General features: G+C 36.2%; 10 protein-coding genes across 15 annotated transcripts in view; 5 read left to right on the top strand and 5 right to left on the bottom strand.

Moving 5' to 3' along the window:
* Window positions 1–9,466: 9,466 nt before the first annotated feature.
* On the top strand, window positions 9,467–12,756 carry LOC121249846 (replication protein A 70 kDa DNA-binding subunit A). The gene is made up of 2 exons (XM_041148661.1): window positions 9,467–9,969; window positions 10,817–12,756. The coding sequence occupies exons 1-2, from the start codon at window positions 9,710–9,712 to the stop codon at window positions 12,426–12,428; spliced, it is 1,872 nt and encodes a 623-aa protein (XP_041004595.1). The 5' UTR covers window positions 9,467–9,709; the 3' UTR covers window positions 12,429–12,756.
* A 257-nt stretch (window positions 12,757–13,013) lies between these two features.
* On the bottom strand, window positions 13,014–13,511 carry LOC121249848. The gene has a single exon (XM_041148662.1). The coding sequence runs from the start codon at window positions 13,507–13,509 to the stop codon at window positions 13,150–13,152; it is 360 nt and encodes a 119-aa protein (XP_041004596.1). The 5' UTR covers window positions 13,510–13,511; the 3' UTR covers window positions 13,014–13,149.
* LOC121249845 (mechanosensitive ion channel protein 10-like) lies at window positions 13,472–20,587 on the bottom strand. Its single transcript, XM_041148660.1, has 6 exons — window positions 18,680–20,587; window positions 18,463–18,586; window positions 16,950–17,243; window positions 16,670–16,872; window positions 15,358–15,669; window positions 13,472–14,381 (listed from the first exon to the last, which is right to left on the bottom strand). The coding sequence occupies exons 1-5, from the start codon at window positions 20,164–20,166 to the stop codon at window positions 15,399–15,401; spliced, it is 2,379 nt and encodes a 792-aa protein (XP_041004594.1). The 5' UTR covers window positions 20,167–20,587; the 3' UTR covers window positions 13,472–14,381; window positions 15,358–15,398.
* Window positions 20,588–37,851: 17,264 nt separating this feature from the next.
* LOC121250416 (RING-H2 finger protein ATL52-like) lies at window positions 37,852–44,131 on the top strand. The gene is made up of 3 exons (XM_041149549.1): window positions 37,852–37,876; window positions 43,403–43,754; window positions 43,844–44,131. The coding sequence occupies exons 2-3, from the start codon at window positions 43,407–43,409 to the stop codon at window positions 44,042–44,044; spliced, it is 549 nt and encodes a 182-aa protein (XP_041005483.1). The 5' UTR covers window positions 37,852–37,876; window positions 43,403–43,406; the 3' UTR covers window positions 44,045–44,131.
* Window positions 44,132–44,167: 36 nt separating this feature from the next.
* LOC121250415 (vacuolar protein sorting-associated protein 2 homolog 1-like) lies at window positions 44,168–47,426 on the bottom strand. Its single transcript, XM_041149548.1, has 5 exons — window positions 47,203–47,426; window positions 46,303–46,433; window positions 45,361–45,465; window positions 44,573–44,833; window positions 44,168–44,437 (listed from the first exon to the last, which is right to left on the bottom strand). The coding sequence occupies exons 1-5, from the start codon at window positions 47,237–47,239 to the stop codon at window positions 44,300–44,302; spliced, it is 672 nt and encodes a 223-aa protein (XP_041005482.1). The 5' UTR covers window positions 47,240–47,426; the 3' UTR covers window positions 44,168–44,299.
* Window positions 47,427–71,049: 23,623 nt separating this feature from the next.
* LOC121250851 (growth-regulating factor 6-like) lies at window positions 71,050–73,102 on the top strand. 3 transcript variants are annotated; one of them, XM_041150081.1, is made up of 3 exons: window positions 71,050–71,596; window positions 71,720–72,200; window positions 72,331–73,102. In XM_041150081.1, the coding sequence occupies exons 1-3, from the start codon at window positions 71,407–71,409 to the stop codon at window positions 72,773–72,775; spliced, it is 1,116 nt and encodes a 371-aa protein (XP_041006015.1). In that variant the 5' UTR covers window positions 71,050–71,406; the 3' UTR covers window positions 72,776–73,102. The 3 variants fall into 3 exon arrangements, with proteins under 3 accessions (XP_041006015.1, XP_041006014.1, XP_041006016.1); XM_041150080.1 differs by having other exon boundaries at window positions 71,058–71,596; window positions 72,325–73,102; XM_041150082.1 differs by lacking the exon at window positions 71,050–71,596 and adding an exon at window positions 71,612–71,628 and having other exon boundaries at window positions 72,325–73,102.
* A 17,256-nt stretch (window positions 73,103–90,358) lies between these two features.
* Window positions 90,359–111,396, bottom strand: LOC121249850. 3 transcript variants are annotated; one of them, XM_041148667.1, is made up of 20 exons: window positions 111,029–111,396; window positions 110,852–110,927; window positions 109,772–110,095; window positions 109,336–109,524; window positions 109,154–109,237; window positions 107,985–108,044; window positions 107,745–107,789; window positions 105,524–105,723; window positions 104,003–104,491; window positions 103,560–103,686; window positions 103,259–103,456; window positions 102,964–103,053; window positions 102,406–102,468; window positions 101,984–102,058; window positions 101,817–101,867; window positions 101,445–101,522; window positions 100,603–100,737; window positions 94,411–94,518; window positions 91,219–91,284; window positions 90,359–90,558 (listed from the first exon to the last, which is right to left on the bottom strand). In XM_041148667.1, the coding sequence occupies exons 3-20, from the start codon at window positions 110,078–110,080 to the stop codon at window positions 90,490–90,492; spliced, it is 2,436 nt and encodes an 811-aa protein (XP_041004601.1). In that variant the 5' UTR covers window positions 110,081–110,095; window positions 110,852–110,927; window positions 111,029–111,396; the 3' UTR covers window positions 90,359–90,489. The 3 variants fall into 3 exon arrangements, with proteins under 3 accessions (XP_041004601.1, XP_041004600.1, XP_041004602.1); XM_041148666.1 differs by lacking the exon at window positions 110,852–110,927; XM_041148668.1 differs by lacking the exons at window positions 110,852–110,927; window positions 111,029–111,396 and having other exon boundaries at window positions 109,336–109,531; window positions 109,772–109,913.
* A 3,503-nt stretch (window positions 111,397–114,899) lies between these two features.
* Window positions 114,900–115,265, bottom strand: LOC121249448 (uncharacterized mitochondrial protein AtMg00810-like). The gene has a single exon (XM_041148158.1). It carries the CDS (start codon window positions 115,263–115,265, stop codon window positions 114,900–114,902), a length of 366 nt encoding a protein of 121 aa, XP_041004092.1.
* An 11,856-nt stretch (window positions 115,266–127,121) lies between these two features.
* Window positions 127,122–128,105, top strand: LOC121250328 (auxin-binding protein ABP20-like). The gene has a single exon (XM_041149431.1). The coding sequence runs from the start codon at window positions 127,203–127,205 to the stop codon at window positions 127,830–127,832; it is 630 nt and encodes a 209-aa protein (XP_041005365.1). The 5' UTR covers window positions 127,122–127,202; the 3' UTR covers window positions 127,833–128,105.
* A 13,754-nt stretch (window positions 128,106–141,859) lies between these two features.
* Window positions 141,860–144,179, top strand: part of LOC121251248 (MOB kinase activator-like 1B) — a 3,799-nt gene continuing 1,479 nt past the window's right edge. Inside the window, exons 1-4 of one of the 2 annotated variants that reach the window (XM_041150609.1) lie at window positions 141,860–142,113; window positions 143,168–143,216; window positions 143,318–143,426; window positions 143,610–143,703. In XM_041150609.1, coding sequence (XP_041006543.1) covers window positions 142,088–142,113; window positions 143,168–143,216; window positions 143,318–143,426; window positions 143,610–143,703 — 278 coding nt within the window. In that variant the 5' untranslated portion in view covers window positions 141,860–142,087. Of the gene's footprint in view, window positions 142,114–143,167; window positions 143,217–143,317; window positions 143,427–143,609; window positions 143,704–143,800; window positions 143,999–144,179 lie in introns of those variants that run through there. The other variant, XM_041150610.1, reaches the window with a different exon arrangement.

The following is a 144,179-nucleotide window of genomic DNA, read 5'->3' as shown; positions in this document are numbered from 1 at the left end:
GTATTTTGTTTTACTTTCTGTGCTACTTTTATTTTTAAGCTGAAAATACAATCATATATGTTGACCTAATAAAGCAAAATTAAAATCCTCAATGTTTCTAACCCCCAACCACTACAAGAAAAAACATCTATTGCGGCGAACCAGCTTGCCCATTCCCTTCTCCCCTTCTCTATTCTTCCCCATTCCCGACTAACCATTCTCGAGTACTAGCTTAATCCACCCAAACAATAAGCAACAGAAAGGGTAAGCAATCGAACCTGTTCTTGGTCATTTGGACTAGAGCTATGGGAATCAAGTCAGTGTCATTTGCAAGTTCCACCCAAATGTGAATATCCATAACACCAAATTGAAAAATATGTAGTAAATTAATAATCTCAAAAGATTGTGAAAAAATTCAATATTGCTTTAGTTTTGCTACTGGTACATTGAATAGGAACAAAAAATACATGTCTATATATACAATCTTCTTCCTTCTTTCATTTAAATCACAACCTAGAGTCCTCCTCTAAGAACCTGTCAATCTATGGTGCATCAAGTGCAGGGAGGTTTCTCTTCCACTGGTTTTTGAAGAGCTAGCTCTGCATTGAATAAAGCAATATGGTTGTCCAGTACCTAGTTCATTGTTCTGCAGATTTGAGATTGTTTTTAGTGTTTATAACTTAATTAGGTGTGGTGTTGTTGTTTAAGCAGAATTGTTGATGAAGAGATTTTGTTGAACTCTCTGATTGATTCATGAGTCTTTCCAGTATCATTGGGACCCTTGATGTTTGCTTCGACATTTGTCCTTGTTGGTGATCATTATAACAAAGATGTAATACATTTTAGGATCCTTTGCTTGATTTTATGTAGGGCAGTATTTTGATTTGCTTTTGCTTGATAATATAAATGATTTTAAACTGATAGTTTGATTTTGAACATTTCTCACTCCTAGCTGCTTTTTGTATTGAATTCAGACGTGTTGCCAATTATGGTGCAGTTTTTGCTTGCATATTTTTTTATGTTTTAATATACTTCTAATTTGTTAAAAGTTATATATATATATATATATATATATATATATATATGTGTGTGTGTGTGTGTGTGTGTGTGTGTGGAAGTTGGTTTTAAACATATATTAATTATATCTTATAGTTATATATACATATATTATATATAAGGGTCTCTAATATTTAGTATAGCTTGGGTATAGTTCATCAGGAATAATTTTGTGGATTTTTTTTTTTTTTGTGAAATATCTTTTCCGGCGAGTAAAATTCGCCGGAAACATTTTCTTGCACATTAAACTTATTTCCGGCAAATTTTACTTGCCGGAATTAATTTTTACCGGTAATTTTTATAGTAAAGTTTAACCAACCATTTAACTACACCGTTGGAATAGATCTCCGCATTAGCGGAGATTTATTAAATTTTAGCGACGAATATAATTCGCCGCAAAAAAGTTTTCCAGCGATTTAATAGGTAAACCGAATGGGTATTTGCAGTGTTTTATTTGGAATTTGCGACCAAAAAAAAAATCACCTGGAAAGATAACATTTTAGTAGCGATTTTTTACTTCCGTTGGGATAGATCAGAAGTGGAGAGATAATATCGGCTAACATGCAGCGATGTGTAAATCACTGAGAAAAGTCAAAGGCGGCGATTTATAGGACTTTTCCCAACAAAAATAATCACTGGGAAAAGTGACTTTCCTTGTAGTGATGCGGCTTTCAGGGGCCTTATGGACCATCATTCTATTTTCCATCATTCTTACCAACCATAAAAGTGAAAATATAAATATATACTTAACTACCAAATTTTTAATCTTTATAAAAAAAAAAATGTAGCTTATCTATCTTATAATAAAAAAACAAGTTTGGATTGTACTTCTCAGGAATTCATGTGATGACTTGGACCAAAATGTCCCTCTACAGATTTCATGTTTGACTGAAATGTCCTTGTTATAGATGTTGATCAGACCAGAGTGTTCCTGCAAGAGACCCCGATTAGGCTAAAATGTCCTGCCACATATCTGAGCTGACTAAAATTCCTACAAAAAATTGAATTAGAAAAAAAAGCCTTGATCAAAATCAAACTAGCCGATGACAAATAAAAATCTCCACAACCAACTTTATCTTCATCTTCTCTCGCACTCTCCACTCTCCATCTACCCTTTTCTTGATCTTCAATCTTATGGTCTTTCTCTTCTCTTTCTGATTTAAACTTCTTCTCCAAAGAAATTACAAAGTCATGTTTGTTCATCAACTATGGCGCGAGCCACGGTATAGATGGATGACCATGTTGACGTGACCAAATCTGATCACGACACAACCCGCGATAAATATAACTAGAAATATCTTCATTTTCGCACCAAAAACCCACTGCATGACTCGCGGTGGAAATAAAAATAATATCTTCACTTTCGCACCAGAGACCCACGATGTTGGCATTGTTATGGGTTTGAGATGGAGATTTATGGTGGATATTTCTGCCATCCTCTCAATGGTTAGGAGATGGAGATTTTTTTTAGGTATTTGTGTCGTTAGCTTGATGGTTCTATGATGGGGATTTTTGGTAGAAATTTTTGTCGTGGACTTGATCGGATAGTGCTAGCGATCTAGTACACTTTACATGCACCCATGTAATCTGACCAATTTGATTGGGTGTCAGATATTTATGGAGATCGAGCACGATTCCTAGGCATGTAATTCAAGCAAAGTGCTCGTCGAACAGGTGCGAGATATTGTTGCTAGCCCTGGGCAGTGAGCACTTTTAAATTTTGCACACCCTAGGATTAGCACTTTTGCAAACAACACCTCATTGAATGTTTTGAGTGTTCACTCCTGGGAGTAACACTTCTTGGGGCAAGCTCTTTTGGCTGCCATTCGAGAGAAGCACTTGTTGCTCTCGATCAGGCACAATTCCCAAACGTTCAATGCAAGCAAGGTGCTCACCCAATAGGTGTGAGATGTTGTTGCTGTAAAATCTCAAGAATTCTACAGAAAGATGAATACACGAGATATCTTTTGTGTTGGCTTTCACATCTTAAGCTGTGCAGTTTTCCATTATATTTATAGTTGTACAATCGAACTTACAAGTGTATTATAAGGAAACGAATATGAGCAAAATAAGGAAACAATTAAATACACGTTTGTAGGAGAAAGTTACGCTAGTTGAATTATTTTGAAGTAGTAACAGAATGGATGGAGGGAAGAATTGGTGCAGATGCTCCTGAATTTTCTGCTGAAGATCCTGATGAAGATTCTGATAGTCTAACACCCCCCCTCGAATTAATGGGGTTATTACAAACCATTAATTTGCTCTTAAGATACTGAAAACGTTGGGCAGTTTGGCCTTTGGTGAAGACATCTGCTATTTGATCCACGGTTGAGACATGTTGGACTTTAACGTCATTGTTGCATACTTTCTCCCGAATAAAATGATAGTCAATCTCTACATGCTTCGTTCTTGCATGGAACACCGGATTTGAAGCGAGTGCAATTGCCCCAATGTTATTGCACCATATAGTTGGTATGTGGACTAGACCAATAGCCAATTCTTTGAAAGGCATTCTAAGCCAGTATACTTCATCTGTAGCGAGTGCCATTGAACGGTACTCGGCTTTGGCACTTGAACGAGAGACCACGTTTGTTTCTTAGAGCTCCAAGAAATCAGGTTCCTTCCCAGAAAAACTCCACAGCCGCTAGTAGACCTTCTGTCGTCTGGATTGCCTGCCCAATCCGAGTCGCAGTAGGTGTGTAATTGTAGAGGGGATGGTGTGTAGAATAGGCCATGGTTTACAGTGCCCTTTAAGTAGCGAAGAACTCGCTTCATAGCCTGCCAGTGTGGAGTTCTTGGCTGGTGCATATACTGACATAGCTGGTTAACAACATAAGAAATATCGGGACGTGTTAATGTGCAATATTGGAGTGCCCCAATAATTTGTCGATAAGTAGAAGGATCAGATATTAGTTCTCCTTCGGTACTGGACAGTTTGGTACTTGCCACCGTAGGCGATGCAAGTCGCTTGGCACCAGCCATCTTAGTCCGGTCTAAGAGATCACAAATGTACTTTGTTTGACGTAAATGCAGACCTTGTGAGCTCCTATCAGCCTCCACACCTAAAAAATAAGAAAGAGAACCAATATCCTTGACATGAAAAATTTTCTGCACATGTCGAATGATTTTGGTAATTTCTGAGGCGTCAGATCTTGTCACCAAAATATCGTCTACATATATTAAGACAAAAATTCTTATTTTCAGTATGTAGAGTAAACAAAGAGTAGTCATTGACTGATTCTTGAAAACCAAGCTCAATGAGTTGTTCTGATAATCTTCGAAACCAAGCTCTTGGGGCCTATTTAAGGCCATAAAGAGACTTCTGTAATTTGCAAACATAATTTGGTTTGGTCTCATCAACAAATCCTTTGGGCTGTTCCATAAACACCTCTTCATCTAGAAATCCATGTAGAAATGCATTTGAGACATCCAATTGTTAGATGGGCCAATGAAAATGAACTGCAATAGCCAAAACTAGTCGAATAGTAGTTGGCTTAATCACGGGTGAAAAAATTTCATAGTAGTCCACACCACTCTTTTGATCATACCCTTTGACCACGAGTCTGGCCTTAAAACTTTCAACACTGCCATCTGGTCTCCTCTTGATTTTGTATACCCATTTGTTTTTGACAATGTGTTTATCAGGTGGACAAAGACATAGAGACCAAGTCGCATTTTCCATCAATGCATCAAATTCTCTGCCCATTGCAGCACGCCATTGGGGATCCGAAACTGCTTGAGTGTAGGATGTTGGTTCAGGAGTGTCTAGTACTGCAAAAAAAGCTTGTAAAGGGTGTCTGGTACTATAGAACATTTTATAGTCAAGAAATGATTTTGGTCGAGAGTGACCTGTTTTGGAACGTGTTTGAATTTGGGTGAATGTAGGCTGGACAATTGGATTGTTGGAGATATTATCTGGTTCTTACAACAATAGTGGAGAAGGAGATATGGGTGGAATGACATTTGCTGGGTCAATGGGATTTTCAAAATGTAAAGTGGTAGGAGAATAATCATTGGATGCAGGAGGTGGGGATTGTTGTGTTGATGTCGCAAGAATCGACATTTGAATAGAAAGGATAGAAGGATCATTTTGAGGTTGTCCCGTTGCAGAAATATTAGATAATAAATTACTAGACATAACTGAGCTAGGAATTACTGTAGTAGGATTCGGCCTTCAAGATGTGGTGTGCTCGACTATTTCCTTAGTTGGGAAAGATAGCTCACTAAAGATCACATGTCGTGAGATGTACACCCTTTTAGTGGATAAGTCAAGACACCTATATCCTTTTTGATAGTTAGAATAGCCTAGGAAGATACACTTTTTACTTCGGAATGATAGCTTATGGTCATTATATGGTCTAAGGAGTGGATAGCAAGCGCATCCAAAAACACGTAAGTCCATATAAGTTGGCTCAGTTTTATGGAGTAAAAAATAAGATGTCATATTATCTAGGACTCTAGTAGGCAATCTATTTATTAAGAACACTGAAGTTAGGAACGCATCAACCCAATATTGTGGGGATAAATTTGATTGAGCTAAAAGTGTGAGCCCCATTTCTTGGATGTGTCTATGTTTCCTTTCAGCAATTCCATTTTGTTGAGAAGTGTGTGGGCAAGTCAACCTATGGTATATCCCTTGTGCAGTTAAAAAAGTTTTAAACTGGTTGGAAGTAAACTCTCCACCGTTATCTATTTGTATTTGCTTGATTGATGTTGAAAAAACATTTTCTGCAATTGTTTTAAATTTAACAAAAGTGGCAAACACATCAGATTTTCTATGCAAAGGATATAGCCAAGAATATCTCGAATAGTCGTCAATAAACAAAACATAGTAGGAACAACCTCCAGTTGATTGTACAGGGGAAACCCATACATTAGAGTGGATTAAAGCAAGAGGAACAGAAGACTGTCGGCTAGACTCTGGAAAAGGTAGTTTCTTAGCTTTGCCAAGTTGACAAGTTGAACAAAACTCTATTTTATTTGAAGGACCTTTGACAGAGAGTTTATTTGAATTAAACAAACTATCTAAATGACACTAGAGGGATGTCTTAGTCTTGAGTGCCAAGTCTCTGCATTAGCTTGAACCCCTATTGTTGTCGAAAGACATGTGAGGCTCTTATGAGAAGTCTTGGGCCCAACTAGTGGACATAGGCCGTTCTCAACCACACCTTGAAGTAGAATTCTGCTTGTCAGGTTCTCCTTCATGATAAAATCATTAGCAGTTAAGATAAAGTAACAATTATTATCTAAACAAAATTAGTTGATAGAGATAGGATTGGTGGTTGCTTGTGGGCAATGAAGAATTTTGTTTAGATGAAAATTTGAGTGTCCAAAGTTAAAAGTGGTAGAACCAGTATTTAGAACTTGCAGACCTGAACCATTTCCGACAGTTACAGTTTCTGATTCACAAAAGGGCTGCTGATGAGTGAGATTAGCTGCATCTGATGTAATATGAGCATTGGCGCTACTGTCCATGTACCAAACTTGATGATCAAAGGTGGCATTGGTCTTAGCCACCATTGCTGCGAGATCTTGAGGAGGGAACCGACTCTGATATGAATAGTCAAAACGGTGAAAACAATCAATAGCAGTATGGCCAGATTTATCACAAATTTGACAAACCGGTTGGTTGTTTGGGAGTTATGGAGGAGTAGATCTAGTCTGTTGGTGAGGTCGAGAGGTTGAAGAACCTGCATGCTGCATTTTTGTGGGAGGGATTGGTGGTCCTTTCTTTTTCACATAAGTAGGTGCCTTAGATTTGTTTGCAGCAAATGCAAAGTGAGTACCATCCGTGCCATAAACAGAGTGATTGACATCTAGAAGATTTTCATAGCCCAACAATTCGGCTTGAAAGTCTTCGAACGTGAAGTCAGTGTCACGAGATGCAAAATTAAAAGAGGTGACAAATGATGTGTATGATGATTGCAGGCCAACAAGGAGAAAGGAGATCAAGTCTTGATCATCCACAGCCTTACCAGCTGCTACCAATTGATCTGCAAGAATTTTGGCATTTTCAAGATACTCAAAATAGGATTTGGTACCTTGAGTCAATGTTTGAAGTTGACGTTTAAGATGGCAAATGCAGGAACGAGATTGAGAAGAAAAACGAGTCTGCAGAGCAATCCAAACTTGCTTAAAGGTTTCCAATCCATAAACAGTGGAAACAAGTTTTTCCGAAAGAGATGCAAGAATCCATCCAAGGAGACAAATATCTTTCTTCTGCCAAACAACATAGGCAGGATTTAGAGGCAAGATTTTTTGGAGGACAGGCTTTAGTACCATCAATGAAGCCAACTAAGTCGTGTCCTCGAAGAAGATTAAGAAACTACATTTTCCATGCCAAATAATTGTGGGAACCGTCTATCTTAACTGAAATAGTGGTGGTAGAGGGTGGAAGGATAGGGTCAGGGATAGAGGTGTCATTGGTGTTGGCCATTTGGATTATGCGGAAGTAGGAGAAAGGATCGTTTGGAGAAGCGTTAGCTTATAGTATTGGCTGATACCATGTAAAATCTCAAGAATTCTACAGAAAGATGAATACACGAGATATCTTTTGTGTTGGCTTTCACACCTTAAGCCGTGCAATTTTCCATTATATTTATAGCTGTACAATCGAACTTACAAGTGTATAATAAGGAAACGAATATGAGCAAAATAAGGAAACAATTAAATACACATTTGTAGGAGAAAGTTACGCTAGCTGAATTATTTTGAAGTAGTAACAGAATGGATGGAGGGAAGAATTGGTGCAGATGCTCCTGAATTTTCTGCTGAAGATCCTGATGAAGATTCTGATAGTCTAACAGTTGCTTGCCCCAGGACAAGCACTTTTACTCATTTAGGTCCAAGCACTTGTTGCTCACCCTGAGGTGCGAGCTCCCTATGCTCGTGCTCGAGCTAGCATAGAGTCGAATACTTTTGTGAGAAGTTTTGCTTGCCCTCCAGGTGGTGAGCGGTTTTGCTTGTTCATGCTCGAATGTGCAGAAATGCCTTGTTCGTGCCTAGGGAATGAGCACTTCTTCACTGTTATCACTCACCCTCCTGAATGCGAGGACTTTTGCTTATTTCTGAGCAAAGTGTGAGATATTGTTGCTAGCCCTTCATGAGAAGCACTTTGCTTGCCAAATGGCGAGTTGTTGGTTATCATCCAGGGGTGCGATCACTTTCGCTCGATTAGGTGTGAACACTTTCGCTCGAGTGAAACACACGCGCTCTCACGGTGCTGCTCACCAAAGGGGCAAGCATTGTTGCTTTTAGAGGGTATGAGTTTTGTCCTTGGAGTTCGAGTTCTCTTTGCTAGCCCTATGGACAAAGTACTCTTTGCTCGCATTCTAACCAAGTAATCTGACCAATTTAATCGGAGGTTTGATACTTATGGAGATTGGGTACACTTTAAGTGCTCTGGCTCCCACGTGACTTGACCAAGTTAATTAGACGTATGATACTTATAGAGATTAGGTATGCTTCAGTTTACATGCTCGGAAGCCGAGCTCCTACATGATCTGATCCATTCTATTTGATCAAGGGTTGGATCATATGCTCAAGATCCAAGCTCCCACGTGATCCTCCCACTAATGTAATTAGGGGCCAAGCTCCCACATGATCCGACCAGGTTATCCAACCAATTTGATCGAGGTCCAATACTTATGGAGATCGAGTATGGAGCGGAGCTTCCACGTGATCCAAGCAACTCGATCAGGGGTCAGATACATTTCAAGACTGGGGCTCCCACATGATCCCACTAATGTGATTGGGATTCGGATCACATTCTTGGGAGCCGAGCCCAGCTCTCACGTGATTCGATCAATTTGATTAGGGGTTGGATCACATGTTTGGGATCGGAGCTTCCATGTGATCCTACTTATTTGCGCTATCAAGGTGCTTCGCCAAACTATTCCTCTATAGATTCAATATTGGACGTAGTCGTGTATGAGCAATTATCTCCCATTGTATTTTCATAATATCAATTTTTAAAACATCTGTATACGAGAAACTGAGCACTTCCTCCAGCGATAGAACCACGTTGAGGTTAGAGGCCTGCCAAGAAAAAATTAATCATTATTATTTAAATTCAAATAAAATTTGATAAAAAATAATATTAATCTCAAAAAATTTAAAAACTTCTTAAAATCTTTTAAAAATATGAGAATTCTCTTCTAATCCCATCTAAAATTCTTGAGTCTTCTTTAAAGTATTTTTACATATTTTCTTAAAATTCATAATTTTTGCATTCAAAATATAAAATGAGTATACATACATAAAAAAATTTAAAAAATATACTACGAAAATTTAAAAATTAAAAACTTAAAAATATGAGTTAAAAAACATAATATACAATCTTAAAAATATTTCTTATAAATGGAAGGAATTTGAAATTAAATGAAGTCTATAAAAAATGAATAATAATTATAATATACACGTACACATGTATTGCAAGCACTCTTGTTGTTTCTTAGATCAGTATGCCCCGAAAGTAGAATTTCTGGTTCCGCGACTGCATCCTCGTACTGGTCGCTATGATATATAAATAAAACAGATCTCTCTACGGTTCTACCGTCGGGTCAGTTATTTCCTGCCCCTCCAATCCCCCGCCAATATCATCTCTCTGTCTCTCATTTCCCCATTTTTTAGGGTTAGGGCTTTCCTCTCTCCCTCTTCTACCGTGGTTCGAGCCATGCCGGTGAATCTGACGCCCAACGCTATCGCCTCCATAGAATCTGGTGATGTCAACGCCAAGCCACTGGTGCAGGTCCTGGATATCAAGCTTATTGGGAGCACGCAGGAGCGGTACCGTTTGCTGCTCTCCGACTCCGTTTCGACTCAGCACGCCATGCTGGCCACCCAGCTCAACGACCGAGTCAAGTCAGGCCGTGTCACGAAGGGCTCCGTCGTCCAGTTGATCGATTACATTTGCAGCCCCGTCCAGAACCGGAAGTTAGTATGCTTACTTATCATCCCCTATCGCCCTGGTTTAATATCTAATTAATTGATTATCGAATAAGTTGCCGTAGTTATTGCTATGGCATGAGCTGTGATTATCTACATGTGGTAGAAAAATTAGTTGTTTGTGCTTTGATTTTGTGAAATCTTCTCTTGTGAATGCTTTGAGAAGAAGAATCTTAAGCTCGAGGATATTCAGGACTTCATTTTTCAATTCTTCTAACGTATTTTTCGTTTTCGAGTAACTTAATGCATCAAAGATGCTAGACTTGTAAGTTGGGAAGCAGAATATTGTTATTGGTTGGGATTTTGTTGGTATGGGCCGCACATTTAGGTTTTGACATTAATTGCAAGTCATGGGAGCTTGAAGAAACTACACTTTAAGAAAACAAAAATTGAGAAGATTATTTTAGCTGCTACCTTAAGGTTTAAAGTCAATGATGAAAATTGCACTGTAGAGTTAGATATAAATAGAAAAGGGTTTAACAACATAAATTTAGAGAACCAGTTGAATGTTTTGTTTGATTGTTGTAACTTCTTTGATCAGACTTATTTAGCTTACTTTCATCTTTGAGTCAATGGAAGTGGGGGACAAAGGTAAGAGATTATTTATGCTCCAAACTATATGGAGGTTGGAGGGAAAAGGAAAATAGAAGTTCTAAAAGTAGTGAAACCTTTTGAACAATTGTTAAATGACTACTTGGTTGCTTTGCAATTTTATGACTATTTAGCTCAAGAATTGTTCTCTTTTGTTGATTGTCCTTTTGTGATTTCTCTCTCTCTCTCTCTCTCTCCCCTTTAAAAGTCTTGATTGAATTTTGAACTTCACTTTTTTGTGCAGAATAATTGTTGTGCTGAACATGGAAACTATTATACCAGACTGTGAGATAATTGGGAATCCAAAATCACTGACTGAATCTGGTTCAGCAGCTGAAAAACCATTGCCAAATAAGAATTTAGAGCACCCCACAAGGGTTGGTGGTAACCATTTCGGTGCCCAGAATCCTGGTAAAAATGTGCGAAGTTTCCCACCAACAGTTCAACCTCCATACCAGCCACCTCCAAATTACAGAAATCATGGTCCAATTCTGAAGAATGATGCACCAGCACGTATAATTCCTATTGCTGCTTTGAATCCTTACCAGGGTCGCTGGGCTATCAAGGCAAGAGTTACTGCAAAAGGGGACATCCGTCGTTACAACAATGCCCGGGGAGATGGGAAGGTGTTCTCTTTTGACCTCCTTGACTCTGATGGTGGAGAAATTCGTGCGACTTGCTTTAATGCCGTAGTTGACCGCTTCTATGATGCAATTGAGGTCGGTAAAGTCTATTTGATCTCAAAGGGTAGCTTAAAACCTGCACAGAAGAACTACAACCATTTGAAAAATGAGTGGGAGATATTTCTGGAGACAAGTTCGACTGTGGAGCTTTGCCCAGAGGAAGATGATTCTATACCAAAGCAGCAATTTTCCTTCAGGCCTATCAGTGAAATTGAGAGTGCTGACAACAACTCCATACTTGACATTATTGGTGTTGTGATATCTGTGAATCCGTCAGTGCCCATTCTGAGAAAGAATGGAATGGAGACTCAGAGAAGAATTTTGAATTTGAAGGATGGATCTGGCAGGAGTGTTGAGCTTACCCTTTGGGGAGAATTTTGCAACAGGGAAGGTCAAAAGCTGGAAGAGATGATCAATTCTGGGGGTTTTCCAGTATTAGTTGTCAAATCTGGGAAGGTTAATGACTTCAGTGGGAAATCGATAGGGACAATTTCTGCTACACAGCTCTTCATAAACCCAGATTTGCCTGAGGCTTCTGGCCTGAGAAATTGGTTTGATCGAGAGGGGAAAAATGCTGCTTCTGTGTCTATTTCTAGAGAAATTATGGCAGGAGGATCTAAGAATGAGATACGTAAAACAGTGTCACAGATCAAGGACGAGGGTCTTGGAAGATCAGATAAGCCTGATTGGATCACGGTGAAGGCAACCATATCTTTCATTAAAACGGATACTTTCTGTTACATGGCCTGCCCGTTGATGATTGGAGATAGACAGTGTAATAAGAAAGTTACAAAGTCAGGAAACACAAGATGGCTATGTGACAGGTGCAATCAGGAGTTTGAGGAGTGTGATTATAGATACCTTCTTCAAGCGCAAATTCAAGACCATTCGGGATTGACTTGGGTGACAGCTTTCCAGGAAACTGGGGAAGAGATCTTAGGTTGCTCGGCGAAGGAGTTGTACTTGTTGAAGTATGAAGAGCAAGATGACGAAAAGTTTGGAGGAATTATACGAAGCAGACTCTTCAGCCAGTATCTTTTCCGGCTTAAAATCAAAGAGGAACTATATGGTGATGAACAAAGGGTGAAGATTACTGTAGTTAAGGCGGATAGTGTGAGCTATTCTTCAGAGAGCAGATACACACTTGATCTGATTTCAAAGTTTACTAAATAGTGAATTGTTCCAAACCAAAGTAATTGCTTCAAGATGCAGAGGTTTTCTTTCTGCCAAGATGATTGATTACTTAGTGGACAAGCTAACACTGGAACTTAGCTTTTCTATAAATAAATATCAGCAGATACGAATTTGTATATGCCCTCTAAAGTATAAACCCAGGATGGGAACTGGTACTTCTACATACTCCAGAATTGAGTTTCATTCCTTTTCCACTTTACTTATTATAATGATTTAGCTGTCTATACGTTGTGTTGGTCTTTTAAACCTACACTGGGAATTGATGTTGAATTCAAAAAAAAAACTATATGAAGTTTTCCAATTTATACATTCTGGAGGATGATGTTAATTCACATTCAGAGTTGTCTGCTGTAATTTCATTGCATGTAGTTCACTACTGTTTACTTCTGAGGGCTTGTTGGTTCGAATTGGGATTCTATGAAACAAGCGTGCCAAATTTTGGATCTGTTGCTGACGGCAATAAATGGGACATTAGCTGGTTTTGCTATCTTTGGGAGCAATGTATGCATCAGATCTTTGTATAACTTATCTATTTGTCTCTTGGGTGAGAACTAGGAAGGAAAGTGAAATTTCAGAACTCAGTTTCCGGCCAAATTATAGCTGAAAGAATCACATATTACACATACAACACAGAAATCATCACTAGAAGTAGCATTAAACAGGCAAATGAAAATTAAATTCCATCCTTGGAATTGCTCTCTCAGCTCCTTTTCACTGGGTCAAAGTTAGAAACACCAATGACAGCACCAATAATGACAACAAGCACAACTCCGCCAGCTGCAATGCTGAGCAAGAAGTTCTTGAGCGACGGAGAGACCCCAGATGCAGCCTCAGCCACCTCCGGTATCATCATGGAAGCCGTCAGTGCAGCTGCAGTGAGCCCCGTGACTGCCTTCTCCTTCATGGAAGCCCTCACTTGAACCCTCCCACTTGATTTTGATGCAACAGCCTTTGAGTGCCTCACTGGAAGTGGCTTCATGAAGGCCTCTGAGGTTGGAACCCTCTGTCGGCTCGCATTGTTCAATGGCATTGCCATTGAGACTGCCGAAGTAGAAGCCATATTCACACTCTTTAGCTCTCTTCCTTCCCTCTCTGCACCCAACTGCTTCTTTATGTGAAAAACTATACAGATAAATTGAGTATATGGTTTTGGTATTGAGTTTTTGTTGTTGAGAGGGAATGGATGGACTAAAGAGAGGTTGTGGAGGGAGGAGGTGATGAGAGGTGAAAATATTTGTCATCTGTATCTCTATCCGACGTGGCACCTTCTCCATTCGACATCATTGGATAAGGTTATCAACAGACATGTTTGTTTGTCCCTTAGTATTGAGTTAATTAGAAAATTCCAAGGGGCAATATCTTGTATGGGAAACTGTATCCTTAATTGATGTTCTGATTTCTTAGGAGTCAGAGAATCGACCAAAGAGGAAGAGTCTGGTGAGTTGAGTTGTATGTATGATCTACACTGTATTTATATACCAATTGGCTAAACTTCCCCAAGAGGAATATGGTTTATTTTGTTGGCCTTCAAAGGAATTAGAAAGGTGGAAATACTTTGTGTTTAGCCTTGGGGAATGGCAGTCTAAGCAGCTTAAAATAGTGGGACTTTCTCCATTAAGGCTGTGTTTGCTTCGATGTAAAATAAGGAAAATTAAAAGAAAAATGTGTTCAAATGAAAATATTTTTCCCAAAATTATTTTTCAATAACTCAATCACATCAATGCTCTTTTCCTTTCATCAGGCCAGAGAGCAGTTTTTATTCGTTTTACTTAAAGTAAAGTAAAAACTGAGATCCAGCTTGAATCATCTTACTTGAGATGAATTGCCGCAAACCAACGGAAGGGGAAAAAATAATAATAATAATAAATTAAAAAAAAAATTGCTCTTTGCTTTACAAAATAATGAAACGTTCTGCATCCTCCTCATTTGCACCTGTTCTCAACAAAGGGAAGAAGAAACATTTAAAATTAGTAACAAACATACAAGTTCATTAATCCAAAAATTTTAGTGATGACATTTACTTAGAAAATCTTGCAAAGATTAACTTGTAAATCTACTTTCAAATTTTAACATATGGCCATCATGAGAGTAATAAGAATTTGTACACTATGCCATGTTGATTTTTGAAGGGGTTCGACTTACTTTGTTCATGATTAAGTCTTGAATCTAGAGTACTTTGGATTATTGGATTGTTTTGCCTTTGTATTCTTCCACATCTATTGTGAACTTTATTTTTCGATATGTTCGTAGAGTTTATTAACCTCCTACATACTCGTTTGGGGAGTGAGATGAGATGAAAATTTTGTAAATAGTAATAAGATAGTTTGTGAATAGTAGTAAGATAGTTTGAATTGAGTATAGTTTGTGAATAGTAGTAAGATAGTTTGAATTGAGTATTTTTTGGGTTCTAGAAAAGGAGAGAGAAAAAGTTGAATAAAAAATATTATAAAGTTAAAATATTGTTAGAATATAGTCTTATAATATTATTTTTGTTTGAAAATTTGAAAAAGTTGAATTGTTTTTTATTTTTTGTTTGAAAGTTTGGGAAAGTTGTAATGATTAGTTTGAAAAAGTTGTGATGATTAGTTTGAAAATTTTGTATTTGAATTATGTTTGGGAATGAGATGAGATGAGAGATGAGAATTTTGGGATGAGATCTATTTCCAAACAACTAAGTCTTAGCTTCAGGAGTTGTTCATGTTGATTTCATATATACCACAGGACTTTTCTCAGTTTAATAAAATTGCTACTTTTTTATCAAGAAAAAAATGTAAATCATCCACAGCCATGGAATATTTTCCCCCGAATTAGTGACTCTACTTGTTCTTATCCCGGGTATCAGAAATTTTGAAACTCCGATGCAAGTAACCACGCATGCCAAGCTAAGAAAATCAGAGCAGAAACTCACCTACTTGCAGCAGAGGAATGATTTTGCACAAAGAGAGATGATCACCGCACAGGTTGAAATGCTGGGGGGGCTGTCCCAACATATCTGAGGAGAACTTCTTGAGGCAGCAGTTGATATTTAATACCAAGCTCCTCAAAAATTCTCTTCAGCTCTAAGACAAGTTCAGATCTCCGGCTGCTCTTATCCCCATAGTTCTGAAAGTTTATGGTGTGTGTGACATACAGACCCATTCTCATCTTGTTTACATCCTCAATCTCCTTAACCAACACACTGTGGCCAGGACGCCAGTGTTGAGGCTTGCTCTCCAAGTACCTGAATTTTCAGGAAAGCCATCTCTATTAAATGAAGTACCTAAATAATACCAGAAATGGAAACAAAACATGATTCAGAAATTGAGCTGCACTAACAGTATTGAAAAATCATTAGCTCGTCATTATAGTTGGCTGATCTAAAAGACTCTGCTACCAATGACTCCTCCTACTTGCTAGACAATGCAGAGGACATACCCTTCATACTGCTAACACGGTAATATTTGATATGCGAGAGAAATTAAAATCTTACCATGTTAGTGGATGGAGGGTGTGCTCCATACTGGCTTACAAATATAATTTTTCCTTCTCAACATATTATAAACAGGAAGATGAGCACCCACTTCACAAAAAGAAGGATTGCCATAATATAGAAGGTAAAAGGAGGAGAAACCATAAATAAATTACTCTTGCTCGAAATTAATTTTTCTATGTTCCAGACCCAAGAGAACCCACTTATGCATGCTTTAATACCAGTGTTATCAGAAACTTGCTCAACCACTGGTTAAAGTGAAAAGACCATGAACCCAACTCTAAATTTGAATTATACTGTCCAAGCAATCAATCAGGATAAAACCACGAAAAACAGCGGAATTTTTAGCAATCCATCTAACCTTCACAGTTTAATTCAGTCATATGGTCCGTATCTATCAATGAATACAAATTTATGTTACATATATATGTACATATGAAGCATTTCTTTATTGAAGCACATTTGAAAAACGTTATGAATCTTAAACCTATCTTTTAGCAATGTTATTACAAACACGAAATATCCAAATACTTTGTTTTTGAACCCGCAGCTCAACCAACTGTTAAACCAGTGAACCAATATATTGACTCCTTGGATAGTTCAATCCAAGATTCAGTTTTGATAGCTATGCAATCTGTATGCAGAATAATCATTTTTTAAGCATATGCCAGCTGCCAATTTCTGGCAGTCTGTATGTAGAAGAATCAAGCATGATAATGCAGCATACTTAAAGACAATTGGAGCAACTTACACTTTTATTTTTGCTTTGAAAGCTCCAATACTCTCAATTGAAGTAGATACATCAATAGCAAATTCGACAGAATCACTCATTTCAGGGCTCCTATAAAAGTTGCTGATGGGTTTGGTAGCCAGAACTGAATTTGGATAGATTATTTTCTCATTGTCATATCTCAAGAGGATTGTCGTCATAATGTTCACTTCTTCAACAACCATCTGTGAGACATTAATGTGTAAGGCAAAGTGACCAAGATCTAATAGAATTTGTTTTGTTCTCAGGATTAGGGAGTTACCTGCACTCCATCAACAACAATACGATCCCCTACATCAAATGGGTGCATCACAAATACAAATATGATGGCTTCAAACACAGTCTTGGCAGTGTTACCAAATACAAACGCCAAAACAAGAAGTTGAGATGAAATGAAGACGAGAATTTGGGTTGTTAAAAATCCCATCAATAGTAACCACACAATGAGGGCCACAATAAGCACAATGGCTGAAACAAGCTTGTTCAATTCGTCTATGGCTGTTTTCGTATCATTCAAGGAATGTAACAGTGATTTGCGTTCTAGGTAAACATTCACCTGCAAACAAGAATGATGTTTTAAGAGCCACGATTGAAATTTTTCCACGAGTTTCAATTTGATTATTGTGAAATAGAATACAAGCATCAAGCTCTTAATGATGCTCACAACCTGTAAAATATGAAGTCACATTGGAGGGTAGGGTCTGAGTTACAACCACAAGTGCCTAAGAACTTGATGGACAAAAATACTCAAATGAATTTTTGGAGCTATATACTCAAATGAATTTTTGGAGCTATACAAGGATACCGTTTGGTGTATTTGGATAAATGTAAAATACTTTGACTTTATCTATAATTATTTTGAGTTTATCTAGAAGTTATTAGGAAGTGTTTTAGATAAGTCAAGAGTGTGAAAATCAAGTTACAAGGGTTTTGTAATTATCTAGAGAAGAGTTTGAATGGGAAACTGCTATTGCTGAGAAGATTAAGTGCCAGGTGTCAGCATCCCGTTAGAAGAGTCCCTTGCGACAGAGTCACTCTCTGTCAACAGAATCTTACTGCAATTCAAACAGCTTTCATATTGTTTATTTAATGGATCCTATTGATTAGGATCTGTATAGATTCAGTTCTGGATATTTTTTAGAGCACTTTCCAGAATATATTTTGATGAGAAAATTTTTTGTAGAATTTTCATATTGTTTCTCTTAAAGAGTGTGATCGTTGATTCAAGATTGAGATAGCATAATCGTGATTAAGCCACTGGAGTTCCAAGAGAAAAGTCAATGTTTAAAGATCGTCAAAGGTTCTAGTTGTCGTTGCTACTGCAGTAGAGACAAACGGGTCGTTTGTCTGGTCAAGTAAAAGTGTCAATTAACAAAAGTTTTGTAATTGAAACTTGTTTGTAACTGATTTTCAAATAATAAAATTAATTTTTCTGAGTTTGGCTGTCCCGTAGGGTTTTATGATTTTATCTTTAAAGGATTTTCTTTCGTTACCAATCTTGGTGTTTTGCAATTTATTTACTTTATGTTATTGCTTTATTATTAAATAACTGCATGATTGACAACTAACCAATTTGTTGAGTGAATTGGTAGAACATTGTGCTACTATACAAGGATACTTAGGTAATTTCAAAAGATTTGTACACACAACTCCGAAATGACGTCAGCATGCACATAATCATCAAGAGGTGTATAAGGAGAAATTAAACAATCTCAAATATCATTAGGAAGGACCCTGTAGAGTGATATGAAAAACAAATTTGATAAAGAACTTACCAGCCAGTTCTTTAAATTTTTTCTCTTGATCTTTCCTGTTTCCACTGCTCCTTGAATCAGTGGTAGCATATTATCCACCTCCTCCTTTTTCATGAAGCGCAAGAGGTCCTCCTCATCAATGTACCTGTAGACAACAATTTCAACAGTGAAAATAAAATCTTGGGTGGGGGGAAGCGGGCAGAAAATTGTAGAAGCTTTCAGAAAATGACATTCTCACTTGCTTCCAGGCTTAGCCACATTATTGAAAATCCGATAAGCAGCGGCCTTTGCTTCCCACTCACTAGTGATCTCCTCGTCTTTCTGCTCACCCTCATCATCATCCACACTATCAAGTGTGTTTGAGATGGTAGTAAGTCCAGAACCCCTTATGACACTAATCAACCCTTTCATGGTCCAAGCAGAAACTTTCTCTTGTTTCATTTTCTTGAGCTTGTCTACATCAATCACCTCTTCTTTTCCCCCTTCTTTTCCCTCATTTTTTTCTTTCTTCAAGTTCGTGAAACTCAAACGCCCCGAACTTGCCGAGCACCCAACTTTTTCTGCTATCTCCATCAAAGGAGGTCCCGAAAGGGTCCTAAGAATATACTGATGAAATATCGATACTTGAATCCGGTCAAAGAATCTCGCGCTTTGGAAAGAAATACCCAGTAACTTCACTAACAGACTCTTTCCAAGCCATATAGCTGCCCCAATAACGCAAGCAGCAAGAGACCTGGTAATATAATTCAGAACTCGAGAAGTTTCCTCGGATCTCTCTACTCCCCTGTCGAACAACAATCCCCATGCTAATAGAACTAAACTCAACCAAATGAAAATCTGGGCATTCCTCTGCAACCCGTACACAAAATACAAAACCTTTTTTTTAAGCAAGAAGTTCATTTCAATCAAGAAAACCAAAACATTAATGAACCATTGAGTGACCAATCTACCACAGAAGATTACCAACACCAGCACACCCCATTTCCACAAATACAGATCCCAAAGCTCACCGTTTTGCAATTTCTCAATAGTTAAGCTCGCAATCAAAAACCCCATGATACACACAAATGCAGTCCACTCGAGCAAAACCGTCGTTTTAAGCTTCTTACCCATTTTCTCGCCCACTTTAAGATTGGCCGACTTGTAAACTTCCTCATCATCTTCCTCCTCTGGTCCCGGCGACCCGATCAACGGCGTTCTGGGAGTGATCGGTGCCGATTTCAAGGTATCCCTTGGAGTAGTAGCACTGACTTTGTGACTTGGGGAAGCCACATTCGGCGAGTTCCGATTGGAGAAAGTTGCATCCGCTTTCTTCGAGTCTAAATTGGCCTTGCCAGCATACGCTGGCTCCACCAATCTCGACTTGGGCTTGGAGAAAGCCGACCGCGCAAGCGATTTTCTATGCATCAAGGTGTCCGTTGGGATCTTCGGAGGCTTGAGAATCGGACTCGGTAAAGGAGAAGACGGGCTTGTAAATGTGGACATTTGAACTCGGTTCTTAAGGTCGTCGAGCTCTTTTGGCTCAACATTTGTATCACTAACCCGTTTCGGCGAAGACCCAAGCGGAGAATTCCTTGAGAAAGAGTAGGTGCTGCTTTCGCTAAATGCAGAGCCTTTGGAATCTCTGCTTTCTTTCCTCGTAACGTAAGTTTCTTCGGTACCCCGAATCTGCAAAACAATCTCGTTTGTTCCTTTCTTCTCCACCACGCCTTTTCCTCCTTCCATGTAAAGAGTTTTCCCTGCCCGGTACTGTTGCAAGTTCTAATATTTTTATGCCCAGAATTCCAGTCCCTGAGCTTCTTTATTTCAATTTTCCCGAAGACGAAGGGAATTTTCCTTTCCCCGAATACAACAGAACAAAAAACAGGGGAAAAAGTCTCAAATCCTGGACTACAAGAAGTTAAGAGGAAGCATAATGGCCTGGATGGCTTGGGTAGCTGAAAAGAGGAGCAGACTTGTTTATGGAGTAAACAGCTTCAGGTGCGGTCACAGACTCCCAACGCAGTGTTATTTAACTTATAATATAAAAGAAAGAAAGAAAACGTGGGCTGAGTTTGGCGCCCAAAATAGTTGACTGAAACACAGGTACGGAAGAATATCTGCAGTCTGCACTGTCTTCTTGCCAACCTCCACCTCCTCCATGAACAAGTGTTCTCAACTTTTGAGCTATTCAAATTAAGAAATAAATAAAAAAAAAAAATGTATCATTTCTAATTAAGTTTTGCATTACATTAATCACTATTTATTTTCAAATTCTATATTAATAACTTTCTTTTATTTTTTAAATAAGACGTGGGATAGGGAATAGTAATTAATAAAAATAATTATTTTTTCTAATTATTAAGAGAGATTAGGGATATTTATATAGATTATCTCCATAATAATATTTACATAATATTTTGATATTATTCAAAATTTATTTTTAATAAATACTGTAATACCTATCTATTTTATCTTTGTCTCAAAAAAACTTCAAATTCAAGCAAAAACTCCAAATTATAGTCAAATTTTGAGACATTGTTTCTTAGAGTTGGATCAATTAATGTGATCTAACGTCCAGCTAATAAGGATTGCTACTTTTGTAGTTATTGTTACCCTAAAGGTCCAAAATATCAACATCTAAATATAGCATTTTAGTTTCGTTGTCAATATCCTCGTCATAGTTTTATATCTTCGTCAAATTATTACAACTTTGTATGCATTATTAAAGAGTTCCTTTGAAAAAAAATTCTTATTCTATTATTAGATCGATGTCTAAAGTATATTTATATTATTTATATAATAAAATTTTATTTTTTTAAAATTTATTTTTAAAATCAAATTATTTTATATAAACACTTTATTAAGATCCCGTTTAGATACAGAAACGGTTTCATATCATCTCATCATTACTATTTTATAAAATTCTCACATAAAATATAATAAATAATTTAACTTTTTCAAAATTTAAAATAATAATAATATTAAAAAATAATATTCTAATAATATTTTATTTAACTTTTAATTTTCATCTAAAACCATCTTATCTCATTATGTGAACAGAACCTAAGTTTGCTTTACACACCGAATTGTTTCTATTCATATAGATGCTAATTTTACAAGGATAAAAACATGTTTGTGCTTGGAGCATGTGAAAATAAAAATTAAAAACGTGTGGCTGCGGACCTGTTTTGGCCATGACTTTTTTTAAAATTAAATAATGTTGGAGCATGTGAAAATAAATGTTAAATAATGAACATGCTTTTGAAATGTTGAGGTGGGGCCAATGTACAAGTATTGCTTTGTAATATCTAGTTGGACATATGAATTCATGAATTATAAATCATCATATCATAGAGCTGCTCAATTATTGCATTCCCTAAACAATTTCTTTTAGGATCATCTTGAACAACATCCAAACTTCTACTTCTTTCTTCCCAAAAATGGAAGCTAGCTAGACGTTTTTAAATCTTTGAGAAATTTTTTAGAGATGGTTTTTGTGAAAATAAATGTTTTAATCATAAAAAAAAATTATAAAAATAAATTCACAAACTGACATGATTTGATATAAAATATTTGATTGTAAATATACTTTTATTACAAAATAGATCTAATATATCTCATATGAAATAATGTCACTTTATTAGTATAGTTTTGTGAGCCTCTCTTTGTCAAAACACAAAATTTGTTTTAGATATGTTTTATTATAATTGGAAAAGGTAGTGGAGTTTATTGAAATGATATTTAGAGAACTTTTTTTAGTTCTTTTGAATGTTTAGATTTTTTTTTTTTTTCTCAAGTCACGAAAAGACATGTAAGTAGATGAAAATGATTTTTGATTGATGAAATCATTGTGTAGATGATGAAGAATATTTGCATCACAAATTAAGAGGTCTATCATCCTTTCACTATATATATATATAATATAATATTAAAATATTTTAATCACAAAAATATTATAAAAAAATAAAATAATATTACTGTATATTTTTCCACTTTGAATACATTCTTTGGGTGGTGTTACTCCCACCGTTGGGAGCTCCTGCTAGTTGTTTTCTGCTTTTTTTATTTTTTTTTCATGTATTTTTTAACAATTGTAATGTGGCGCCCCCAATCTCCCTTATATAAATACACAGGGATCGAGACGCCAGGATGGTGACAACACGGTCACGCATCCCAACGAAGTGCCAGTGTGTGTACATGCAACAGTGTTCAAATAAAATAACGCAGCGGATAGTCAACTAAGTACCAGAATTTAATTACAATCAAACATCAGTAAAGATTTAAATAGCAGTTATACAGTCATCCATAAAATAATTTACAATAGTTTTAAAAGCTACAAACGAGTGATCCCAGATCACTCCTCAGGCGGAGCCGTCTCCTCAGGCTCGCCCTCCTCCTCCTCATCAGCATCAAAATCTGCGACACCACAAAATGGTCTCGCAGGTAAGTATAACCCAAACAACAACGTAATACAAAATGCATTAAATGCAACTAACATGCATGCACATGAAAACATGCATTTTTTCCACAAAACATCATTTTTCCGAAAATGATAAATTCCAACACACACCAAAATTTCATTTTGATCCAAATTATCCGTAAAACATTTTTCCAGAAAATGATTTACCCAAAAATCAACTCGCACTATTTTCCCAGAAAATAGTGCATTAATACCAAATGCACCATGCATTATTTCCATATGCACCATGGTCTCCCCTATGGACCATCCGCACGTCCTGGCTTCGCAGCGGTGCTCAGTTCCGCGCCAAGCGCGTACATGGCCAAGCACCCACACTACGCAACGAGCGATGCCCAGTTCCGCGCCCAGCGCGTACGTGGCCAGACATCCTCTAGTCCCCGCCAGCAGAAGGACCACGGAGTCGGCACGAGACCATCTCGTCCGATCCCATTGTCGCCCGGCGACAATCCAGGGGACGTTACTCAGTATATTCTGCTCCCGAGTAACCAGAGGAGCTCCACCGAGTTAATGCCCCATCTCGGCTTGGGGTTGTGATACACACGCACCAAAAATATTCACACATAAAATCATAGCTTTTCAAAACACATGAACATGAATGCAATACACGAAAACCCAGTTTTCTTTTACAAACATGATCATGCATAAAATGATGAAATGCACATGTACCAACACAACATCCAAACCAACAAATACCAATCCAATCAAATCCAACCAAACAACTCCAATCACAAATCCATCCGACCCCCGAACTCCTCGGACTCAGTCCGGCATGCCAAAAATACAGTGAAATGGATTAGTGCAAAAATACATTTAAATTACGAAAGTTCTTTGGAGAAATACTTACAGTGCAATATAATAATTTTCTGAGGATCACGAAGTTGAAAAAGGCGACGTTTGAGCAACACCACAGTGTAAAATACACTGTGGCCGTGGGTCACAATTACCAACTTTTCAACGAGGACAAACGAAGACCTAAGATTGATAGGGTAGGGCCTAGGGAGGTCGGTGAAGCTAGTGGTGGTGGTGGTTTGCCGTGGGTGGCGGCGCAAGGGGTGGTTTTAGGCCAAAAAAGTGCAAATCGGAGATGGACTTGGTGGGGCTTCACCGGTGACGGATCGGAGCTGGGGTTGGGTCCAATGGGTTGCCAAGAGGCCGGGGATGAAGTGGTAGGAAGATGGTGGCCGGAGGTAGCGCGACGGCGGCGCAATGGAGGAAAGTGTGCCGCGGCGTCGTGGGTTTCGTGGGTTTCGTGCAGGCTAACGGCGGCACGAACAGCGGTGATATTGGTGGGGTAGGACGGCCGGCGGCTGGGGAATCTAATGGGCTGGGCGGTGGCGACCACCGCCGGCGGACGGCGGCACTGGGAGTGGACGATGGAACGGGCGGAGGAGAGGAGAGGAGAGAGAGATCGCGCGGGAGAAGAAAAAAAAATAAGGAGAAAAAGAAAAAAGAGGAAAAGAAAAGGAGAGGAAAGAAAAAGAGGGAAAAAGAAATGAGGTCCAATCCTCATAACTTGGGTCACGAAAATGATCCAACGGAAACGATTTTGAAACTACAAGTTAAATAAAATAATTTAAACGTAATGGTAAAGTCAAATTGAAATAATTAAATCCCACGGTAATTAATTTAAATATTAAAAGCAATTTAAATGCATAATAATAAATAAATATTTGGAAAGCACATAAAAATAATTTTCACCAAATAAAAATCATAGAAATAAACTCACTAAAATCCAACCAATTTTAAAATAAGAGAAATTATTTTAATTACATAAAAATAATTCCTTCAGTAAAAATACACTAAAATACGGGGTGTTACATCCTCCCCCCCTTAAAAAAAATTTCGTCCACGAAATTGGCAAGGTCAAATATTGCACCAAGACAAGATCAAGATTCAACCAAGAGAATACTTAGAACATACCGTCAAAATCAATCAAACAAGTATGGATATTGCTCCCTCATGTCGGCCTCTCTCTCCCAAGAGAAATCTTGAGCCAACGGATCACCCCATGCCACTTTCACCATAGGTATTATCTTGGACCTTAACTCTTGCTCTTTCCAATCTACGATCTGGGTCGGGGCAACTTCATAAGTAAGGTTGGGCCGCAGTTGAATGCGTTCGGGATCCACAAAACGTGGCTCTTGCTGTCCAAAACTCCTCTTCAATGAGGACACATGAAACACGTCATGAACATCTCCAAAATAATCTGGCAAGGCAACTCTATAAGCAACAAGCCCAACCTTCTCTACGATCTGAAAAGGGCCAATGTATCTTGGACTAAGCTTTCCTTTCTTACCAAAGCGCTTAACGCCTTTCATAGGAGAGACTTTAAGATAAACCCAATCTCCTTCTTCAAAGGATAAGTCTCTTCTTCTTGTATCTGCATAACTTTTCTGGCGACTTTGCGCTTCAGTCATCTTCTTCCTGATAAACTGAACTTGATCCTTCATTTCTTGAATTAACTCAGGCCCAAGCAATTTGTTCTCGCCAACTTCATCCCAACATAAAGGCGATCTGCACTTCCGTCCATATAAGGCTTCATACGGGGCCATCTGGATGGAGGAATGAAAACTGTTATTATAAGAGAACTCAATAAGTGGTAAGTGATTCTCCCAACTTCCCTGGAATTCCATGACACAAGACCGCAACATATCCTCCAGAGTCTGAATAGTACGCTCTGATTGGCCGTCTGTTTGGGGGTGATACGCCGAACTAAACTTCAATTTAGTGCCTAATGCCGCCTGCAAACTCTTCCAGAAATGGGACGTGAATCGCGGGTCCCGATCTGACACAATACTCTTGGGTATTCCATGCAAACGCACTATCTCCTTGACATATAACCGAGTCAACTTACCCAACGAGTCAGTATTATTAACAGGCAAGAAATGGGCACTCTTGGTCAACCGATCCACAATCACCCAAATGGAGTTCTTCCCACTAGGAGTCCTCGGCAACCCTACCACAAAATCCATAGAAATATCATCCCACTTCCATTCCGGAATAGGGAGAGGTTGGAGTCTACCAGCAGGTCTCTGATGTTCAGCCTTCACCTGTCGGCATGTGTCACATTTCTCAATAAACAGGGCGATGTCCGACTTCATTCCTTCCCACCAGAAATTCTTCTTTAAATCCCTATACATCTTTGTGCTTCCTGGATGAACCGAATAAGGAGCTGCATGAGCTTCTGCTAAAATTCGCTCTTTAAATTCAGAGTCTCGGGGAATCACTCTACGATCCCGAAACCTAAGAATGCCATCCTTATCCAAGCTGTAATGCAAGGGTCCTCTAGACTTTCTGACTCTTTTCCTGATAGCCAACAGATTAGGGTCCTTTCTTTGAAGAGTCTTTAATTCATCAAAATCCACTACTCGGACATCCAAGACTGAAGATAATAATTCTTCTTGCTGTGAACTCTCGATAAGAAGTCTCCTCATTCCACAAAGGAGAGAGTCCACATCTGAAGATTCCGCTTCATCCACTTGTTGTGACTTCCTACTCAAGGCATCAGCGACTAAATTTGCCTTTCCTGGATGATACTTGATTTCACACTGATAGTCGCTAATTAGCTCTAACCACCGTCTCTGCCTCATGTTTAGATTCTTCTGAGTAAACAGATGCTTCAAACTCTTGTGATCAGTATAAACTTCACAGGCTTCGCCATACAGATAATGCCGCCAGATCTTAAGCGCAAAAACTATTGCCGCCAACTCCAAATCATGCGTGGGATAATTCCTTTCATGAATCTTCAGCTGACGAGATGCATAAGCAACAACCCGTCCCTCTTGCATAAGAACGCATCCCAACCCGAATTTGGATGCATCACTGAAAATCACAAATGGCTTGTGTGGCTCCGGAAGTGCCAAAATAGGTGCCGTTGTCAATCTTCTCTTCAACTCTTGAAAACTTCTCTCACATTTGTCAGACCATACAAACTCAGTATTCTTCCTAGTCAAGGCAGTGAGAGGTCCTGATAGCCGAGAAAAACCTTCCACAAATCTTCGATAGTAACCGGCAAGTCCCAAGAAACTTCGTATCTCACGAACTGTTGAAGGGCGAGGCCACGACAAAACAGCTTCTACTTTACTAGGATCTACAGCCACCCCCTCTTGAGAAAATCACATGTCCAAGAAACTTAACTTCTTCTAACCAGAATTCACACTTGCTCAACTTAGCGTACAATTGATGTTCTCTTAATTTCCCAAGTGCCAGGCGAAGGTGACAAGCATGCTCTTCCAAATCTCGAGAATAAATCAAAATGTCGTCGAGAAACACCACCACAAAAGAATCCAAGAAAGGCCGAAACACCCTATTCATTAAATCCATAAAAGCAGCAGGGGCATTAGCTAACCCAAAAGACATCACCTTAAATTCATAATGCCCATACCTCGTCCTGAAAGCAGTCTTGGGCACGTCCTTATCTCTTATTCTCAACTGATAGTACCCTGACCTCAAATCAATCTTCGAAAAGATAGCCGCTCCCTGAAGTTGGTCAAACAAATCATCAATTCTTGGTAGAGGATACTTGTTCTTAATAGTCACTTTGTTAAGCTCCCGATAATCTATACACATTCAGAGAGTACCATCTTTCTTCTTGACAAACAACACGGGCGCTCCCCACGGTGAAGTACTAGGCTGAATAAATCCCTTGTCGACCATTTCTTGCAATTGAGTCTTCAACTCTTTTAATTCAGCCGGTGCCATGCGATAAGGTGCTTTATGCACAGGAGCCGCACCAGGTTCCAAATCAATAACAAATTCCATATCGCGAACGGGAGGCAATCCGGGCAAATCATCTACAAACACATCAGGAAACTCGCCCACAACTGGAATATCTACTAACGACTTCTTCTCAGATGACGTAGACTCAACTTGGACCAAAAAAGCATCTGCTCCACGAGCTATATCTCTCCTAGCTTGAATTGCTGATATAATTGTTGGTTTTGCCTTCAACTTACTTCCCGCGAATTCCACATAATCATCATCCGAGAGTTGAAAACCAATTACCCGACTTCTACAATCAATATTTGCTGAATATCGATATAGCCAGTCCATTCCCAAAATTATATCAAATCCCAGTAACTTGAATACAATCAAATCTGCATCCAGCGTCCTCCCTCCAAAATCCAAAGGACAGCCCAAAGCAACTTTAGAGCACCACACCATTTCACCATTTGGAAGTGCCACTACTAGAGTTTGCGATAAAGGCTCCGTGACCAGATTACACATCCGTGCAAAAGTGGCAGACACAAAAGATCGAGACGCCCCAGAATCAAACAAAGTACATGCATAGAAATCATATAGGCGAACTCTACCTGAAGCAAACACATCCACCAGACAATCCCAAATAATCCAACCATAACAAATATTAAATCAAATTAAAATGATTAAATGCATACCAGTAATAACCCCAGCATCGTGGGTCTCTGGAGCTCCGTAATCCACATCACCAGGGGTCACTGCATAAACCCGAGCTTGTACCAACTGTCTCTGGTTGCCCCTTCCACCTCGTCGACCTCCTCGCGCTCCTCGCGCTTCTTGCCCTCCTTGAACTTGACCAGGACACTCCCGAGCAAAGTGACCCGGCTGGCCACATCTAAAACACTGAATTCCACTCTGGCCACACTCACCCTCATGGGCTTTATTGCACCTGTTACAAACTGAAGCTCGACCTCCAGCACGAGCACCGGTGGTCGTCTGCGGACGGGCACTAGTCCTTTGCACGAACTTATGAGGCGACCCAGAACTACTCCCTTCCCCAAGGTAACTCCGCCTTTTCTGACCCGGAGGGGAACCTGCTCCAAAACTGTTTTCCCGCTCTGCAATGCTGGCTAAATCCACTAACTCTTGAAAGTCCTTAATCCGAAGGCAGGCCACTTATTTACGTACCTCATGGCGCAAACCCTCCAGGAAGCGCTCGACCCGCAACTCCTCCGTAGTAATGAGGTGAGGAGCGAACCGTCCAAGCTCCATAAACTTTCTTGCATATTGCTCCACAGTCATGCCACCTTGGACCAAATTATTGAACTCCCGAGCCTTTTCCCTTCTCACTGAAGCAGGAAAGAACCGGTCATCGAACTCTTTCTTGAAACGCTGCCAAGACACAGCAGCCAAGGAACCCAACTCCATTTCTAATAATGTCCGCTTGGTCTCCCACCAATTTGCCGCTTCACCTTGCAGCATATAACTTCCATATAATACCATCTGAGCCTCCGTGCATCCACAAACTTCAAATGTTCTTTCCAAATCTTGAATCCACCTCCTAGCTCGCATTGGGTCCTCCTCCCCAATGAAGGCAGGGATCCTATGCGTTAGGAAGCGCTCATAGGGACACCCCACTTGGGCTCCTCTACTTGAATCTCCCTGCGGCAGTCGGAAATTCTGTTGAAGAAATTCTGTCATTCTATTTAATGCTCTTGCCATAGCATAATTTCCATCACCTCTAGGTAACTCATCTTCAGGCACCTCAGCTTGCCTTCTTGGTCTCACCATAATCCTGTCATAGAACATTCTCCAACCCCGCTTAAATCCATATAATTTATACTCAACCAAAAATAAACAATAATTAAAGCGATAAATAAAATAATTTAAATAACAACAATTAACATAAAATGACATAGCAACAAACTCATAATATAAAATAAATAACTTAACTTACATCACTTTTAAAATTTTTTTTTTTTTTTAAAAAATAATAATAAAAATAATTTTCTGGTACTATCCTAAAGGACATGTGGTTTTACCCAGAGCCGAACTGCTCTGATACCACCTGTGGCGCCCCCAATCCCCCTTATATAAATACACAGGGATCGAGACGCCAGGATGGTGACAACACGGTCACGCATCCCAACGAAGTGCCAGTGTGTGTACATGCAACAGTGTTCAAATAAAATAACGCAGCGGATAGTCAACTAAGTACCAGAATTTAATTACAATCAAACATCAGTAAAGATTTAAATAGCAGTTATACAGTCATCCATAAAATAATTTACAATAGTTTTAAAAGCTACAAACGAGTGATCCCAGATCACTCCTCAGGCGGAGCCGTCTCCTCAGGCTCGCCCTCCTCCTCCTCATCAGCATCAAAATCTGCGACACCACAAAATGGTCTCGCAGGTAAGTATAACCCAAACAACAACGTAATACAAAATGCATTAAATGCAACTAACATGCATGCACATGAAAACATGCATTTTTTCCACAAAACATCATTTTTCCGAAAATGATAAATTCCAACACACACCAAAATTTCATTTTGATCCAAATTATCCGTAAAACATTTTCCCAGAAAATGATTTACCCAAAAATCAACTCGCACTATTTTTCCAGAAAATAGTGCATTAATACCAAATGCACCATGCATTATTTCCATATGCACCATGGTCTCCCCTATGGACCATCCGCACGTCCTGGCTTCGCAGCGGTGCTCAGTTCCGCGCCCAGCGCGTACATGGCCAAGCACCCACACTACGCAACGAGCGATGCCCAGTTCCGCGCCCAGCGCGTACGTGGCCAGACATCCTCTAGTCCCCGCCAGCAGAAGGACCACGGAGTCGGCACGAGACCATCTCGTCCGATCCCATTGTCGCCCGGCGACAATCCAGGGGACGTTACTCAGTATATTCTGCTCCCGAGTAACCAGAGGAGCTCCACCGAGTTAATGCCCCATCTCGGTTTGGGGTCGTGATACACACGCACTAAAAATATTCACACATAAAATCATAGCTTTTCAAAGCACATGAACATGAATGCAATACACGAAAACCCAGTTTTCTTTTACAAACATGATTATGCATGAAATGATGAAATGCACATGTACCAACACAACATCCAAACCAACAAATACCAATCCAATCAAATCCAACCAAACAACTCCAATCACAAATCCATCCGACCCCCGAACTCCTCGGACTCAGTCCGGCATGCCAAAAACACAGTGAAATGGGTTAGTGCAAAAATACATTTAAATTACGAAAGTTCTTTGGAGAAATACTTACAGTGCAATATAATAATTTTCCGAGGATCACGAAGTTGAAAAAGGCGACGTTTGAGCAACACCACAGTGTAAAATACACTGTGGCCGTGGGTCACAATTACCAACTTTTCAACGAGGACAAACGAAGACCCAAGATTGATAGGGTAGGGCCTAGGGAGGTCGGTGAAGCTAGTGGTGGTGGTGGTTTGCCGTGGGTGGCGGCGCAAGGGGTGGTTTTAGGCCAAAAAAGTGCAAATCGGAGATGGACTTGGTGGGGCTTCACCGGTGACGGATCGGAGCTGGGGTTGGGTCCAATGGGTTGGCAAGAGGCCGGGGATGAAGTGGTAGGAAGATGGTGGCCGGAGGTGGCGCGACGGCGGCGCAATGGAGGAAAGTGTGCCGCGGCGTCGTGGGTTTCGTGGGCTTCGTGGAGGCTAACGGCGGCACGAACGGCGGTGATATTGGTGGGGTAGGACGGCCGGCGGCTGGGGAATCTAATGGGCTGGGCGGTGGCGACCACTGCCGGCGGACGGCGGCGCTGGGAGTGGACGATGGAACGGGCGGAGGAGAGGAGAGGAGAGAGAGATCGCGCGGGAGAAGAAAAAAAAATAAGGAGAAAAAGAAAAAAGAGGAAAAGAAAAGGAGAGGAAAGAAAAAGAGGAAAAAAGAAATGAGGTCCAATCCTCATAACTTGGGTCACGAAAATGATCCAACGGAAACGATTTTGAAACTACAAGTTAAATAAAATAATTTAAACGTAATGGTAAAGTCAAATTGAAATAATTAAATCCCACGGTAATTAATTTAAATATTAAAAGCAATTTAAATGCATAATAATAAATAAATATTTGGAAAGCACATAAAAATAATTTTCACCAAATAAAAATCATAGAAATAAACTCACTAAAATCCAACCAATTTTAAAATAAGAGAAATTATTTTAATTACATAAAAATAATTCCTTCAGTAAAAATACACTAAAATACGGGGTGTTACATGTAAATATTTTAAAAAAATCATAATATTATTAAAAAATACTTACTTAATCATTAAATAAAAAAAATAATTATAAAAATAAAAAAAGTCCCAACGGTAACTTCTAGCAGGAAGACTAGTATTTTCTTACATTCTTTACTTGTCTGTTCTCCTGATATATCACTAATAAAGTCTATATTTTTAAGATTTTCGAGATTGTTTCTTTTGGTTTTTTTTTTTTTTGCAACGATACATACACGATACATTTCATAATATATCTCACAATACATTATAAGATATTTTTATAAAAATATCTTTCATTTTAAAACATGATAGGTGTAATATTTTGTATAAAGTAATGTGTGTTAGATCAATTTTTTTTATTGTTTTTTCAGGTTTATGGGGCTGTTTCTTTAGGTGGTGGCGGATGTGACTGATCTGGCCACCACACCGAGCAAGACCGGATTAATACTTCTTTTAATTATTCCAACCGTTTTTGAAGATGGGGGGCGGAATAATGTTTGGTGATTGTTTGAAAAATAAGTAGCAGTAGAGTGTTTAGGAATTTAAGGTTTTACATTATTAAGGCTTGAAATGACCAAATTCACACAACACCACAACTTCAAGACAAGAAGATACTTTAGCCATTTAACGCCAAACGCTGTGGGGCAGTGCACATTAGCATCTGCCAAAATTTGTATGCTGGGGTTTTATTTTATTTTATTTTTTTTATTATATATATATATATATATATATATATATTACTAGTAAAGATTCCACATTCAAGGCACGTCTATCCCGTTAAAGATGACATAATCGAGCTGTATATCAATCGGACTGATCTTGCTATGTGATGATTCTAAGCCAGGTTATTTTCTTACAATACTCAAAATTTGCGAGCAATCTGTCCATCAGATTGGATTTACTTAAAGCACTCTTATTAAATTAGTTAAAAGTTAAATTTAATTAGTATTTAACTATTAGAGAGTAAAATATATTCACATTAGATTAGTCAAATTCTAGATATTTAGAATTTAGCTACAGTAACTTTTAAAATTTTTTTCAAATTTAAAGGTTACTGTACATACATCAAATACATATTTTATTAATTATTTATCTCTCCCTTTATTTATATCGCATATTTTATCACAATTGATATATTAATTTGAGTTAGTGATATATTAATTTAATAAGAATATGATTATTAATTAATATATAATAGGTAGAATAGTAAAATATGATAAAACTAAATAAATTAATAATTAAAAAAATTAAATATTTTTTAAATTATTAGTTATTCATTACTATATAATGAATAAATATATAATCTAATGTGGAGATTTTATGTGAATAACTAAAACTAAATTCATCTTATATTATTTTATTATTATATAATGAAAAAATAGTTATTTCAATTTGAAGATTTAGGTGAATGGAATAACCAAAAGTCAAATTTCTCTTACATTCATAAAAAAATGTCCTTTAATTTTGGCTAATCCAATGAAAGTGCTCTTAGTAATTTCAAGCAATGATTATTTTCTTGCAATGCTTAGAATTTTTGGGCAATGTATTAGCCAAACTTGCCTTGCTCAATGATCCTGGGCCAGAGTTAAATTCTTGTGCTACTTAGTATTATTGACCAATATGTTTGTCGGATTGGACTTGCTCTGTGATCTCAAAAAAGAATTATTTTTTTTTTGCGTGCTCCAAACAATATGTCGATCGAAATGGCCTTGCTCAGTTATCCCAATCAAGGTTTATTTTCTTGCGATTCTTGAAAATACCATGCAATGTGTCTATCGGACTGGATTCGCTTAGTTATCCCGAGCAAGATTTATTTTCTTGTGATGCTAGGAATTTTCAAGCAATGTGTCGGTCGGACTGGTTAACAAGGTCTGCGCAATGTGTTGGTCGAACTGTGCAACGAACGTATGTCCAGGTGAAAGTATTGCTATGTTTTTTTATATGTGAAAATATAATCTTTAAAATGCATGTCAATTAAAACTAGTTATTAAGACTGAAAATCATTGAGGAAAAATAACAATTGTTAATATGATATAAACTAATCAATGTGAAAGTATTTTAGAGTTTCAATTATAAAAAAAAATTAAAAAAAATTAATTATTAAATCGATAGTAGCAAATGTAGCAAACTAAAGATAGATATGTGGATCAAAGCATGGTTTCTTAACCATTGTAAAGTTTAGTATTTGATAGCTGCATACATGTATTTGTTTCACACAAGTGGATAGTTAATTTGTTTTACGGAGATGGAGTTTTCTTTTGTTTATAAAATTGATCTTCCCAACTCATGTATAGTTTTCTCTTAGTGCAAGGCTCATGCCTAGGTCTACATTGTTTATATATAAGAAGATGATCTTAAAAGTTGAATATTTTGAATTAAACTAATGAAACTGTAAAATAGAAAGAAACAAGAATAGAACATTGTTTGACATTCTTTAGTAAGCTAACCCTTATGATTGGACCACATTTTTGTAGATGTTAATGGACAAAAAAAAAATCATTAGATGGTCTTATTTCTAAATAACTCATATCATATGTTATTATTTGTTGATGTTAAAGTTTGTTGGTTAGGATTAGATGACAATGACCTATTTGAATTATTGGATGAACGTAATTTGTCTTCATCTTTATCTATGAATATTTAAATTCAAAGATAAATAGATTAATAGATAAAGATTTGTCTTTATTTTTATATATGAATATTTGAATTCGAAGGTAAGTGGTTGAATAGATAATGGTTCAAAATACTTTTGATCAAGATTGAATGTTCGAAAAGACAGGGATATCAAGTGATCTGGATAGAAGATTCAAAAAGAAGATATCAAGCAAAAAGAATTTCAAAGTATCAAGAAGTTATCTAAAGCAGTTATTTGATAAAGTTTCAGCGCTGACAGTTAGCAATTTGTCAGCAGAATTTTCTCGTCAGTAGATTTCTACTGCACCTGAAACTCCTATCAGATTTGTTCCATCAGCAGAATCCTACTGCAATTGAAATTGACTTTCAGATTGTTTATTTAAGAAATCTTATTGGTTAAAATCATCAGATATTCAGATTTATATATTTTCTAGAACACTTTCTAGTGTATATTTTGGTGAGAAAATTTCTTAATGAATTTTCATATTTGTGATCTCTCTTTGAGTGTGATCGTGCTTCGAGCGTAGAGGATCGTGTGATTGGACTTCAACCCCTAGAATTCTAGGAGGAAAGATAATATTTGAATATCACCAGAAGTTCTGGCTGCTACCTCGGTAGAAGACAAACGAGTCGTTTGTCTAGGCAAGTAAGAGAGTCAAGTTGTAAAGGTTTTGTAATTGATGAGTACTTATAATTGATTTTCAAATAATAAGATTGATTTTCCTGGGTTTGGCTGCCCCGTAGGGTTTTACCTTTAAAAAGTTCTTTAAAGGATTTCTCTTCGATACCAATTTTAGTGTTAAGCAATTTATTTATTTATTTTATGTTATTGTTTAATTATTAAATTAATTGCATGCTTGAATACTAACCAATTTGTTGAGTGAATTGATAGATATTTCTGCTGCGTTGCAGAGATACTTGAGTAATTTCATTATTCCTAAAAATAATCGCACATTAACTTAATCCTGAGTGTGTCATAGCACAAGGAGATAACCAAATTTATCTAAAATATTTTCAAAAGAAATCTCAGGAATGAAATATAATTTCATTTAAGAGATAATACAATTTAATTAACGCAAAATAGACAATAAGAATGAGATGAAAAAAAAATAAGAGGCACTAATTATCTAAGTGAAAACCTTGGTAATTTTGTTTGCCAAACAAAAAATACTTTAGAACCTCATGGACAAAAAGGTAGCTCATCAAACTCAAATCTTTAGGATAAAGAGGTAATTTTAGCCATCAAACACATTAGAACCTCAAGGACAAAGGTAATTTTACTCATCAAACAGAAAACTTCAATAACAAGAAACTATTAAAGATCCAACCATTGATCCAAAAGTCCTATGATTGTTAGATACTAATTTGATTAAGTTTTTAACCTTCAGAATCATAACATTTCATCACGCTTCTGAATCTGACATCTACGATGGCCCACTCTATCAACACTGACCCGATGGTAACCCTTTCTGTGGCGCCCCCAATCCCCCTTATATAAATACACAGGGATCGAGACGCCAGGATGGTGACAACACGGTCACACATCCCAACGAAGTGCCAGTGTGTGTACATGCAACAGTGTACAAATAAAATAACGCAGCGGATAGTCAAATAAGTACCAGAATTTAAATACAAATATTTAACACAATTTATCTTTAAAAAATTATACAGTCATCCCAAATATAATACAAAGGTAAATACATTAATTGATAAAAACACATAACTCACTAAACAGGAGCAATCCCAGATCACTCCTCCAACGGAGCCAAGCTAAGACTCGTCATCATCATCTGCATCAAAATCTACGATACCATAAAATGGTACCACAGGTAAGTATAAACCAAACAACTCTCGGGATAAAAATACATTAATGCAACCAACAATATAGCAAAATACATTTAGCCATAAAATATCATTTTTTCCAGAAAAATGATTATTTCCAACACACGCCAAAAATCCCATTTTGGCCCAAAATATCCGTAAAACATTTTCCCATAAAATGATTCACACAAACAATCCATTTATCGGACACTATAGGCGGGAATCGCAGGCGGGACTCTACCACCGTCCCTGCTTACCACCATCCCTACCGCGTGCACCGTAGGCGGGAATCACAAGCAGGACACAACCACCATCCCTGCTTACCACCATCCCTATCGCGTGCACCGTAGGCGGGAATCACAGGCGGGACTCTACCACCATCCCTGCTTACCACCATCCCTACAGTTCCTTTACACACAATGAATACTTAACAGAGCACTGTAGGCGGGAATCACAGGCGGGACACAACCACCATCCCTGCTTACCACCATCCCTACAGTCTCTTTTCCTTTTACTCACATGAAAATCCAATTTCAATAAACACATGAACATGTATGCAATCATGCGAAAACCCAGTTTTCTTTATAAACATGATCATGCATGCAGTATGCGATGTACGTGAACAAGTCATAACCAACAACCACAATTCACAATGCAAACAAACACACAACTCCGTCCACAATCCATCCGACCCCCGAAACTCCTCGGACTCAGTCCGGCAAAACAAACCAATTCACAGATAATATGTGTTAGTGCAAAAATATATTTAAATCACGAAAGTTCTTTAAGGAAAATACTTACAGTGTAATATAATAATTTTTGGAGGATCTCGAAGTTGCAAGTGGTGATTTCTGAGCAACACCACAGTGTAAAATACACTGTGGCCGTGGGTCACAGATACCCACTTTTCAACGAGGACAAACGAAGACCCAAAAATGGTAGGGTAGGGCCTAGAAAGGTAGGTGAAGCTAGTGGTGGTGGTGGTTTGCCGTGGGTGGCGGCGAAATGGGCGGTAGAAGACCAAAATGCCCAAATCGGAAATGTAGATGGTGGAGCTTCACCGGTGACGGATCGGAGGTGGGGTTGGGTCCAATGGGTTGCCAAGAGGTCGGGGATGAAGTGGTAGGAAGATGGTGGCCAATGGCGGTGCGACGGCGGCGTAACGGCGGAAAGAGTGCCGTGGCTTCGAAGGGCTACTGGTGGTTAACAGCGGCACGGATGGAGGTGAGGTTGGTGGGGTGAGGTCGCCGGCGGCTGGGGAAGCTAGCGGGCTGGGCGGTGAAGGCCACCGCCGGCTCACGGCGGCGCTGGCGTGAAGGTGGCCCGCGGCTTCGTGGGGGGCGTGTGGGCTACCGGCGGCGAGGTAGGGGCTGAGATTTGGGAGGTGAGGTCGCCGGAGGGAGGGGGAGCTGGTCGGCTGGGCGGTGTCGCGCACGGCGGCGCGACGGCGGCGGGCTGGGGGAGAGGAAGAACGGACGGAGAGAGAGGGAGGGAGAGGGAGTTGCGCGGGAAGGAGAGAAAATAAAGAAGAAAAAGAAAAGAAAGAAAAGAAAAAGGAAGGAAAGAAAAATGGAGGGAAAAGAAATGAGGTCCAATCCTCATAACTTGGGTCCCTCATAACTTGGGTCACAAAAATGATCCAACGGAGATGATTTTAAAACCACAAGTTAAATAAAATAATTTAAACGTAATGGTAAAGTCAAATTGAAATAATTAAATCCCACAGTAATTAATTTAAATATTAAAAGCAATTTAAATGCATAACAATAAATAAATATTTGGAAAGCACATAAAAATAATTTTCACCAAATTAAAATCATAGAAATAAACTTACTAAAAATCCAACCAATTTTAAAAAATAAGAGGATAAATTTTTGAACAATCAAAAATAATCCTTCAGTAAAAATATACTGAAATACGGGGTGTTACACTTTCCCTTTTGGAGGCTTCACTCATCTTAACACCATACTCATACATAGTACCAAGGCATACATATTACACTTAACATCATGTTCATACATAGTACCAATGTATTTTAATCAAGTCTATGGGTCGCCCCTTCATGACTTGAACTTGTGACGTAGTCCCTACTCTAATACAAATAGTTAAAGACTCAATCATTGATCCAAAAGTCCTAAGACTGTAGGATATTAATTTGGTTAAACATCTAACCCTCAGGATCAGAACACAAATACAAACTATTGTTCATACTATTCGCATGCTCGTGGCCGCTTTTATAATATAAGAGATTTTATAATAGAAGTGATATTATATATATATATATAGAGAGAGAGAGAGAGTGGTACCGCTAGCACAAATTTGTAGATGATTTTTTTATCATTTTCTTTTAAGTTTTTTTTATATTCTTAATCATTAAGAAAAAAATTAAAAATATATAATTCCACTAATAATCACTTTCTTAATCATTAATAAATAAAAAAATTAAAATACTCGAGCAGTAATTTTTAGCGATAACTTTGAGAGGGCTACCCACATAGCAGCCCATTCCAAGTTTATTAAATAAAACATTCACTTATGGCGGAGGAAAACTGTGGTAACAATATTACACTTAGGAGCTTACAAAGTATAACGCCATAAACTAAACCCAAAACCAAGTGTCAAAATAAGCAAAGAAATTCATTTTAAAAACCAACAAGAAAAATACAAAATAGAACCAACCTGCATAAAACCAAAATGAACCAAGCCTTCTAACTCTTGTAACCTGACCAAAAGCACCTTATTAACGCCTAGAAGTGAATAGCCTGAAGACCAACTTTATCAACTTTCAGAATCCCTTTTAGCAAATGCGGCACATCATGGTATGAGTTCCATGTACCCTTCTTCTGATCTGACGCCCAAAGTGCCAAGAAATATGCTCCTGCATTTCCTTCTCTATAAATATGTCATACCTTAACTTCCAAGGTAGACAGACAAGTTTGTATCTTTTCCCAATAGTCTTCAAGATACCATATACCACATCTCCCTTTTTCTAACCAATGAACCACTAGCAAAAAATCTAATTCAATCTCCACTCTTCGAATAGCTAAATCCTTGCAATATTGAAGACCATAGAAAAGGGCAATGAGCTTAGCTTCATTATTAGAGCCATGTCTCAGTTCTTTAGCAAAAGCCCTAGTAAGATTCCCCTTCTCATCTCTAATTATGCCCCCTGCACCCATACGACCTACATTTCCCAAAGAACTCCTATCCACATTTAATTTAAACCAGCCTGGGTTCGGTTTCATCTATTTCACAAAATAAAATTTCTGTCTCTTCATAGGTTTAATAGGAATAGAGAAAAAATTCAACACTCTTTCATCTCCATCATTCATTTTTTTACTAGCACGCAAGCATATTCCCACCCAAGCAATAGCAGCCTTAATCGAACTCCAAAGAGAGCCCACAGAAATTCATTTACCTTCCATACGTGCTTTACATCTCTACACTCAAAGAGACCAAGTCACAATAATAGGGATAAGAGCAAGCAATGTACCTTTTTAAGTCGAATGAGCAGCGCGCCGAAACCATAATTCCATAGTTGCTCTCCATGATCTCCTCAGGTGATACAGTATCCCCAACTGGAAAGAGGCACGCCTCCAAATATCTACAGCAATCATCCCGTTGGCAAGGACATGATCTTGATCTTCCACACACCCTTGAGTACAACATTCACTCCTTGAAGCTAAAGGAATTCCCAAAGCGCTGATTCGACTATCAACGGTAAGGCTAAGATTAAATGCCTTCAAAACGATAACCGAATATTTTTTTGGAAGAGTTGAATGCCAAATCCAAGAAGCCCATTCAGATTTAGGTACATGAACATGAACACAATCCCAAGCCAATTTCGATGAAAATTACCCATTTAGATTTGGCTTCCAAATCAATAAGTCTTCGCCCTCTTGTTGTTCACCTAGGCAATTCAGAATTTCTTCCATTTTGGATTCCCCCACCAATCGATGTAACAAATCCACATCCCAACCATTCTGAAGCCTACAATCCCTTACTTTAAGAAGGGGCGATCAAATATCTCACAAGAATTTAAAGGGGGCCCGATTTTAGCCAAGGATCTCGCCAAAATGAAACATTTCCATCCCGAACTCGCCACCAAGAATTACCTAAAATCTTTGGAACCATATCCACAATGTGTTTCTAAAACAATGTTCCTTTTCGTTGATCTACCGTAGTCACATGCTGATCTTTCACATACTTCTGCTTGAAGAAATTAGCCCATAAAGAGTCGCCTGTCAATAAATTCCAAGCAAGCTTCATAAATAAAGAATCTTGAACTTCTTCTAATTTTCGAAGACCCAAACTCCCTTCCCGAATTGAGGAGCAAACTTTGTGCCAAGCAACCCACATACACTTGTTTACATCACAAGATTAGCAAGCAATGTTTTGTGTGCTTGAGGTTGTTTACATCTAATTTATGGTTCTATTACATCCCTAAATATTGCATTGCAATATTCAATCACATTATGGCTTTGAAAGCATTCATAGATGCTTGCACCTGGATGACCCTGTATAGCTTTTGGATTGATTTGTAGGAGGCAAGGACAATAAATTCACTGAGTTTTTATTAAGAACCCGTGCAATACCAATATAAGGATGGACTTTTAAGATAAGAACTTGTAATGTATTATAGTAGACTAATATGTATCTATATATCCTTCGTTGCAGTAGAAACCTGCTAAGACATTTTGTTAATGACTTTCATCTACAGCCAGTCACATGGACTCCATATATGAATCTTATATGGACAATGATGGATTTCTGTAAGTGTTACAGCAGTGAGAAAACTTGAGTTCCCAAATTCCACAAACGAAATCCCTTTGATTGATTCAAGCAAAATCATCTGTTTAACTTATGTCTATTGGTTGATCCAAGCAAAAAAATCAATTCCACAAAAAAAAAAAAAAAAAAAAAAATCCTTTTGATTCAAAACTTTACAAGAAAACCCCTAATAACACAACCCTAGCCCCTCAATCCACAATAAAATCATCACACTACTTCTAAATCAACATCACAGTAAAATAAATTTCAAACATACTTACCTATTTTTCAAAACTTACGGCAGGATGTGCTAGTGCTGCTGCAACGGCCTGTTGCTACTGCAATGGACAAAAGCTACTATGATGAAATAGAAGGTGCTAGACGAAGCTCTGTCTAGGAGGGGATCGAAAAAAGAGTGATTTCGCAGACACGTGAGGGGATCGAAAAGGCAGTGATTTTACAAAGATGGAGAAATGGAAGAAACCCTAGCAAAAAGGAAAAAAGGAACGAGGAAGAAATGGAGGAGAAATACCGCAGGAGCAAGAAATGATAACTGAGTTCGGGAGAGGGAGAATCGAGGGAGAGAGAAAGTATTTTTTATTCACTTTGGTCTAGTTACAGTAAAAACAAATATGACCCCCCAACCCCAAATTACTATAGCAAAAAGTCATCTTCTTTTGAAATTGCATAATCCAATATAGATTATTTTTTGGCTCTATGAGCTAAACTTCTCATTAAATTTTCATTTGCATAAAACAAAGCCATCCAATTTGAAATACAATGAATTGTAAGACATTCGTTACAATACAAATTCCACCTACATTGAAATTCAGAAACAAACAGATTCTGCAAATTAGTGCACGATCACAATCTCTTGTACAAAATCACAAAAGAGCATTAGAACAAACCATTTCAAATTTTTTGTATAGAATAGTAATCAAATTTTTCTAGTATACATATATAGAGAGAGAGAGAGAGATTTTTTTATAATAATAAAAAAATTAAAAATTAAAAAGGGGTTAGTTCGAAATACCCATTTCTTCCAAAAGTATTTTTGGGTAGGGTAATCGGCCAAACAGAATGCTTCTATATCAAAACGGGTCAGAAGTGTGATTTTCAAGTCAGGTGAACAGTCCTAGCCGTGAATTCTCTTGAAAGAGAGAGATGCCTAGTATCCATCGTTTATGGCTAGGACTATTGGATTATATAATCTCATTTGCTTCCCTAAATTTTGCCTTTCAGTATTAGTTGTTGGTCCAGTATAGTGCGTTGTTGGTGTATGTATATACGATTTCGCAATGTTATTACAATACCAAAGGAGAAAAAGAAATATGTTTGCGTTTTCATAAAAAATTTCACTTTTTTGTTTTCTACGAAAAGAAATAATATAATGAAAAGATTATTAATTATTTGGTCAAATAAGAGGAGTCAATTAAGCTTTGTATATATGCTTCCGTCCGTCTTCCCAACTTATATAGCTAATTCAGGTTATGTTCATGAGGTTGCATCATATAATCTCTTAAATAAATTACAAAAGCTAAAGCCCATAAAAATTCAAACTCATTCTCGTACCTTGGAAAATTCGTGTGACAAGTCGAGAGAGACTCGATAAATAAATTCAAGTGACAAGGCACAAAATAATTTGCAAGAAGCTTAAAGTAGCAAGCAATCTGTAGATGACTTTGGTTGGCTTGACAGTGACATGAAGGAGAAAATTCTAGTACTTACAATTTTGTTATCCAAAATGGACAGAAAAAGAAGGAATTATTCTTATAAAAAATAAAAATCAGCAGTTTCCAGCCATATTATTATTCTCAATAATCCATGAAAGGGAGACAGACAGACAGTTACAGGTTGCTTATCTACAATTCAGCCAGTGGTTGTCCATTACTTTGTCTTTCATTCTTTGTATAATACATTTACAAACAATTAATATACCAAAAAAAAATAATAGTTGTAGTTGTGAATGTATAAACGTCACGTAATTATTTTGAAAAAAGTGAATATGAATCTCCATGGAAATGAAAAAGAAAATTAAATTTTTAATAATAGACCTTATTTTTTTTCAAAACGACTGTACGATACTTACGCACTCTACGACTATATGTAACATTACTCTTAATATATTTGCCTTCCTAACCACCACGTCTTTTAGATTAACTACCAATTATTAATCTAATACTAACAACGATGTAATTGTCTTCTAAGACTAGTGTATTCGTAGTATTCAGATCCCCTGCAATCCCCTGTCCTGTTGTAACTACTGCAACCTCTCTATACTTGCAACCTCGAAAATTTCATTCGAGAATGGGTGATTTTGCAAGCCCCTTCAGACAGCCACCTCCTGCTCCATCAAAATCCAACTTACCTACCTTATATTATGGCCTCGTGGTGATCGCGACCGCCGCTCTGTTGCTAGCCCTATACAACCTCCTAATTGTCAGATGGTGCACACGGAGCCACCAAATCCAGAGAGCACCAGGACGAAGAAGCCCGTTGGTGGAGATCTCAACCAGTCAGAGCTGTGTAAACCCCAACAGGAACTTGTTGTCCAGCTTCAAGTACAAGAAAGGAGTGGCAGCAGATGAACAAGGCGTTGAGCTGAATGATTGTGAATGTGCAGTTTGCTTATCAGCTTTCGAGGAAGGTGAAGAGGTGCGGAAACTGCCACAGTGCAAGCACTCCTTTCATGCTCCATGCATAGATATGTGGCTCTACTCTCATTCGGAGTGCCCGCTTTGTAGGTCACCCGTTGGCTGGCGGTGTCATCGACATGTCGTGAATACACAGCAAGCAAATTCTCAAGAAAATGTGCAGGACTCAGGCAGCTCAGTTTAATGGATTTTGTTTTTCCCGTTGGGAAGGGGAATTCTGATAACGTTTCGTGTGTGGTGGGTATCTGTGGACCTGTCGGGATGATAATAACAAACAAAGAATATAGATAGGAAGCAAGTTGCACTGGGTGGGACAAGATGTTTGTGTTTCATAATTAAGCCGAGGAGTCAACCATGGAGGTCGATTATATACATATCATGCATTTCTTTATACATAAAATTTACCTAATGTAATTTTACTGAAATCACCACTTCATTTCAACCCACGAGTTGATACATTCTGGTACAGTTTTCATAAGTGTCACAGGATGGACTTTCACTTTATACAGCAGATCCGAAGTTCATAGTATACAAAAGACATGAAAATTACATTTTTCTTAAATTATTTAACCTTGCCTGTAGCTCACTATCTATTCCACTGACATCATTACCCACTGTTTCCACTTGTGGAACCTTATTCTTGGTTGGTGGTGCAGCAACAGCAGATGATGGTGCATTAACAAGCTGCATATCAAATTAGAACATGTCAACCTATAGTAGTTATGACCCAAAGTCTAACTTCGACACTACAGTAGTCAAGCCTCATTTGATAAGTCAATCATGAGGACGGGAAAAAAAGAGAGAAGAAAATAAAAGTACCGCTTGATTGACATCAATTCCAATCTCATCGAGAACTTGATTCACTAGTTCATCTGTTTCTTCCTCCTCCTCATCCCCTTCCAAAGCATCATCAATAGCGTCTCCCATCACTTCAGTTGTCAATTCCATCTTCTCATTCTCCCTTTCAAATTCTTGCATAATTTTCTGTAATGATGGTAAGTTCATCTGTCTATTCATCTGGCCCATTGCCTTTGTCACACCTTTCATTGCCTCCCCCATCGCTTGTGTTGATTTCAACGTCTAGAAGTAAAAGCAAATTTTATAATCAGGATGAACTCAAGAATTCTGTCAACTTACAAGCCTTAGAAGCCTCAAACCAAAAGGCACTATAACAGATACTTTTATGTCATATGTCCTACGAAGAAGACATCAGATCCAAGCTAGATTTTACACAAATATCCTCTTTCCAGTTTCTTTAAAAAAAGAAAAGAAAAGAAAAAGCAACTGAAACACTTTTTTTTTTTTTTTTTTTATAGCTAAACCCTCATATGCAACATATATCACCTCCCTTTTTCTAGTTACATTTTCAACCTTATAAACTAGCTGGCCTTACTTTGTGGTATCCCAAACACAACCTTAAACTGTTAAAAATCATATGAATGCTGGCTTCCCCCCATATACAAAGTAAGAAAATATCTACTACCATGTTTGAAAAGGATTAAAAAAAGCAACAGGCCTTGAGCTATTAGATTAGACTAAGATAAAGTATAGGCATAAAAGCATGTACTCATCGATGTGATCAAAATATATTTCAGAGTATAACATACCTGGATTCTAAGAGATACACCCTGGAGTTGTGATTTAAGCTTATAGAATTTTTCAATCTGATGGCGTGTTCTAACGAGATCTTTTGCCATCACCCTTACAGCTCCCTGGAACAAAGTTAACACCAAATCAAAGATAAATTTGAAAGGGGTGGCCTCTAAACCCATTAAAACTTGTAGACAAACCAGATTCAATATCAGCCTCCAATTTGGAAATCCTAAGACAAAAATACTTGCGCCAGAAAAACTGCTCATAAGTTTGCAAGTTAAAAACCAATAAAAGTTTACTGCTTCGAGAGCTTGATGAAAGTGAAAGAGAATCCTCACATATCCCATACACATAAAGGTAACCAAGTGGAATCTAAAAGTAGCAGTGGACTAGAAACATTGAGAATCAGTGGGATCTAGTGCAAATAGCACTTCGTCCAGTGTAAGAATAGGATGGAAGGTGACATCATGGATTCGTCAAGGCCCGACAGGTTCCTGTCTAACTTATCTATCCAAAGAAAAGGGATGCAGACATACGATACAGAGAGAGAGAGAGAGAGAGAGAGAGATCCCAAAATCTCATGTAAGATATGAACTTTAGTATTGGCTTGGGAGATCCAGTGATCTCCAAAGCTCAACATTAGGAAGAGATTGAGAAATGAAAGTGCTCGCGAAGTATTATTGTTACAAAGAGACGATCATATCACTTCATTTTGTCTCTCTTTTTTTCCCTTTGCAGCTTAAGTAACATCCACCAAAAAAAAAAAAAACTAAACTACAGAAAATAAAGGTCCAAAGGATAAAAATATGCTGAAAAAGTACGAATTCTATGACTGAATGTATATACAATATAAATACATAAACTGGAACCGGTGACTACAAGGAGATGCAGGAAACTAGACACGCTATCCTGGTGAGACAAGAAAAATACAAAAGTAAGTGGCAAAGATAACATACCATCTGCCCTTGCTTGGCGCTTTTCTTTATCTCCAGAATTAGTTTCTTCTCCTGCGCTTGTAGACCTTGTCTCTCCCGATCTATTTCCCTTATAGATTTGTCCAGCATCCTCTTATTTTCCCGCAGAAGTTCTGAGGATAAAAAAGAATGCAGCAACCATGAACAAATTCATTTTATAAACGACTAACTGTTTCAAAATAAAGCGTACGGGCTACTGAAACGCAATGCATCATCCCCGATTACTTACCATACACCTAGGCACATAAGCAACACCCAAAATGAAGCCAAAGACAACCAAACCCAAATGATCGGAGAATGCACATGAAAATATGGAAGTTCATATGTGAAGTTACGCAAACTATGGACCCATCAAACCGATTATAACCCAGTCTAAAAGGTTTTTTAAAAACCAAATACATGCTTGCCTTTCGCAAATTCTGCAGCCCAGTATCAGTTGGATTACAAAATGTAGACAGCAATATTGTTATACTTTGCGAGCCGGGACCATTACATTTTGATTGTGATGTGTAGCAGAGAATCAATCTAAAACATACTCAACTGATAACGTTCATGATCACTTCAATCCACAACATTGGAATCCCATTATAAATAACCAAATCAAATCAATGGATCAGGATGAAGTAATCCGAATATTAAAAATACGAAAAAAAATGTATTCCGTTTCATTCAGTCTCCTTCCCGACAAAGCGATCAAACAATGAAAAGCCCAACTACGACCACAAACCCGACTCCCAGTCGAACACAAGTAACAAATTACTAAAAAATGAGGTTTCGATTATACTCATAATTCTCAAACCTGGCATATAATACCAATTACTTCTGCAAAGCACGTTGTTAACAATCAACAGAAGGAAGAAAACGAAAGATGCGATGACAAACCTGCCGGAGTTTTTCTCTTGCCAAATAGAAAGCTCATGGCGATCGAAAATCGAGATGAATTTTCTTTGTTCTCTTTTCTGTCAGTTGAATCGAAGCAGATGGAGAAGCTCTGCGATTCTCTTTTTCTATAAGACTCGGTGGTTTCTTTGATCTTCGATCGCCTTTCTTTTTACGCGGTAGAATGGTCGAGCTTTGGATTGGAATAATTCTCCCGGAACTCAACCTGTCCGTTCACGCGGGGAAGAAATCAGTATTTTAATGTAGATTTTATTCTTAAAAAAAAAAAAAAAAAAAAAAAAAAAAAAAAAAAAAAAAAAAAAACCACGCGAAAATTTCAGAGTCACCCCTCTAAAACTGTATTTAATATTAATTTAATTTTAAATTAAAAAATTATATTATTCGTAAGTGCTTACATAATAATTTAATCTAAAAGATAAATTTTACATTAAAATAACTTATAAAATTAACCTCCTTTTACATAAATAATGTTGATTTAAAATATAATTATATAAAAAAAAAATGTAAAAAGGTATTGCTACGATATCTTTCCATTCTCCCAAAATATTATTAGTCTTAAATTTCATTCTTCTTTAATTATATTTGTTACGTGATAAGTATTAAGTAGCTCATATATAAACTGTTTAAAATATATCCTATCATAATTAAGAATAAAAATATTTAAAAGAAGAATAGTATTAGTTTAATTAAAAATAAGATTTAATTTATTTTTAATTTTTTAATTCAAACATTGTAAAAAGAAATCAATTTTTTTTTTTTTTTATACCGTAGAGAAATATAGACATAATTTGTGAACCCTCGACATTAAGTAGTATAGGCTAACGGAGTTTACATATATTGTGGCTGTATTTCTTTAAATTATAAAAAAAAATTTTAATAAAAAACTTAGAAAAAAAAACATGCTTAATAAATGTATTACGTTGAAAATGTTTGTGGAACGTCTTAAAATTATTGTTTAAAATTATCGTTTAATTATTTTAATTGTTTTATTTTTTATTTAATAATTAAGAAAGTGACTATTAGTAAAATTATATATTTTTTTATTTTTTTCTTAATCATTAAGTATATTAAAAAATTGTTAAAAGAAAAAAAAAATTAGTGGTACGCCACGGTAGCACTGTCCTATTTTATAACAATCTAATACTTATAATACTTATAATACACCCACTTAGGGAAGCTATTGAATGTACTCACCGAATGTCCAAATATTTTTTAAAAATATACAAGCTCATTAAAAAATTAAAAATAAAATAAAAAAATAATTCAGTAAAAAAATCCGATTCGATGGATATTTTGCGACAGTAGAATTTTCCTTTTAATAAAATATTTTGTAATGCGGTGGGGACCACTACGAAGCTTCTCTTGTTGCTTAAACCACAGGAGATGAACGGTCAAACCGTGTCGGTGTCTGTCGGCGTACGGAATACGACACGAACGTCAAGTCGTTTATGCCTAAGCATCGGGCAAATAGGTATAGGGACCTAAAGTCGTATGAGGTACGGCCTAAAGTCTAATATTTGAATATGGATGATGCTACACTCCCGATGCGGGAGCATGTGTTTTCACATGTTTTCACGTGTTTTTTTTTTTTAAATTATTTTTTATATAAATTTTTTTAATATTTTTTAAAAATAAAATAAATTTAAAACATTATTAAAAATATTTCTTTAATTAAAAAGTAAAAAAAAATTATTAAAAAATATTTCTTTAATCACGAAGTAAAATAAAAAATTATAAAAAAATATTTTTTATTTTATTTCGTGATTAAAGAAATATTTTTTAATAATATTGTAAATTTTTTTTTATTTTTAAAAATATTTAAAATTATTAAAAAAATCTATAAAAAAAATAATTTAAAATAAAAACATATAAAAATAAATATTAGAACTCCAGCAAGAGTCCCCACTGCTCTAGCATTATTCTTTGAATATTGGTATAGGGACCTACGAGAGTTATTTTAGGCCTGATTTGGAGAATAGCCTCTCATCCCATAGATACTCATTTCAATATTCAAATAGGGTGGTGGTTATTATTCTCTTATTATTTATTTATTATTTATAGTATATTTATTTTCTTATTTTTTTTAAATATTTTTTAATATCTTTAATTATTAAAAAATATATAATTTTATTAATAGTCACTTTCTTAACCATTAAATAAAATAAAAAATTAAAAAAATTAAATAAAAAAAAGTAGTAAATGAATAGTAGGAGTGTAGTAACCTTATTATTTTCTATTCAAATATCATAATGAATAGTAGTAAAAAAATAATGAAAAAGTAATAATAGAATATTGAAAAGTAGTAAAAAGTAGGTGAAAAGTAATGAATAATATAAAAAATAGGTAAAAAGTAACAATAAAGTAAAGAATAGTAGTGAGAGTGTTTGAGAGTAGTTGAGATACTCTTGGCTGCCAAACCCAGCTGCATTACAATTTTTACAAATTTCTAAATAAAACAGAAAAAATAATTTAATTTAATTTCAAAATAAAAATTATATTAAAAATTTATATTTTAACAATATTTTAACTTTATAATATTTTTATTCAACTTTTTCTCTCTCATTTTTTAAAATTTCATAGAACTAATTAATTCAAACCATTTCACTACTATTCACATATCATATCATCTCATCTCACTATCTAATCGAGGCCTTAATGGTACATATGCTCGCAACTCTCGTTTAGATTGCAAGATTATCTCATATCATCTCATCTCCACATCCAAATACTACAAATTCAAATACTTTTCAATTTCAAATTTTTAATTTTTTCATCTACTCATTACAATTTTATCAAATTTTAAACAAAACACATAAAATAATTCAATTTTTTCAAATCTCAAAATAAAAATTATATTTTCACAATATTTATAATTTATAATTTTTTTATTTAATTTTTTCTTTCTCTTTTTCCAAAATTCTTATCAAATATATTAATTCAAACAATTTTACTACTATTTACAAATTATTTTACTATTATTTATAAATTTTTTATCTCATCTTATTTCAACATACAAATGACAAAGTTTCGTTGGAAATTCTTGGATGTCTAAGACACAAAAGATGTATATTGTTGGTACATGTTTGCCCCGATGCCTTTTTTGGTGACGATAATCTCAAAATAAGTGATATGACTTCAAGTAGAGTGATTTAAGTCTAGTTTGTTTTTATAATTCTTTTCAATTCATCTCATCTCATCTAATTATTACAATTTTTTTAAATTCTCACACAAAATAAAATAAATAATTCTACTTTTTTAAATCCCAAAATAAAAGTAATATTAAAAAAATATATTTTAACAATATCTTATTTAATTTTTAACTTTAATCTCAAATCATCTCATCTGTAAAAACAAACGAACTTTTAATATATTACGTTAAATCATATCTCTTTAAAAAATTAATTTTATAGAATTTGTGGACGAAACATATTTTTCATTAAAATATTGAGGTCTTTACTGACCAAACAAATTGGGGTGTTTATTGGGCCTTGCTTGTCTAACTTAGGATTTTATATCGGCTTTAAGCCTTTGGGCTTAACATAGGTTCTATGGGCCCATTGGAATTCTTGCTAATTGACCACATAGTAACCCTTAAATTCATAATTCTCTTGTCTGTAATGGTCATGTTAATATTAAAAATTGCATAATAGTCTAGAATAGAGGAAAGAGTCATCCCGACCCACGAGGTTCTCTACAAATGAGGGGGGATTTGCTTCGTACGACTTGGGAAGTCTAGACTAAATTCTTCCATTGTATTGAGCAACATGTGAGACCATGAGAGATTGTAAAATCATCAATCATAGTGAATTTTGCCTCTAAACAATCCGTTGATGTAGACTTTTATGCCGAACCACGTAAATCTATGTGCTTCTCTTATTTTTTTATTTACTTATTTATTATTTACTTTATGGATAAACGCAATGAGCACCGTATCAACATCCAAATCAATCTCGTGGGTCAGGATAACTCTTTCTTCCATTCCAACTTGTTATGCAATTTTTGGCATTAACAGGTCAGGTGGGACGTGGGAATTAAGCAATTAGGGCTGTGGGCTATACATTTTGAAATCATGTCCTTTCCCATGACTACAATTTCAAAGAGTCGTGGTCATTTTTCTAATAAAGTTGTTTAAACAGAATTATTCTCGAGAAGAAATGTGGCTCCCTCAGCCCCTGCTTGGGATTGGATAGTGACTATAACGCCGGTATGTGAAACACAAGGCTACATACTCCTCGTACACAACAGATATGATGCAATGCACCTATATATATTACCAGTATGCAATAAATCGCAGCGGAATAAGTCATTTAAAAGTTGTACCAGAATAAACTAATATCCCAACTTCTTCATTCATAGCTTTAAGTCGCACTTCTTAGCAATAGAATATCAAACTCTTTGTTTACACTTAACATAAAAAGTATTGTCTAAAAAGGCCTTAACAAAGAAATTATTAAAACATATTTCTAATCTCGGCTATCTCCAAATAGGTCATGGCTAGATCCATTCTTTCCTCTAGGTTGAGCTCATCCTTTACCTTCATCATTATCCTGACTCGCTACTCTTGGTCTTACTAAAGGTTCTACCATTCCGGATTGGGAATGGTAGTGTAAACTACCACGGTGAGATTTCGAGAACTCTCAGCAAGTAAACACGCAACATACAATAGTTAACACAAACATACAAAAGGTATATCATGAAATGCGTGCATGAATATGTACTTGACTTATGCACTTGACCATTTTCAAAAGACTTGTAATAAATACTTTAGCATTTTCAAAAAAATTCTTAACTTTCCTATTCACGTTGATCTTAATCAGAACTTGCCTTATTAGAACATATTACAAGATTTGCATCAAGTGATCATTATCATATCATGAGATTTTCATCAAGTGATCATTATCTTATGAGCTCTTATCCTTATTTTGAGGGTGGACACAACATGGTTCCCCTTAGCACCGCGTGTTCCTGCTAGTTATCGCATCATCAACGGTGCGTACACCGTGATGAATACGTCATAAATAGATATTCATGTTAACTCGATCTTACTTCGTCGAGTTACATGCCTTATGCGCCCACTAGCGTTAGACGCTTCCTCGCTCCGACATCCTTTGAAAAGAATCCATTTGAGACTCGTCGACAGTACTTTGTCGACCCAGAGGTTACCACTCTATTCTTAAACACTCCAGAGTGGACAGAGGAGTTCCACTAGGACATGCCCTCGCCCTAACACTTGGGGTCGTGATAAAACTTTTAAACCATTTTCTTTGAAAACACTATTTTTTAAAACACTTTTCTCCAAATGCATGTAATATGAGACTTATAACATGCGTACTTACACTTGACATATGACATATGAAATGTCGTGAAATAACCAAGCATAACATGATAACATAAACTATATGAAATATCAAAACACATACCAAGCATAACATGTTCATTCCATATGACTACATTCTTTTTGGAAGGGCTAAGTTAGAAGAGTGGTATAGGCTTTAAGAGGTGTTAAAAAAGTATGAGAAAGCCTCGGAGCAATTCCTCAATAAGGAAACGACTTCTATTTTCTTTAGGAGCAACACTAGGGAAGGGGATAGAAATATGATAGTGGAAGGTGGAAATTCTATAGCCTGTGGTAGCTATGAGAAGTACCTAAGTCTTCCTACCCTTTTGGAAAAATTAAAATTCAACACTTTCAGATTTTTAAAGGAGATAATATGGCAGAAAATTTCAAGTTGGAAAAAAATTTTCTTTTCCAGGCTAGGAAAGAAATTCTGATTAAAGTAGTTCTCCAGACCATTTCAACCTACACTATGTCAGTTTTTAAACTCCCTAAAAAGCTTTGCCTTGAAATTAACATGTTGTTTTCAAGATTCTGGTGGGGTAAACAGCAGAGAGATAGTAGTATCTGTTGGAGGAAATGGGAAAAGATGGGGGAGCAGAAAAGAAATGGGGTTTAGGCTTCAGGGATTTGGAATCTTTCAACATGGCTCTCTTAGCCAAGCAAGGATAGAGGTTGATTAGGAACCCTATGTCTTTAACAGCTGTAGTTTTTAAAGAGAAATATTATAGGTAGTCAAGTTTCTTGGACGCAAAGCTGAATTTCCAACCCTCTTTGATTTGGAGGAGTACTTGGCCGGCTAGGGAGTTGGTGAAGGATGGCATAAGGTGGAAAGTGGGTGATGGCAGCAAGATTAAAATATGAGGTGAGAAGTGGTTACCCTCTCCCTCATCTTTTTCTATACAATCACCTATTTCTGTTTTACAGGCTGAGGCAAAAGTGGATGAACTGATTGATAAGCAAAAGGTGGAATGGAAGGAAGGCTTGATTCGAACCAATTTTCTCTCTTAATGAAGCTGAGTAGATATTGAGGATTCCCTTTAGTAGAGGTTTGGTACAATACAAACTGTTTTGGGGTCCTCCCAAGAAAGGGGAGTTCTCTGTTTGTAGTGCATACTACTTGCAGTTAGACAGATTAAAAATTTTTCAAGGTGAAAGTTCAAGGGAAGGATTTTTGGATGAAAGGTGGAGCAATATTTGGAATCTTACATTGCCTTGTACAGCAAAATTTTTCCTTTGGAAGGCTGGGAACAACTTATTGGCAACAAAGGAGAATTTGTTCAGAAGAAAGATAGTGACAGAAAAATCCTGCCCAATCTGTTTTGGAAAATCTGAAACCATTATGCATGTTCTTTGGGAGTGTCCTGCAGCTAATGATATCTGTGCAGAAACAAGATATGGAGTTCAAAAATGGAATAGAGAAGAAGCTGACTTTATGTTACTGTGGGAGAAGATGATAAACAAGTTGAGCAAGGAACAACTAGAACTTGTGGCAGTGATGTTCAGCAAACAGTAGCTAAGAAGAAATCTGTTTGTATTCGAAATGAAGATAGCTTGCCCCAAAGTACTAATGCAGAAGGCAAGGGAATCTTTATTTGACTATAAGGCTGCTCAAGCCCTTCTGAAACAGACAAAGCAAGACCAAGTGGGTGGAAGGGGTGTATTGAAATGGGAAAAACCAGCTCACGGCTTAATAAAGATAAATTTGGATGCTTCATTGGATGTGAAGGGTAGAAGAATGAGAGTGAGAATTATTATTAGGGATAAGGAAGGGGAAGCTCTAGTTGCTGTTTGTGATCAAAATGACCAAGTTGAAAACCCTATGGTGGCAGAGAGTTATGCTTTGAGGATGGCTTTAGAACTGTGTTTGGAACTTAACATTCATAAGGCAATTTTTGAAAGGGATGCAAAATCTGTGATCTTGGCAGTCCAATGGGAAGCTGAGGAGCTGTCTATGGTGGGTTCTATAGTTGAAGACATTAAGTTTTCTTTTCATAGGAGGTCTAATTGGCAATTATTTTTTGTTTTTAGAGAGAAAAATACTATAGCACTCATGTTAGCTAGGAAAGTTATGAGTTTTAAAGAAAAAAAATAATATGGATAGAAGAGATGCCATAATTTATTGTAGATGATCTGGTTAGAGATAGAATTTGTACTTCTTGACTTCTATCAATGAAATATTGAGGTTTATTTCAAAAAACAAAAAACAAAAAAACACATAATGGACCCATGAAAAAGGGCCTTAGTTGAAACATATAGATGCAAAACATGAATCTTCATCACTTAAACATGCTTCTTCTTCAAACATATTTGCTTAGAAATCAAAGCATAACGAAACGAAACATAAAATCATGGTGTTTGGCCAAAATCTGAAACTTCTAAGGCATGGTATAGTCGAATCATCAAGTAACACAAATCAACCACAATGTTTTCTTTGAAACTAAAACATGCATATGACATTCTTGTCATTTTCATCTTAAAACAAAATCATAAATTCATGTAATATTCATATTCCAAGGTCATATAAGCATATCCAAACCAACAAACAAGAAATAGCAGACAAAGCAAACATAATAATGATAGGATTTACACAATCATATATAAATATTAACCAAGAGTAAGTTGAGTGTATACTTACAAAAATCCACAAAATGAAATAAATAGCAAACTATAAATCGAAATATAACTCGTTAGAATAAGGGTGCCAAAATCTTAATCCGTATTCTTGAGTGTGTGAGGGTTTCTAGGGTTATCACTAAGGCTAAGAAGTCCCAAAGTCCCAAACCAATCGACTTCTAGGGTTTTGAATCAAGAAACCCTTCAACTTCCTTGTATCTTCGACTAAGCTCGAATAAGTGTGAAAATACATGAGTGTGGCTAAATGTGTAAAGGATTTTTTCCTTCAAACTTTCAATTTTCTACACTTCTAGAAAACTTTAATTCGTTTCTCATAAGCAAGTGTGGAAATTGTGTGTGTTTCACCATATTCGAACTCCCTTGAGGTTCAAATCTCATCTTGAGTTGAATATGTGATATGTGTATGTAGAAACAAAAAGAAAATGAGTTCTTACTATAGTTCCTCCTTGTAAACGTCGAAATCCCTCTCTTGAAACAAGCCTCCCTTGTTTGGTATAAAGGAAAGTGTGAGAATGTGGAGGAAATCTCTAAGTGGTCGTGTAAGAGAGTGTGGAGAGAATGAGAGCATGTAAAATCCGAGAATGGCAAAAGAGAAAAGTCCTTGGGCATGTGACTCCTTTCCCTTTATATAGAGTTCTCCAACAAAACTCCATTGGTTGCTAGTGACTCATTGCATGAAGGACAAGTGTCGTCTTTTCTGATGCATGTAGGACAAGTAGTGTCTTTTCTGATGCATATAGAACAAGTAACGCTTAGGCTAGGCTATAAGGAGCACAAAAGTATTCTTGAAAAGAATAATCTTGCCAAGTGGCGTGGCTCTTTGGAAATTCAAAATCCTCTTCACTTTCCTAGGAAATCTAAGAATATCCTTACATGGATGCCATGTGTCAAAGCCCCTCCATTGTCTCTCCTTGGAAAATCCAAAAGATCTCTGCATGAGTGACATATGGCGTGGTATCTTGTCAAAATTTGAAACCCTAAGAGGCTTCTTGGGCATGCTCTCCCATATGGTCTAGATTCAATGAATCTCTAGAACAAAATTGACATTTGATCAATTCTAACCCTAGGCTTGAACCTTGTAGACTTGTGCATGCTTGCCAAGTGGCAAAAGGCATGTAGGATGTGGGTGTGTGTTCCACATGTGTCCTTCTCTTTCCCCATGCGTCTCTTCCTTTTCCAATGTGTCTTTTCCTTTTTCTCATGCGTCTCTTCATTTTCCCATGTATCTTTTCCTTTTCTCATGCATGTCACTTACTCTTCCCTAAACAAGAAACTTCTTCTTCCTATGCATGTTCCCTATGTGACTCTCCCACTTCCTTATGCTTCTCAAGAACTAGAAATATGACATGTGGCAATGTGGTGGCCGAAATCCTAAGGGTACAAGGGCAATTCTTGTGTATTTTCTCTTCTACTTCATTCTAGAACCTTTTCCTCTACTTATGCATGAATGACAAATGGCAAAATGTTAGAAATTAACCTTGAGTGGGCATGTGGCTTAGGGATCCGAAAATATCTTGGTGTTCCAATGTGAATCCTTCAGAACATCTCACATTTGTCTTCTCTATGCAAAATCCTCTTGGAACTCTTCACTAAGAACAAATGGCGTGAGGTGGAGGTACTTGGGAGGATGATTGGCATGCACAACTCCTTAGAATTGACAAAAATCTTGTTGGTGCTTGTGTAGTCCATTGGGATTCCCGAAACCATGTCCCCTCATTTTTTTTCTCATCCACTTTTACATCCAAATTCAATGTATCTAGATGTGAGGTGTGCATGTGAGACATGTGGCATGTGGGTAGGTGAAATGGGCGTGTGCCCTAGGTGTGTTCCAAACCCTATATCCTCCTCTATCTCCTTAGCTTCTTCTAGAAACTTTCCAGCATGTTTGCCAAGTGGCATCAATGTGCTAACCTAGGTGCTTATTCCCTTGGTCCCACTTCTCTAAGAAAGATTTTGCCCTTTCCCAAGACAAAACTCTTCACCTTTCATTTGCATACATGAAACTTGGCCAACTCTTCTAGAAAGCCAAATCCTCCCTTGTTTCTTCCACTTTTTCTTTTAGAAATCCAATGCATGCTTAACAAGTGTCATCCTCATCTTTTTCCAAAGTTTCAAATGAGAAGTGATTTTCCTAAAATGACCAAAAACTTCTTCTTGAAGCCAAGGGGCACCATCTCCTTGCCTAGAGGGTAAACTTGAGCCTTTCAAAGCCGAAGTCCTTAATGGGCCGAATTCCTATGGGCATTTTCTTCTATTTTTCTCTTGTGGGCTTTTTAACTTAGAACTTCAAGATTCAATCCAACAAAACTAGAAAGTGACCTAAAGAATTCTTCCAACACTTAGCCAATAACCCAAATAAATAAATAAATAGATAATAATATCCACAAGAATTACGAATGGAATCTTAACAAAAATCCAGGGCATCATAAGAAAATATGGGATTTCTAATTTGTTGATTCTCCGTTTCTCATCCTGACAAAAGTAGCATGGTTATCCAAGATAGAGATAAGGTTTGTCTCTGCGAATACTTGTTCAAGGTGGGTTCACACATTCTTTCCCTAAAGCCAGTCTGAGAGGTGCTTTCGACTCTTCATATATTTTCATTGCAACTCTCCATATTCTTGGAGGAAGCTGATATCCTAATTTGTGTTATGACTGAAAGGGGTCAAGCATTCAACCGTTGGCCTTAGGACATATTTGTACGCTAGGAAAATTCTCAAAATTTCATTCCTAAATATTATTCAAAATTTTAAATACAAAATACTTTTCAATTTTAAATATTAAACTTTTTTATCTAATCATTACCTAATCATTATTCAAATATAAAAATCAATATAATTTTTTCAACCTTCAAAACAAAACACTAAAATTAATACAACGTTCACAAACTTAAAAAAATTAAATTAAAACAATTTCTTAACTTTATAATATTTTTATTCAACTTTTTCTTTTTTATTTTTCAAAACTTAATACAACATTTTCATTCAAAACATTTCACAATTATTCATAAAATTCTAAAAGAATTTTACTATGCATCAGCTACTATTCACCCCTACATCTCACACCTAATAGTTTTTTTTTTTTTTTTTAGAATATGAAGTGTGAAGTAATAAATAATGACCGATAAGAGTTATTCATTCTAAAATACTCAAAGTATCCAAACATGCAAATAGCTTTTAGAGCTTCCAATCTCGTGTTATAAGAAAAAGGTGGCTATAATCTCCACAAAAATAAGATCCGCCTTCTATTCAAAAATCTATTTCTTATCTTTTTTTTAAAAAAAAGTAATGTGAATTAAATTTTTAAGAAAAATAAAAAAAAAAATTGACACATGGAAGTCTATGATTCAGCCACATGGGCTTATTTATTAAAAAAAAAATTGCACACGATCCTAAACCCAAGTACTCTATTGCTAGGGGATGTTTGACCCCAATTTCCTAAATTATATAAATATATTTAAAAAAAAAAAAACTCAAAGTTGGTTTATCAAGAATTTTAGATAAAGTTTTAAGATATGAAGAAATTATCTACAGTGCCAGAAAAAAAAATATATTAAATGGGCTTGAACTCATTTGACAAATAAATGAATTATTCATAAAATTAAGTATAACTTAGAGGTAAGGTTAAGTTCTTCGAATAAAAATTAAAAAAATCGAATTTTGAATTTTGACACTCACTACTTGCTCCAATTTGACTTTTATACCCCTAAAGTTATATTGAAACTAGATTGAGCTTAAATTTGATCAAGTTCAATGCTTATTCCTTTTTTTTTTAGAAAGAATCTCAATTAAATTTCTAAGACAAGTAAAAAATTGATACCTGGCAGTCTACTATTCGGCCACGTAGGCTTATTTCTCAAAAAGAATTGCTCAAGGCTAAATACTCTATAGCTAGGGAATGTTTGACCAAGATTTCCTAAATTATATATATATATATATATATATATATATATTTATATGTACACTTAAAAACCCTCAAAGTTAGTTTATTAAAATTTATAGATAAAGTTATAAAAATGTGGACTTCACCTTAAAGAAGGTCAAACAAATTATTTTTTTTAGCGCGACCCATCTTTTTACAAAAGACTTACACTTGTCTATTATGAGCTTGTTTCTAGCATTATTCTATAACTATACCTATATTGAAAGTGGATTGACCTTGAATGGTTACAAGAAAAATCAAATGTGATCTAGTTCAAAGCTAAAATATATTAGCATCAAATTTAAGTAAATTAGTGGAATTTTTATGGTCTTTAATGTAACTTATATCTTTTTGTAACTTTTTCATTACATTTTCCTAATTTTTAGGTTAGCAAATATCATTTTTGGTTTTGATTTTGAGCTCAGGACTTAACCTAGAGATCAAGAATAAATGTTTGGAAAATCAGAGCCCAAGTTAAAGCATACATTATATTAAAAGGGAAATTCCACAAAGTCATGCAATGTCATGAGTTTAGAAAGTTTGAAAAATTTGACCATAATCACAACGACTGCCCATTTCCTAATTTTTCCACCATATACTTATTTTGTTCAACGTCTAGCCATTCATCATTTTTCACACACCAACCAGATGCATCTCTCTCACTCTCTCTCAATTTTAACCCAAACTTCCTCCATTTTTCTCCTACTTGCACTCTGCCGATACTTTATGCATGGCATGCACAGTAAAGGGTAAAGGAGAAACATGTATATTTGGGTACTTTTGTTGTCTTGTCTTTCAAAACCTAGCAAATAAATGATTGGGTTTTTGGCCTTGTGACGTGGGGGAGCATAGAGCCTTGTGACATAGAAAGGTTGCCTTTAACTCAATGGGAATGCATGTACCATAAAGTGAATGATTAAGATGGATATTCAGAGACTATACCAAAGTCAATGATTAAAAGGATGCCAATCAAATTATCTTATCTCACACAATTCAAACTTTCAGCAGATATAAAATATGGATTTTTTTTTCTCTTTTTGAAAGAGGGCGGAACCTCTACATTTATTAGAAGGCCACACTCAAGTGGAGGGAAACCCGTGGTACATAAATAGATAAACCAAAAAACCAAAATGCCGAAACAGTACATCTGAAAAAAAATGCAAAAACACAAAATCCTCCTAACATCATGCTATTGTCTAATAGAGGGAAAACCCAAAGCATCTAAACGAATGATATCCCTCAGTGATCTTGGTAAGCATGCACCTAAACCGAAAATCCAATTGACTCCCTCTTCGCCTCGTCTTGCTAGAAAATCTGCCGCTTAGTTACCTTCTCTAAATTGATGAACCACTTGAAATTGAATGCCCTCCAATCCTGAAGAAGATCATCCCAATAATTCCAAAGATACTAAAAATTACAGCACCGAGTATTCAGCCAGTCCACCACTATCTTTGAATCACACTCTAGAATTTTATTGGTGTACATGCCATTTCTTTAAAAAGTCGCACCCCTTGTAGTAGGGCTCGTAACTCTTCCTCGTTGTTAGTCTTGAAACCATATTGTGCCGAGAAACCTGCTATGATAAGGGCATGTTTGAAGAAGTTTTTGAGAATTTCTATCTCACGAGTTGAGATGGAGAGAGTTCTAGTATTCATATATATAGCAAAATTACAAATGGAGTGTAATCCTTTTTGGAGGGTCTGTACAAGGAAACTGTTATCATATAAACAAAGCAACAATTTAGGAGAACATAAGAATATTTATAGCTGGGATTTCCTAAAATACATTTTGCTAGCTAAGTTGTTCCCTTATTAATAGTTCTAGGAATATCTTCTGCATTAATAGTGCTAGGATCACGCAAGCTTGTATCTTGCAGACCAAAATCCTGAATGAGATTTTCACTCCCCCTCAAACATGGTCGTGGGACACAGCAGAGGCCAAGTTTGTTTCTCAGAATCTTGAATGGAGCTTTTAGCAATGGTTTGATAAAGATATATGAAATTTGATCAAGAGAAGTGACATATCGAGTTCTAAGGAACCAATGGCCACTCTCTCATGAACGTAATGGTAATCAAGTTCTATATGCTTGGTTCGAGCATGTAGAACCAAGCATATAGAATTGGATTAACAGTCATATATAAAGCATGAAGATTTTTACAATGCAAGGAAGGTGCTTTGATTAAATGAATTCCAAGATCTCTTAAGAAAATGGACAACCAAGTTAATTCAGCTGCAATGGTTGTCATAGCTCTGTATTTAACCTCAGCACTTGACCTTGCTACAGTTGGTTGTTTCTTAGCACTCCAAGAGATGTAATTACTCCCAAGAAAGGTGCAATAACCATAAGTGGATCTACGAGTGGTAAGGCAGCCTGCCCAGTTAGCATAAGAAAATCTATAGAGATCAAGTGTGCTATTGGATAAGATTCGTAGACCAAGAGTAGCAGTTTCTTGAAGATACCTAAAAATTCTTTTGACAAGCTTGAAATGAGCTATTGTTGAAGATTACATGAATTGACAAACGTAATTGACACCATATGAGATGTCAGGTCTGATGAATGTTAAGTATTGCAATCCACCTACAAGGCTCCGATATTGAGTAGGATCTGGGAATATGTTAGTAGAAGACTCAAGTTATTTGCCCGTCAAGGGCATGGGGGTTGCAAGAGGTTTGCATTCATGCATATTGGCTCGAGTTAAAAGGTCCAGAACATAACGATGTTGTGAAATAAACAAGTTGCCCCCAATGCGATGGACTTCTATACCCAGTAAATGATGAAGAAACCCAAGATCTTTAATGGAGAATTGTGCACTGAGCTGAGAAATTAACCAATGAATTCTATGAGGATTATCTCCGGTTACCACCATGTCATTTACATAAAGTAAGAGAACTAGAAAACCATGTGAGGAATGACAATTAAACAAGCTTGGATCAACAGAGCTAGAGTGGAAACCAAGTTGTAGGAGGAAATCACTGAGTTTATCAAACCAGGCCTAAGGAGCTTGTTTAAGGCCATATAATGCTCGATGTAGCTGACATACATGAAGTGGACAATATGAATTCACATACCTTGGTGATTGGTGCATGTAAATAGGGTTATTTAGTGAGCCACGCAGAAATGCATTCTTAACATCAAGTTGCCTAAGCTCCCATTGCTTGATGGTGGCAAGAGTGAGAACAACTCGAATGCTTGTAGGTTTAAAAACGGGAGAAAATGTTTCAGAGTAGTCTAAACCATCAACTTGGATGAATCCCTTTGCAACAAGCCTTGCCTTGAGCCTCTCCAAGGTACCATCTGATTTTAGCTTTGATTTATATACCCATTTACAACCTATGACATTCATATATGATTTTCTTAGGACTAAAGTCCAAGTTTTGTTTGCAGCAAGGGCCTGTAATTCCTTTTCCATTACAGCACTCCAGCCAGGTTGGCGCTTTGCTGATTTGATGGTTTTTTGTTCTAGTGGGATGTCCAGGACAGTGCGCAAATTTTCATAATCAGGATTGGGCTTGTAAACTCCACTCCTAGTTCTGGTTTGCATATGATGCTAAACAAGAGCCACATCAGGTAAGGGAAAAGCCAAGGTTGGAACAGGAATTGCAAACGTTACTGCCTCTATAATATCCATTTGAGTAGAAGAGGGTAATGCTAATTTTGCAATATTTGTGAATGGCATCGGTGGTGCAAAGGCAGAATCTGGTGGCTAAGGAGAAGAGGAAGCCACGTGTGCTAGAGTAGGTTAATTGTCCCAACTTGTAAAGCTAGATAGTTCTCCATCAATAGAGTGATGATCATATAGTTTGGCTGGCTAAGAGTAAGGCAAGATAGTCTCATCAAACACAACATGCCTTGATATGTAAAGTTGACCAGTAGGTGGATAAAAACATTTGTACCCTTTATGTTTAAGACTGTATCCAATAAACACACATGGCAGTGACATTGGTTCTAGCTTACTTAAACTGTAGTTTCCAAGGTATGGAAAACATCTAGAGCCAAGGGTTCGAAAAGTAGCATAGTCTAGATGCCTGTCGTAAAGTCTAAATAATGGTGAATCCATATTGAGCACAAAATAAGGTAATCTATTAAGTAGAAAGACGGCAATGGAAAATAATCCAACCAAAAACGAGAAGGAAGTTTAGCATGGAACATCAAAGTGAGTCCCATGTTTGTGATGCTTCTATGCTTCCTTTCCGCTTTGTCATTCTATTATGGAGTCTTAGGACAAGTAGATTGGTGATGAATCCCGTTTGTTTGTAAATAAATTGTGAGATCCTTGGCTGCAAATTCACCCCTTCATCTATTTGGAAGATACATATTTTAGCATCAAATTGACAAGTGATAAACTTGTGAAACTAGATGAAGGCTACAATTGATTCAGATTTGTGTCGGAGGGAAATTAACCAAGTAAAGTTGGTAAATTCATCCACAAAGATTGCATAGAACCAATATTTATCTTTGGAAAAGGTAGGGGCTGGTCCCCATAGGTCACAGTGAACTTTGTAAAAAGGAAGAGATGCAGTAGAGTCTTGAGAAAGAAATGGTAATTTGCAAACTTTTCTCATTTGAAAACTTGTACAAGTATTTGAAATTTTTTACTTAGAATCAAAAGAAATAAATTGCTGGTTACAAAGATAATTTAAAACTTTGGGATTTGGATGTCCCAGCGGTAAATGCCAACAATCTTTATTTGCAATTTGGAACCTAGAAGAAAAATAGGTTGATTTTGTCGTGGTATTGAGGGATGCGACATCAAAAGTGTATAGACCCTGTTGGTTCCTTCCCTTCACCGCTATCTTCTGTGTGATTTTGTCCTTTAACACAAAGCCAAGCCCGTCAAATTCAAATTTGAGAGGATATTCATAAGTTAGTTTACTAATAGAGACCAAATCTTTCTTAATATCATGCACTACCAAGACATTATCTAGCTGAATGTGAGAATCATGTGAACCAACGCTTGCTTGGCAGACATGAGTAATGGGGAGAATATCTCCATTGCCAACCATTACTCCATCAGCTCCATTATGAGAAGTCAAGGAGTGGAGGTTACCTTGATTAGTTGTCATATGATCTGTAGCACGAGTATCGGGATTTCATGAGGAATCATGATTTTCATCAATTTTAAAAGTTGTAAAACTCTGAGGAATATTGTCAAAGGTGAATGAATGATTAAAACAATTAAAACACTTAAGAGCAGTGTGATTTCGTTTGTTGCATATTTGACAGATCACTTCTTCTTTGTTAGAACTTTTATTGCTAGATTGTCCTCGTGAATGATTATTGTTGAAGGATTTCAAGCCATTGTTTTGTCCTTGAATAAAACCTTTCCCTTTAGAGTTGAATGAGCTTTAGTTGCCTTGAGACTTTTTGTTCTTATTGGACTTCTGTCCATAGAAGGCCATAGAAGGAGCAGGTGTGTCAAGATTCTAGGTGTAGCTTTCCAGCAGTGTGACCACTTGAATATGTAGAAACGGGAGGGTGAAGCATAGTGGCTGTAAAGACCTCAAAATCTTTACCAAGGCCATTTAGGAGCCACCATGACTTTTTGTGTTCAGAGGCATGCTTTCCAATAGCAGCAAGCTCATCACAAATCGTTTGAACTTTCTCAAGTAATCACTTAAGAAGTCAGTGCCTTTTGTGATGGAGGTCAGCCTTTGCTTTAAAGCAAGGCTGTGATCTGAAGAGACTCGAGCAAAGGCGTGCACAAAAGCACTCCAGATCTCATTGGCAATATTTAGACCAACAACAATGCCAATAACCTCTTCCGCTATGGTAGATGTAAGCCATCCTTTGACCAATCTGTCATATCGGCGCCACTTCAAGAAGGGAGGATTTGGTTGAGGCTTTAAGCCCTCAGTCAATAGAACTTGTGGTGGTGATGGAGTATGACCAATAATGAAACCTTGGAGATCATAACTCTCAAGAATATTCAACTTTGGAGATCATAATTTGTTTTCATTTGTGTAGTAAAATGGTATAAGTATGTCTTTACAAAATACAATTGCCTATGTCTAGACTTCTTAAGCTGTCTACATCAACAAAACCTCCAAGATCAACAACAATATTGCAATGGTCGTGCGATGATTCTATCTTGAGTTCAAACTATAAATTCTTGAGTAGCGTTCTTTTTAGCTTTGGAAGTCTCTTAACAAAATGAGAACTGCTTGCTACATAGCAATCTTGTATTAAAAAAAAAAAAATCTGCACTGATGTGATTTAAGGTGCAAGTCGACGACAAAAAAGACAGTACTATAAATCCATAGTTGACCAACATAATTCTTTGAGAAGTATAAAATAAAGTAAAAGTAATGAGAAATGGGGTGAAAATATCAACTAAAGTAATAGAGAGAGAGAAATAAAAATAAATAAAAAATTCTTGCAATTGCTCTTGCATAGTCCTATCTTGATTGATTATATTATATTAGGGACTCGGCCTAATATGCACTTTTGTTTAGCGAGAAAACATGTGTAATCACTACGTGCAGTTGGGGCGAAGTACGAGTAGGAACTAAAACGGTGGGTGAAACATGAGAGATGGTTAGTATCTCAAATGATATATCAAAATGCAATAAATTGTTTTAAAAAAAATGATATTTACAGTTATAGAGTATACAAGCATATCACATACTTGTTTTGAAAAAAATTGAATAAATATGAGATCTAGAAAAAAAAATTATTTAATAGTAAATTTTACTCTTTTTCAAAAAGAATATGTGACGGTTGCATAAACTATAATTGTATCTCACATTATTCTTTTTTTTTTTTAACTGACATGGCGATGACTGTTTGGAGTTTTTTTTTTTTTTTTTTTTTTTTGCAAGGCACTTTGTAGATCTAGTATGTCGTTTATTAAAACATAAGTTAAATTATTATAGCAATGGTCTTAATTTTAACTCTCTTAACTTTATTCCATCATAATTTTAATAGAATATTGTACGTGTGTTGAGTTTACCAATTAAAAGAGAATTTAGAGTACATGATGTGAAGATGCACGTTAGAATACAGCCTAAATGATTAAAGCTATCGATTGATATTAGCCTAAACTGTTAAAAATAAATTGATTAATAAATTAAAGAGACCAAGTTTGAATACTCCCTTAACCTTTGTCAAATGGAGTTTGATCATTCCAACACTCAGCTTGGTCATGGGATTACTTCCATTTTACTTTAAACAACTCTTTTCTAAAGTCCAATCCAAGCGTGTGATCTATCATCTGCCCCTTTTTCCCTCTCCTGCAAAGTGGTCATTTTGCTTAGATCTATGTTTACTCAGAGCCGTACACAAACACAGAAACATGTTTTCCTTTCAATAACTATAAAGGGAATTTCTGCTCTCTCTCTCTCTCTCTCTGTTCCTCCACATGACCTAGTTGCCTTCTATTAATGTCCTTTGCAGCTTTTGACGTTCTCAAAGCAAACACTACAGCTCTTCAACACCCTTAAACTAAACTAAAACCTCAGTCTTTGTCCTCTCCTTTCACAGTCCTTGTTATCTCCTCCGTTCTTCTCTCCTTTTCTCTGCTTTCACTTATAAAAGCTGTGTTTTCATCTACAGCACTGCAAAATCGATATTGTACAGAGTAAAGATGTATAGAAGGGAGAGAGCTCTGCGAGAAGACATGTTATTCCCACAAAGGAGAAGAACCCCATCTTTCTCTTCCTCTCTCCTTGACGCTGTTTACCGTTCCATCGACGAGTCCAACGCCGTAGAAGCTCATTTCAAAGAAACATGCGTGTTCAAGAAACAAAGCATTTCTAGCTCTGCTAAGCGTGGCACTTGGGTGGAAGAAGAGGAAAAGGAGGTGCTGAATCTTCGTCGGATCGACGATTGGATGGAGAAGCGGAGCATTCACAGCTCTGTGCTCTACAATTCAGCCTCGAGCTCCTCCGAGTCTAGCTCTGGCGCAACCTTCTCGTCCTCGGAAACAGAGTTGAGCGACAAACACAAACCGAAACCGAAACCGAAACCGAAATCGAAGCTGCGTAGCTCCAAGAAGCAGACAAAGTTGGAGTATTGGGATTCCGAGAAGCAGCCCAAGTCAAAGACTGAAGGTGGTTTCACAAAGACGAAGTTGCAGGCATTGAAAATCTACGAGGAGTTGAAGAAAGTGAAGCAGCCCATTTCGCCAGGAGGTCGCATTGCTAGCTTTCTCAACTCGATTTTCAACTCTGATAACGTAAAGAAAGCCAAAATGTGTTATGTTGGAGCTGTGGAAGATGTGAACTTGGAGCCTAAATCCAAGTCCGCATGCTCTTCGGCGGCTTCGAACTCGAGATCTTGCTTGAGCAAAACCCCTTCTTCAAGAGGGAAATTGAGCAGCAATGGTATCAAAAGGTCTGTGAGGTTTTATCCTCTTAGCGTGATTGTTGGTGAGGATTCTCAGCCCTGCGGCCATAAATGTATTCATGAGGAAGATCCAAGCCTAATGCCAATGCCAACTCTTCGAAAAATTACAAAAACTCGATCGGTAAAGGAGAGCACAAGTGCATACCATTTAAGAGGTTTTGCCCACAATGGAAAGGTTGATAATGATGTTGATGATAATGATGATGATGATGATGATGATGATGATGCAGAGAGCTGTTCGAGCTCGGATTTGTTCGAGCTTGATCATCTTGTTGGGATTGGGAGGTACAGAGAGGAGCTTCCAGTATATGAAACTACTAATTTGGAAACAAATCAAGCAATTGCTAAGGGGTTGATTTTGTAGTTCATTTGGCATCAATGTAACTAACGGTTTGGATGTCAAATTAGTTATTTTTACTTTCCTTCTGTGATTTTAGTTTCTGAAGAATATTTTGAAGTTGCTGTCCTTGAGGAGCAATGAAACTTTAATGTGAATAGCAATGGAGGCATTCAAGAGTTAAAACGTCACATTCACAATCACAAGCGTAATTGTCAAAGCAATAGACAAAGATGAATATTAAAAGTGAAAAAGGAAAAAGATAACAGAGATTTTCCCTCATGAGAATGGAGAAAGTTTTAAAAGCACCAAACTTTTTCACTGGCTCAGCACATGGCATCAGCTTCACTACTAGTAATTTTAGTCCCACTTTGAAATCATAGAATTAAAAATGATTACAAAGTAGAACTTTTTTCCTTCTTTTTTGTTTTCATTTGATTAATGAGTACTTTAACTGCAAGTAAAGGAGGATGAAACAGTGAAGTTCAATGCAATCCCAAAAGGCTACCAAAAACATCTCAAAACCATACAATAGATTAGGTGATAGATGAATACATTCCTGAAAATCTCTCCCAAATTGATTCTCTCTCTCTTTTTTTGAAAGTGTTCAGATATATTCCATTCCCCAAACTTGAGCTGGGATAATTAAAATGCCAACATATCAGCAACTAACAAAGAATCCACTAATAGGCAACTGGTAGACAAGTAGGGTCACACACATGGAATCTCAGAAGTCAAAAATGCAGCAGGATCAGACATGATGGCAAAAATCCAAACTAACTTTTCCACCAAGAGGAGAAAATAAGAAAAAGGCTTGTGACCAAGTGTATATATTCTAGGGTTGCTTTGAGGACACCAGAGGCCACCATGGTTGACTTGAACTCCATCCCTCCATTTATCTACTCTGAATTCCAAAGATTAGAAAGAGAAGAGAAATAATACAACAAGCACAGGAAAAACAGAGAGAAAAAGAGCAAGACAATGCAGCTTCTTTTTGTATACTTTCCTGGGATACTGTCCTGCAGAGCAATGCTAATCTGCTAATGATTCTCTTAAAAAACATATCAAGATTATTTTCCACAGATACAAATATGACATTAAAAAAAAAAAAAAAAAAAAAAAAAAAAAGGAAAGAGGAAATGAAAAGAATATATAGAAGAACCCCACTAAACCTATTGCCAGTGAGAATTGGTGGGGCATGTTTCTTACCAACCATGCACAAAATCTGTAGCATATGCATAGAAGGATTTATAACATTGTACAAAGGCATGTGGGGGCAATTATATACGTATTTACTCAAGACAAGGACCACATACCATTCTTTCAATAGGTTAGATCTCTCCCTCCTTACATGTCCTAATACGACGGTGCGTTTTTGGTCACTAATGTGACAAACTGCTAGTCTTATCAACAAATAATGGCAACCTGTCGTACTAAATGCATATCATCAACCCTACCAATTGGGCCAGATCTTGGTTTTTCTCTGATAATGACACTGATTTTTTCTAATGTGGTGGAACCCTTTCTCTAATGTCGATGTTTGGAGTCTAATACCTTGGAGGTGGATGGCAAATTTGGGTTTCTATTTCATTGAAGAGATGTGTCACTATAACTTTAAACATTGACTGCTTCTTAGGCTTCGTTTGGATGATTAGTTCATCTCAACTCATTATTACAACTTTTTCAAATTCCAATATAAAATATAATAAACAATTTAACTTTTTTAAATCCTAAAATAATAATAATATTAAAAAATAATATTCTAATAATATTTTATTATCTCAAAATCAATACTTTTTCCAAGAGTGACTTTTAATGATCATTTTACTGCCCAATATCCAATATCTTTTGATCAAGACCATTAATAATGATTTTGATTGGATAAAAAGTGCAAACTCCCTTTTACGTGTGAGCTAAATCCTCTCTCAATAAGTTCATACACGTAGAATATTTAATTAATGAAGTGAATTGTAAAGTAAATGTTAAAATTCATAACTCCTACGTACTCTTGTACTTGTCTCAAACACTTAGAGTGTGTTTGGGTAGTGAGAGTACTTGACATACTCTCACTATTATTCTTTACTTTATTATTATTTTTTACATACTTTTCTACTATTCATTACTTTTCACCTACTTTTTACTACTATTCAATATTTTATTATTATTTTTTTACTACTATTTACAAACATTCTCAACACTTCTCAGGTATTCTCACTACCCAAACCAGGCCTTAAATACATAGGAAAAAAAATAGATTTAACTATTTATATTAACCGATGTAGTTGAAAACATATATGAAATTATAATTTTATTGGCTTGATGGTTGTTAATTGGCTTTGGCGAGGAAAGCAACGGTCTGGGTTCAATCCTGTTTTCTACATTACATGTACTACTACAGAATAACTAGTCATATTACAATGTAACAATCAACTGATATGTGAAGGTTAAAACAACCTTCATCTTAACCAGTGATGAACTACTTTTTGCCTCTGCATGTATATTTCCACTGAATAAGGCCTTTTAATTGCAAGCAATGTCCTGTCATAGTCCCATAGATCATGGAAAACCCATTTAAAAAAACGAGAAAGCGCAAAAGCCAGGTTGAATTGCTGATCCATTTAGGTTCTGGAATTTACTTGGAGTGAAAAAAAGGAGTGAAATCTTCAGATTCTGATATCTTTCTTTAAGCAATGCTCTTTCTAGAATGAGTAAGGAAATGGCTACTACGGATAATTAAAAGTATTTTCCAGTAAGTGGAAGAACTTAATGACGAAGCCTATGAAACCCTATATAAACATTGAGATGGCTATGGCAAAAATACACAGAAGACAAGTAAACGGGGGCTTAACCTATAACACATTCTCCAGTAATCTGAACATTTGGAACGAAAGAAGCCTGCAGTAAAAAGAGATCAGGAAGAAGAAAAGTGAGGGTTGCAGTTTTATGAGTGCATAAAAATAAAAAAATAATAATAAAAAAAAGCTCTGTGGCCCGAAAGGCTGAGGTAAAGGCTTTTCCCGATTTCTAAAATTGAAAAGGGTCAAAGAGTAATGGGGAGTACTGGGGTCTGAGGTAAAGGAACAGAAAAAGCAAGAGTTTAGTAGCAGTAAAAGCTTTAAACCGTACAAACTTCTCAGACAGGCATTGCTTCAGACACCAACTAGTCTCATATATAATAATGCCAATAATAATTATTTTGCTCTTTTGTTTTCACGTTCTTTTTTATTGTTTCACTACTTTAGTTTATGGGTTTCCGTAAAGATGTCAGAGACAAGAGCTGCCACAGTTGCAGCTTAGCTTCAGAACCAGAAGCAAGAGAGAGGTGCAGTCATAATGTCATTACACGGGCAGAGAGAGAGAGAGGTGGGCATGCAGCATCACTGTTATCAGAACCATTAGTTTTATTCATGTGCAGAAGATTCTGCAGACTAATGGTCCCTGAAATAAATATACCTACTCTCTAGCAATAAGTATTAGCCTACACAGAACTCTGATGCTTCTCATATTTCTCCCTGAACCTGTCCTTTCAGAGCCCCTCTGAACTCTGAATAGGTTCTTGGTTTCATCTTTCTTTGTTCCCTCTGAAAGTTTATTTCTTCCAACCTTCCTTCGATGCTGAGTGGAAGAAACAGATTTGCCTTCACTGCATCTCAGTGGCAAGAGCTTGAACACCAAGCTCTAATCTTCAAGTACATGGCTTCAGGCATTCCTATCCCACCTGATCTCCTCTTCACCATCAAAAGAAGCTGCTTTGACTCTCCTCTCTCTTCGAAGTTGTTCTCGCACCAACCTCTTCAACACAGTATGACAACTAGAATCTTGTGTTTTGTGTGGGTGTGTTCATGAATTTTTATTTGAGTTTTTGAATGAAAGCTCTTGCCTTTGGTGACGAAAGGGGATTAATTTGAGGTGTTTGTGGATGCAGTCAGCTGGAATTACTTGCAGATGGGTTTGGGGAGGAAAATAGACCCGGAGCCAGGCAGGTGCAGAAGAACAGATGGGAAGAAATGGAGATGCTCAAAAGAGGCATTTCCAGATTCCAAATACTGTGAGAGACACATGCACAGAGGGAAAAACCGTTCAAGAAAGCCTGTGGAAGTTATGAAAGCAATTACATCAACAGCAACAATCACAAATCTATCATCTCCAACAATCTCATCAATCATAAAAAACCACTCTGTACTGACCCCAACCGCTCATGATTCCCTTTCCTCACTTTCTGCCATGTCCTCAGAGACCCACCATCACCTTCACAATTCTTACTACGATGCCCACCTTCACCAACCCTTCATTCATAATCCTACATCTTCTTCTAGGCTTCCTGGGATTGGCTTGTCGCCTCCAAATAACAGCCTGTACGTCATGGAGCCCGCTTCTTACTCCCAGATCACCAATACGGATTACAGGTCTGTATTAAAGAGAAGTCTATAAAAGCTAAATCTGGTTCTTTTTGACTACTTAATTCCTTCTATCTATCTATATATGTACGTATTTGCTTATGATATTATCCTCTTTGATCTTGGGAAAAAGAAATAGGTACAATATTAACGGGCTGAAAGAGGAGGTGGATGAGCATGCTTTCTTCTCAGAGTCTTCTGGGTCTATGAGAAGCTTATCTGGCCCATCCATGGATGATTCTTGGCAACTCACACCTTTGACCATGAGCACATCTTCTAAGCAAAGTACTGGTTTCAGCGATTCCGCAAAACAACCCGAGCAAGACCGGCACAGCTTTGTTCTGGACGGTGCTGTAAAAAAAGATGAGATGCGGATGCATGTCCAAGAAGAGAAAGAACAACCCCAAAAGACCTTTCACCGCTTCTTCGATGAGTGGCCGCCTAAAGAGAGAGATTCGTGGGGCGATTTGGATGACAAACCATTGAATAGCTCATCAACATCAACAACCAGACTATCAATTTCCATTCCAAATTCCTTCCATGACTTTCCCATCTTCAATTCCAGAACCCATAACGGTAACTGAAGAACCCATAACGGTTACTCCTTCCGTTTTATTTCTTATGCAGATGGTTGAGTTTGCAGCACTTTTGTTTCTCAATCAAAGGCCAGAAATGTACTGATTTGGTGGGAGTACTCGCAGAATTGTGTGAGGTCTAAGAACAGATTATATTTTTTCCTTTTCCTTCTCCTTTTATTTTTATTTTTTAACGTGGTTTGCTACTTGTGACGTTGTTGGTGTGTGTTTCAATTGAAAGATCCAAAGTCGTGTGTTTTGCTTTGTTGCTTCTGTAACTCTCCAGCCAAATCTGTTTCATGGCTGAAGAAATATATATATATATATATATATATATATATATACGTGTATGTATATATGTATGTTGTTTTATATGGATCTTCTGGCTCTGGGGTTTGATATTCGAATCAAGGCTGTGTGTTGATTGGAATTATGGAGGGCCCAATGCCACCAACCTTTGTTGTAGTTTGTTGCGTTGTTTTTCTTCAACTCTTTCTACCGAAGTGTTCTATAAAAATCAAAGGTAATTTTATATAATGGGTTAGAATTTATTTTATAATTTAATTATTATATTAAATCACCTTAATTTATTTTTTTATAATTAAAACATTTCTTTTCATAAATACTAAACTATAACAGTACTTTACTCATTCAGTACCCCATGACATGATAATAATTAACTTTAAAAAATAAATAATATGCCCATTGTTGTTCAGCTAGCACATTAATGTCATAGAAAATGTTCAGTTATTAATTGTGGCTGAGTGGATATTTATATATATAGAGAGAGAGAAATGCTATTTTAAGATTGTACTTACGTAATATAATTTAATTTAAAAGATAAACTTTAAAATTTGAATCTTTCAAATTAAATCTTATCATTTAAGTGATATAGATGATATCGACTTGAGATAATTCTTTTTAATTTGTAACTCAAAAATGATGTAAAAATCTTAGAATAACAGTACTCTCCTTGGCTATGGCTGATTATCGGTCATCACCCTTGATTGCCTACTAAAAATAGCTAAACAGTTCGAATCAGGCTTGATTTATATATACACAAGCTAGCTTTGGCTCATATAATTTATAACAAAAAATTAAAATTAAAATTATATACTTGAGACAATCATCTTCTAGTGTGATAGATGTAGTTTATAAAAGTGCACTAAGTGTAAGATCTGAAGAGTAAAATAAAATATCAATCAATCGGATTGAAATAACCATGATCAACACATTGGAAAAGAAACAAGCTGAACAGAGAAAGAGAAATACTACGTGCTGAAATCTGATACAGGAATGGGGCGGGCTGTTTTGCATCTGTCCAAAAAGGATTGGAAAGAAGTTCTGACAAAATTAAGAGTCACATACTGAATTTTAAAAAAAAATTAAAAATAAATAAATAAAGAGAAATAAAAAGGACTATCACTTCAGAACCAACCCTTTGGGACAGAACTAAAGTGGATGTACCCTTCCAGTCCTCCATATTCATTGAATTGAAACCCATCTGACTCTCCCTGTCACTCTGTCAGTCTCCACCCAATTTAATCCACAGAGACTTGTATACTGTATCAATTTTATGTGAAAATTTTAATTTCTATTATTTTCTGTATCAATTTAATCCAAAGAGTATAGACTGAATTTGGATCGAGTTTAATTTTAAGTAGAGTATAATATTTAAATATTTAATTTTTAAATTATTAAATCCATCTCAATTCAAAATCTCTTTACACGTAAAATTTATGAAATTTTTTCAACTCAATACATCTTTACACGTGGGATCTATAATTTTTTTAACTTCTTATAAATATATCTAAACTCATCTTAACATCCAAACACATCTAAACTTATCTTAAGTGGGTTCTACAAAACTCATTCCACCATCTTAATTCACTACTATTTATAAAGAACTCAACTCAACATCCAAACAAGACCGCACCACCATATTGCGACTTTTTTTTTTCTTTTATCATCAGACTAATTTATTTCTATTTTATTTCTTTTATTGAATTTTAATAAGGACATTTTAGATAATTTACTGAATAGTTTTGGGGTTCGTAATATTTAATGGCATGGCTAAAATGGATGGAGGGTGTAAATTGAAATAAAATTGATAGTGTGGGCCGGATACCAAATTGTTGGTTTTAGTTGTAGTACTTTGGGATACAACTTGAAAAATGAGTATTTGTTTGGAGGTGCAAAATGAAAATTCTCACATTATTTTATTTTCGTACGGTAATATAATTGTGGAAGTGGATGGCGTGGCACATATACAAGAGCAAACTCTCTACTTCCCAAACTATACATTACTTGTCATGCATCCGAGTTGATATTTTATTTTGTTATAGTTTTTAGGGTTAATTGCAAAATTAGTATTTGAATTTTCACGTTTTTATAATTTCAGGTCTCAATTTTCAATTTTTATAAAATTGATACTTAAATATTAAAAGATTCACAATTAGGTATGTCCATCAATTTTCTAACAAGACATCACGTGTCAATATATGATTAGATGGCACTTGGTATCAATATATTGCATGAATCAATCAAAAGCTAACACGTCGCAAACTAATGCTATGTGGCAATACTCTTGTTAGTTCTTTATTCCACGTGTAAATTGATTGTGGACTTGTTTAAATGAGCAAACTGTAATAATTTAAATATATAGGCATTGGCGAAACTAAGTTGAGTCCGGCCAAGAGGGGGCCATGGAGAGTATAAGTACCTTCTTTTAACTTTGGAAAGTACAATAAATTCTCTCACATATCTATGTATATAAATACAAGCTAGGATGAGATATTAACATAGTTGCCAATCTGATCAAGATGATTGAGCAACAGTGAGGCAAAAGATTGGACAACATACTCGTGTCTCCAACGGGATCCTCTCTTTCTCTCTAAAAGGTGAGGTGTTCTCTTTGCGCATAAAAAGTTGAGTCTTTTAAACTGTTGTTATGAAGAGGGGTGATTGGGTACAAGTTGGAAAAACTTTGGAAAGGCTTCACTCTCATAGGGGAAGAGAAACAGGAAATCATTATACCAGGAGAGGCCCTCCATGAGTCACAAACCAAGGGAAGACTATGTTTGCTAGTTCTGGGCGTTGGTGAAAATAATAAACAAGGAAGCTTTTCGGACAACTATGACAAAAGTCTGGAAGTTAGAGGGGTGGATCAAATTTAAAGAAGTTGGAAAGAACCGTTTTCTTTTGAAATTCCAAAATGATTATGGTAAGAAGAGGGTGGAAATGGGGAAAACTTAGTCCTTAAACAAATATCTAGAGTTTCTCCAAGAGTTTGAGGGCAGCATCCCTACTAAGGACATTGCATTCCATACATAATTCTTCTGGGTTCATTTTCATAACATCCATATGGCGAGGATGACAAATGAAGTGGATGAACAACTTGGCTCGGTGATGGGCAGGGATACTGATGGCAAAGGCTATGGTTAAGTTCCTAAAAGTAAGAGTGGGATTGGACATCACTAAGCTACTAGTCAGGGGTAGGCTACTGGAGCTCAGTTACAAGCAATGGTGGATTCCTTTCAAATATGAGCGGCTACTAAATGTTTGCTTTCAATGTGGAGTCATCCAACATCAGCGTAAGGGTTGTTCAAAGATCACTCATGGTACTCATCTAAGTGAGGCCATTCAACCCCATTATGATCCTTGGTTAAGAGCAATGCTTGTTAATTCTATTGGGAACGATTTCAAACAATTTGGTAGATCAAAGGGTCTGAATTCTCAAATTGATTGGTGGCAAAGGAACTCCGGCGAGGGGAACCATAGTGGAGACAGGAAAGGCAATGAGGCATCACAGGCTCCATCAATGGAGCATTGGAGGAAAACCCGACAATCAAGGAAATCTTGAATTTCCCATTGATCATGGGATCTCTATGGAGCAGGCCAATATTTCTCACATAAGGAAATAATTTCCATTACAGGAATCATTCCCAAGTGAGAACACTCAAAAAGTTGACAATCCTTTTAAGGAAGGAGATCCAAATTTTGATATTGAGGCTTTAGTGCAAAAGGCAATATCGGTGGCCAAGGAGACTAGGGCATCAAGACCACAAAAGAGTCAAAGGAATTAAGTCCTATTCCAAATTCAAACATGATGATTGACAAGCCTGTAAGTATCTCGAACCAAACCCCTCTTAGTCAACATAAAGACCCCTCTTTGCATAAAAAAAACTGCTAGTTGGAAGAAATGAGAGCAAGAAGTAGCCCTACTCTCAAGTAGTTGGAAGACTCAAACTCTTTAATAATGCCTATCTCTAATAACTATGGGAAAAAGAAGAAAGGGACCTATGAGGGCAGTAACATGTCTATATGCTCTATTAAAAAAAATCTAAAATGGTGCTCTTACCTAAAGGGAGTCTAAACCATAATGCATTGGTGGAGGTTGCATTGCAGCTCCATTAGAAGCTATGATTTGCTTGAGTTAGAACTGTTGAGGGCTGGGAAACCCTCGGACAGTTCGAGAGCTTCACCTTTTGGTGAAATCTAAGAACCCAAACTTTATTTTTCTTATGGAGACAAAGTGTAATAGGAATAAGGTGGAGTTAATGAGGAATCAACTTGGTTTTGATTGCAGTTTTGTTGTGAATTGCAAAGGGTTAAGTGGAGGTGTAGCATTTCTATGGTAGAGTCATATGTCTATTTCCTTCGACTCTTTTACTTATAACCATATTTCTCTTAAGGCCTCTTTTATAGAGACTATGAAGCAATGTTTGTTAACTGGCTTTTATGGTAACCCTCTCACATCTAGAATAAAAGAGAGTTGGACTTTACTAAGAGCTTTGAAACTTGCAGAAGAGTTAGCTTGGATGTGTATGGGAGAGTTCAATGAGATCCTCAATAATGATGAGAAATATTGAGCTGTTGTTAGGCCTTATAGCCAGATGGAAAGCTTTCATAAAGCTGCTGAAGGGTCTGGGTTGAGTGATCTAGGCTTTCAAGGGATAAAATATACTTGAAACAACAATAGAGAAGGCAGTTCTTTACTAAAGAAAGGTTGGATAGAGCTTTTGGCAACTCAACTTGGAATTTACTTTTTGATTCCACTTCTGTTAGAGCTTTAACTGCTCAAACTTTAGATCACAGTCTACTACTTATTTTTATAGGGGTAAGCTTGACAATGGAAGGAAAAAAGAAGAAGATATTATTCATATATAAAGCTAGTTGGGCAAAAAGAGAAAAGTGTCATACTCTTATTGATACAGAATGGAAAAATCAAATGAGGTCAAATAGAAAGATGATGAATGTTTTTGAAGGACTATTGAGATGTCAAGCTTCCTATGAAAATGGTGCACATAATCACCGCACCATGTTAAGGGTTCCATTAATGCAAAACTCCACCAGATTTCATAGCTCCAAAGTCTCAATACAAGTTATCACACTTGGAGAATTAAGGAGATGTATAAGGAAGTTAGTGTCATGCTCAAGGAAGAAAATATAAGATGGAAACAAATAGCTAAAAAAAAATGGCTAAAGGATGGAGATCGAAATCAAAATACTTTCACATGTGTGCCAACCAAAGAAGAAGGACAAATACCATTCTAAGTATTGAAAATGTAGATGGGTTTGTTACTAAATCACCTGAGGTGATAAATGACATTTTCAATTAGTTTTTCTAATAGCTATTCACTTCTTCCTAGCCAGAAGGTATTATTGAGTATCTCAGCTCATTGCCCCCAAAAGTGACAGAAGACGTGAATTCTCATTTGATCAAAGAGTTCACTATACTAGAGGTCAAAGAGGCCATTTTTCAAATGAATCCTTTGAGTTATCCTGGACCAGATGGATTCCTTGCAACCTTTTACCAAGACCACTAGAGTATTATAGGGTAGAATGTTTGTATGGTTGTTCTTTATTTTCTAAACGCAAATGGTGGGATTGGAAATATCAATGAGATTGATATTTCATTAATCCCCAAGGTTAAGATCCCCAGAAAATTTTCTAATTAGAGACTAATCAATTTATGCAATGTTCTATACAAGATAATTGCTAAAGTCTTGGCTAATAGACTAAAATTTATCCTACTTGATGTTATTTCTCCACACAGAGTGTCTTTGTCCCTGGTAGATTGATTTTGAATAATGTGGCGGTAGCATATGAAACCATGCATACTATGAACAACAGGATCTCAGAAAAATCAAGTTTCATGGCGATGGAGTTCGACGTGAGTAAGGCGTATGACAAAGTGGAATGAGACTTCTTAAGAGCGGTGATGACCAAGATGGGCTTTCATGGTAGATGGATTGAGTCGGTATCATACTTAATCATTATAAATGGTTCTCCCTGGTGTGCTTTTAAGCCAACAAGAGGTATAAGGCAGGGTAATCATCTATCACATTACCTCTTCATTTTATGTTCTGAAACATTGAGTTCTCTCCTTAATAATGTTGAGTCATCAGGGTCAATCACATGCATACCACTAGCTCAAGGCAGGATTTGCAGTAACTATCTTTTTTTTTTTGGTATATGACATTTTATTTTTCTGTAAGGCAAACTCGCTAGAGTGGAGCATATTGTTTGCTTTCCTGGATCGCTATGAGAAGGCTTCTAGTCAAAGGCTTAATAAAGAAAAAAAACCTCTATTTATTTCAGTAGCAATACCAGTAGAGAATCAAGGGAGACCATTTTGAGCATACCAGGAGTTAGATCAACCTCGTCTTATGAAAAACATCTTGGTCTGCCAGCCATCATTGGCAGATCTTGATCTCAGGCTTTCAAGAGCATACTTGACAGGGTTAGAAGTAGAATTAGCAACTAGGAAGTGAAGTTTTTGTCACAAGCAGGCAAGGAAATTCTGCTTAAACCTGTGATGCAAGCCTGGCCTACTTACAACATGGGAGTCTTCAAGTTTCCAAGATCTCTCCTTAAAGAAATTAATAGAGTGATGAACAACTACTAGTGGGGTTAGTAGGAACAAGAGAGGAAGATTCATTGGGTCTCATGAAGTCAAATGGAACAAGCTAAGTCTTTTGGAGGTTTAGGTTTTTGAGATTTAGAGAGCTTTAATCTATCAATGCTTGCCAAGTAAGGGAGGAGATTGATTCCGAGACCAGATTCTTTAGCTGCAAAGGTACTAAAGATGAAGTACTTTCCTCGTACTTCATTTTTTCAAGCAAATTTAGGATCCAAACCTTCTCTTATTTGGAGGAGCATTCTTGCAGCAATGCACATAGTGGAAGAAGACATAATATGGAGGATTGGAAATGGTGAACAAGTTAGGATCTGGAAAGACAAATGGATTCCCCAACCTACCACTTATCGAGTGCAAAGTGCGCCTAGAATTCTTGATGAGAATGACACAGTTGCAGTTTTCATTGATATGGATACAAAACAATGGAATATCACTCTTGTTGAAAAAGTCTTTTCCAGTATGGAAGCTGTTGAGTATTTGCAATAGTCCAGCTAAATTGATATGGAGGTGCATTGCCAATAGCTAATTTTCTGTCAAAAGTGCCTACCATTTGGAAATAGAGATCATAGATCGTGTTAAAGGGCAATCATTTAGTTCAAATCAGAGGAAGGATTTCTAGTCCAGAATATGGCAACTCAAAGTCCCAAATGCTTCTAAAATTTTTCTGTGGAGAGCATGTATTGAAGCTCTACCTACTAACCTTAATCTCTTCAAAAAGAAGTGGTGGAATCTCCAAACTATGAAATATGCTTAGTGGAAGAGGAAATAGTTACACATGCTCTTTGATACTATACTGCAACAAGGGATGTATTGGGCCAATGTTCAAAGCAGATTAAAAAAAAGCAACTTTTCAAATGATAGTTTTCTTGGAATTTTTGAAGCCATGTCTGATATGTTTGTGAAGGAGCAGTTATAAGAAGTTGCAGTAATTGCAAAGATGTTATGGCAGAGAAGAAAATAATATGTATTCAGGAGCAACTTCACCCACCCAACCTCTATGATGTAGCAATCTAAACAACTCTTGTTGTCCTTTAAAGAAGTAAACGCAGGTAAGGACAGTTTTGCAATAGGTATGGGCAACTCAGTATGCAGATGGGAGTCTCCTCCTAAAGAATTTTGAAAGATCAACTAGGATGCAACTGTTGATACAACACAATGCAAAGTTGGGATTGGTATTATTGCTAGAGATGATGAGGGCATAATCGTGGCCACAAAAAGAAACAAAGAGACATGTTTCCTGATCCTTTATTGGCAGAATCTTTTGGGGCCTTACAAGTTACAATCCTTGGTGTTGGAACTGGTTTAAAGAAAATTATCCTAGAAGGTGATTTTCTTCAAGTTGTTCAAAGCATAACTTAGACTGACCCTTCTTCGAATAGTACATGATTGATCATCTTAGACATTAACCAAACTCTATCACAATTTAACAGTTGGTCAATCCATCATGTTAGGAGGGAAGCTAATGTTGTAGCTCATAAGTTACTAAAAAATGCTTTAGAATTTTCAGGTGATTCCATTGAGATGGAGATTTTTCCTTCTTGTATTCTTTCCCTTCTCTAATGGAGGTTATTAATAAAACTAATTTGTTTAAGAAAAAAAAAAAAAAAAAAGTTGCCAGCCCAACCCAGATGTATTGCAAACACTAATTATTCATTAGCTATCCACTAAATAGATTATCTTAATATTCAATTCTAAATATAAAGATGGTAAAAAACAACATAAATAGGACCCTCCAACTTGAAGATTTCCTTGGTGTAAACTCAGCATTGAATTTAAACTAGCATTTATGATTCTTAATTATACAAATTTTTGTTGAAATTTTTGTCCTCAAAATTTCAAACAGGGACCTTAAGAGGCAAGTTTTAAAATAAAAAATAAAAATCTTGCATCAACTAGACAAGTTGGTGTCATGGGGTGAGCACCATAAAGGAAAATGCTACTCAAACATCTAAATTCACTGCTTAGATGGGCCACTTAAACTAGCACTGCTAGGTCATATTAAAAGAAAACAAATCAGAATGTAAAACTTTTTTTTTTTTCTCAATTGGAAGGCATCTTCTCTTCGGATCCATTTCTCATTCTAATATTTTTTTATTAATAGCAATGACTATAAAACAAGGCCCATTTATTGTAAGATATGATATTTCTTTGGCACAATAGAATAAAAAATGAAATTATGGTTTTGAGAAAAAAAAATGAAATTGAGTGAAATTTCTAGCAACATTATTATTTGGTAATGAACTGAAAGGTACATTTTGAGAATTTATTAAGAAATTTGGTAATCGTTTGTAGTCAATGAATCATTTTGTAGATGCTTGTCATCATGATGACAAATTAATATGAATAATAATAAGAAAAAAAAAGTTTCACATTCTGTTTATTTTTTATTTTTTAATATGACATAGCATTGCTATGTGGTGCTATTAGGTCAAGCAGTACTCTAAGCAGTAAACTTAGATGGCCGAATAGCAGCATTCTTATTACAAATATGGTTGTTTTTAATGAAACCTCGATGTACCAGGTAAGACAAAGGCTAATAACTCATTTGGTATTGTAGAAAACCATGCTAGCTCTAACTAAGTTGATCGAGAGCCAATGCCGAGCTAGACGCATGCATGCATGCTAAGGGACTAGAGTAGAATGAAAGGCTAATACTTCATGATATGCGTGCAAAAGGGATAGTGATATCTATGGGATCAGCATCCACATGCATGCAGCTACCACTATTATATTGACACGTAAAGATTTCAAGACGCATGGTAGCTATATTTTTATAGCTGTTTCTTATGGAATTTGGGGATCAATTTGATGAGAATCCCGTTAGGGTATTTCTCTCAGGGGTTGGTGTTGGACATAGGGTTCAAAGGCAGTGCAATTGTTGCAGAAATAGTCTCTATTTATATGCCTATTAGCAGGGGTTGGCAAGAGGCACAACTGTTGGATTAAATTGAATAGTTGTGTCTCTTGACACACCCTCAATCGACACCCCCTACTGGGAAACCATCACCATGGTGAGGGTACACATCCAGTGGGGTGCACACTGTTTTATGTGGTCACTCCTGTGCATCTACATCTCCCACTTGAACACACAAGAATAGTTGCAAATATAGTTGAACATGCCTTGGTACCAGTATTTAAATTTTCCACAACTCAACTCGCATATGCAACTCCTGTAGATCGGCATCAGGATCATGACTAGGCCTTATGTGCACATGCTTTTTTCATTACCTTATCCCCTGACCATATGTTCTCTCATTGATTACATATTAGGGGTGACTTCATTTCACAATATCTTTAGTGAATTACATCAATTATACATGACTGAGTAGACATCTTAGCCACAATTGATGACTCAAGTCAAATACATGGAACATATATCGACATGCACTGAACTTTTATTAACTACTTATTCTAAGGCCATTTTCGAGGTTTTCCATAATTACCTTATCAATGACTTTATAATCAACCAACTCTTTATTTTTGGTAATCTCCCATAACTCCATTTATCTAGGTGTCTCCATAATTTCTTGAATTATGTCTATTAACCATGTGGTTATTCTACTTAGGTATATTTCAACCTCATTCTAGCTACATGCTCTTTGAATTTTTTCAAAAACAATCTCTTAGTCACGTGATCCCCTACCATCTTAGTCGAGAAAAGAAAATTAATTTTGACTTACCTCTTTCCACTATATCTAAAATATAGTGATAATGCATATCAATGTATTTTCCTTTGAAACTCTGTGCTCCATTTTGTATGAATGAGATGACTGATTATTTATCACAAAGCACATTGATTGATTTAGTGGATGTATTCAAACTTTAGCTTTCAATAAACATTTTATCCAAACCGCATTACTAACTGCAATGATGCAAGCAATGTACTCAGCTTTCATTGTGGACTTAGCAACACAACATTGTTTCTTATTTAACCACGAAACTATTGTACTACTAAATAGAAATTCATATCCACTTGTAGATTTTCTATCATCTACAACACTTTCAAAATCAGCATCACTATAGCCAATCAACTCTAGATCACTGATTTTAAAACACAATTTTATATTTTTGGTACCTTGTAAATATGTTAATATACGTTTTACTGCTTACCAATGTTCCTTGCCTAGATTAGATTGATGTTTATTTACTAAAACTACTGCATCATAAATATCGGGTCTTGTACTTGTCATTGCATGCATGAGACTTCCCACAGCTTGAGCATAGGAAGTTTTGAGCGTTTCACTTATTTATTCCTCTTCTTTTGAGCACATACTTTTACTCAAAGTATTTCCTTTATAAACATGTGTATTTAGGATTTACAATTTTCCATACCAAACATTTTAAGTACTTTGAAGAGAAAATTTTCAATTATAAGATTTTTGAATTTTTATCTATTGAAATTCTTATGTCAAGAACATAGGTGGCTTCACCCATGTCTTTCATTTCAAATTTAGATCTAAAAATTTCTTTAATTTTATTGATCATATCTAGATAATTACTTACTAAAAATATACCATCAAGGTATAATGATAATATTGTTATCTTCTTGTTATATTTTCATATGTATACACAGTGACCTAGTGGACTTATTTCATATCCAATTTTCAAAATTGTTTGATGAAACTTCAAGTACCATTATTTTGAAGACTTCTTAAGTCTATACAATGATTTCTTTAATTTGTGGACTTTTTATTCATGTCCTTCAATTTAGAATTCTTCAGTTTGAATCATAAAGACATCTTCTTTTAATTACCATTAAGAAAAATTGTTTTAATATCTAACTGGTATAGTTTCAAATTTATTTTTGCAACTATAGACATAATTATCCTCGCAAATGTAAATTTCATTGCAGGTGAGTATATATCTACAGAGTCTACACCCGGTAGTTGAGCGAATCCTTTGGCTACTAATCTTACTTTATATCTTTCTAAACTTTCATCAGCATTAAATTTCTTTTTGAGAATCCACTTGCAAACAAGCTTTTCTATCTCTTGGAAGTTCTCTAAACTCCAAAAAATCATTCTTATTAATCAATTCTAATTCATATTCCATGGCTTGAAGTCATTTATCTAAATTGATATTATTGATTGCCTTAGAAAAAGTTTTAGAATCATTTTCTAAATTTTCAATACTAGTATTAAAAGTATAATAATCTTAAAATAATACTGATGGTCATTTGGTTCTTCTACTCCCACTATCTCCAACATCAATTCTTAAAAATTGATTTTGATAAGACTTTCTTTTACTTCCATCACTTTGTATTTGAGTAACATCAGTATTTTCATTGTTAGATTATGTAGAGATACATTGATTTTCAAGATCATTCAATAAATCGATCTAATCAATTTGAGTAATTAGGTTTGAATTTTCGAGAAAGACAGTATCACTACTTTCTATAAATCATCTATCGGAGTGATAAAATCAATAACTACTTATGTTCTCTAAATATTGTATAAACCTACATTCCTAGGTCTTAAATACTTAAAAGTACTTTGATAACAATTGGGTCGTTTGGGTGATACATATTCAAATAATTTTTTTATCATCAAATAAGCTAAAAACTACGTTTATGGAAAATCAAACATGCTTTTTTGAATATCCCAGAACATGGTGACACTTTTTAAAAAAATTGTAAGTATGCGAAAATATCAATATTAATTTGCATTAACTACATATTTTACCCTTCTTTATTCCTGAAACACGTCACGTTTCTTTCTAGCCTCTCTCTCTCTCTCTTCCCTTTGATGGTGCTATTTCTAGACAGCGCTCTTCAATAGTCATGACAAAGCTTAATCGGCATGACAAAGCCCTTCAAAATCACAACAAAGAACCCAGATGACACCCAACCCCTTTCGTTTAACGACAGTGTGGCAAAGCCCTATCCTCTATTCCTTGTAATGCGAATTAAGGAGCTGCTCCTCTATGCTATGGTTGTGGAGGTGGGATCCTGTAACCTCCCTTGATTTTTTTGGGGAAGTATCCCAAATTGTTGAACAAGTCTGCAATGATTATTGGTGGGCAAAAATCCCAATTTTCCACTGCAGCCTATTTGCATCCCTTGATTTTTTGGGAAAGTATCCCAATTTTTAGGGAAGTATTGAAAGAGGGATTTGCAGTTGGCACCTTTCAGATAGTTATCTACTTTGACAAATTCGCCCTTAAATGCAGAGGTACTCGACAATTCAAACCAAGAAATTCTTGTATAGTTATCTTTTTGGGGAAGTTATCGTTTTGTTACTTGATAATTTGGTTTCCTTCTCAAGTACGATGTCCCTGTAGATGTCCAAAATTACTCGATTGATTCTCACCCTTTTCAATTATACTGAAACTCTACCTCTCCTCATATTTTATTTATACAACACTTATGACTTCCTCTCTATTTTTCAATGTGTATGGTGTGGAGTGTACATGCATTCGGTGGTATTGCTATTTGTGCAAACTAAGTTCTAATCTTCCATTCACAGTGGGCTTCATCATTGGAAGAGTTGGCTAGAATCTAGGTATGTTATGACTGATGTTATTTATCATTTATTTTTTTATTTTTGTTTGGTTTGTAATTTTCATTTTGTCTATTTTGTGTTGAGAAGATGAAGATGCTGAGATTTTGTTTGGAGATGTTTGGTTTCCTCCGATGATATGTGCACAATACATATCCTTTCATTTTCAACAGCAAGTGTACATTACCACCAAAGTTTAGATGTTGTTAGTGCCTGGAAGTAAGTGTTTTCTTTGTAAAAAAAAAAAAAAAAATCTCGCATAAATTAAAACAATCCACTTATTTCTAATCACTCTCATCCTTTAAACAGAAAAAAGGATGGTCTGTTTAGACTCAGATCCTATATTTTTTTAATCTTTATCTCTTAGGCTATTAGGATCACTTCAGTTGTAGTTTATCTTATTCTCCTCTTATTTTATAGTCGTTCTTCTCCCCTTTCAATTACAAAACAAATAAACTGAGTATTAGAATATCTACGAGTACTCGAATGGCTCTATGCATATTTCAAGTCATCATCTAGTTCATAGCCCCTAAGTTTTTCTGCCTCTTCCAGACTTAGCAACCGTGCAACCAACATTTCTCTACCACCAACAAGAGACAATCCATTATGTTTGCAACATCTCTTCAGCTTAGTAAAGGGAAGATTCATTAGCTCCTTCATTGTTGCTCCTTTGCCATCGCTAATGTAGCATCTTGGTCGGTCTTATTCCCATCAAGCATCATAAGCATAAAGCATGAAAGGTTCTTTTAGTTGTGCATAACATACTAAATAAAGTAATGACAATTAATAGTAGAGCTTATTACGTTAAGCTCTAAACTATAAGCTTCTTAAGCTAAAAGTTATATTTCCCACCACAATTCTAAACATGCACTTAGTAGCCTTGGGACAAACACTTATTCCTTATAACCCCACATTTTGAGCTTGCTTAGGTTTAGTTTATGGCACATCCATATCTTGTAAGGTGTAAAAGGTTTTACTTTGATTTTAACTCTAGTTAAAATGTATGATGCAATCAACAATGCTTTCACCCAAAAATCTGTCGGTAGATTAGCACATGTTATCATTGATCTTGTCATATCTAATAGAGTTTTATTTCATATTTCTGCAATACCATTTTATTGAATTTTTCCGACATACTATAAATATGTCTTATACCATTTAGTTTGTAGAAATTTTTCAAAACTTCAAATTCACTATCATTATTCAAACTTTTAGTGGGTTTACCCGATTGGGTTTCTACTTCTACTTTGTATTCTTTGAATTTTTCTATTGCCTCATATTTGTGTCTGAGTAAGTAGATATGCTCATATCTTGAATATCATCAATGAAACTAATAAAGTACTCCATCTTCTTGTGTGTTTTTGTTTTAAAGAGTACACAAACATCACAATATATTATTTCAAGTAAATCTATCGATTTCTAGTTTTTGAAAAATGATTTACTATTTAGTCTACCTTTGGTACATAATTCACACATATCAGAATTATCTAAATTTACTTGTGGTATTAATCCGCTTTTATATATTCTAATAATTTTATTTTTATTAACATTACCAAATCTTAAATCCCATAATATGTATAATTAGTAGACACATTTAAATAATAAAAAACTGATATATCACCCTTACAATAATGACGATTCCAGACTTAAACTCAACTGTATAGCCCTTTTGATCCCGTACACGCACATATATTAAATTCCTATGAATACTCAGTACATACAATACATCATTTATTAAAACAACATAACCATATACATAAAATTTGCAAGTACCTTACCCCAAGACATCGCAATATGTGTTGTTGTCCAAGTATAATACGTGCTGGAATGCTTGTTTCTCTTTGAGTTTGACAAATAGTTCTTTATTTCTAGAAATATGTCTTCTTGTTGCACAGTTAATCTACCAAGAATCTAACGATGGTTCTATAAATATTACTTCTAAAACTATCATTACAACTTCCTTAATCTATTTTGTTTTTCTGTTATTAGGAAAGTGTGATTTGTAGTATTCATTATTCCCACATTTAAAATAGTTTCCAAATGGTTTACTTTGCCTCTTTTTCAACTATTTCTTTTCTTGAACTGCTTTTGCTTCGTCTTACTCTGTGTAGAACGTTTTTCCTGAGCCATCATAAGATTAGATGATTCATTCTCTCTCTTCTTCCTTTTCATCATTTCTTCTTCAAGTACCCAAAGTACTGGGAGTGAACACATAGCTACTTTATTTTTACTATATGTTAAGGAAGTAACAATATGTTCTCAAGAAAAAGGAAGATTATTGAATATGGTTGTAACTTGCATTTTATCAGTAAGATGATGGCCAATATCAAAAAATTCATTTTCAATCAATTTCATTTGAAGTACATGATCACTCACACTTTCATTCTCTTGCATGTAAGTCCTATTATACTTATCCAATAATATTTGTATATAACTATTGGATCTTAATCCATACTTGCATTCAAATGCATTCATGATTTTCTTAGCAATTTCATACTCTTTGGGAAAAATGAATGATTTCATAATTCATGTAATGTAAAATCAATGCCCTTGCCCAAGCATTCTATTCTTTGCATTTGTCTATGGTTCTTATGTCGCTTCCAGTTCCACTTTGGCTATTTTCTATATTTTCAAATGGTTTTGGTATTTTTAATGTATATAAGGTCTTTTTTTATGGATTAGAAGAAAAATTATGTACCTTGAAATTTCTTCTATTTAATTTTTCAATCCTCGAGTGATTAATACTTTTCTTTAGTGCCATAAAGAACAAAAACCTTAATATCAACAACAAAATGTAGTAATAATAATAGATGCTTACTATTACAATATTCAAAATGTAGTCATTCAAATTGTAAAATTAAATAATCACTACCCTTAATCCAAGGTGGTTGCCGAGAAATTCTCCTATTATATTTCAAATAAGGAAAATATTGAGAGTGGTTCCTTGATTGAATATTGCCTTCACTCCCCTCAAACTCTCCCCTTTCAAAAAAAATTTATGGCGATTATTCTAAGCAGCATATGCTCTATTAAAATTTGGCACAGAATCAGAGATGCAACAATTTTTGAACAGACCAAATCATGTTTGAAATGACTTAGAACGGTAAAAAATACCAGAAAAACGGGTCGAGAATTTCAAATTTGGGTAAAGTGTAGTGAACTAGTTTCTGGCACGATCAATGACTTGGTATGCGGCTCACCTTTCAACTTGGTTCACGAGTTAAAGATCCAAATCAGATACAGGTTGAACAAATATCTACGGGTCAGACGCCTGGTTCTTTTCCTTTTGGGCTTGGATCCAATCCTTTATTAGCTCACGAGCCTTAGCAAAGTAAGTTGGAATCATAGTTTGTTAGTGCGCCGTTTGGTGCCACTAAGGACTGAATGGGTTTCGTTCAAAACAATGTCGTGTTTCTTCTTACGCACAACCTCTAATATCCTCAGAACGACGTCGTCGATGGTCTTGTGTAAAATGGCATCATCTGCAACTAAAGTATAAGTGACAGACATTGGTAAAACGACGTTGTCATTTTGGGTAGAATCATTTGCAACTGGCTGAACGCCAATGTTGTTTAGTACAAGAAAATTTAAATTCTTATAACTATTGGTCAAAACAAAGTCGTTTCGACCAACAATGTCGTCTTCAACCTCCAGACCCTTAAAAGCCTTGAGTGAAATTCTCGTATTCTCTCTATTCCCACATTTTGGACGATGATGATGCGCGGATTATGAGTCTCCAACACTTTCAAACCCCAGAAGTGGTGAAATACTCCAGCGATCAACCAAAAAAAAAATTTTGGAAGTTCTTGGTTCACCTCTGTTTTGGACACTACTCGTTTGGCCTTTTAAGTGAAACTTTTCCGGTAATTTTTCTCAAAATAGTACTTGGTAACCTTATTTTTCAAATTACTAGTGTACTCGAGCCCTCCCACAATGATTTGAAAAAGCTTTTGTGATAGGTCCGGAAGTCTCCTTAAGTGAATGTAATATGGAAGTTTGATTGTCAAACCAAGCACTTGCCTATTAATAGTCTTTTCTATACAGGAAAACAATCTCTCTATCATGACAAGGCTCTTGATACCACTGATGGAATTTGTGGATCAATTTGGCGAGAATCCCTAAAGCATTGCTTTAAAATGTGAGGACGGGAGATGAGTACTTGGAAGTGGAAAATACCATCGCATTCCATGCCAGGAAAATTTACTCATTATAATTTGAAAAATTACATATAATTAACAGTCCAACGTACCAAAAAAAAAACAAAACGATACAAACTCCAGGCCGGTCAATCTTGTATGGCAGCACTATTCCTTCTGGAAGAAAGAGAGAACAAGATCTGTATGTACAGAGAAGAGTTGTGTGTCCACAAAAAGCTGCTCCATCGGTGACAAACAGTGCGTGAGAAACATGTTAATATGGTTTCTTAGCACTCACAACAATATAGAGCATTCAGAGCAAGGATTGCAACAAGTTGCAACGAGAAAAAAAATCATATTCAGAGTAAGGCTAGATTGGAACAAGTGGTTCTGCAGTTCGTTCTGAGACGATCAATTTGGCTAAAAATGACCAAGTTTCTTCAATCTAACCTTTAAAACTGATATGAACATATATAAGATAAAATAATATCATTCTTCTTAACCAATGCCAGGGCCCTAGGTGGAAAAAGTTCGGCTCGATACGTCTTTTAAGAGCTTTTTTCTTTAATTTTCTTTAAAAAAAAAAAACAGAAGTAGCTCACGCACCCTTTGCGACTTGAACCCAAGACCTCACTTGCCACCCCATTGTTTTAGGGGTGGAAGTGCCACTTGTCTGAAAGGCCACTGGCTCTTTCTAAGACGTCAGCCTTTTTTATTCCCCTTTTGACGTTCTTATGCAGTGAGAGTGAAAATAATGATGATCCTCAAATGGAGAAAAAGAAAACAAAAATCCCATACTTAACATGTTAGCAAGTTAATTCCTCAAATAATGCAGTGTGCACAAAAATAGGCTTACACAAACTAGTAAAAATCATGTTGGATGATAAGGAAACACACCTTCATAAATGGACGATCACGACTAGGGAATGAATCAATGAAACTCTCCTTCAAAAGCAATGATACCTGTGCGGTATAAGGAATTTGTGTCAGATCTCCAGCAACATGTTTTATAGTTTGCTGGAGTTGGTGTTATCAAACAATTGTCTTGTGGCACAAAGAAATCTCCATCCAATATTTATACCAAAAAAATATTAATTTTCACTTGAAATCATCCGTATGGATGAGGTCAAAATTGAAAATGATGCCTCTATCATTAGCTTGGGCTATGGTGTTTGCTTTATTTATTTTCACAAGTTTTGGTTGTACTTTATTGGTGGTAGATCAAACTCCACTCTGTCTGCTCAATGTACCCAATAAAATTATGCACTATATCGCCTTATTTTCCAACTTTGTCCTAAACTTGTCAGGCAAAAAGACGTAGCAAATGCACACACATTCTCTCATTTTCAACCAACGCTAACACAACTGCAAGGTTCCTGAAAAAGTGAACGATGAAATTTTGCCAAAAATTCCTTCGCAAGTTATCACTGAGGCTTTCAAACGCATCCAAGTACTGGTGTCCAATTGAAAGATAGCATGGTCTCGCTTCAAGAACAGGTTATATGTGACGGGCTACGGCACTGGTCATGACATTCTGATCCCTCAGCTAAGTTTTACATCATACTCTGGCATTAATTTCTAAATCTTATCCCTTGCATCTTCAATCTACAACTGAAATATCTTAATAGGTAATGATCACTTATTTCATTGAGCAAATAATTTCTTCGAATAATTTAAGTACCATAACAGACACAAAAGAAGAATAGATATCGAATAATTTGATAAGAGTTTTAATACTACATTCATTGCTCTAATTCCTAAAAAGATGGGTGATGGGTGATGTGGAAATGAGGGATTTTCGTCCTATTAGTTTGGTAAATGGGGTGTATAAGATCATTTCCGAGGTGTTAGCTAATCGTATAAGCGTGGTTATGGACAAGATTATAACGAGGTATCAAAATGCATTTGTGAGGGGAAGACAAATTCTTGACTCGGTTTTAATAGCAAATGAATGCTTGGATAATAGAATAAGAATAGGTAAATCTGGAATTTTAGTTAAATTGGACATGAAAAAGGCTTTTGATCATGTCAATTGGGAATTTCTCCTTTACTTGAGAGATTTGGTTTTGGTGAGAAGTGGTGTTCATGGAGGCTAGATTTTCTATATTGGAGAATGGCACTCCGGTTGGTTTTTTCAACAGCTCCCGTGGATTGAGGCAAGGAGATCCTTTATCTCCTTTCCTTTTTGTATTAGTTGTGGATGCTTTGAGTCGAGTGATTGAAGCGGCTGTGGAAGGGAATTTTTTTATCGGGATTTATGGTGGGCGATGAGTCTCGGGGCAGCATTACTGTTTCTCATTTACTTTTTGTAGATGACACTTTAATTCTTAGTGATTCTAATCAAGATCATCTCCATGCTTTGAGAGCCTTATTATTATGCTTCGAAGCTGTTTCTGGACTTAGAATTAATTTATCTAAGTCTGAAATTGTTCCAGTGGGTACGGTCAAGAATATTTTGGATCTGGCCAATATTCTGGGATGTAAGGTAGCTTCACTACCTATGCGATATCTTGGACTACCTTTGGGTGCTCCTCACAAATATATTTCTATTTGGGATGGGGTGATTGAGAAGATCGGGAGGAGGTTAGTAGGTTGGAAAAAGTTATATTTGTCAAAAGGAGGAAGAGTTACATTGATTAAGAGTACAATGTCTAATTTTCCTACATATTTCCTGTCTTTTTCCTTTGCCTTTGGGGGTGGCTAAAAGATTAGAGAGGTTTTCCGGAATTTCTCGTGGGATGGTAATGGGGAGGAAAGAAAGTTTCATTTGGTGAGTTGAAATAAGATTTGTCTTCCGGTTTCTAGTGGAGGATTGGGAGTGCGGAACTTAAAGCTTTCCAACAAAGCCCTTCTTGGGAAATGGCTTTGGAGGCATATTAATGAGAGAATGCTTTATGGAGACATATTGTGGATGTTAAATATGGGAGGCTGTGAGGGAGTTGGTGTACGAATGAAGTAAGAGGGGTTGTATGGGGTGGGTTTGTGGAAAACCATTCGAATGGGATGGGGGGATTTTGTCAAAAACATTAATTTTAAAGTGGGGGATGGCACAAAGATTTATTTTTGGCATGATACTTGGTGTGGGGATTCAGCTCTTAAATATGTTTATCCTAATCTTTTTAGGATTGCTAGAGATAACGGGGCTGCAGTGGCTGCTTCTTATCATTTTTCTAATAATATGTTTCATTGGACTCTGGAATTCACCAGAGATGTGCAGGATTGGGAAGTAAGTGAAATTTCTGATTTCTTTGGAAGATTATATGATATGAAGTTTGATCAGAACAGGGAGGATTGTCTGATGTGGGTGCCTGCAGAAAATTCCAGATTTTCTGTGAGTTCTTTTTACAAGGTGTTAACCAGTTGTGGCGTTAAAGATTATCCCTGGAAATGTATTTGGCGAGCTAAGGTGCCTAGTAAGGTTGCATTTTTCTGTTGGCTGGCGTCTCTTGGGAAAATATTACCCACGGATAATTTAAGGAAGAGAGGTTTATTGGTGGTTGATTGGTGTTATATATGTGTAAGAAGGTAGGCGAATCTGTTGACCATCTTTTTCTTCATTGTGAGGTGGTGACGATGTTGTGGAATGAGATTTTTGCTAGGAGGTGGGCATTGCTTGGGTGATACCTATGCATGTGGTGGACTTCTTTGCTTGCTGGCAGGGTATTGGGAGGAGAAGAAGCAGTGCGGTAGTATGGAGGATGATCCCCTTGTGCTTGATTTGGTGCCTATGGTTGGAGAGGAACGGGAGGTGCTTTGAAGACAGTGAACGTTCTTTGGGGGAACTTAAGGGGTTTTTCTTTAGTACTTTTAAGTTTTTGGGCGAAGAATCTTGTTCGAAATGGGAATATTTGTAATGTGTTGTTTTAGTTGTGTTCTGTTCTAGCTTATATTAGGTGTACTCAATTATATACATCCAATGTACTTGGGCTATGCCTATTTACTTGCAATAAAATTCTCTTATTAATTATAAAATAAAAAATAAAAATCTAATAGATGCCACCGACTATTACAAAGGACTCAAACCAAAATTCATAACATCCCAATTTAAATCAAGATTGACAAACATCCCAGTTGGGACAAAATACAAACCTTATCATCATTGGACTGTACATTTGTAATTGTGTGTGAACGGAGCTTTGAGCAAAGGGAGTCCAAGTAAGACCTAAGCACCGCTAGGAAACCCTTGGCTGCTTCGACCTGCATTCAAAGAAAGAAACAAAATTAACATAGCACCATAATTGTATTTGCAACATCACTACAAGGTAAGAATCTCATCTTAAAGCATAAAAAACATGACAGATTGGGCATCATCTATATTTGATATGAGAAATATTGTAATCGACGTGTTAAGTATTTGTCTAGGCTTATAATAGTTCCAACCAGACGATGGTCAAATGAAGACGAGCCCAATTTAAAAAAACAAGGCAGTGAAATGAAAGTTCAATACCAAAAATTAGGGATTATTTCCTAATATAATCAATAGCAATGGAGTGATTGGACCACTGACTGGCATTCTGTGATCATATGTAACAGGTCAAACCAGTCAAGGGTGCTGCGGTGCAGTTCTGCAAACATAGGATGCTGATATCTATCTTATCCTGTCAGGTTGTAATCACCATGTTGTGGCCAATGGCAAAAAAAAAAAAAAAAAAAAAAAAAAAAAAAAAAAAAAAAAAAAAAAAAAAAAAAAAAAAAAAAAAAAAAAAAAAGACAAAACCCTAGCAATCACAATCTCACCAATCTCATGTAGTATTAATGGGAAATTATTGGGTGGATTTAATTTTTTCTCTCTCCTCACGTATTTTCTCTCCATACACTTCACCTCTGGTTGATGAAGTGGTTCGTGGGAGACTGAGTGTGTGTTTCTTGAAAGTGTGGGGAAGGATATAGGTACGTTGAATGTTGTTAGTATTGATTTTAAGAACTTTGAGGTAGTAAGGAAGGGAAGATGGGTGCATATTACTGAGAGGAGATGGAAGTGGGTAAAGAACCTTCATTTGGAGTTATCCACGGCATGGTGGTTCACAAGAGCATTAGAGGATTGCTTGAAGTTAGGGAGGGATTTTATTTAGCACACAGAGAAGGAGACAGGGGCTTCATAGCTCAGAGAAGTTCTAATGCACAAGGGGTTTTCATGGCTCTGGTGGAATACAAACAGGGGAGCCGGCGCAACTGCATTATCATTCCTAAGGTAGAGAGGGGAAGGGGTGGAGGAAAATGGTAGAGGTTTTGAAGGAGGAGGGCAGAGAAGGTTGGCATAGTCGTATAAGGAGGCTCTACAGAAACCCAGACCGACGCCTGTTGTTAACACTAGCATGCGTGATGTTGCCATCTCTGCAGAGGCACAACGTAGAGGGGACGATGGCAGGGGAATTGTTTGCCCAAATAAGGAAGAAGTACTTCGGGCACTGGCAAAGATGCAGGCTCAAGTGGGAGCGTTGCAGAGGCAAATGTCTAGTTTAATTCGGCATATAGAGGAGGGGATGAAACGATGCAGAGTGGAGGGCTGGGGGCAGGGATCAAAACGGGGCGGAGCATTAATTCCTACTGGCGTGGGCTGGGGTGGGCTTGGGTCAAGTGCAAGGCCCGTTGGAGGGGTGTTTAAGGGGAAGGGAGTTGGGCTGTTGGAAGGCCCAGACGTGGTGGAAGGCCCGAATCGAGTTTGGAAACCTAAAAGCCGAAATGGTATCGGCATATCGGGAGGGCTTCGCACGACGGCGCCAACTCACACAACGAAGCCACCACCTACACAAAAAGTTTCGCCGGTCCTTGGGGAGTCATCTGGTGGGGTGTCAGAGCCGATGCCGTCACCGGAGGAAGAAGAAGGAGAAAATAGTAATCCGATAAGAGTCTGTGGTGGTTTCGCAGGCGCCGAAAATGGTAGAGGAATTTTTGGGGAGTAAGGTAGGAGGTGAAGGAAGGGATAATGCTAGTGAAACAAGACATGAGCTGCAGATCATTGGAGAGCCAGAGAATGTCGGGCCAACACAGAACACGATGAGGGAGGGTGAGAAATGGTCTGATTATGAAGATATGGGAGCACTGGTGAATGTGAAGGAGGAGGAGCAGGGGGATTGGTCTATTAATTATGTCAATAAGGAGGGGAGTGCAAGTTGTGATAGGAATAAAGGGAGGGCTGGTATAGTTGTTAAATTAAGCCAAAAATTTTGATATGGAATGTAAGGGGGTTGAATGAGATTAACAAACGCCTTCGAATAAGATCATTGTTAAGACAATGTAAGATGGACATTATTTGTTTGCAAGAAACGAAGTTGAAGCTAATTACAAGAAGAACCATACAAAGTATTTGGAGTTGTCAGTATGTAGGATGGTCGTACTTACCTTCGCAGGGGGCTTCAGGTGGTATATTGGTTGTGTGACAAAAGGGTGGTGGAGAATATTGAAGAATTTGTGGGAGAATACTCAATGGGGTGTTCTTTTAAAAATTATGTTGATGGTTTTGTATGGGCCTTTGCTAGGGTGTATGGATCTAACTTAGATCGCGAAAGACGTTTGCTTTGGGATGTGCTGGCTGGTTTATGTTCTTGTTGGAAGGTTCCTTGGTGCATTGGTGGAGACCTTAATGTGACAAGGTTTCCCAACGAAAGATCCAAGGAGGGGAGACAAAATCATGCAATGGTGGAATTTTCTGATTTAATATCTGAGCTAGAACTTATGGACCTTTTTCTTATGGGAGGTGATTATACGTGGTCTAATAACCAAGCTTGGTCAAGGCTGGACAGATTCCTCATATCTCCCTCATGGGAAATGCAATTTCCATATGTATGTCAAAAAAGACTTCCACGGGTATGCTCTGATCACTTTCCTATAATGTTAGACTGTGGAGGAATTCCAGGGGGAGAAGACCTTTTAAATTTGAGAATATGTGGTTAAAGACGGAAGGGTTTGTGAAATTGGTTAGGCAATGGTGGAATTCATATCAACTAGAGGGCACTCCAAGCAAAATATTGGCTGGGCTTTGAAAGTGGATTTAAAGACATGGAATGAACAGACTTTTGGAAATGTAATATTACCAAAAAAAAAAAAAAAAAAATCCTACAAGAACTACAAAGTTTGGAGGGTGTTGAAGATGAGAATGAACGCAAAGGTCAAGTATTATCCGAGTTAGAAAGGTTGATATTAATGGAGGAGATCTTGTGGAGGCAAAAGTCAAGAGCTTTGTGGCTCAAGAAGGGGGGGATAGATGTACAAAGTTCTTTCATCGAGTTGCAAACTCACATAGGAGGTTTAATGCCATAGAGTCCATGACTATAGATGAAGGTATATCCTCAGATCAAGTCATAATTAAAGATCATGTTGCTGAACATTTCGAACGATTGTTGACAGAACCCTATGAATGGAGGCTAAAAGTGGATGGTCTAGTTTTTGAGGCCATTGATCAAAACAACATGACTTGGTTGGAGAGACCATTTGAAGAGGAAGAGATACGACTAGTCGTCAGAAAAATGAACAAGGACAAAGCGCCAGGTCCAGACGGTTTTACTATGGCATTTTTTTAGACTTGGTGGGAGGTGGGGGGAGATGTCATGCAGGTGTTTCAGGAATTTTTCTCGTTTGGAAAATTCGAAAAAAGTTTAAACGCTACTTGTATTGCACTTGTCCCTAAAAAGGTAGGTGCCATAGAGGTGCAAGATTTTAGGCCGATTAGTCTTGTGGGCAGCATATACAAGATAATAGCCAAGGCACTTGCCAACAAGATGAGCACATTGATGGATAAGATCATTTCTAATTCTCAAAATGCCTTTGTGAGAGGTAGACAAATACTGGATTCAGTTCTTATAACCAATGAATGCCTAGACAGCAGGCTTAAGTCGAGAGTACCAGGTATTTTATGTAAGCTGGACATGGAGAAGGCCTATGACCACGTCAACTAGGATTTTCTATTTTATTTGTTAGGTCGATGTGGATTTGGGAAAAGATGGAAGGGGTGGATGATGCATTGTGTGTCAACGGCTTGTTTATCAGTTTTGGTAAATGGTGATCCGGTGGGCTTCTTTAATAGTTCGCGAGGACTACAACAAGGCGATCCACTTTCACCACTCTTATTTGTCCTCGTGATAGAGGCACTTAGTAGAATGGTGTCTGCGGCTGTAAAGGGGGGTTTTTCTCAGGTTTTTCAATGGGAGCTTCTAACCATGGCTCCATCACTATTTCTCATCTTTTGTTTGCTGATGATATGTTGCTGTTTTGTAAGGATAATGCAGGACATATTCAATCTAAAAGCTATCTTTCTTTGTTTTGAAGCGGTATCCGGGTTAAAGATCAATCTTGCTAAAACGGAGATGGTTGCGGTGGTTGCAGTGGGTGCGGTGAGAAATCTTAGTGGGTTGGCCAGCTTATTGGGATGTGTGGTCTCCTCGTTACCGTTAAAGTATCTTGGTCTTCCGTTGGGTGCAAATTTTAAAGCCAAGACAATTTGGGAGGAGGTGTTAGAGAAATTAGAGCGTAGGCTGGCCGTGTGGAAAAAGGTTATACTTATCAAAAAGGGGGGAAGATCACACTTATCAAAAGCACGCTATCTAACCTTCCCACATATTTCTTGTCTTTATTTCCCCTTCCTGTAAGCATTGCATCTAGAATTGAGAAACTCCAACGTAACTTTTTGTGGAGTGGACTAGGGGATGAGTTTAAATTTCACTTAGTGAGATGGGATAAAGTGTGTACTCCCTTGAGCGTTGGTGGGTTGGGGGTTGGGGGTTCACAATGTTAGATCTTTTAATAAGGCTCTATTAGGAAAATGGTTGTGGTGTTATAATCATGAAAGGGAAGCCTTATGGAAAGGGCTAACTGATGCGAAATATTGGTGTGCAAGGGGGGGTTGGTGTTCTAATGAAGGGGGGGGGCTTATGGTGTTGGGTTGTGGAAGCACATAAAGCAAGGGTGGGGGACTTTCTCGAATAATACTAGGCTGTGTTTGGGGAGGGTAGTAGAATCAGCTTTTGGAATGATGTGTGGGCAGGAGATATGGCCTTTAAAAATGCTTATCCTAACATTTTCAGAATAGCGAAAGAAAAGGAAGCTATGGTGGCTGATGTGAGGGTGGTTAGACAAGGTTCACAGGAGTGAAACATTAATCTCACTAGGGAGGCACAAGATTGGGAAGTGAGTGATCTGGTGGATTTTTTCAGCTTACCATTTAAGATCACTGTCGCGGTTCCAACTGACGACATAATGGAATGGAGGCCTTCCAAGAACGGAAAATTTTCAGTACACTCTTTCTATGACATTCTTACAGCTCAAGATAGGCCCTATTTTCCTTGGAAGAACATATGGAGGAGTAAAGCACCTCCCAAGGCTGCATTCTTTGTTTGGACAGCAGCTTTAGGGAAGATACTAACCATGGACAACCTCAGAAGGCGTGGACTCATAATTACGAATTGGTGCTGTATGTGCAGAAATTGTGGAGAAACGGTAGATAATTTACTATTACATTGTGATTTTGCAAGAGACGTGTGGACTTAATTTTTCAGCAGATTGGGAGTCGCATGGGTAATGCCAGAAATGGTGGTGGAACTATTAGCTAGCTGTAGAGGGATCACAGGGACACCACATATTGCAGCAGTGTGGAAGATGGCGCCTATTTGTATTTTCCAGTGTATTTGGAGTGAAAGGAATGATAGATTCTTTGAGGATCATGAACGCTCCTTAGAGGAGTTTAGGAGTTTTTTTTTTTAAGACTTTATTTATGTAGGCCATTGCTTTAGAGTTAAATGATCTCAGCTTCCATGATTTCCTTGTAACAATTTCTAGTTCTTAATTTGGTATACTCATATGTATACCTCCAGTGTACTTGGGCTATGTCTATATTTATCAATACAATTGCTTCTTACTTATCAAAAAATTGTATTAATGGGAAAGCCACAAAGCCATGGGGAACCATAATGGAGTGGTTGCAACAACAAAGCATACTCCTATGAACTTTATGGATACAGCATATTAATCAACTAGACTCCCAGTGTTGTCAGGTTCTCATAGAAGTGATTGCAAACTAAAGCTGCTACTCATGCAATCTTTCTAAAGATTTTCACTATAACATCGAACAATCAAAACAATATAATTCCGCATACCATGTTTTGACATAATGTCTCTTCTAATATAAACGGAGTATCTAGAATCTTATAAACAAGGGCTTCCTGCTAGCCTGTATCCATCAATAACAATAACAGCTGGCAAGAATTGAGAAAAAGAAAATTTGACCCAAGGGATGGAGGATGTGAGGGAAGGAACAGTGAGGATAAAACAGATCAGGCAATAGCATACCTGCACGTCTGTGCATTCATAGACTGGCCGTTTTCTCCCCAAATAACTTTCTCCAACAAGCTTTGCATGATAAGGACTTAGGGAGGAAAGTAACTCCTTTTGTTTTGGCAGTTGAGGTATTGACGATGACTTCACCTAATGCATATGCAATATAGATTAGATAACTTGGCTATGAAGTTTAAGCCAAACAATGGTCCAACTAGATATTGCTCTATCATGGAACTAAACAAGGCAAAGCAGTTATGTAAAGTAGGTACCAAGAGTAAAACATCAAATGTGATAAACATTTTTATAAGTAATCAAAATTTTTTTTTGATACCGTATTATTTGAAAAGTGATTAACAAATATGTAAAAGAAAAGCATGCACCCAAGTGCCCTTTCCCTAGCATCAGCCTTCATGAGTCCTCACCCATCAAAACTATTTGGCATCATTTCTAAACTTAAAGCCACAATTAGATCTCCTCCATGCCATAGATACCAAGAACCCAATGAACATAAACATATTCCAGGATCCATGGGCCTCAGCCCCTCAAGGGTCCAAGACCTAAAAGAAGGATGCTATCCAAGTCTCAACCAATGCCGATCATGAATTAGAACAGAATCTACTGGATGTAAAACTTTGATATGGCGCATCACTTTTCTTTCTTAAATAATAAGTTAGCAATGATTACTGAAACAGCTACAATCTTCTATGAATTTTCTGCATTGCTTGATGACCATGTTTTTCTATAAGAAAAAATTGAAGGAAAGAGAAACTTGGACAATGCATCCCCCAACAACCAGTCTATTTATCGAGTCAAAATCAGGTATCCAAATCAAATTTCTTAAAGAAAATACAAACCTGGTTCTTGTTTATGTCAACGAGAATGACATTAGCCAACTTTGACTGTACTTCATTGGTTTTGTTCTTCACACCGACCTGTATAGGGAAATTACTTTTAGTAATGATCAGGTGTCAAAAACAGTACTAAGTAAGAAAATGATGAGATTCAAAAAAAAAAAAAAACCAAGAAAATGACAAGGGCTGGAAGCCACATTTGGAACTATCTCCTTCGTAAGAAACCTGACATTTTCCAACTGTATGCTGCAGTTGTGAGAAGGAAATGCTGAATCCAACCCACCAAACTTCCATGAAACTATGGTCTATATACGCCCATTTTATTCTGAGTTAAGTATAGAATGATATATTATAGCACAACTGATTAATACTTACAATGTAAGGGACAGGTGCATCCAAAAAGTCCAGCATGTCATTTGGTAAAACCTGGATGTTTATGCACATGATTAAGACCCAAATAGTTTAGAAAAATCAAGTAACAGAATCATCCTACAAAGTATACTTCACTTAAGAACTTCACAGGCAAAAGCATAACTCTATACCGGCATTAGAAGGCTTTGCCACTGGTAGGGACGGATTAATGGGATAATGGACAAAACTGAGGCAGATAAAATTCCCTGTACATAGAAAAAATTTGAAATCCAATAAAATCTCAACAAATGACAAAATCTAGAAGATTCAAATAGAAAATCTACAAGGCTTTAGCAATGAATAACTCATAGGAACTAACAATGACCCCAACACTTAGCATGGATTTCTGCAAATTTGCCCAAGCCCAATCGAAATAAGATATGAATATGAATTGACATGGTATCCCAAAATCATCCTACATGTTTTATAAATTGGGACCAAATAACCATTTCACATTTGTCAGATGATGCCCTCAGCAAACAAAAATAACATTGGTGTAGAATATGCATCTTCCACAGACCATCACAAACTAAAAATGAGGCGAACAACATACCAGATTGGAACAAACGACCACAATCTGCTTCTCCAGTAGTGCCCCTGCAAAAAATGTTAAGACCTGCAAAGTGCAAAGAGAATCAAAACCCATGTTTCAGCAATTATATAAACCATGACAAGCAACACAACTGTTAAACTTCAAAACCTATAGATTAAAACAGCCACCTGCAAACAATGTCACTATAGATTCAACATAAGATGCTGGAAGAAACCACTACAGTTGCCTTGATCATAACAAATTCATATTAAAAATACAGGATATCCATCAAATGTGAGAGCATTATAAGAGAAAATGGAAATATGTGCAGGAGGCTTTAATGTTTCATAGTTTATATTCACGTTGCATTTATTACCTACATAAATTTATTTCTATAAACATATCCCACTCACATGCATACACATCCAAATGGTGCGCAAACAACAACAATAAAACAAAGGCTATTAATTTTTTTTTTTTTTTGGAAAGGTAATCAAGAAGTTTTATTCTCAAAAGCTATTAATTTGGGAGTTTTATTAATGAAATACAAAGATGGGTACAAACTGGGTATCAACTTACATTCTCAAGTCGTAACGAACCACATATGCACGCAATAGCCCATACGGATAATGCAGTTGCTTCCTCCTCCGCCAAGAGTGCACTGTGTGCCTGATAAACCAATAAAAATAAGATGCCATCGACCTATCATGCCTAAAATAAGATGCATTTATTCTATGCGAGTGGAGAGTTGTATTCTGACAAAATAGCTATAGAAAAACTAAAGCCATAATCCACCACACGTGAAGCAGTTAGGTTGAATCTACAAGGTTCTCAGCAGAATCATTTTTTTCAACAAGTTATCAGCAGAATCTACCTCCGCAAACTGCAGACTTGTGCTGCATGATCTCAAATCAATAGTTGAGCCAGCAATGTGTAAAACCATTTCATCTGGTCTGTGATATTCCAAAGGATGCAAGTGCTCCAAAGGATGAAACCTAAGTGTTGAACCTCGGGTAGGGCAATGTAACTGGTAATATTCACATATAATCTGTAATGACCCATTGTTGTTTGCCTGAAAAACAGGGAAATTCAACACTTAATAGGAGACCCAGGATTGTGAGGCAGACAACTTTAAAACATGTAAATAGGCATATCTGAAAATGGCTCATTTGGACCTTAGCCCACTCAAGAATATCAATGAGGTCACTGGGATCTTCCTGGCCAGAGAAAGATGCCTCTTCTGTTTCCGTATCATCAACATCACTTCTAAAATTTCTGTCTTCACTAGGAGAACCCTGAAAACTGCAAACAAAAACAAATATCGCATCTCTAAGCAGTTATCAATAAAAAATAGCACGTCCTAATTAAAATGCATAAAACACAGCCAAGAATCAAATATCATTACTTCCAAATTTGTCCTTGCATGACAGAGTAAATTGTGTTCATGGGCTTAGGGAGGGAAGGCAAAATATAAATAAAAAAGTAACACAGATTTCTGCATGTTCCAGTTAAAATTATCAGTTTTTATTCATTTTATCACCTCAAAAAGGGAAAACAACATGCATTCTGAAGGTGCTATTGTCCCTATCACATAATACAATGACCAAGAGAGATATACCTAGAGGAAGAGTCAGAGCTTTCATACTGATAATACCGCAGGAGAGGCAGAACAGCATTCGGCAAACGCCTTTCTACCACTTGTTTGTTTCCCAAGCAATCATCAATATTCATATCACAATCTTCAGAATGGGCAGCACTAGATTCGCTTTTAGCTGTCACTGTCTCAGAATATGCATCTATAGGAAGGACGCGATTATCAACAATACCTTTCTTCAACAAGCCAAAGTCTCCATCAAGTATTTGATGCTCTTCATGACTCCCATCAGCTCTAACTTTTTCAAGTTTAGACTCTCTTAAACTTAATTCAGAAATTTCCGGGGTTTCGTTCTTTATGTCCTTTGCAGCTCCACAATCCAGTGATTCACAATCTGAATTTGCACCTGCATTTTCTTCCAAGGTTTCTGCCTTCCCACAGTCCTCAGGGGACACCAAATTTAAAAGATCAATATCTTTCATCAACCGCTCCAACCTTTCTTCTGTGAATATGCTACAGGTGAATAGTGAACAATGTCAAGATGACGTGAACAAATATGAAACGGCTATGTTTGGCATTGAATAGTAAAGACAAAGCATCATGTCAAATAGAATTCTACTCACTAGAAACATGAATTTCACCCAATGTTTAATCACTAATTATGTGGACCAAAGTCACACACACAGTGGTTTGTCTTCTGTTAACAACTAAAAACTAGATTTTTTTCCACAAGAGAAATCTAAATACAAAGCCATTATGGAAACACATCTAATTCTGTTGAGAGTTTTCTTAGACAGGAAAACCCAGATGCCAAGTTATATTACTTGTTCTCTTTTTCTCTGTTTCATAGTGATCAAATGAAGCAACATAAAATACCCTTTGGAATCTTTCATGATATGCAACATTTGATGGATATATTGTTGGCTCCATCGAATGATAATCTGGATAGCACAAGGAGTCTAGCTGCTTAAAGAGCCAAGCCATTGTGTTTGGAATAGGAGGGAATTCGAGGGCAAGGAGCAGTCTGCGGGAAGAGATGAAAAAAGGGATTCCGTGTTCTCCTAGTTTCAAATCGTCCTTGTAATACAGCCTTGGGTTCTTTTTCTTCGATTTATATATCCATCCAATGGTGCCTGTTGGTATGCTTTATGTTTGAAATTTGATTTGAAATTTTTTTCTCATCCCTTTCCTTCCTCCAAGAATGGTGCCCACCGGTTAGCTTCCTGGGTACTAGGGTTATGACCCATTGAAACTTGTACTGTTTAAAGCCACTAAATATCAAACATCATATGTGGTTCTGTCTGACAGTGAAGAACCCCATTGTTAAGCAAGCTTTTCTTTTTTATCAAATAACATACATGAACTTAAATACATATCTTTTTTTATCGGAAAACAAAATTTTTATGAACTTAGATATATGGCATATAAGATGAATGTTAAAACATATATTATCACGTTCAAAATATGCAGCATGCACACACATATACACACAACTTCTTCTGATGGCAACTCCTACTTAAGTAAATTAATCACATACAAACATACCTATTCAACACACCAAAATGCAATTCGAAGAAGGGAAACCTCGAAAGAATGCAATAACATCTCCTTGTGGTCAATATATGACGGCTTAAAGATGGACGGGAAGGCAGTTTGTCTGAAATCATGGAAAGCAATCCAGAGGGCTTTTGTACTAGTTCATCAACTAACACACAGCACCCGTACATTGTTGAATCATCGGCAACCTACGAAAAAAAATGCATAGGTTTGTAGCAAAGAGAAAACAAAAAAAGAAGAGTGAAATAATTTTAAAAGTATATCAGCCAGAGCCACTAAGAGTAAAAAGCAAAGAGTCCTGCTTTGGGCCGGATGTGGCATAAAGTCATTATTTACACCCTCAAATGGCAAACTACCACACCACCCACTCATAATTTTCCAAAAAATCTGAGACTGGATTATCTGCCAAATAAAAATTTCCCCTTGATTGATACAAGTTTTCAAACAGAACAGATTTTGTTTCATAAATATTAAATGAAAAAACCATATTTCGTATTTTTCTATGCCACTCTGCATCTCCATGTTGCGGCCCCACTTCGCTCGCCGCCTCTTTATGTTGCACCACAGAAAAAACCACCCATCCATACTATAATTTTGCAATGAAACCCATTTGTGAAAAGTGCAATAGGCCACAAGAGTGAAAACTGAAAAGTGACGACATTTATGGAACCAAATCCAATTGTTTTGTCGTTCTTTGATAAACAATGGGAATCATTCAATAGGCCACAAGAAGCAGTTATATATTGCACTGATTTTGCTTCCAAACTGAAACCATTACAAGGTGACGACACATGAAACACGCTAAAAGGTGAAAAAACCAGTAGAACAAAGGACAAATTCTTACAAGAAGATCGCAGAATTCTCTTCCAAGAACATGAGAGAAAGCACTTCAAACTTCCTTTGAGATAAGAAGGAGAAAGCGAGATAATCTAAGTTTGTAAAGTATTGGTTTTGAAATTCCCTTTTAACTTTAAAGATTACAGGACTTTCCCTTATTATCTCCTTGATGGTTTGTGTAAGCCGTCACTATCTCTGTCCGTCTCTCTACTCTGTTCCTCTCTCTCTCTTTCTCTCTCTCTCTCTCTCTCTCTAAATTTCAGGAATGATCTGGTGTAACTGCTTTTTCTTCCAAGAAAAATAGGAAGCCTACGCGGAAGCTTTCCATTGGGATGTGTAAAACCATACTTCTACATCTTATCTGGACTAAATTAAATCTCAAAAGTAAATAACACAATTATTTAATCCTCTCAAATCTTGCTTGCCTTCAAGAAGGAAGTTCTCCACCTTGAGCACCATATACAACCCCAAACAATCTTTGAACATGACTCAATATGCCAGTTCATTGCAAAATCAGCAACTTCAAAACATATTTTGTCCATTGTAATAATGGTAATTTTCCAAAACATGTGACTCATGAGACCTATAACAATTCTCCAATTTAAATTAATTTCTCCCCAGATGATAACATCCTTCCTCCAAAATAGGCTATAGCTCCTTTTGGGATCTTCAGAGAGGTTTCAGAACTGATGTTACCATTACTCAATAGATAGATAATTTATTAGATAATGCAATCATCACTTATAAAAAAATTAAATAATGTAATCATCAATAGGGTATGAATCTCAGACATTATTGATAATACTGGCCAACTGGTGCTAACAAAGCTTAGTAAACATCGACACAACAAAGATTTCTGCACTTTTTTGTGTACATGGATTGCGCCTTCTGCACTTTTTAACAAAGACGTCTTACTTGTCAGAAAAATATTTCTGGCAGTTTTAGCACTAAAAAAGTGTGTGCACATGAAATTATAAAAGCACACGGTTCAGCATTGGTGAAATAATGGAAGTTGGACTAAATGACCATGGTACTCATAAGTCAATAAGCTAAACTCAAAAATAACCAAAGAGCAATTGTATAATAGAGGAAACCCAACTTGATTAGTACACAATACAAAGAGAAAACACTAAGAAAGAAAAGGAACCTAGGTAGAGTTCTAGACCACAGAATATAAAAAGCAATCTCCTAAATGAAGATCAACACTGTAATTTAAATTATCAAGAACTTCATCGCCATCCCAAGAAACATCAATGTATAGGCCAAACAGCAGATTTTGAATGGTAACAAAGCTTCAGAATTCTTGTTCAGGCCAAATGATACTAACACAAACAAATGAAAGCAACAAGATATAATAACATCAGTAGCTCACCTGTAACCGGAATACAAAGGAGAGATCACTTTGTTTAAGGTGTTCCTGCAATATAAACAAGAAACAAGTCGATCAAAATTTTTTCCTCAATTATACTTGGAGCTATTAAAGTTACAAGTTGAAGGAAAAATACACCAAAACTTGGTAAACTTGAATTATTAACATGTGCAAGTAAGTAACATAGGCATAAACTGACTGATGAAAAAAACTACTTATAAAAAAAAGGGTAGTATTAAATACCTGCCCGAGAAGAATTTCATTCATTTCACTCATGGAAGGAGTTCTCTCAATGGCATGAACCTGAAATCACATACCACCAAGTTTTAGAAAGACCTGCATAGAAGTTCACATCTACTTTAAGAACAAACAAAAGGAAAATCTACTTTGGGTATAAAGCAAATGAAAAAGAAACAAAATTAAAGACTAAACTCTCAGGCCAGTCAAGTACATGGATTCAATAAAAGTTCCTAGATCCCTCCTTTACAAGACCAAGAACTCCCATATATTAAATGGCTAGATGAACTACTTCACTACAAGGGCCAGTTACATCTTCACTTCATCGTTGGATTTCTGATATTCCACAGTGGTATCGCTTCCCATTAAGGTAAGAATATCAAAAGCTTAATAACAATTTGACAACCTATGCAAATTACCCAGAGTTTCCAGTTAGTCCTTTCTTATCTTTTGTTGCAATTCTTAAGAGAATTGGAAGAGGTTCAAACTATCAGGAAAGCAATTGCAAGCATAACTAGAGCAATATCTTAAATGTTTTGAGGTTTTTAAATAAGAAAATTTTTTGGGGTTTTTTCAATGGATAAAATCATTTCTATTTGAAAGGAAGGATAAAGAAACTATCCTTAGTAAATAGGCAAGAGTACAAGCGAATGGCTTTAAAAACATAACATTTAAATCTCAAAAAGTCCTTAAAATCCATGAAGGTAGGAAAGGAATTTTCTTTTTGATAAGTTGAAGGTAGGAAAGGAATGACAACAGAAAGATGCTATGCAGTAAAAAAGGGAAAGAAAGGCAGGATATTTGAGGGGTTTCATGATAATAATTTTCATTCCTAGTGAACCGGGGTGCAATTCTATGGACACGCTCCAGAGGTTACCAACTTCCCTCAAATTCCAAACTTCCATGATGATTCTTCTTGTGTCAGTGAGATGGAAACTGAATAAACTTCACAATTCATAAACTACTTCCTGTGCACTTGGGCATTGCCTAGTTTCATTCTATTCAATAAAGATTCTTACTTATCAAAAAAAAAAAAAACTTCACAATTCATAAATTCACAAAAAGGCAGCTAACTTAAAGTCATGTGCAAAAAAAAAAAAAAAAAAACATAGCTCCTAACTTTCAAATGCACAAACTGATCATTCAACATATGATCCATTAAGCATACACCCAACCTCCAAGCCTCCAGGGAAGCAAAATGAAAGAAGATCTTTGTATTTGAGAGGCAGCTCCTTTTCTGGAGGGTAAACAAGTAAGACCTAAAAACAGAAAAGAAAAAAAAAAAAAACTCATGTCAAATGCTTAAACAATAACCAAACGGAAATGAATTCAAAGTTTTGATAAGAATACTACCCACCTGAGGTTCAAGGCTGGGTTCCACACGCGATTGATTCTGAAAACTTAGTGCGCTTCGCAATTTTCCAGAACCTTCAGACCTTCTGGCATTGTATAGCCTATCAAGTGCTTGAATATCACAGTTGGGATGAAGCCCTACGACTACCATGCCCTCAAAAAGCCTTGTTGGTTCCTTTAAAGACCTATGATCCTACACACTTGTAGATGATAGATATTACAGAACTACTATAGATAAATGCACAGTGATAAAAGAATTCAAAGCACAAACAGAGACACAATCACATTCCTATAACAAACAACTTGATGAAACAAATGGGATGACCTATTTACATCAAATCAAACTCAGAAAGCCCATTAGTAACAGCTTGCTGTTTTCCTCCATTGAGGTGAATTAGTAACATTAGCATAGAGAAGTCCACTGAAACAAAATAGCATACCAAATATTGTAACTGAAAGCTTGCCCACTGACGCTTTTGGCTAGTCAGAATTTCGGGATTGTAAGTTGAACTTCTAACTTCGGGAGGTTGCGAGAATCCTTTTAGCACTCTATTAACTTGACGCTGCAGTTTTTGAATTGTGCTACCACCAGTATCCTCTTTCAAAGAATATACCACAGATGGCCGTGGCGAATGAGCAGCAGTGGCAGCAGCCGCTGCAGCAGCAACAGCTCTTGCAACATCTTCCGTTGTCTGCATGAAGAATGAAGCACCCCATCCTGGGCTACCTGTATCTTCATTATTAGCCATCCTAAAATCTTCCCCCTGCCACATACATAATAACAAGATAAACTAGAATACAAATATCTGCAAATGCACAAAGTTTGATATTCAAGACCTTGCAATTACAACTGACACTGGAAACTCAAAGAATTAGCTTGGCAACAGACGATCGATGTTAACAATTACAGCATAGATTTTTTTTCTTTACTAAAATTCTCAGGAAACTTGTAAGCTGTACCTGTATTCGAAGACAACATAGAAAACTATATCTAAATGAAAGGGAAAATCACATTTCAACTCCTGTAGTCACTTCAGAACTGTTACAATATATATATATATATATATATTATGCTTATAAGCAATATTTGGACCTTCCCAACGAATCTTGAGATTTTCAATACCCATTGCATAATCTAAACTGGTAAAGAAAGGATTAGCAGAAACTAACAAAAATATTCCTTTTTTTTCTTTTTCGATGATCGAAATGATCCAAAACCCAATCTTGTGCATGATTACTTCTAGTTTCGCTGCATACCTGCGTGTGTATGCATGTATATCAGGCGTATATACAAGTATATGTATATAGAAATTTTCATAAAAGCATCTGACTTATCTAGTGATCAAGACGCAAACTTGAGCGCAATTTAATGAAACAAATTTAAACGATGAAAAAAACAAAATTTTAGATGTTTGGTGAGTTAATTCTCGTTCTATCCAACTCTGACAGTCACACAAGTTCACAAAATTCCAAAGGCGAAAAAAGCCACACACAACAAAAAAAAAAAAAAAACATCTTACAACTGAACGAATTCATGAAACCCACGAAATTAACGTCACGGCAAACCAAATAAAAAAGGAACTTCAGTATCCGTGTCTGAAAGCGAAAAAATCAACCAGAAACGGATTGAGTGAAACGCATAAGAACAAGAGATATCACCGAGGAGAAACAGAAACATAATAAAAAACGAAGCTCACCTTTGCACAACCTATAATTGAAAAGTTTCAGAGATAGCGAATAAAGACGGACAAGAAGAAGAAGTTCAGGCGGCCATAACAAAGCTCTGCATCTGGAAAAAAAAAAAAAAAAAAAAAAAAAAAGTCCACAGAGAGAGAGAGAGGGGGAAGGGGAGACGGAGGATGCGTGCCAAATTAATTGACTAAAAATTAAAAGAAAAAAACGAATGAAGGTGTTGAAAAATGGCTGCGGAATTGGAGAGCAAAGAGGACCCACGGCCTTGGCCCTTGGGTGCGTCCAAACTGCAATACAATGAGAGGAAGGAACCAAGGAAGGAGAGAATTACGAGAGGACCGTCAGTTTCTGTGCGACTCAGTGCCATCGCTACGCTTTGGTCATTGGTGGGTCTTATTAGGATTAGAGCTCCTGTTTGGTAACGAGGTTTTGCTATTCTGCCCCTTTCATTTTCAACCATTTTTTTTTTAATCACTTTTTCAACCATATTAATTAATGAATCTACATGCACGTCATTTTCCTATCATATTATTATAAATTAATATTTATATAATTTAGTTTTAACATCATGAATCTCGTTGTATTTCATGAGGTTCATTAAATCGGTCGATTCTCCTCTTAAAATTTTAGTTAACGGTAAGAAAGGATTTCATAGTGTTTGATATTATGGAGTTCATGATTTATAGTTAATATTAGATATATGTTTGGTCTACACAAAAATTTAAGAAAGAAAAAAATTATTAACTGACAATTTTATAAAAAAAAAAATTATTAACTAACGTGACTTAATGTAATAAGCAGATCTGATTTATAAGTGATAATGTTTTATAGTTTCATGAATTAGATGAAGTTAAACCAGTTTCTAAATTAAGTTAGTTTATAAATTTTGTATAAACTTAATAATTTTTTCATAATAATCAGTAGCTGAAATTTTGTGTATTTCTTTTTTCAATGGATGGTGCCAACAAGTGAATTTCGCTCTATATTATGAAGATAATATAGTAATATTTATACATTTGTGTATATCAACACTAAATTCTAATTGGAGGATGGTGAAATGTCATGGGTGTGAGTATTTGTAACCTGTTCACCTTTTTTCCGACTTCTTAATTTTTAAGAACGTCTGTTTAAATAGTGAGATAAGTTAAAATAATATTAGATAAAAGTTAAAAGTTAAATAAAATATTATTTTTTAATATTATTATTATTTTAAGATTTAAAAATATTGAATTATTTATTATATTTTATATAAAAATTTAATAAATTTGTAATAATAATAAGATAAAATGATATAAAACAGTTTGACTGTCTAAACCTAAAAGATTAGGAATAGTCCTTTTCATATTTATTCACGCCACGTGGCAGGCGGTAGTGGGGATTCGTTTTAGACTTGGGGATTGGTACGTGGTCAAAGATGACGAGAGAGTCAATTAGTTTTTTCATGATTTTATGAATTTTTTCTTTATAAAAATAAAATAAAAAATTAGTTTTTGAGTTATGATGCAGCATGATGAGGGGGAGACATAAAAATGTGGCCTTTTGCACTCGTGTCGAGAGAGTGGACCCAAGTTGATGGCTAACATCATTTTACACAACAATGATACTGTTCTACCGTCTGGGTATCCTAACATTCCTACCAAAAAAAATTAACAAAAAATAAAACAATTAATGATGTGTAATTCTTTTATAATTTTTTATATGACTATATTTTAAAATTTAAATATTTTTATAAAATATTATTATAAAAATAATATTATTTTATAAAAATATGAATAATACTATGTGTAAGTTCTAAATGAACAAATTTCATGTAAATCTTTTATAAAAAAAGTAAGTCTCAATAATAAAATATAATTTTTTATATCTTTTTAAGGTGATATTTATTTTTTTATAAAGATTTATGCGATATTATTTTAGAGCTTCTACAAATCATTTCTCGTTATTCTAATCATATGCTAATACTATATGAGATTTTAATAGTACTATTTCCACTTACTTCATGTTTTGTTGCGATTAGATTAAAAGCCTAGATTTTGGGAAAAGCATACATTCAAAAACATAAAAATAAAAACGGGGTTGGTGGTTGGTGGCATGGGAAGTGAGGATACATCACTTGAGAATTTCATTAAAAATACTAGGAAGTCGGCAAATTAATCAATAATTTGATTCTGTAGGGCAAAGTCACAGTTTTAAAAATTAACCAATAATCTTTGTTTTTGGTTGCAACTATTTTTTTTTGAATTAAAAATTTCTTCATTTTGAGCAACGAGAAGAAAAGGGAGAAAATAATTAAAAATGATATTTACAGCTATAGATTGTGTAAGCGTCACACACTCTTTTTAAAAAAATAAATAAATATTAGATCCACATGAAAAAATTAATTTTTTCGCGATAAATCTTACTCTTTTTTAAAATGAAAGTGCGACACTTGCGCAATTCATAACTGTATCTAATATTATTTTAATTTTTACATATCTCAACTGTTTGGTCCAAATGCCTAAAAGGGTTTAGTACTGTGTTTATTCTATACTCGCACATAATATTTTTTTTCAGTAAAAAGTTAAAAATGAAGCAAACAACGGTCAAATTGACCTATTAATGGTAGTTATGCATCCCGTCAACTTTTCAAGCTGCTGACTTTGTGGCACTAGACCCATATAATTGGCAGACTGCAAATTTCCTTGGAGATGATCAAGATATAGTGGAAAAGTGAACCATCAGTTGGAGAAAAGGGGAAATAAAAACACAGAAAAAGTCATTCTTGGTGGTTACGAGAGAGATTTGCACACACTGTTGGCGAATGAACAAAAGCTAAAATCTGAAAGTTGGATTCAACTATATATTGGTGACTATGGATTAGACTCCAGAGACAGACAGTTTTATGACAGAAAACAACCCCATGCAGTTGATTCCCCTCGGAGGTTAGCCTATGGACACTTATGACCAACCAAGCAATCAAATCTTCCTGTCAAAACTCCAACTTTAGAGCTCTTGCTTGCAGAAAGCAGCATTCAATTCAGTATTATTGAGCGCTCTCTCTGCTCTCTCTCTCTCTCTCTCTATCTCAGCTGCAAAAAAATCTTTTGGTGCCGACCTGAGTACTAGCTAGATCTACACTACTCAGAGGGGTGTGGGAGGTTTGCGACATTGCACGTGATGGATCTTTGCTTTTTGACCAGTGATCTTCACAATATATATATATATATATATATATAATATATCCTAGATCATTGTGAGAAGATCTTCTTCAACCGCAACTGCTTATTTAAGACAAGACCATCAATCAACGTAGGTCTTGTAAATATTTGGAAAACCACCACTCATCTCAGTAATGAGGCATTTCATATATAGGAGTAATTATATAGTCGTAGATGATAATTACATGTATGGAATGATTACAAATAAATGGAAAGAATATTAAGCTACTACAATTACGAGTCAATAAATACACAAATAGAAAGTCTTAGATTAAGACAGAGGATCCTCAAAATGATCCTCAACACCCCCCGCAAGCTGAGCATTGGATATTTGAGCGGACGTGAAGCTTGGATTGGAAGAATTCAAAGAGAGGTCGTGACACACTTTTTGTGGAAATGTCGGCAACTTGCAAATGAGAAGGCACGTACTGGGTACAAAGCTTGCCAACAAGAACAAGTTCACAAAGAAAATGGTATTAGAGCTCAACATGTTTTGCCCGTTTGTGAGAGACGGGATTGGAGCTCAAGAAGATTGTACTCTTGTTGTCACATAGTAGTAAACGCCGTTGTGAATGAGAAACTTTGGGTCATGAAGGAGATGCGTGAGCCAGAGAATTTCGGTAGCAGTGAGAGCCAAAGCACAATACTCAGATTCACAACTGGAGCGAGAAACAGTAAGTTATTTTTTTGCACTCCAAGGAACTAAATTGTCACCAAGATAAATAGAGTAATTAGAGGTAGAACGGCAAGTATCAAGACACCCAGCCCAGTCAGCATCCGAGTAATCAACTAAAGCACCGGGAGCAACAGATGGATGAAAAGTAAGACAAAAATGCAGTGTGCCCTTAACATAGCGAAGAATGCGTTTGATAGTAAGAAAGTGGTTGTCAGTCGGGGAATGTAGGAATTGACTAACAGAGTTAACAACATGAGCAATATCAGGTTGTGTAATAGTCAAATATTGGATAGCACCAATAAGAGACCTGTAAAACGTGGGATCCGAAAACAGAGGACCATCAATAGGCATGTGGTGAGAAACAACCATGAGAGTGTGGACTAGTTTGCTGTCAAGTAACTAAGCTCGTGTGAGAATGTCGCGGGCATATTTCAACTGACTGATAAAAAGGTCATCAGTAGTGGGTGTAGCTTCAAGACCAAGAAAGTAACTGAGTGAACCCAAATCTTTAGTGGCGAACTCATAATTGAGCTTGCAAGTAAAGCTGTCAAGAAGAGAGGAGTTGTTGCCTGTAATAATGATTTCATCAACATAGAGAAGCAAATAGATCATGTCAGTGTGCTTATGAAAAACAAAAAGGGATGTGTCAACACGACTACAATAAAAGCCAAGTTGAAGGAGAAAGGAGCTGAAACGCTAAAACTAAGCACCAGGGGCTTGCTTTAGGCCATAGAGAACTTTCTTCAACTGACAAACATGATCAAGAAAGTTAGGGTCAATATATCTAGGTTGTTCCATATAAACATGTTCAATGAGATGCCCATTGAGAAACGCATTTTTGACATCAAGTTTGCGAATAGGCCATTTGTTGGTCACAGCAAGAGAGAGAACAACATGGACAGTAGTAGCCTTGATGACAAGGCTGAAGGTGTCAGTGTAGTCAAGACCAGGTATCTGTGTGTATCCTTTGGCAACAAGACAGGCTTTGAGACGCTTGATAGAACCATCAGGCAAGTATTTGATCCGAAACACCCATTTTGAACCCACAATGTTGGTGTTGGCAGGTCGAGGAATCAAAATCCAGGTACGATTACTTTGCAAGACTTGAACTTCTTCATCCATGGCAGCAAGCCATGCAGGATTCTTAGCAGCAGATTTGAATCCTTTAGGCTCAATGGATGCAGGAAGAGCATAAAGAAGTTCAGAGGATCCTACAAAGCCGAGATGTGCCGGGTGGCGAGTTTTGAAAATACCGACATTGGCTTGTGTGAGCATAGGATGGGAGCCTAACAGAGCAGCGAAAATAGGAGTACGAGCAATGATAGGCAACTTAGTAACGGGCTCAAAAGAAGTCGGGTTGGAGTCCGAGTATAGCAGAGATGGACTTGCATGAGAAGTAGTGGTCTGCACAGACTCATCCACGAGATTAGTACAAATAATACACGGGGTGGATTCGAATTGAGGAATATGTCGAGAATGGGGTGCAGGAGAAGGCATGGACATGTCTATATAGGGAAGATTCGGTTCCAGAAAATTTGATAATTGAATGGAGGACATGAGTTGAGCCTGGAAAGTATGGTGGAAGGGAAAGTGGTGCTCATCAAATTGGGCATGTCAGGTGACATAAATTCTAGAGGTGGTGGGGTCAAGACAACGAAACCCTTTATAAGAGGAATTGTAACCCATAAAAATGCAAGGAATACAACAAGGGGAAAATTTGTTAGTCATGTAATCACGTAAACAACGATAAACACGACAATCAAAAGGATGAAAATTTTCATAATTTGGAAATGAGCCATAGAGAAGCTCAAAATGAGACTTACCTCGGAGAAGCGGTGTGGGCAAACGGTTGATGATGTAAGTCGCAGTGCTAAAAGCATCAAACCAGAAGTGAGTGAGAATGTGAGAATGAAAAAGGAGGGCTAGACTTGTTTCAGTTACATGACGATATTTCCTTTCGGCGCGACCGTATTGTGCGGGTGTATAGGGACAATAGAGTTGATGATGAATGTCAGAGGTACGAAGATGTGCTTGAAAGCAATTGCTAGTGAATTCTGCACCACCGTCACTTTGAAAAAAATTTATACGAACATAATGTTGATTTTCCACAAATTTTTGAAATTGAAGAAAAATATTAAAGAATTCAGATTTCAATTTCAATGGGTAAAGCCAAGTGAAACGGGAATAATCATCAACAAATAAAACATCGTATGCAAAACTCAAATTTGACTTGACAGGAGAAGGGCCCCATATATCGCAATAAATAAGATCTAACACCTTTGACGATCGATGTTCATTATGAGTATAAGGCAAGTGGTGATTCTTTGCAATTTGACATGTACTACATAACACAGAAGATGGCAATAAAAAGGCAAGATGAAGCTATCCTTGTTTATTCAAAAAAGAGATAATAGAATGATTCACATGTCCAAGGCGAGCATGCCATAAATCATATGAAACATAAAGAGATTTATTTTTTAGGATAGAGACAAAAGCAGAGTTTCCGCTTTTTAGCACATACAATCCGTCATCTCGTTTACTGGTTGCCACCACCCTTCCCGTTTGGCGATTCTAAACAGTAAAAAAATTATTAATAAATGTAATGGAGACCGGAAAATCATTTGGTAATTTACTAATGAACAAAACATTTTTAGTGATACAAGGGACAACCAAAACTTCTAACAATTAAGATCAGGGGAAGGTGAAATTGTACCAGTGTGAGTAATGGGTAGGGATGCACCATTTCCGACAATAACACAATCCTTACCCAAATTGGAAGTGTATTGATCCAAATTGGATTGGGCCGAAGTCATGTGGGCCGAAGTCCCTGTGTCTAAATACCAATCTGAGGCCTCATTTCCAGAGATGGAACACGATGAAGTGAGGGCTTCGGCAAGCTAAGCTTCAGGGGTATGACCATGGCGATCATACCGTTGCCTGCATCTATTCACATAGTGGCCTTCCACGAGGCATATCAGGCAACACGGGGGGCGTCTACCAGAGGAGCGTTCATTTCCTCTACTGTGGCCACCCTTGCGACCTTGAGGGTTGCGAAAGGAACCATTCCGCTGATTTGGTTTCTGGGAGTTGCGATTGGAAGCAACGAACGCTGCAGCAAACGGGACAGCAAGCTCCAATGATTTTTGGAGGAGCTCAAAGCTCTCTACTTTGGGCACCAAATCTGCAAAACAGGGTAAAGGGGTGAGGGCCATTTGAGCCGTGGAGAAGCTTAAGAATTTCGAGCCGAGGCTTCACAGGAACCAATGCACTTTGTCATTGCCATCAACAGCTCGTCCGATTGCATGGAGTTGATCGCAGATGGCCTTGAAGGCGTGCCGTGTTTCATCAGTTGCAAATCATCTTTGAAACGGATTTCATGGGCCTTGGAGCGGTGGCTGAAGGTGTTCTCTAGAGCAATCCAAACCTCGCGTGAGGTGGAGAGTCCCACAACTTTAGCCATGGCCTCCTCGGTGAGGGAGGACAACAAAAGGCTAAGGAGACGTTGGTTGGTCTGTTTCCATGCCATGTGTTTGATATTTGGTGTCTGAGAATCCGCAGGGGCAAAACAGGGTGGGAGCTCAAGAGTTTCATCCACATGACCAATTAATTCTTGACTCTCTAAGAGGGGAAGCAATTGGCTCTTTCATATGAGATAGTTGGAAGAGGAAAGTTTGATTGTAACCATGTGGATGAGAGTGTTGAAAGGGAGAAAAGTGGAGAGGGTTCAGCAACCATGGGAAGGGAGGTGAGATCGTGGGAGGTTAATCCACAAAGGCTCTTGATACCATGTAAGTATTTGAAAAATTTCAGTAGTAGGGCAGTTCATATATATGAGTAATTACATAGTCGTAGATGGTAATTACATGTATGGAATGATTACAAATAAATGGAAAGAATATTGAGCTACTACATTTACGGGTCAATGAATATACAAATGAAAAGCCTTAGATTAAGGCAGAGGATCCTCAACATGATCCTCAACATGTCTCATGTTTTATTCATTTTTTTCAAAACGATTATGCGGCGGTTGTCTAATTCACGATTATAAATATATTTTTTCTTTTTTTTTTAACTATTTAAAACCTAAATAATACTATCATTATGTTATATCAATAGATCGATATTGTTCACTAACACTTAAAATTTGTTTAAAAATCAAATAACATCATCTAATCTCAAGACGGACTTTATATATATTTGAGACGAGGGTATAATATTATATATATATATATATATATGATATTTTTCTTGTAATCAAACAAATAATATCAGACAATCTGTTGAAAAAAAAAAACATTGAAGATGAGGTCGTGCATGGCATATGCATCTGGATCGATCGATGGACCCTCCCACACAACCATTATTCATGCCACACTTGCGGAGTACTGCATGCAGAGTGCAGACCGTGTGGAGATTTATCAATAAGCAAAAAAGTGAACAGGTTGATGCTTACGGTGTACTTATCTACACACTGTTGTTGGGGATATGGATAAAGCTTTGAGCCTCAGATATCTCTACACGCAAAAAAAAAAAAAAAAAAAAAAAGACTACCCTTTTTTCCTTTCGGTCCGATAATCATTACGCAAAGTTTTAATTTACTTGGATAGATTACTTTTTGGTCAAGGATCTTGTGCTAGTACAAAGCAATATAATTCAATTTTCACATGCTTCGTAGTCGTGTAGATCATCACAAAGAGGGAGAGACCGGCCTCTTTTACTTCCAAAATTAGTGGTAGCTAATGGTGTGTGCTAGGAATTCTCTTGATTAATTTCATGTACTGAAGAAACCATGCATGTCATGCACCCTTCGTCACGTCACCTGCAAGAGTTTTAACAAGAAAAAAGTGAAAATTCTCGATAATTGTTTACAAAGCAACATGAGTTTGTGTGTGGAACTTACTTTTGTTCTTCTTCAAAGGGGTCTACATGAGAAATGATTACTTCTAAGTCATATAAGGTATAGACGTTACGATAAGTAGTTATCAAGACCATATTTGATTCTTATAAAGATTATGAGCTTTCTCAAAAAATTTCTATACTGTAGATGTAATACTCACGTAACGTCATCATTAATGTGATAGATATTGATATGTTTGTCACATTATAAAAAATGATAGAATTTAGTGTTAAATCGCGTGAAACAGTGTTACACTTCCAGATATTATGGGAAGAACTTTTATTTTGCAGGATTTGTTATAATATACCATAATTAAAGTTTTACTATTCTATTTTGGATTTATGTAAAAGAGAACTCTCTCTCTAGCAAGATCTTTTGCGTCTTCATTGGGACGACCATGACAACTTTGTGTTGTATTAACTCCATTAGGTGGGCTAGGCCCAACTGTAAAGAGGCACTAACTGGTCAGCAGGGTCCAAGTTGATAGACGTTCCTGCATCTCATTGGTCCCACCTAATGCAATTATAGCCCAAGTAAAGTGCTTCACGGTTTATAAATAACCCATGAACATGATTCATGCGCTGAGAAAAAAAAAAGAGTAATTCTATATATAACCGTAAAATGTGTAAACGTCGTGTAATCATTTTAAAAAAAAATAAGATTCATTATTAAAAAACTAATTCTTTTTCATGTGAGTCTTATATTTTATTTACTTTTTTCAAAGTGATTACGCGATGGTTGCACAATTCACAGTTGCAAATATCTTTTCTCAAAAAAGAAACACAGAAATGAGCTGTCACTGAGCAAAGTGATCTAGAATTCTGGCTAGTGTTTTCTCCCTTTATAAAAGAAATTAGTAAATAAAGTTTTGGGTTATTTTCACTAATCATGTTCTTATCTTGATAGTACATATTGGAGGGTGGCTCCAAAGGTTTGTCCCCACTAGGTAATATTAGGAAAGGAAAAAACTTGATTGAGAAAGAATATGTTACGCTCAAGAAGAAAAAGCATAAACAATTATAGAATATAAATATGGATGCCAAAGTGGAGGACCAAATGCTAAATACTTTTATAACAAAAATGTTAATATTTTAACATGAAATATTAAATTTTAGGATCTTCGATTTTCTACGATCAACGATATTAAATAATAACAGCTAGAAAAAGTATATTTATCGATCTCAGTTTGATGAAAAATCTGACCTGATTATGAGGTAATTACCTCCAAGTGTCTGCCGATATCTAGAGGCAAAATTATGTTAAAGGTGAGAACCCTTAACCCTCTCAGTGCATAAATAGATTTCTAACCATCATGAAATTTAGATGTATTTGTGTCCCACTATAACTCATTAATTAAGAGATATATTTGAACTAATATAAACTCATAGGAATATGGGTACGTGAGACATTGATTTTTAATAAAACTCTAACAAAAAGGGCATTGAGTATTGACAAATGTCTCCAATTGACACTATTGTCTCTCAGCATTTGGCCCAACCAATATACCCACATCAAAAATAGATATTGTTTTTCATAACTATACATATTATAGATGACTCATGGTGAATTTTTAGAGTTGTATATATGTTGTAGAAGAAGTTTAAGAGCATGATCAGTACTAGTGATGTCTGTGATACTCTAATTTTTGTACTTTTCAGTCTTGAGCAGTTGGTACTATATATAGTTTCGACTGAGCTGAAAAAGAGAAACATAAAACCAATAAAGGCCATAATTAAAACCTGATCCATGCATCATTTTTTTTTTTCTTAAATTTATTTCACTATGTTGTACTCGGGCGCTTGGGTTGGAAACTTTGAGCTGAGAAAAGTCCTCACATTTTATTTCAAGTGCTCTTTCTCCTTCTTCACATTGCATCATTTCATTTTTTATACCATTACTAGCATTCATTTATCTTTTTACAGACTCATGTTCTGCTGTTTTTCATTTACTTTGTTATTTTATTTTTTTTTTTGTTGGATGGCATGTTTGGCATTTTCCCTTGGTTAGATGTCTATTATAGTTGTTGTAATTAAGAGTAAAAATAACTAGCATATGCATATATAGGTTGTTTGACGTATACTTGTCTGTCAACTATTTTTACATTAGGACAACTTGCTGATAGCATAGTACTACTACTTCTCAAGCTAAAACAAAACCTAAAAATTTAATTTGCACCTTCATGATCTTGGATATGTACTCAATCTTATCAAGAGTAAAATATTCTAACAAATGTTATTAAGTATTTAATTATACTCATAAGTGGGTGGTCAAACCTTTTTCATTTAACTTTTATTCGAACATGAATCGAGTTCGAGATTTTCATCAGAGTTGGGTTTTATGTTCATTTAATATTTGAGCGAGTACGAATTTGTTCATAAGCTACTTCATTTTGATAATATTGTTTATTTATATTGTATTTTATAAATTTATACGTTTATCAATGATTATACTTACAAGGATTCAAGTAAAATGTTTGGTATTAGCTAGGAACAATATGATCATATCCTAGCTCTGATCTCTTATCTCTTTAAATATTATGTATTATATATATATATATATATATGATAATATTATAAGAAGATCAATAATACGAAATTATTCGAGCTTATACGAGTTGAGATGAATTTTATGAGTTGTATCATTTAATTTTCAATTATGATTTTGTATTCACAAACAGTTCATTTAATAAATAAATCGAGCCAACCTCAAATTTAATAGAGCCGATCTTGAGCAACTTGTCGGATAACCATGTTTATTTATAGCCCTAGGTACCCTAACATATTTACAACCCTAGGTTTGACCGCTAGTGCATTTTAATTTTTTTTAAATGTTTAAAAAAATAACTGCTAGTGAATTTGTATATTTTTAAAACAAAAATATTTGAAAAAAAATTGAGATTGTACTGACACGCCCAACCATAAGAGTTGGGCAGTACAGTAGAATTGTAGAAAGATCCATTTTATAAGCACTCATAAATTCTTTAAGATGTTCCCTATATAATTATATAATTAATTTAAATTATAAGATCCAAATTCCAATGTTTAAGCAAAGTACGCACAAGTGAAGTGTTGGACACGGGTGCGTATGAATGATCAATGGACCCTCAAGAAGTTGTTAATTCAGTCTCATCTATGGTAAAGTGGGGCTATTCTGGAAAGTAGGAGTGGGCAGTAGGGCCCGCATCCTACTTCCCCTCACCCAGCATGGTGGGGTGGAGCCTCCCGCCGGGTTTCGGCCCGCATCTAAGGCCCCTAACGGAGGTGGGTGGCAGGGAGGGCCTTGCCCCTGCTTACATATATATATATTATAAACATAAATATATATTTATATTTTACAAATTGTGTATATATAAATATATATTACAATTTGTTAGACTTGTTTATAAAATATACACTGACAAATTTAAAAACTACATAGTTTAAAAATTAATACACTACAATTTACATAAAATATGCACTAGCAAATTTAAAAATCATATAATTTTTAAATTATAATCATATTTACAAAATTTAAATTTATAATTTGGGTCTAAAAATATATTTTTAATTACTTTTAGATTTAGAAATAATTTTTAAACAAAGTAAAATGTAATGTTTTTTTTTAAATAGACGGAGGCGGGATGGATTGGTAATCTGTCCCGCATCCCGCTCCGCATTCCGGAGGTAGGGGATGGGGGGTGAAAACCCCACCCTGCCTCATGCGCGGGGTGGGGTGCGGGGAAAAGGTGGTAGCACCCCTACCAGAAAGCGCATGATACGTGATAAAGACGTCCATTACGTATGTGGTGCGGTACCCATGCAGCAGAAGAAGTCTAGAGGTAATTATGGTATTTATTTTTAATATATTTTTAGAATTTCAATTTGGATCGGGTTATAGCGGGATATCTAGATCCAATTGTACTCTCATATATTGTAAAATATAATTTTATAAAGGTATTTAATTAAAAAATATTATTCGTGTATGATTACTCTAATAATTTTAACCTACGAAGACGGATTTTGACATGACAGGTCTTCACGGCGGAGGCCGATGTAATCTAGCTAAGCTAGAAATCGTGGAAGAAGGGGAAGCCCTAAGGTTCACACATTTTTCCATGGCTACCATTTAAAGCGTATGGAAGACTTGCAGTATGCTTTTAGCTGTCCAAATGTCTTCTTGTGCCTCCATGCATGTTAGCGATTCCTCCCATATAATATGTAATGGACCACATGATTTTGATGTTTGTTCTATCAATTACTGGCATTTTCCCTCATATACAACTTCACACTGACGACTAATTAAAGATCGAGCTGAATATTAAGTTATATTTGCAAGTTAGTATATATGGTAAACATGACAAAATTTAATTTTTAAAGGAATTCCGACGATAGTGGTATGTAAATTTTTGTCATATCAACAATATAGAAGGTGTGTCATCAAGTACACCAACTTATAAATAAAATGTATATAATATATGACAGTCTAAAAAAATTGAAAAATGATAGATCATATATAGTTTAAGTACTTCCTAACTAATTAGGATAAATATTATATTTTGAAAAATTATATTTAGTCATATAAGGCATAGAAAGATTTGGATTTGCAAGAGAATTTATATTATATTGACATAATAGAGGATGTGTCATAGATACCAAGTATTTGCAAATTAAACATATATCTACTCTATTATAATAAGTGGTTATCTAACTGCTACAATAATTTTTTCTTGTTTTTCTATTAAGTTTTCTTGTTTTCCCGTTTATACTGTAATTAAGTCCGTTACTTGTAATTAAGTCCATTACTTACCCTTTCAGTGCACCCATTACTGAGATCAACCATGCAACGAAGACATCCATACTCAACGAGAGTGGATGAGCGGTGCGAAGAATTGAGAGGTGGAGAAGATTACGTCGGCAAGGTGGCGGTTGAATATTGAGAGAGAGAGAGTGATGAATGAAAGAGAGAGAGATTACGGGAGGAAAGAAAGCACGGCATGAGGGAGAGAGGGAACTCACCGTGAGAGACGTGCGACAGAGATGAGTGACTGTGGCAAGTGGCTGAACAACAGAGAGAAAGAGAGTGATGAGTGAGAGAGCATGGAGAGAGAGAGAGAGAGAGAGAGAGAGAGAGAATGCTTTGGGTGGCTGAAACTTACCCATTGAAGGAAGAAGAAGCAATGGCACTGCCCGACGAAGGTTGAGTTTATGGTACTTCCAAGCTCGGCTAAGAACGTCGGGCAACAAGTTTGAAATCAACGGAGGCTGATCTCGACGTGAAGGTTGCTATGGAACTGGTAAGCGATAGTTTGCTCTGTTTCGGGAGTGGGAATACAGGGGATAATGCTACCCACTGCCAAAGCTCATTCATATAGCCGCCACAACGCTGTCCTACTAGTTTGAAACCAAGCCACAACCTCCCTTTAACACCCAAAAATTACCTCTGTTTTGCTTCTAAAAAATAGAGCAAGTTCTTGTTCAAGTCCCCCGCCGTGCTCCCCTTTGTTGGCCTCTCACTAGGTGTTGCACCTTGCATCGCCTCCACATGCACGAAAGCTGCCACTGAGTACTGTGTGTCACTCCAGCGGCTTTCCTCTCGATAAGCCATGGCCGAACTGTCCCATTACTTTATGAACATATTGTAATTACTTTGTATATTTATTTAATTACTTTATGCTTGGATGTTAACATCTTGGTTATGCGCTCTTTGATTGTGGTGGTAGTATTTATTGTGGTGGCAATGATGCTATTTTTATCTGTTTATATTATTCTAATGTATCTAACTTTAATTTTGAACTAATTTTTTTGTTTTCTAATGTATCCAAATATGTAATTATTATACTTATCCATCTATTATTATCCAAAGATATTTGCTAAAGTTTGCTTCTTCTTTTTTTCTTTATGCATTAAATTATTAATTAATCAAAATTTTTTTTTTTTTTAAAAAAAACCAAATTATTTGTGTAAAAAACCTGGTTAACCCAATTAGGCAAACATGCTTTGCACGTGCTTCTGACCTAGTGTATGTATAGATATATATATATATATATATATATATATATCCATATCACATATTTGTTGTGCAAGCAACGGTAATAATGTGATTGATCTATATATAAAAGTTATGACCCTGAGTCGAACAAAAGTTGTTTAGTGCAGCTAATTGATTTTCAGAACTCCTCGGTAGAACACAGCTAATTCAACGAAGATCATGTTACACAATGCAGGGCATTAAATTGGACCACATTCTTCTTCATCAATCATCACTGCTAGATAAAATGGGACCATATATACCCTTCTTTCATGATTAGTATCGATCGCTAGTGATGGCTTTAAGCCCGTGATTTTGTTACGATCCCAAACTAAATATGAGATTGGTTGGTGATTTATAAGCCCATATGCACCATTTTCTTGTAAGTCAGTTTTCAAGACTGAGTTCTACTTAGTGAGTTCATAACAAATGATATCAGAGTCACCCCACGTCTAAGGTCATGTTGCGACAGTTGCAATCGTGCGGTATGGGGTTGATGCCAGTATAACAGTATTTGTCCAAGGCTAGGAAAAATCTAGTGCACAGCCAGCCCGTGTGAGTGTTGGGACCGCCGTGGACGTTGGCTGCGGAGCGTGGTAGTTGTTACGATCTTATATCGACTAAGTATGAGATTGGTTGGTAGTTTATAAACCCTAGACATCTTTTTCTTATAAGTCACTTTTTAAAAGTGAATTCTACCTAGTGAATTCATAAAAGATTTATATTTTCAATCACTTTTGGTTACGATTACTCCTCCAAGTAAGGTTGTGTTTAGATGTTGAATTGAGTTGAGTTGAGATGATAAAATATTGTTAGAATATTATTTTTTAATACTATTATTATTTTGAGATTTGAAAAAGTTGAATTGTTTATTATATTTTGTATTAAAATTTAAAAAAATTATAATAATAATAATTTGAGATGAGTTGAAGTGAGTTGAGTAACCAAACGAAATCTAAATCTCTTCGAATTTGAGAGCAGATAAAAGAAAAATCAATCATAGAATTGATCTATCAATAAAAATTAACGGAATTGATCGAGTAGCTAGCATGCAGGGACTCCACGCCAATTAGCTAGGACGCCTCGAATTAAGCAATGAATTTATTGTAGACATGCATCCGCAGTAATATTGTCTCTTCGATCGTTTCTACTTACCAAACAAAAAGAAACTTTTTGTTCTTACCCTAAAACATATCACATCGGACATGCATCACAGCTCATTATCTCTGTCGTTTCTTCTTGCTGTCTTGCACGTGAAGTCTTGCATGGAGAATCCGAAGAAACCGGTTTAAACCGCTCAGAATCCAACTTCTCTATATAAATGGTACCAGACCACGTTAATCAGGCCCAGTACCCTAAAACCCCAAACAAGCACAAACCTAAAGTACTATATACCTGTGAGGATGATTACTCCAATTATCTTCATCTTCTCTCTCCTCCTTTCCTCCTCCCATGCAGCTGTGCAAGACTTCTGTGTAGCTGACCTCTCTCTTCCTGAAAGCCCTGCTGGCTACGCTTGCAAGAAGCCTGCAGCTGTGACTGTGACTGATTTTGTCTTCTCTGGCCTAGGCGTTGCAGGCAACACCTCCAACATTATCAAAGCGGCTGTGACTCCTGCATTTGCCACACAATTTCCTGGTGTGAACGGCCTTGGAATTTCCTTGGCTCGCTTGGACCTGGCTGTGGGTGGGGTCGTGCCATTTCACACCCATCCTGGAGGTTCAGAAGTTCTTCTTGTTGTGCAGGGAACACTCTGTGCTGGGTTCGTTTCCTCAGCGAATACTGTTTACATCAAGACTCTTAAGAAGGGTGACATTATGGTTTTCCCTCAAGGATTACTGCATTTTCAGATAAATTCCGGAGGTTCTTCGGCTCTTGCATTTGTCAGCTTCAGCAGTGCAACCCCAGGTCTCCAGATTCTCGATTACGTACTGTTTGGAAACAACTTGCCCACTGAAGTGATAGCCGCAACTACTTTCCTTGATGCTGCTCAGATTAAGAAGCTTAAAGGTGTTCTTGGTGGAACTGGTTGATGATCTGTGTCGTGTCAATATTCCTATTCTCATGAAAATGCCCATAAGAATAGGATCTTCATTCTTCCGATCATGAGTAGTATTAGAGGTTTCTAGGTCTATTAATAAGAGCAAACATGTGAGTCGTTTTTGTTTAATTTGTTTTTAGAAGTTTTCGAGTCTATGCTGGATGGGGTGTATTCTGACTGCTGGAAAAGGTACTATGTAACGTATCTGTTGAAGCCGGCAAATTCCTTTAAAGATGAATAAATCTTGTATTGTGTTTGGTTTGTCGATGATCAATTACAATCCATGGAATAACGTCACAAAAAGTAAAAATATAAATTTAACAAGCTCTAAGACAGTGCTAATGCATGGCAATTAGTTTTTGTGGGATATTGGCTCCAATCCAAACATCCAGGTCTGGTGAGTATGAAGAATGAAACACAGGGACGCCATTATTGATTGATTTCATGGAAGGAAAACTCAGTCTATATATGGATCGATGGTTCTGCCTCTGATCAGGGGTTGAAAATTTTCAGCTTTTTAAAAACCATTCACCTTCAAATGGGATAAAAAACCTTATCAACTACATTCTATGGTCCAAAATTCTTGACAGCTCACATATGCCAAAAGTCATGACCTTGCTTCCATGAACATGATTCGATTTAGATGCCAAGAAGATCAGTTTCGCCAGGCTCAGAAGTTGTACAGAGACAAAAGCCTATCTTGTTTAATTGGTCATGTTCATTTCAAATTTGGCTCCGAACTGCATGCATGCATTGCAGAGTTATCTTATCTTTTATACAGCAGAGGATAGGGCTCAATTGTGTGAATATCCAAAGACATCATTCTAACATGACCAAAATGGACTGGATAAGACAAATTAAGGGATCAAAGAGTACTAATATATTAAGGTTGTATATATGTATGTAATCCTTGTTATTAACAACAATAGTATATAATTGACAAGCTAGGGAGAAGCAGGTTTAGAACTGATCTCATGTGATAATAATCTGAGTAGTACTTATGTTGTAAATGAATTAAGTTTATCTCAAGAAGAGGGTGATGATCTTATATATCTTTGTGTGTGATCAGAGTAGAATATTAATTAATATTAGTGGTATTGTTTTTATTTTCTTAGTACTTAAGCGAATCATGTTATGTGAGCAGTTGATTATTATTAATTCACTTGTAATCATGTGATAGTACTGCATGATGATGAGTAGTAGTACTGAGTAACAAAAGTTTCAATTCTAAATCCTATTTTCAGTACTTCGATCCAACACCCTTCTTAGAAACTTCACAGCAGTTTCGGACGACATAGCATGCCCCATCAAGGACCATGCACACGTACAAGATTTGTTAGGTGCATTCCATCACTCTCATCAATTACCTAGCTATATCACCCGCACATTGCGCCTTGCGTAGCACGAGCATCATTAGTGGAACGTTAGGAGAATACTAAATTTACTACAAATTATTTTATTGGATTAATTGTAAAATTAGTACCTGAATTTTTAGGTTTTTATAATTCGAAATCTAAGTTTTCAACTTTCTCCGAATTAATACCCGAGTTTAAGAAAATCAGCAATTAGGTACTTTCGTCAATTTCTCGCTAGAAAACTAACGAGAGGCCACGTGTCAGTTTTAGATTGGTTGACATGCATGTGGTGTCAATATGTCATGTGGCAATCTTCTTATTAATTTTCTAGCAAGTGATTGACAGAGATCATATCTTATTATTGGTTTTTTGAACTAAAAAATTCATGAATGTTGTAAAAGTTAAAAAAGGTCCCGTTTGGATGTTGAGCTGACTTGAGATGATTTGAATTCTTTATAAATAGTAGTGAGTTGAAATGGTGGAGTGAGTTTTGTGGGGCATACCTAAGATGAGTTCAGATGTGTTTGGATGTTAAGATGAGTTTAGATGTATTTATGAGAAGTTGAAAAAGGTTGTGGGTCTCGTGTGTAAAGAAGTGTTGAGTTCAAAAAGGTTGTGGATCTCACTTGTAAAGAGGTTTTGAGTTGAGATGAATTTAGTGATTTGAAAGTTAAATGTTTAGATGTTAGATTCAACTTAAAATTAAACTAGCCCAAGTTTCAAACGGGATTTGGACTGAACTTGAATACCAATCTTGCAATTAACGTAAATTTATGATAAAGATTTTACAAACTTAATCGATGACGTTAAGTTTGTACAAAATGTTCAATGCTATCAATCGGCACCAAACATGTAATTGACATCTTCTTAAGTCTTACTTGTTCCATCCCTCTCCACAATCCAATATCACACACACTAATAAAGATTTCATGTGCAAGACACGTATGCTCAGTTGAAGATGACGAAACCTAGTAGTATGTCGATCGGACTGGTCTTGCTCGGTGATCCCGAACAAGGGTTATTTTCTTGCGATGCTCGAAATTTTCGAACAGTGTGTCCATCAGACTGGATTTGCTTGGTGATTCCAAGCAAGGGTTATTTTCTTACGATACTCGAAATTTTCAAGCAATGTATCAGTCAAACTTGCCTTGCTTTGTGTTCTCGAGCAAGGTATAAATTATTGCGCTGCTTAGTATTACCAATTAGTGTGTTTCTTGGACTGGACTTGCACAGTGATCTCAAGCAAGATTTATTTTATTGCGTTACTCGGAATTACCAAACAATGTGTCCGTCGAACTAGACTTGCTTGGTGATCCTGAGCAAGGTTTATTTTCTTGCAATGCTCGAAATTTTTGAGCAATATGTCGGTCGGACTAGTTTTGCTCGGTGATCTCAAGCAAGGGCTAAATTATTGCGTAATGTGTCGATCAGACTATGCAAGGCACTTATCTCCAAGCGAAAGTGTTGCTATATTTTTTATATAGAAAAATATAATCTTTAAAATGCATATAAATTAGAACTAACCATTAAGACTGAAAATCATTGAGGGAAAATAATAATTGTTAATATAACAATGAACTAAACAATGTGAAAATGTTTTAGAGTTTTGTCAATTATAAAAAAATAATTATTAAATTGGTTGTAGCAAATGTAGCAAACCAAGGATAGATATGTGAATCAAAACATGGTTTTTGAACAAGTTAAATCAAGAGGCATCTATACAACCATTATAAAGTTTAGTATTTGTTAGCTGCAGACATGTATTTGTTTAACGAAGATGGAATTTGTTCTGTAAAGTTTAAGCAATCAAGAAGATAGTTAACTTGTTTTACGAAGATGAAATTTGTTTTGTTCATAAAATTTATCTTCCCAACTAATGTATAGTTTTCTTTTACTGCAAGGCTCATACCTAGGTTTACGTTGTTTGTATATATGAAGATGATCTTGAAAGTTGAGTGTTTTGAACTAAACTAATAAGGAATAAGAATAGAATGCTAGTTTGACATACTTTAGTATGCTAACCCTTATGATTGGACCACATTTTTGTATATGTTAATGGACAAGAAAATTATTAGATAGTCTTATTTCTAAATAACTCATACTATATGGTAAATAATACATTTTAACTAAGGCAAAATAGACAATAAGAAAAAGATAAAAAAACAAAACAAGTGGCACTAATCATCTAAATGAAACCTTGGGTAATTTTGTCAGCCAAATAAAAAATATTTTAGAACCTCATGGATAAAAAGGTAGCCCATCAAAGACAAATCTCAAGGGCAAAAATGTAATTCTGCTCATCAAACACAAACCTCAAACTTCAAGGAAAAAAAGGTAAGTTTTCATCAAACACAAACTACTATTCAAACGTCGATAGTCGCTTTTATAATAGAAAGGATATATATACACACACTAGTAAGGATTCAATGTGCAAGACACGCGTAGGCCTGGTTGAAACGCAGTACCATAGAAAATAAAACGGTGGATATGATAAATTAAATTTGAACCTAAAAATAAGAATTACATTTTATAAAATTATAAAAATATTAGTCCAACGACTATTGTTTATTTTTATGAATTATTGTAGAAAATAAGATGAAGATAATTGTTATTTTTTTTCCAAACAATATATATAGGAATGATAATACTATTATTAGATTTAAAAAGAAATATAAATAAATCTATCTTATGAATAATTATTCAAAGAGTACTCGCACTAGAACAAAGCAAAGCAGACATGCATAAGTTAAAGGGATGCCAACGTTTCCCTCCAAAATACAACATAACCCATTATAAAGCTCAAAGATGATGATGATGATGATGATATTTTAATTATTTCAGAAAACTACATGGATATAACAGTGAATATGATAAATTAAAGACTAATTATAAACTGATACATAAATTGGAACTTAAAAATAATAATTGCATTTTGTAAAATGAAAATATTATTAGTCCAATGACTATGATTTATTTTTATAAAGAAAATTTTTACTTATCATCCCATATATCACACATTAACATGTGATTTGTCATTTTTGTCATTCTATTTAATATGTGTGTTCACATATAAGAACAAAAATGACAAATCACATGTTGTTGTGTGGTGTGAAAATAATAAGTATCATTTCTTTTTTATAAATTACTATAAAAATAATATGAAGATAATTGTTATTTTTTAAATAATATTGTATACACAAAATACTATTACTTTTAAATCTGAGAAGAAATATAAAAAATATCATAAGTTGTTAATTTGTTCCACAAAAGTTCAATATACCAAAATCTTCAATTTAGATTATTTGTAAATTATTAATATTTCATTATTATTATTATTATATTCTAATTAATATTAGATTAATAGAAAATTTTACTTTGAAAAATAATATGAATATAATTGCTATTTTTTCAAATAATATTATATGAGAAAAATATGACTATTTTTAAATCTAAGAAGAAATATATTAAAAAAAAAAGTCAAAGTTGTTAATTTGTTCCACAAATGTCTAAAAACAAAAATCTTCAATTGAGAATAACAGAAAATTTAATTGTACTTTTAATAATGAATTAGAAAAAAAAAGGTAGTTGTACAAATGAAGGCAAATAAATAATTGTGCAACTGGAATAGTGTGAACTCAAACACAAATCACTATTAAGGAGGGTATAGCTTTTGTATGTTTGTTTTGAAACAGTGACCTTCATTGCATCAAATTGTTCTATGGCCTTTAGCCATTACAAGAGACAATATACATGGATTTATATGATTAATGTCTAAAATTTCAGTACACAAAGAAACAACTTGTTGAGCCAGTTGGTGTGCCACATTGTTTGCATCCCTTTTGGCATGTTTTATTTTCCATCTTGTATCAGCCAAGGTAGTTTTAACATCATCCACTAGGTAGCTAAGCATCCCTTGTTGTTGTTTGCGTTGTCTCATAGCATTCACAACTTGACTTGAATCTTCTTCAAACAAAACATTTTGCAAACTCATTTCTTTACACAAAATTGAAGCTGAAACCAGTTCTATAGCTTTTGCAAGAGCAAGTTGTGAACAAAAGGACAAAAGTTGCATTAAACTAGCTAGTACATCCCCATCATTGTCTCTTATCACCACTCCAACTCCTATCTTATTACCTGCCTCTCTAATAGCTACATCTCAATTCATTTTGACCCAATTTGTTGGTGAAGCTTCCCAAGTTGTATTGACTTGTTGATTTGATATTAGTCTTGAACTACATTTCTGTCTTTGTGCTTGTTGGAACTCTTCATGTGCTTTTGTAGCTCGATTGAACAGAATAAGTTCTAGGGGTATCAAATCGTGTTAACGAGTTGTGTTCGTATCGTGTCAGAGTATATACATTACAGTTAATGGGTCAACACGAACACGACCCGTTAAGGGTTTCGTGTCAAAATTCCAAACACGAACACGACACGGTTTGATAACGGGTTGACATGACACGACCCATTATGACACATTAAGAAATAAATTGACACGACACGACCCAACCTGTTCCAACCCGTTTACGTTAATGGATTGAACAGACACGATACGACACGACACGACACAACCTGTTTTACCTGATTATAAATTATAAATATAAATAATATCTACAAAAAAAAAATTAACTACAAGTCTAAAATTACAATCCAAACAAATATCCACACACATTGTAACAATATATTAAAATTACATCTCAAATATAATAAACAAAACACACATAGTAAATATATTAATGTTACAATCCCAAATATAATAAAAATTAAAAACACAAATCTAAACAAATCTAGAAGTTGAAGAATGAGGTGGAGCGTCCTCCAAGCCCTTGCCCTTATTGTTCTCTAACTCCATTACATCTTCAGTTAACTCGTTCAATTTAATTTATTCTTGTGTTTCTATTAAAAAAAAGAATTCAATAAAATTTTATATTATTGAAAAATTACACTCATTTATTCAATAAAATAAAAATAATATTACATTGCTCCTCGCCATATAACCAATCTCTAGTGCAAACTAATGCTTCAACAATATCTGCTTTTAATGCACTTCTAAACTGATCAATAATACGCCCACCAACACTAAAAGTAGATTCAGAAGCAACTGTAGAAACTGGAACACTCAAAATGTCACGAGCCATACGAGCAAGATCAGGATAACTTGTTGAGTCAAACGGGTCCAAATCAATCATCTCGTCATTTTCACTTGCTGCCGAACTCATCTGACAATAAACAACAAGAACAAATGTAAGACACAAAACTTTTAGCTCAATATGTATCACATACCAAAGCAAAACACAAAACTTTATGTTCATTTCATTTCCATTTTCACAGATTGCTCATCCTCCCTCAACCAACATTAAACTATTGAGAATCAACATATACCATTAATCACAATCTCATATGCTAAAATTTTGAAAATCTATCATTTACAGATAAAAACTATTGAGATTCTTTACTTATATAAAACTATTGAGATTATCGAAACAACATTAAACTGTCCATACTCAACCAACCGACAAGTTGTTTGGCTTCAAGCCTTCAATGAAATAAGTATGTCAATTCCTAGTAACTAAATCAACATATAGCATTAATCATAAATTCACAATCACAAAGCAACATATAGCATTAACTAATATACAAATTAAAAAAAAAAAAAAAAAGAAACAGAAATCGGGGGGGGGGGGGGGGGTGTGCTATGCAGTTCGAAAAAACGTTCTACATTTTTTCCTACATTTGTTTCCTACATTTTTTTTTGGTAATCAACCAAACAAACGTTCTAAAGTTCTAGATCAGTGTCGAAAATCAATTGACATTATGATTGTGGGGATCTCGAAAATCTCGAAAATAAAATTTTTTTACCGTGAGCGGCGCGGGGTGGGCGACGGGGGTGGGCGACGGGGCGCTGGCAACGGCAACTGCGAATTCGTGGTTTAAATCGTGTGGGCGACTCGGTGTCACCGTGAAACTGGAGGGGGGCGACGTCACCGTGAGGCGTGAAGATTGAAGCACACTGGACTACGGGCGTGGGCGACGCGGCGTCACCGTGAAGAGGAGTGGAGCGGCGAGCGGGGGCGGTGTGGTCCCCTTTCTAAAGAAGAACGAAGAAGAAACAGAAACCGGGGGGGGGGGGGGGGGGGGGAGGGCTTCAGAACGAAGAAGAAACACAAGGGGAAGAAACAGAAATGCGGGGGAGGGGGGCTTCAGATCGAAGAAGAAACAGAGGGGGGCGGTTGCACATTAGACCGAGTTAGGGTTTTTTTTTTTTTTTTACTATTTTTAGTTTTAGGTTATAAGGGTAAAGGGTATAAGGGTAATTTTAAAATTTTAAACGGGTCATAACGGGTTTAACTCGTTAAGCAATCGTGTCTTAACGGGTCAACCCGTTTTGACCCGAACCCGTTAACACTCAACCCTAACCCGCTTTTATCGTGTCGTGTTCGTATTGAGTTAACGGGTCGTATCACATATTGCCACCCCTAAGAATAACCCATATTAATCTTGCTATCTCTGCAAATAGACTAATATCTATCTGGCCTATTCTTTGAAGCACTTGCATAAATATACACCCAAAGTCTTCCTCTGTAATTGAAGCTTTTTGAAGTTTCTTACTTCCTAGGAACCATACATCTTGTGTAGATGGACATGTCTAGAAGAGGTGGCCCGGGGTTTCATTTGATATCTGGCAAATTGGACATAAAGGTTCTGTGGTGATTTTCATTTTGTATAAATTTTGTTTGGTAGGTAGACCAAACCATATGAAAAGTTTATCAGCATTTGTAGTCTGCATGTTCCAATTCTATTTCCACAACTCTCTATGATCTACCATTTTTTAGGATTCCCTTTTATTAATTTCTTACTTCTATTTATAAAGATGGTATGCACTATTTACCAATAAGCATCCATTTGAAGAGTCTTTCCAAACTAGTTTACCTTCAGAAATTGTCTGTGTAACAGGTATCTTTAAAATCTTTATCACCTCTTCTTCACAGAAAATCTCTTTTAAAAACTGTATATTCCACCACTCTGTTTGATAATCAATTAAGTCTGCTACAACTGTAGATGCTGGCAGTACTTTCATAGGTGATTGAATGGTACATGATCCTACCCTTGAAATCCATTTTTCTTGCCATACTTTTATTTTTTTTTTATCTCCAACTCGCCATATGATGCCTTCCTTAACTATTAGTTACTGAACATATATTTCTCCATGTAAAGGAAGGCCTTGATCCTTGTTTAGCTTGTAGAATAGAAGTATGAGGAAAGTAAGTTACCTTGACTATTCTGGTTGCAAGTGATGTTGGATTAGTGAGTATCCTCCAAACTTGTTTAGCCAAAAGGGCTGAATTGAAACTCACTAAATCTCTAAATCCAAGCTCACCATTTGTTTTACTATTACTCAAAGTGCCCCAGTTTTTCCAGTGGAGTTTGGCAGCTTTATCTTGAAATCCCCACCAGAAGTTTGTCATCATAGTATTGAGCTTATTGCACAGGAGCTTTGGTAATAAAAACACACTCATATTATATATATGTATGGCTTGGATAACAGCCTTATTCAATTTTTCCTTTCCAGCTTGTGAAAGGAATTTAGTCTTTCAATTTTCTATTCTTTTGCTCACTTTTTCAACTATTCATTTGAAAGCTTTGATTTTAGGCCTACCTATAAGAGATGCCAGTCCCAAGTATTTCTCCATATTGGAAGAAGCTCTTAACCCAACTACTTGCATGATATAATTCCTTGGTGGTTGGTTGGTGTTCTTGCTAAAAAGTAAAGAAGTCTTCTCCCTGTTAAGCTTCTGTCTAGAGGTCTTCTCATAGTAGTTGAGAATCTGGTTTAAACAAGCCCACTCTTGCTTACTTGCCTGACAAAACAGCAGGCTGTCATTGGCAAAGAAAAAATGATTCATGCTAATAATTCTCCTTGCTAGTGGAACCCCTAAGATTAGTCCTTTCTGTTCTACCTCCTGAAGTTGTGCAATTAACACTTCAGCGCAGATAATGAATAAAAAATGTGATAGGGGACATCCTGTCTTAATCCCCTTATAGGTTTGAAAACTTCTTGAGGAACCCCATTGAGTAAAACTGAGAAAGAATAGGATGTTATACATCTTTGAATAAGCTCAATCCACTTTGCATCAAACCCCATCTTAAGCATGGCTTCTTTGAGAAATTTCAATTCTATTCTATCACAAGCCTTGCTTATATCCAATTTCAGTGTCATATGACCCTTTTGTCCATGTAGCTTTGTTCTTATTGTGTAAAGTGTTTCATATGTAGCCAGTATATTATCAGAAATTAAGCGCACAGGAACAAAGGCACACTGGTTTTGTGAGATAATTGAAGGAAGAATCTATTTCAAGCGATTGGCCAACAATTTAGTGATGATTTTGTAGAGAACATTACATAGACTTATTGGTCTATACTCAGTAATGGTCACTCGATTGTTATGCTTTGATATCATCACTAGTTATATAAAATTTATAGCTACAATATCTTGCTCTGAGTTTAGAAAAGAAAGAATAGCTTCACATACCTCATCTCCTACCACAGACCGGTATTTTTTTTATAAAAACAGGCCCCATACCCATTTGGACCAAGTGTTTTGTATGGACCCATTTGGAAGACTGCCTCCTCAATCTCCTCTTTTCTGAAAGGTAGTAGAAGCACATCACACATCATTCATACGCTGAGTGACCTTTTTGGCAGTTGCATTGAGAGAAGCCTCTATGTTACAAGGCTTAGAGGTTGTAAACAAACCTCTATAGTATTGTGTAAAGGCTTTCCCAATTTGCCTAGGATCTAAAATACTCACTCCATTCTCATTAGTTATTCTCGAAATGATATTCCTCTTCTCTTTTTTACTTGCACATAGGTGATAGTATTTTGTATTTCTATCCCCTTGTTGGAGCAATGTCACCTTAGCTCTTTGTTTCCATTTCAAATGCTCTCTTTCTAGCAGACCATTAATGTCCTGTTGTAGTTTGTTGACTTGTTGCATTGAATTAGCCGTGAGAGACTGTCGCAGTTCTTGCAGTCTATTTGTTTTCTGCACTAAACTGGCTTTTGAGTCAAATTCCTTTCTGTAGCTCCACTTGTTTAACTCATTTATACAACCTTCAAGTTTCTTCTTGATTGTTGTCAGTCCTCCAATATTATTCCCAGATTGATGCCATGCCTTGGTAATTACCTCTTCACAATCTATAAAAGTAGACCACCTATCCTCATATCTGCACACATGAGTAGTTCTCCTTGACCTATCATTCCGCTAACCTAGTGACATTAAAATGGGGCAATGATCTAATGTAGAAGAGGCCAATACTTGAAACTCTCCCCCACTAAATTCTTCACACCAATCAGAAGTTGTTGTAGCTTGATCTAATCTTTCTTTGGTAAAAGATTGGTTATTTATGTTGTTAGACCAAGTATACTTGCCTTTTATTGATCCCAAATCACTTAGCTTTCAGTTTTGTAACACCTTTCTAAAAAGATCTATTTGTTTTTCTTCCCTTCTAGATCCTTCATATTTCTCGCTGTGACGCAGGATCTCATTAAAATCTCCTATACAGAGCCACCTTTTATGATTTTGAAGTTTGAGGTGCCTCAATATACTCCATCCTTCATGTCTTTTTTCTGTTTCAGAATTATCATAAAAGCAGGTCAGCATCCAAGATAAGTCTATTTGATCAACCCATGAATTTATGTGTCTGTGTAAGTAAGTACCAATTCTGAGCTTGACATCATCTTCCCATAACAAAGCCATTTCTCCACTTTTTCCTCCACCTTCAACTGAAAACAGACAGTTGAATCCCAACCTTTGCTTAATAACTTCTAACTGATTTTTATGCATTTTAGTCTCCATAAGAAACAAAATGCTAGGCTTATAGACCTTAACTAAAAGGCTAAGGTCTCTAACTATCCAAGGGCTGCCAAGCCTTCGACAGTTCCAACTTAGAAGCCTCATCTATCCCGACAGGGCTGATTGACAGCCTCCGCCGATATATCCAATTCAGATGCTATTATTTGTTTTTTGCCCCTAGCATCTGGATTATTCTCCAAATCAAAGAGAGTGTTGTCTTCTCTAGTCTTTGTTTTCCTTGTAGAATAAGGAGAAGGCAACATCTCAACATTGTTTTGTCTCCTTTCCCTCCTCTTCCATTTATTAACACTTGTATCAGAAGCTCTCTGTGGTATGCTATTATTGTGCTGATCCTTCTCTGAATCAATCCTGGCACCATTACTCATAGCTACCATTGTTGTTGTAAAAATTGGTTCTGAGTTGTCCATTGATTTGTTTTGTATTTCCAGAGTCAACATGGGTAGTTAATTCAGACCATGTTCTCCTACGTTGTTGTCATGTGTGTCTTCATTTGTTAAAGTCTTTACCATTAATATCTCCCTTCCTTCTACCACTAAGGCTTCACCAGCTTGGTTGAGTCTCTTTCTAAGTTTGTCCTACCCTTCAGACATCTCAAACTTAGTTATGCTTGCAATTTGTTACTCTGAAGTGCTGTCATAACTGGAACTTGTTCCTAAGCTAGTAGCCCTTAACCATGATCCATATTTTTGGGTACTTGTCACTTTAGTTGATTCCACTTTATTGTTCTGTCCAGCACAGCCACTCAAAGCATGCTTGATAACACCACATGTAAAGTATAACCTAGGTAGCTTTTCATATTTGAATTGCACAAAACCTTTGTGGCCTAATAGTTCCATCACTCTCCCTCTTGCCAAAAGTTTCATCAAATCCTCTTTTATAAGAACTCTTAACCATTTCCCTCAAAAATTTCCATTATAATCAACATCCACCTGTATAACCTTACCAATAGTGGGTCCTATTCTTATTCCAACTTCCTTATTCATGCATCCCAAATGTAAGTTGTTTAATTGAACCCACAAAGTAGAATGAGTGAAGGTTAATTCAGTCGGTGGAGTGAAACCATCAAACCTTTTTAAACACACCAGGTTCATGTCAAACATCCAAGGTTGACCCTCCCAAATCCTGTTTAAATATGCTTCATATTGAAATTCAAATACATATAGATTCTCTCCCACTTTTACTATCTTAGTGCCCACACATAATTTCCAGAACTTGAACATAGTGTTCTTGAAGGCATCTCGGTTAATTCTCTTATCAGCTATAACTTTCCCCACTAAACAAAGTTGTCCTATTTCCATAGTTTCTTTTATTTCCTTTCCCGTAATTACTATTTCATACCTTTCTTCCTCTGTGAGAGAAAATCTATTCCATAATTCTGATAATTCTTCTGTCATCTAGTATTCAGTATCACTATCTCAAAACTTGAATTAATCACTATCTCAGAACTGGAGTTAATTGCTATCGAAAGCTTACCTTAGGCAAATAAACCTTTCACTGAAAGTTAAGAAAGTTCTTCCTCCTCGCTAGAAGATGCCATAAACTAGAGGAGACCTAAGAATAAGTACGTATCTATCATTTTTAGCTTTTTTTTTTTAGTAGAATAGAAAGAGAGCGAGTGTGTGTGTATATATAAACAAATAAGATGGAAGGAAAAAAAAAAGTAAAAAATAAATTCAAAACAGGCACAAAGGACAAAAATGTAATTTGGTCCATAAAAAAAATGCACTATTAATTTAAGGATATAAGAAGAATGATAAATCTCAAGAGAGGAATAAGTTGAAACATTTTGTCTAGTGTGGGAATATTTGCGTTCAAAGAAAGGTGGATTTTGGTTATAGATAGGCATGTCCAGTTTGGAAAGGTGGGAAAGTAAGATTTGATAACGAAGACAAGGGAGCCTAACTCATGAGGATACAGCCCTACTGGCAACTTGATTGGACCAAATTAATTATGTCACTCCATATTCTAATACCTACAGCTAAGATATACATACCATTTTTTGGGTCCATGCTCACATTAAAATTCTCGCATCCTTTTCAACTAATGACATTTGCTTAAAGGATAAGTTTCCTATAAATTTATTTATTATTTGTTTTTTCAGTTTCCTAGAAATGAATGTTTCTTTCTTTTCCTAAATCTTTTTGTTTCCTAGTATCATGTTATCTTAAGCTAGGCCTAAACTTGAATATTTAGAGGTGTTTGGACAGGAAGATTAGATAAAATGAGATATGATAGTTTTAGATGAAAGTTAAAAGTTAAATAAAATATTATTTTTTAATATTATTATTATTTTAAAATTTTAAAAAATTGAATTGTTTATTAAAATATTGTTAAGAAATTGAATTTTAAAAAATATTAAAAAGTATAATATTTAAATGATATGAAAAAAAAATAGATAAGTTGATGTATGTTATATTGTAAAAATTAATATGTAAAATAGAAAAAGTAAATTTTGATGATGTATTTTAAAAGATAAGATGAAGAATCTATTAGGAGTGCTCTTATATTTTGTTTGGAAACTTGAAAAAAGTTATAATAATGAGTTAAATAAGATAAGTTAAGAATATTTTTCATTCAAATGACTCGCTGATAATATTAATATCTTGATCAACGTTAAATTAATGATAAATAGTATAAGACTCATTTAATAAATAGTATTAGAATCATTTTATGTGTCAGTTTCTCACTTATTTAATACCATCAAATTTGGGCAAAATGCCAAAAATATGAAGAATGTTTTTCCATGCTATTCAGAGTGAATAAAATCAACCGGGTGAACAGGTTGGCAAATGGAAGGAGCTTGGCTGGCTTTGAGCGAGAGAGAAAAGAGTGCTTGACGTCTCCAATGCCAGTCTGTACTCTCTCTCTCTCTCTCTCTCTCGCTATATATAGTATGTATATAAACATGATGAAAAAGCCTCTGCCGATTCATGTACTTCATTGTTCAACATTTTGTCCTGCTTTCTCGCTCTTGAAATCTAGCGAGAGTGAGAGCGAGAGTCTCGGAGAGATAGAGACGCCATGAGTCTCTTCGGTCTTGGAAGCAGGTATTCATCTTTTAACTTCCCTTATCTTAAATTTCTTCTCTTTCTGTGGGACATGCACTTCCAGTTTATTATTAGTTTCTACACGTTTCAATCCCATATTTTTTGTTTTTATTGTGGGAAAGAATCATGGATTCTTCTCTGATTATAGGAATACCGGACTTTTCTTTCTTTTTTGCATAATAGTTGCTACTGGATGAGATAGAATCTGCAATTCTGTGAACTTTAATGTAAAAAACGATTCATATGTATGGCATGTTGCTGTGACATTCCTAAGCTGGCGTTTGCTGAGGTTTGTGCATGGCTTAGGGAATCCCATGCTGGTTTCTTATGTATCTCGGTGGATTTTTAAGATTATTAACAAAAAAAAGAAGAAGTAATTCCATGACTTAAAATTTACTGCTGTTCAGAACATGAACCCCTAGGAATCTTGAAGTGTTCGCGTCACGTTAGAAACGCAAATAATGCCCTTATAGGTATTGCCGCCATTCTATTTCTAATTCTCATTCATTTCTAGGCCCCTTTCCATGTGCTCGTTCGGTGGATTTCTTGTATAGTTGTATATTATATCCTGGCTAGGGTAACACCCTTTTTCCTATTCGATAAAATTATCTTACTTGTTTTTTGAAAAATATATATATGCAGTACTGTTGAGTCAAGATCATAGGATATTGCATTTTAGTATGCCTATCTACTTTTCATCGGTGTAATTATGGGTTTAGATCATAATTCCCAGTCATCTTGAGGCTTTATCTAATTGTCTGCTGCAGATGATGTTAAGGGGTTAACTTTAACATTTAGGATAACAAAATATGCAACAGGATTGTACATCTAATTGCACAGATTTCCTGCTTCCAATAATATTGTTGTATTCGTATGGCTATTAAAGTGAATTTTGGCTTCTGATATTTTATAATGATTTTAATATGTTTACTGCTGCTTCTGGTGATTTGTTTGGCTATAAAAGCACTAGTATTTCCCCTTAAATTTTGAAGTTTTGGCTTTTCTGTTATTGCTATCTGGATTACTAAATATCTTCAAACTTCAATTTATGCAGGAACCAGAAAACATTCCGTCCAAAAAAGAATGCTCCCTCTGGAAGCAAGGTTGGTTTTTGTCATCCCGGTTAGGATTTATTGCTAATCTCTCTGTTGATCGTTCTCCTTTTTTGTTGGCTCATGCAATGTATCTCTCATCTAAAATACAGGGAGCTAAACTTCAAAAACACATTGATGCAACCTTGGGTAGTGGCAACTTGAGGGAAGCTGTACGACTACCTCCTGGAGAAGATATGAACGAGTGGCTAGCCGTAAATGGTAATCATAAATGAAACAAATATAGGATATGTATGTGACTGTTTGAGTGGGTGTGTCTGTGCACGCATGACATATATAAGAATTAACTGCAACATGTGTTTTGCAAGTTTTATTTTCCTTTTCCTCTTGTTAAGGGTAACTTCTAATTTTACTTTTATCCATCAATATTCTCTTCTGTCACAGTGGTAGACTTCTTCAACCAAGTGAACATTCTGTATGGTACCCTGACGGAATTCTGTACATCACTCAACTGTCCAACAATGTCTGCAGGACCAAAGTATTTTCATAAGCCTTAAACCACTGGTGCTTTATGTTGTTGTCAAGATCCTAGAAAATTCTTTTGAATGCTAACACCTACATTTATTCTGTATCAGAATTAGCTTGCAGATTATAGCATGTCAGGGAGATAATAAAATGGAAACTGCTTTATTACACGAGTCTTGATGTAACTAGTAACATCATTATTCCCTATTTTGTGTACAGGATAGGGCTTGGCATATCATTTTCCAGATTTATATGTATTACTTGGTTCTGGCAGGATTTCTTGACCAGCTTGGCATGAAATTGTTTAGGTCTATCCAATATTCATGCTCCGCATTTAGTTGCAACAACACTTGTTTCGGTTTTTGGTGGGGGGAAAGGATTTTTTTTGTTGGGGGGGGGGGGGGGGGGGGGGGGGGGGGGGGGGGGGGGGGGGGGGGGGGAGTTTTGGGGATTTGTCTTGGAGTTCATGAATGAAATGGTTAATCAAGA

The sequence above is a fragment of the Juglans microcarpa x Juglans regia genome, chromosome 2D, assembly GCF_004785595.1.
Source record: "Juglans microcarpa x Juglans regia isolate MS1-56 chromosome 2D, Jm3101_v1.0, whole genome shotgun sequence".
Taxonomy (NCBI): Eukaryota; Viridiplantae; Streptophyta; class Magnoliopsida; order Fagales; family Juglandaceae; genus Juglans; species Juglans microcarpa x Juglans regia.
This window is presented reverse-complemented; position numbering and strand designations above follow the sequence as displayed.

Excerpts from the sequence above, each read along its gene's own strand:
- LOC121249845 (XM_041148660.1), bottom strand. The coding sequence starts at position 20,166 with ATGGAAGGAGGAAAAGGCGTGGTGGAGAAGAAAGGAACAAACGAGATT. Across the intron at positions 18,587-18,679 it reads GTGGCTAAGCCTGGAAGCAA|GTACATTGATGAGGAGGACC; the intron begins GTGAGAATGTCA and ends TGTTGTCTACAG. Across the intron at positions 16,873-16,949 it reads TTGTTGTTGATGGAGTGCAG|ATGGTTGTTGAAGAAGTGAA; the intron begins GTAACTCCCTAA and ends AATGTCTCACAG.
- LOC121249848 (XM_041148662.1), bottom strand. The coding sequence starts at position 13,509 with ATGGCTTCTACTTCGGCAGTCTCAATGGCAATGCCATTGAACAATGCG.
- LOC121250328 (XM_041149431.1), top strand. The coding sequence starts at position 127,203 with ATGATTACTCCAATTATCTTCATCTTCTCTCTCCTCCTTTCCTCCTCC.
- LOC121249448 (XM_041148158.1), bottom strand. The coding sequence starts at position 115,265 with ATGGTTGTTTCTCACCACATGCCTATTGATGGTCCTCTGTTTTCGGAT.
- LOC121250415 (XM_041149548.1), bottom strand. The coding sequence starts at position 47,239 with ATGAGCTTTCTATTTGGCAAGAGAAAAACTCCGGCAG. Across the intron at positions 45,466-46,302 it reads GCGCCAAGCAAGGGCAGATG|GGAGCTGTAAGGGTGATGGC; the intron begins GTATGTTATCTT and ends ACTTTGTTCCAG. Across the intron at positions 44,438-44,572 it reads GAATTGATGTCAATCAAGCG|CTTGTTAATGCACCATCATC; the intron begins GTACTTTTATTT and ends TTTGATATGCAG.
- LOC121249846 (XM_041148661.1), top strand. The coding sequence starts at position 9,710 with ATGCCGGTGAATCTGACGCCCAACGCTATCGCCTCCATAGAATCTGGT. Across the intron at positions 9,970-10,816 it reads AGCCCCGTCCAGAACCGGAA|AATAATTGTTGTGCTGAACA; the intron begins GTTAGTATGCTT and ends TTTTTTGTGCAG.
- LOC121250851 (XM_041150080.1), top strand. The coding sequence starts at position 71,407 with ATGCTGAGTGGAAGAAACAGATTTGCCTTCACTGCATCTCAGTGGCAA. Across the intron at positions 71,597-71,719 it reads GCACCAACCTCTTCAACACA|TCAGCTGGAATTACTTGCAG; the intron begins GTATGACAACTA and ends TTGTGGATGCAG. Across the intron at positions 72,201-72,324 it reads ATCACCAATACGGATTACAG|AAATAGGTACAATATTAACG; the intron begins GTCTGTATTAAA and ends CTTGGGAAAAAG.
- LOC121250416 (XM_041149549.1), top strand. The coding sequence starts at position 43,407 with ATGGGTGATTTTGCAAGCCCCTTCAGACAGCCACCTCCTGCTCCATCA. Across the intron at positions 43,755-43,843 it reads CTTTCGAGGAAGGTGAAGAG|GTCACCCGTTGGCTGGCGGT; the intron begins GTGCGGAAACTG and ends CCCGCTTTGTAG.
- LOC121249850 (XM_041148667.1), bottom strand. The coding sequence starts at position 110,080 with ATGGCTAATAATGAAGATACAGGTAGCCCAGGATGGGGTGCTTCATTC. Across the intron at positions 107,790-107,984 it reads ATGAAATTCTTCTCGGGCAG|GAACACCTTAAACAAAGTGA; the intron begins GTATTTAATACT and ends TTTATATTGCAG. Across the intron at positions 102,059-102,405 it reads TGGTCGTTTGTTCCAATCTG|GGAATTTTATCTGCCTCAGT; the intron begins GTATGTTGTTCG and ends TTCTATGTACAG.